The 121,567-nt window shown below is 34.5% G+C and overlaps 1 protein-coding gene across 4 annotated transcripts; it reads left to right on the top strand.

Annotated features, from left to right (window-relative positions):
* Positions 1-10,124: 10,124 nt before the first annotated feature.
* On the top strand, positions 10,125-115,549 carry LRRIQ1 (leucine rich repeats and IQ motif containing 1). 4 transcript variants are annotated; one of them, XM_042017633.1, is made up of 27 exons: positions 10,125-10,307; positions 11,073-11,223; positions 12,408-12,522; positions 13,460-13,530; positions 14,728-14,830; positions 15,240-15,445; positions 17,309-17,383; positions 17,561-18,763; positions 19,576-19,728; positions 20,900-21,050; positions 24,953-25,146; positions 26,054-26,181; positions 32,313-32,386; positions 32,685-32,778; positions 35,589-35,753; positions 42,768-43,244; positions 45,217-45,355; positions 47,801-47,920; positions 63,361-63,450; positions 64,168-64,292; positions 64,893-64,991; positions 65,338-65,423; positions 74,380-74,481; positions 94,776-94,899; positions 96,412-96,472; positions 101,301-101,421; positions 113,484-115,549. In XM_042017633.1, exons 2-27 carry the CDS (start codon positions 11,095-11,097, stop codon positions 113,621-113,623), a joined length of 4,545 nt encoding a protein of 1,514 aa, XP_041873567.1. In that variant the 5' UTR covers positions 10,125-10,307; positions 11,073-11,094; the 3' UTR covers positions 113,624-115,549. The 4 variants fall into 4 exon arrangements, with proteins under 4 accessions (XP_041873567.1, XP_041873568.1, XP_041873570.1 ...); XM_042017634.1 differs by lacking the exon at positions 113,484-115,549 and adding an exon at positions 101,719-102,856; XM_042017636.1 differs by lacking the exons at positions 94,776-94,899; positions 96,412-96,472; positions 113,484-115,549 and having other exon boundaries at positions 101,301-101,422.
* The last annotated feature ends 6,018 nt before the right edge of the window (positions 115,550-121,567 follow it).

The following is a 121,567-nucleotide window of genomic DNA, read 5'->3' as shown; positions in this document are numbered from 1 at the left end:
CAAGTACATCAGTAATGTCTACTGTGGAATGTTAGCTACAGCACTTTTTAAATTATCTGAATTAAACAGATCGTTCTTAAGGAAATCTGATACTTTTCTGTGGAAATGTTCCAGATCTTCTGACTTAATCAAAACAGAATTTGCTCTTGTATGTGTTTAACTTAGAGATTAATTTACAAGTAAATGCTCAAAAGAATATTTTCAAGTTTTCATTGATTCTTATGAATTATGCATCCTAAAATGGATGTGAATATTATCCAGATTAAAATCTATATTCATTATATTGCTTTTAAAAACAATTGTCAAATTCTTATGGGGATTTAAATAGGTGCAAATACAATAAAACATATACATAAATTTTTTCTGTACCTCAAAGTGATTTTTTAATAGTGACAAGGGTTTGTAGAAACAGGGAGAAATTCAGAACTGATGAGAAAAAGAAGACAACAGCAGATGTCACTGGACAACTTCCCATCATTTATGGTTCTGCACTGTCAAGAAGCAACCATCACCCACTGTATTTTTGTCCTCATTGGCTGGTCCTAGTAACACTGCATGGGTTACAGAAGAGGATGATATGTATCCCTTTGCTCCAGCTCGGGTGCTGATATCAGGTGGTCCTATGCAAACTGGTCCCATGTTATTCAGACACATAAATGTTAACATGAACTGGTCTCACAAAACACGCCATATTTTAGTGTCTTGCTCATTCCACTTATCCTGTAAAGTATTGGAGATGCTCTGGAAACAGATAATACAAACAAGGGGAGACATTGCTCACAGTTACAAGTGGAAAATGTACTGGATACTTTTTATAGACTGCTGCTTTCCATTGTCATCATTGATTTGCACAGCATGGGTTTATGCCAAGATGCTTCTTAAAACCACTTCTGAATTTCCCTGTGATATTGATCAGGCACAATTCCTGTTCTATTGAAGCATCCTTAATTTAGAACTGCCTACATGACTGACAGCTAACAAGTAAAAACCAAGGCTTCAGAGCGATCAGAGACAAAATGATGAATATTGTTAAAACCTTGGCATTTGTAAGCCACATCTTGAAGGCAAATATGTTTTGTACTTCTTTTTCTAAAGTCCATTTAGTAGCAGAACTTACAGAGTTCAAGATTTTTCAAGATTTTTTTTTTTTTTTTTACCATACTGTATGTTGAATCCCTTGGGACATCATTATATATTCCCTTGGGAATATATAAAATACTATTAATGATCTTCATTTTTTCATTTTTCTCATGGCAGATGCCAATGATTCCAGCAGCTGGGTAGGTGGTGACTGTAATTCTACAACAGTTCAATAAAACTGCAGTCAAGTATACCAGCACACATTCTAGGTGCACCAGTGACATAATGGGGTCACCATTAATCACTTGAGAAATCACGAATGCAATGAATCGATTTTCAAAGAACAGATTTTAAAAATACATTACAAATGCATTTGTAATCTTGAGACTAGACATATATGCTTTGTGAGTTATCTGGAATAATAAATTATCTTCAGCACTCATTAAAAATGATGTAACTCACCTCTGTAAGAAATCATATTAAGGGACTCACAGCTGATCTATAGAAGCATATTAAACCATATTAAGCTGTTAAACTGTAGTGTTTGTAATTAAAAGCTCATAATGCAGAATTAATTTGAAAGGTGGATAGTAGATCACTGGACAAAAACACTGCTAACAACTTCTAAAATAATTGACACAACCCAAATGCTTTAAAGGACTTTTCAAAAAAAGTAAAAAAAATTACCTTCTGCCAGGCCACAGGAAATATTTTGATTAATAACTAAATATGTGTATTGAAAGTACTAATTTGCAAGCTCATTTTAGACTTTAAGTACTATTTCTGAGAGTCTCAGTGCAAAACCTATTCAAATGTTCTCACAGTAGGAGCTCTCCTTTGACCTCATAACATCTCTTGGTTCACATCAGACTTGAGACCTAAGCAGATCAAGTTTTTTATGGTATATAGCACTACAAAAAATACCAGGACTCCCATTAATTTTTTCAGCTGCAGGAATTCTTACAGCTTTCTGTGACCAGAGCTCTCTGCTCCTACATGAAATAAGAAGTTCTTCAAAAGCTTAATCTCATCAGTAGTGATACATATAACAGCAAGGAATCTTGCCAACCCACATCAGATAATAGCAGCAGATCTTGAAAAATTAATTCTTTACTACATGAGACTTTTTTTTAAAATAAATTCTTATTTTCCGGTAAATATGGTATACCTACTTCTGGTCGATGCAGTATTTTTAGAGGTGATTTTAGAGGTGGTTTTTTTCCCTACATCATGCTGCATAGCCTTCAGAATGTTCCACACCAGTTCCTGCTCAGCCAGACTCTCATTCCCATATTCAGAAATAAAATCACCAGTTCTGTTGCTCCATTGACTGTGGACCTGTTAATAAATATTTATAGTGTTTGATACATGCATATTGGTGAGAGTAGGGATGGGTAGTCCAATCCTTGATCTTTTATTAATATTCAGGCTTATTCAAGGTTTTCTTGCAAGCAGCAGCATTCTAATCAATTTGCCAAATATGATCTAAGACACATCATACCCATTGTACTAATGGGAAAGGTAAAAGCCAAAGGGAAGGATAAATGAAGCAACCCAAATCACATACACAGCACAGGCAAGCACAAGGTAATTTGCCCACTGGGGCCAGAAGAGCCAGGAAACACTTTAGTTCCATCTGATCTGTCCTGAAATACTAAATCCTACTTCTCATACTTACTTTTAATAAGCACAGCACCATGTAACAATAAGCACGAACCAAATATTGATTCTAGACCTAATGTGATACAAGCTTTTGTGAGTACCACAGAATCTGGCCAGGACATGTAATGCTGTAGTCTAACCACTCATATTGGCCCTAGATTAGGCATCTTTGCTGAGACTGTTAAAATACATCTTCAACAGTAAATGAAGTGGACAAGCTGATCATAAAGAGTCTGATTAGAGAGAGTGTAGCAGGGAAGGTATGCAGAGGAGAAATCCTAAGCCACTGAAAGGTTCCATCACAAAGCAATACAAAAATTAAGCTTCTCCAACTCATTTCCCTTGCTACAGCCATCCTAAAAACAAAACTCAAAAGCTTTTATGGTGAATGATGATGTAACCATCATTTATTATACTTCAGCAGCACTTGATTAAGGTTGAGATCAAGTGCAATTACAGTTGATAAAAAATAAATTTACCTTTGAATTTTCAATCAATTTTTCTTGCACAAATGCCAGAATGAATTATTCCTGACAGGTTAAATCTTTCAAAATGTAAAACCATCATATAAACCAGGGATGATTCCATCATTATAAATCAACATTTAATGAAGAAATTTGATGATACAGATGCTCTTTGAAGGACTAAAAGTAATTTATTTGTGCTGTAGTCTGCCTGAATAGCAGCAGGCTTCAGAGGACTGTATGAACCTTATGAGAACACTGTAATTGAAGGTTTTCTTAAACCATAGATTTTTAAATTATTGAAGAGAGAAATGACCAGACTGGTATTGATGCAGTACAGATTACCTTCCACATAACATTGTGAGAACTGCTCAAGCTATTGCAGTTGCTGTATGTAGAAAAATAGATTACTTTGAAGTGGAACATTTACCAGAGAAAACAGCTATGTTGGTATTAATTCTGGCTCGCTGTTTTTCAAGTTGAAGCTACATGTTCCTTAGATTAGATCTCTGCTTGTACCTAAAATAGAGGTTCAGACAATAAAGTTAGTAATTCATTGGTCTACTTTGCATGCCATGACACCAATGAGTCCTGCTATCACAGGGGACTACTGCTGTCACCTGCTAACAGACACAGCTTAGCATCTAGTGCTTCCTCCCACCCCTGCAGATACCCAGGAAAGAGGGACGTCCTGGGAAATTGCTCAATAAGGAATAAAGCTGTCCCTAACACTGCTGAGTCCACATTCCTGAATAGGAAAGGCATGATTTTTTGCAGGGGAGAAATTGGAAATATATTTCCATGCACTCCCATTTACTTTATTGAACCATGCAGAATTCCTCCAATTAAGTTTTTCACATGTTCTACTATTCCTGGTCATCATGTAGAATAGTCAACTTCAATCAAATGGTAATACAGCTTACAGTGAGAACTGACTATTATACATTTTTTAATTAATTGCAAGAAAAACTTTGAAGTTATCAGCAGTTTCACATAATTTATTTACATACCTCTTCTTTTTTTTCATTATTATCAGCACCAATATTGCCATCTGCGTTAGAAACGCCAGGATTTGAAAACTCATACACTGAAAAAATCCCCAAAGCCAAGCTATGTATAAACATTATTTTGAATAAGTGAACAATACAATAAAAAACTCCAGAAGCAGGTGTAATCCTTCAGGACTATTACTTAGAGTGATTTCAACAAAAATAAAAATTTCTTTTCCTGGAAACCTGCAGAAAGTGACACCATAGTCTAAGAAGCAGACTTCAACCAAAGCACAACTCACTGTGTTGGGCTTGAAGACATAACCATAACTTTCTTGGAAGTGAAGAGCAAAAGCTCTTTTTAGGTGGCTGTACCTCACTGAAGAAAATTCTTATCTCTTTATTTCCTGTTTGAATGACGTCCCATGCCTATTTAAGAACTCATTTAAGCTATACAACTCAAAATAAAAGGATAGTTGATTTTGCTTATTTCCAGTGAAAACAAATATTCCCCCCAGTATCTAGATACTGTGCTACTAGATGATTCTATGGAAGTTGGAAATGAGACACTTCATTCTCTTTCATCACCTAACAAACTGTGAGGCAAACACTACATGCCTAGTTAGTAGCAGGAAGGAAGAAGAAAGAAGGTTCTTGGTTATAGCACCTGGGCTCCCCTCTTCGCTGTGCAAATTTGCACTTGTAGTGCTTAACAAATGAATTAGTAGCACAGTTCTCTGCTTCAGCCTTCACACAGTCTAACACAGATCTCTCAGAAAGGATGACAATAAACAAAAGATGGAGGAAAAAAGGTATCAAGACGCTAATAAGAATATATAGTTACAGTGCAATTTTTCAGAAATTAAGGTTTCCTTCTGTTAAAAAGCAGGAATTGTGTATAAATACAGTCTTCAGTCTAGTCTACATATGTAACCACTTTTTAATCATACGTTGATATTTCAATATTGCAGCCATACTGTAGCTACCCATGCCTTCAAGTTGCAATATCTGGACCAGGCTTTTCTTTATTTCTTCAACACATACTAAGTATTTAAAAACATTTATGTTAATAATTACAGTGGTTAAAATCTTTTCTGCATAAAACTGCAAGGATTTTGTCATTGAAAACTTCCATGCAGTGATATGGAAAGATCTTCGCTTGTGTTGAGATTTCATTTGAACCAGGACTTTATCTAAATTTGTCTTTCTATCGACACATTTGTATGTAAAAATCACATCAAGACAGGGTCACATTTTTCATGCACACAAAATTCCCTTTCTTTTTCAAGAATGCTGGAGGCTGATTTCCACCTACTGTAACTAGCAGACATTTTATTTCCACAACAGTTCCAAGGACTCCCATGGCTGATGTAAAAGTAATAACAGATCCAATGCCAAGTATTATACAAGAAAGATATGTCACTGGCTAGTTCTTGACTGAAGAAACTGTAACACAGTGAATTTGTGCTGTTACTTATTTTCCCTTTATTTTCATGAGACTTCCACTTCCACATCTTATTCCAGAAAAACAATTATATCTTTGCAATGCCATTACTGAGAGGATGGAAATAATAGAATGATAAAAGGGTATTATTATTACTTATATCTATATTCATAGAAAGAAAAAGATATATTTTCATAAATTTAGACAATGGTAATAACGCATGAGACGTAAACAGAAGATTCTCAATTGAACCATGTGAACCACTCACAATGAAATCAGTGAACAATTACAGTTTCAGTTTACAGATTTTTTTTCTGTTTGCCAAGAATTATTAACACATGTGCAAATCCTATGGGGAGATATATGTATATTTCTCAATAAATTAAAGATTCAGTGTTGCCCTCCCTCTTTGCAACTGGCCACTTTCTCCTTTGCATTTCAACCATTTGTGCATAGACATGGAAAGTAGCAGGTTTTCGTTACTTCCAGTCCAAATGTTTTCTCCCATAATTACTGCATTGGATCATTCCTATGCCATTAGTTTGGAAGTGACACGTTTTAACACAGCCAAGGCAGTCTGCTCTTTAAGAGCACATCTGTTGTTATGTGACCCAAAACTTACTCTTTTGTGAAAAAAAAAAAAAAAGAAAAAAAAAAAGAAAAATATAGATGCTTTGGGGAAAAGGAATATCCATATGGAAAGGCCCACACTTATTCATTCCACCCAAATACTCACATAAAGGATTTATCATCTCTTCAAATGCAGGTCAAATGCAGTCTGGTAAATTTTATAAAGAAAAGATGAATAGAGCTGATTTATTTTTCAGTGATTCATCTATAAGCTGTACACCAAGAGAAAGAAATAAATCAATTGCATAAATTATAATAATATCTAAATTGTAGATAAAGTAGTAATATGTTTTCTCCTATTTTGATAATCATACCACCTAGTGATAGAAAACATACTCAAGCGGAAAAAAAACCTCACAACCACGCAGTTCAATCCAATAGTGCCACCTAGTGAAAATCTGTTACTGCTTCTGTCAATTTCCTAGAACCATACAACCCTAAAATGGTTTGTGTTGAAAGGGACGTTAGAGATCATCTACTTCCAACATCCCTACCATGGGCAAGATCACCTGCCACTAGACCAGGTTGCTCAAAGCCCCGTCCAGCCTGGATTTGAACACTTCCAAGGATGGGGCATTTTTATTCTGCAATCATTTAAAACAAAACAAAAATTCTATTTATACTCAGAAAAAACACTGAAGAAATTGTTTCTGTCAAATAAAAGCCACAAGCCATATATCGAAAGCATGAGACCTAGAGTCTGACAGAGGGGAGGGCAGGGGGTGAGGGGAAAGGGGAAGGATTGTTTTTTAATTAAGAACATCTAAAAAAATAATTTGAAGCTGCTAAATAAGGGAAAGAAAACAGATTTCTTGCCAAGAAAATTCCATTGACAATATTTAAATAGCACTTCTCTGTTACTTTTTTATCTATTTTCATTCTTTTGTTTTCAGTTTTGAATCACAGCTGAAAGTATAATCATATATTCAGTTCATTATGAAACAAATATAACTAATCTTATAAACTACAATGAACATCCTTTCTCCAGATAATAGTTTAAAAATGTTAACAGTCACCTGATAGATTGAACAAAAAGTAATAGCAGCAGCAGAAGCATCAAGATGGTGTATTGTCTTTGTTACACTGTACACGCGTATTTTTGGTTTGGTTTGGTTTTTTTTCTTTCAAACTACTAAAGACCTTTGGAAGCAGCATGTATTTTGGAAGATTTATATGGCAAGATTTACATAGCCTGGCATACTCTTGTTCTTCTATTCTTCAGTGCACTTACTAAAAATTAAAGATACCAGCTGAAACGAAGAGATAACAAATGTGAAGCTTCTGCAGTCAAAATCTTGCATTAACAACTTATTTTACATAAAAAACATATATTACATACATATCAAATTTGATTTTTTTAGAAGAAAATATTCAGCAAACACAAGCTTAGCTTGCCCTGTCAAGATCCTCAATGCCTGGAATAGAAAACTTCTGTTGCTGAATTTCAGCATGAAGAAAGCTTTAGTAAGCTTCTCAAACTCGCTCTGCGCTGGAGTAGAGTCAAAAATGGGGTCAAAACCACACCTTGTAAAATTATAGACTGTATGAGTCAACAGGGTTTTCAATTTCCCTGAAGAAGCTTCCCTACTTTTAAGAGTAACTGAACTTTTTTTTGTTTTGTTTTCAAAATAGAATGTATCAAAACAGTGGTGTGATGCATTTTTTTTAGAAAAAAAACCTGAACAATTATATATTCAACCTGAAAACTGGAATCTGCAATAGTTCTATTGTAACAACTGTGTGGTTTCAAAGATTTATTCTGAGGAATTTTAATAATAATTCAGTTCATGTTAAATTATTTACCTAAAAATTATTATTATCCTTGTAAATTTACTTACATTTTATGTTGCATTGTTGCTACACAAGAAAACCTTTACCAGTGTTGAATATTTCCATCCTACCTTAAGGAGAACAGTCAAACAATGATACATTTCTTCCTGAAGTCCAACATAACCACATCCTTAGAATAAAGAAGTTTTCTTGTGTTGATCAGCCCTGACTTCCTGGATACAGGCAACAGGTTTCCGGAAGTTTCAGCTCATTTTAATGCACCTCCTGCGATTCCAACCCATGCAATTGTTTTCCCTTCATTTCCAAATTTGTGAATGAAGAATTTTCATCACAGCACAGTTCCAAGATGGCTCACTCTACACTTTTTGAATCAGTACCTAACCTGGTGATGGGAACTGAGCAGCAAAGACAAGGTATCCTTAGGGTTCGTGTTAGGGTTCTGAGAGCTGCAGAACCTACAGCTTCAGGGACACTGGCACTCCAAAGTGCATTGCAAGGGCATCAGGGCAGGGCGCCACAAGTGCCCAATCCACACCTTTCAATCTGTGCAACCTATGTGATGAGGACCTCTGCACAGTGCCAAGCTGTCATTAGGGTCAGGGTTAGGGTTAGCATTAGGGTTGAATGAGTCAAAGAGCCTACAGCTCTAGGGACACTAGGGCTGGAACAGGAATGGCAAGACCATCCCAGCAGGGCCTCAGCATTGCTGCTCCTACTTCTTTCTAAACTTGACCACCCATATGGATGGGGTATTTAGGGATGGGGTTTAGCATCAGGTTTAGGGTCAGGGTTAGAGTAAGGGTTAGAGCTATCTTTAGCCTTAGGGTTGAGTGAGTAGGAATTTGAAAATTCTTCATTTTGTGAAAGGAATTTTATCTTGTGGTTTCTATGAAATGTCTCTTTTTATTGCATATTGTTTTTCTAAACACAAGACATGGTCTTTATCCAGTACGAGCACAGTGTAACTCTCCTAAAAAACAAGCTTTAAGTGCACATTCAATCCATGAATAAAGACTTGATCAAATTGAAAAGTTCACCAGTGATATGATTACATAAAAGTGTGGATTTCAAATGGATGAGTTTCCATTTTTTTAATATTTAAATATCTTGCTTATCCATGACACTGGTGAGAAAACTGTAAGCAGTTGGCCTTAAAGCAAATATTTTTTGCTTAACATCCCTGAATCTTTCAGAAAGGTACTCAGCCTACTCTAAGGACAGTAGATGGGAAAACCCCTACCATTCTTGGCAGATCCTTCCCATTGCTCCTGAAATGCACTTTTTCTATGTAAAATCGGACTTTAACTTATAGCTTTTATTTTTTGTTATACCTCTTTTTGTGTCTTGGTATTCCTCATCAGATTCAGGGTTAGATGTGTTCCCTATAAACACACTAAAATGATATTATCTGCACCCTGCTTGATCTGTATCACTTTTCCTTGTCAGAATTCTATTGCGTCTCTAATTCTCCAACTGGACATTTTCTCCAGCTTTTAACAAGCAGCGAGGAGCTTTTACACAGACAGATAGTGATAGGACAAGGGGGACAGGTTTTAAACTAGAAGATGGGAGATTTAGATTAGATGCTATGGGGAAATTCTTTACACCAGAAAGGGTGGTGGGGTTTGAAAACAGGTTGCCCAGAGAAGCTGTGGGTGCCCCATCCTTGAAAGTGTTCAAGGCCAGGTTGGACGAGGCTCTGAGCAACCCGGTCTAGTAGAAGGTGTCCTTGCCCTTGGCAAGGCGTTGGGAAGAGATGATGTTGAAGGTTCTTGCAATTTATTGTGAACACTAAATTCCAGTTTATGACTTAAGAAAAACCCCAAACACAAACCAAAAACAAAACCAAAAAAGAGTCCCAAACCAAAATAAAAATACCTTCAAAAAACCCTGAAAAAGCCCCAAACCACAAAGCCCCAATTTAAAAAAGAGCCCAAACAGAACCTCGAAAAAAGGTGCTGCGATGCCCTCCGTCTCACGCTGGAAGGCGGCGCCTAACGCCCGAGGAACGCGAAACGGCAGCTGCTAGCGAAGTTTGGCTCCTCCCGCTGTCCGTCCGAGCCTCTGTTTGCCGTTGCCGTGGTGACGCTCCCGGTGTTGCAGCGCGGTGAGGAGCTCCCGTCCTCCCCACGGACCTCCCGACCGTTCGCTGTTGGCGGATGCGGAATTTCAGGGCGGAGGGGCGGCCGGTGTCCAGAGGCGGCCAGAAAGGCGGGAGCTTCGGTGAGGAGCTTGACTGAACGAGCGGTGAGTGGGTACATGAAGTAGACGGGGGGACCGAAGGACTGCGGGTACTCTGAGCGGTGGACTACAGCTCCCAGCATGCAAAGGCGCGGCGCCGCAGGCCTGTCCGGAAGCGGCGGTGGGCGGGGCTGCCTCCAGCCGCGGAGCCTTTCGGGAGATGTAGTTTCTTCTCACCCGGGATCTGCTGCTCGCCTTCCCGGCAGAGATGCGCTCAGTGTGCCCGGTCTGTTCTGCAGGAGCCGGCGAGGAGCTGCTCGCTGCCTCCCATTCCCGTCATTGGAGGGGGCAACGGGTTGAGAAAGGAGGGGGGGAAGGCGCTGACAAGTTTTTTGCTGCTCTGGGTTACACCATTTCTCACTGCTTTCTCTGTATCATTAAAACTTCATCGAGTGCTTTCCGTATTTTTAGTCTTACTTTGTAATTGTTAATATCTATTTATTGTTCAAAGTTTTGGGGTTTTTTTTCCCCTTTGTAGCTATTACGGCTGGAAAAAAGTTCCTTGTGAGGGAGTATAGGGCAGGTGGAGGTTTTAAATATTGAAATTTGGTAACATTTGCAAAACTCTAAGGGATATCCTGAGGGGGATTCTCTTATCACAAAGTAATGTTTTTCTTATTTTTTGCTCGTTGGTACGGAATGAGATTTTCATGTTTTAAGCCAACTGTTCAATAAATACATCTGAATGAACTTAAGTTAATGAGGACTCTTTTTATTTTGGTTCATGCTGTGTTGAAAGGTTTTTGGTTTTTTGTGTGTCTTTCAAAACAGATAAGACACTGTGGGAAGTAGAATGTCAGAAGATATTGAAGGAATTGAAAAAGAAATAGAAATCGAATTAGGCAGAATCAGTGTTTCTTCATTTGAAACAGATGATCCTGACACAGAGGTATCAGATGAACCCTTGAGTGACAGTGAGACAGTAAGTATTCAGTGAGCTAAAAGTGCTTCTGTTTCTCCTTGAAAGTAGTGTGGGCATTGGAAAGCCCATTTGATGAGTGAACGTTTTCCCGACATACCTAACCTGACTACTTCTGAGAAGTAGTCTTGGCAGTTGCTTCATGAAAAATGTAACCTTCAGTGATGAAAGACAGTAAGAGAGGATGACTATCAGCATGCTGCTTGAGAAGATTGAGATTTTGTTTGAGAACCTGGAGATTTTGTTTTAGAATCCTCTGAAGCTAGAAGATTTGATGAGGTAGATTAAATCTGGATGAATAAGCCGATGATTCTTCACTGAAATCTGTATTTAAATCTTACAAGAGACTGACTTGTAAGATTCCTTATAAGATTTCCAGATAAATAGGTGCTTCTAGTCCTCTTTCTTGGATGACTTCTTATTTTGGGGAGCAGTTTTCCTCCAAAATAAAATCAGTTATTTGGGTCCTTTTCTGCCATTTTAATCTTTCAGACTCATAGGAAAAGGATTGGTTTGTAGGACATTAGGGTAGATAATACTGATCATGTGTGACCATAAGTCATGTTTGATATGACATAGACAAAGGCATCACTGATAAGTGTGTATGCACTCACATCCTGAAGGTCAGCAATGTCTACCACAATTTGCATATCTGAGAGAAGGCAGATCGTTTTCCCAAAATCTTGACGTTAAAGACAGTCTTTTGAATAGAAAGTTTATATGTAATAAAGAAAATTGAAGCATTGGTTCTACATGCATACTTTAAACATTAGTAAATTTAAAATTGATTTATTTTGTAAGGAGTCTAAACATTTTAAAGAAAAAGGTGCTGTGCATCACAGGTATTTTCTAATTTTTGTCTTATCCTTCTTTAATTTCTTGGTCCAACACAGTTATAAACACAATAATTTATTGAAATGTGTTTCTGGAGATAGTGCAAGATACATTTCTAAAATTTGATTAGAATGTAATTAAAATTAGAATTATTAATTGTTCAGCGGGTGGTAAGACAATGAGAAGAGTGTAGGAATTTGGAAAAATTTTGGTGGAAATTGCAACTGAATCTCCATCAATGCTTTACAGGTGAGGCCAAAACGAGTCTTTAGTCTTATATGTCAAGTATTTACCTCTTTTCAAGCCTGTGAGATGAAAATGTAGAATATATGTCAAAGGCTGTGTTTTTCTAGATTTCAGGTGACTTACCAGAATCAGTTCTCTCCTATTTAAACTTTATCAAGAGCAGCAATCAAGATGCTGAAAGGCTTATACTGCAAGACTTAGAAGATGAGCAAAGTACAACAAGTAAGCAGCAATCACGGTTAAAATGTTTGTACACCTCATATTACCAGTGGAAGTTAGACTAACAAGCATTAGTAAAACAATGCAGACTTTTAAGTAAAGCAAGCAGTGAAACCTATTCCATCAGCTTCTGAATGCATGCTGAAAATCTCTAGGAATGAAACCATGCAATACTATCTTCTAGAATTAGCATCTGAGCAGAAATTAAACTTTTCTACAAACTCACCTAATGCTAAAGAAGGCAAGTTCTGAGATCACTCTCTGAGACAGGACCCAAGCCAGACTCTTCATGAAAATCTAAAATGAAGTCAGTAGGAGCTGAAATGCAGAGTTCAGATGCAATTGACTCCCATAGGATATGTTTAAAGTCTGTCTTGAGAGAGGCCCAAGCTAGCATTGAATGAAATGACCTTTAATTGGCAAAAAAAAAATGCTTCTGTCAGCTGTACGACTGAAGCCAAGCTCATAGTTTGTATACCAAAGACTGGCACTGTCTGTTCCATTAGTGCAATGGTCTTAGTGAAAAGAAGTTGAGTATTTTGATATCTGAGGAACATCCCTTTTTATTCTTTTTTTGTAACGCAATCTTACTCTTTTTCATTGTTTTTATAGTTAATTCTTGATTTTTGACCTATCTGATACAATTTTTCTGCACAGAAGATGTTCTGCTGTGTTCTATGATGTGGAATTCTCTTTCATATTTGCTATTACTGTATTCTTACAGTATCATTGTGTGTGTTTCTGTTACACGTATTTTCTGCTTTTAATGTAGATAAGTGATTCCCCTACATATTTAAGTAAAACTGGGGGAGAAAGAAAGGAAAAAACTCCTTTATTTTAGTCTAAAAAAATTGAGTAGATAACCAGTCTAGACCAAAACTGAGCACTGGTAAGGGATTTTCTCTCTGTGAACTAAATGTTATGTTTATTTTTTCCTTAGGTGACATTTATGAAGTTGTTTCTTGCCATTCTTCTGAATCAAATGAAGATCCAGAACAATTTAATGAAAAAGTATTTTTTATTTATACAATATTTATAGGGGACAAAATTCTATTAAATAATCTAGATAATTTACACTTGCTTTGGTGGCCTCCTAAGGAGACCTATAAATGTTTTCAGTTTTCTTTCTGTCAGACCATCCCTAAAGTATTAAGATGAGTTTCTATATACAATTCTTTAGAATTAGGACATCAACTGTAATATACCATGTCTATAAGATTTCAAATTTGAAATAAATTCTGAGTATCAGTACTTGAGATATTGAGCACAAAAATCAACAAAATTAAACAAAACTGAATAATCCTTTATTGCTGATTATTTGAATAATATTATCTTAATGTTATGATAACACTTTTGAGCTTCTCTAATCTTATTTTTTTATGATGATCAGGAAGATGTGCTACTATTAATCATGCTCCTAATATATTTCATTATTTTATAGAAAATATAAACATAGTAATCTGTGTACCTTTCAAAGACAAATAAAGAGTTATGAACATGAGTGCCTATATATTTTCATAGGATTTGACTGAATAGGTCTCTGAAGTTCTTAGAAAAACATAGAACTGAATTTAATCACTTTTAATTTGTTGCCTGGCTTTTATTAGTGAGCACTCTTGCAAACATGATTTTTTGTTCTCAGAAGACCATTGTTTAAAACAGCACAATTACTTCGTGTGACTTCAGCTGCATTACAAATATTAATACATGCCCAAAGCATGTGATGAACAGATGATAAATGAGCAGGAATAGATTACTTGCCAGTAAAGAACAATGAAATAAATATAGCAATCCTTGTGCCCATAGTATTATTTTGGAATTGACTTCTTAAAAATTTACTCTGTAACTAGTTCTTCCCCAGTGTGCATAACAATATTAATGCGTATAGTGCTTGGTTTCGCAGAAAGTAAAATAAATCTCAAATGCAAAACATTCATTTTTCCAAGTCAAAATATTAAGTATATTTTAAAACCACACCGAAATATTATGTATTTTGAGAAATACTGCAGTATTTGTTACTCTGGAAAACAATATTTTGACCGATATGTTTGCATTATTCAATGTGTAAGGATTCCAGTCAGTAGTAAGTTTCATATTGTTGTACTTGTCATATGATAAAAAGCTTATCCTTGTTCTGGAAGATTTTTATAATGTTCTGCTTTTAAATTTTGTTTCTTGTTTTTTAATAACAATTTTAAACTATGTTAGGTAATTCTTGAAGTTGAAAATGAAGACTTGCAGATTGCTGAAACACCTGGTTATAGTCAGTCCATCAGTGATGAAGTGGTCACTGATGACCACTTTCTTACAGGTAAGTAAGCACATTATTCATTTGGTTGAGTTGATCTTTTAACTTTTTTTTTTTTTTTTTGGTAGTCATATTGGCTGAAAATGTTTCTTTGTCATGACCTTTGGATGAGTTGTGCTGGAGCATTTCAGTGCTAAAAGCCCCAGTTACAGCCACAGCAGACATCCTCTGTAATCCTGCAATATACATTGTTAGGATAAGCGTAGTAGTTGCAGAGTCAGTAAGTGTGCAGAATCATAGTAAGACATCTCTGATGGAAAGGACTTGTGCTGTAGTTTTGATTTCCTTGGGGATCTATATTGCTGGATATATCATCGTAGGATCCTTCTCTTGTCGAATACCTTAAGGCTGTTTAATGTTCCCCAGTGCTTATTAGGAAATTAAATAAAATGTTTGCTTGGTTGATTACTAGCTGGTCTTGAAATGAGCATAAGCCTTGCCCGTCGTGAAGTAGAAGAAAAGTGTAGACCAGCACTTGAGCGTGAAGATGAGAAGAAGAAAAAGCGGAAACCTGAGGGAGAATCACGGGAAAAACAGAATGAAGAGGAACATGCAAGAAGTGTGCAGCATCTGGAGCAATTTGAGGCTGAAAGAATAAAGTTAGATCTTTTTCATAAGGTAATGAATGATATTGAAGCCAATCTGTTCCCATCTAGACTGTCTGAATTCAAGCTCTAATGTGAAAGAGACTACTATCTCAAACTGTATGAGTGTCCTAAACCCTGTCTACTTGTGTTACCAGTGAGTTGTAAAACATATTTAAGTATAATCTGTTGGTTTTTATGTATTTACTGCTTCAATCAATAGTGAATGAATTTGCTATGTGAAATGTTAAATTTTTCTTTAAGCTTTGCCTTTTTGGTTTTTTTATTATGAAAACAGCCAAAGTACCAGAAATGAGAGTTGTGCTGAAATTAATCACAAATGAAAAATGGTCACTGTGCCCCATAGAAAATACTTAGCTAGTTTGGACTTCCCACCCCAATTTCACATTTTAATGTTAAAATCTTAATGGAGTTAATCAGAACCAAAATCATTCAGTTCAGCAATGTTGGCGCTGTTCTTCATCTAGGTAAAAATTACAATTTTCCTTTCCTTATTTTTATCTGGGAAACTTACTGAGGCTTCATCTACTGAGTTCTGCCACAACAGATCATGACTCAACACATTGACTGGTTGCACTCTCAGACTATCTAGTCATGTTTTGCTGTAGTGTGTGGTGCATAATGAAGGATTAAAGAGTACAAGAACATGAAGAAATGTAACTGTCAGATATTATACTTGTGAGGCCACAGAATTTTATTATTTAGCCTAAATAAGTGTGTTTTGAGAGGTGCATTAACGCTACATTTTCAGTTAACTAATTTGTGGCTTTCTGGAGAAGTGGGCACCTTGGCACCAGCAAGATAATTCAAGTCACCAATACTAAGGAAGGGCTTAGTAAATGAAAAGACCTTTGATCTCTGAAGGCCAGTTCACTGTCTGCTATAGCTCTCTTTTCAAAAAGTCACAGAACTGATAGGCCTTCTTGGCTCTTTGCTGTCACAAGTCATTTTTGCATGTAGGATGTTTCTCTAGAGAAAGAGGGGCATGGCCACATTTAGGCACTTTGATACTGCTGTTGCAGGAGCACTTTTTTTTGAGGTGAGAAATATAATCTAACTTCCCCCATTGCAGAATGATCTAGATACCTCGTCTCCTGTTGTCTGAACATCATGCCTCTGGATGCCCATGAAAAACAGTGCTTAGACACTGGGGAGACTTTGTGCTCCAAGCTGAAAGTGATAATTTGTTATACTACTTCTTTCGTATCCTCCATATTTGATTTTGCTGATATGTCTTGGTTCCACCAGGAGTTGTGTGGTTCTGGATCAGCCTGTTTTTTAGTTACTTACTGCCTGCTAACTTTTGGTGTGATTGAGCCATTTTTTCTGTTTGAGGTTATGTTGGGCAAGGAGGGAAATGCTATTTATTTGCAAATAGTGAGAAAGTAGACTTGAACTTTTATTTTCCATTGAGAAACAATTTCAGTCAGAAAAATTTCTTTAACTTTACTGGACAAAATTCCCATTTGGAAGATTTTACTATTATCAGTACATACCAGTGCAATTAAAGGGAGATTGTTCATGCTACTGTTCAGATAGATTTCTGTTTTCTGCCCGTACTTTGAATAGTTTGTAACTAGTTTTCATCTTCAATAGTAGTATAGATCTTGGAGAGGAAGGTGGCAGCTGTTTCGGTCAGTACCAAGATGCTGACTTTCTGAAGGTATGCATCTCTCAGTACATGACCAAATCTGCATTTACTGATGCAAGTGTCCCATTGTTTATTTTGATCCACCCACAGCTCAGTTTCTCATTTAAATTCAGGTATTCACAAAATTGGATTTTTGGAAAGTCAAGAGGATGGGTGAGATTGAAGAGGGGGTGTTTTGTGTTGTTCTAGGTTTTGTACAATATTCATAGTTAATTTGTTGTGCAGAAACGCCAGGCTGCAATAGAAGATGAATTACAGAAGGAAGAGAAAGCTTGGAGAGACAAAATGAGAGAACATGAGGTAAGGTTGTACAATGAGCTTTTGTCAAAAGACTGTGAGGTTACTGTCATGTATTTGAGAACAAAGGTCTTCATGGAACGGTTAATATACTAGCTTCTGTTCATTAATGATAAATATGTGCCAATACCTGTCCCATTTTAAAAGTGGTTGAAGTCTATCCTAATTGTTTTGACTTAGGAATGGATCATGAAGCTGCAGTTGCAAATAGAAGAGGAGAAAAAGGCCTTGGAAGAACAGAAAGAAAAAGAAAGACGACAACTGGCTGAAAAACAGACTATAGCAGCTGTGAAAATCCAAGCTAGATTTAGAGCATTTTTAGTCCGTAAAAAATATGCTCCCATTTTAAAACAATGGAAATATGAAATGAGAAAGAAGCAGAAAATACTAGAGGAAATAGAGAGAGAAATGAAAGAAAGAGAGGAAAAACTGAAGAGGCAAATGGAGGAAAATAGGTTAAAGAGAGAAGAGGAAAGAAAGAGACGAGAAGAACTTGAAAGACAAGAATATCTGAAACAGGTGAGGAGGCATGAGGAATATGAGAAAAAGAAAGAAAGCCTGAGATTGGAAAGAGGAAAACAACTGCAAAGAAGAGAAGAACAAATAAAATTGGAACAAAACAGAGCAAATGCTGTGATGAGTGAAAATGTAGAAAATAACATAGAAAACATAAAAAAGGATAATAAGACAGAAAACATGAAAGTAATAAGAGAAGAGAAGGAGGAAATAAATAAACAAATAGAGGAACAAAAAGAAAAACATGCTGAAATGATGGATGAAACAAATAATTGTATGATTCCAGCAGGAAGAAATTTGACACCAAGTGTGCTAGGCTCTGAGAAGGAACACTCTTCTCAAGTGACTAATGAGAACTTACACATGAATTCAGTAACACAAGTAGAAGAAAACTACTCACAAACTAGTTATCTTGGTAAAGCTCCAAATGGTCATATTTCAAGGGATGAATCTCTTGACTTTGGTGGTAATGACATGGTAGAAAATAAGGCAAACTGCATATGCAGCAGTCCACCAAGTGCCCAGCCAAATACTAGTAATAGAGAAGTTAAAGATAATTTTTCTGAGTATGAAACAACGAAGAAAACTTTATTTCTAAAGGAAAATGCTAATGAAGAAGTCAGAGACACCTGGGACAGTAGTCAAGATGTAGCAGATTCTTCTAATAAACTGATTTTTCCTGATGATATTGAAAATAAGAGAATAAACTGGATGAACACGTGTAAATCTTGGTCTAAAATATATGAAAAAAAACAAAGAAAGCAAGTAACTATAAGAAAACGCCTAAGGAAAAGTTCAGTTAGCAAGATGCCTCCACTAAGTACAGAAAAGATAATTCATAGTGGCCCTTGGAGTGCCTTGCAGCAGGTAACTATATGAAAGTTTGAGAATGAAATGGGAAGACATACTATAACTTTTTTTTTTTTTCCTAATTTGGTATGTTGGCAGAATGCTGTTTTGGAAGAGAAGTAGATTATTGTTGAGCAGAATATAGATCTTGTGAGAGTTCCTATGGCCAGGTGCAGAATAAGGGCAATTACAATGACTTTTGAATTCCTCTGAGTGTTGTGGACTGGACTGGTGTGGTATTAGTCTTCAGACAATTGATAATATTAACCCTTTAAAAGGCAAGAGCTCTTACTTTCTGCTAAATTACCAAGGTTTTGCCTTTGTATTAAGGCCCACATTTCAGCTCCTGCTCAATTAGCCCCTTCAGAGTTTTGAGAGGAATAGTCTCTTCTAGAAGCAAGACATTACTGATCTTCTTCTAGATAGTCTTTTGCCAAAAAGGACATCTCCTGGTTGCCAGGACTATTATTTTTTACCACTTACTAACTTATCACTGTATGCTTTCTCTGTGCTCTCATCTTGGCATCCATTCTGAGATAACATACTAGGCAATACACACTTCCAGTCTGAACTATTTTTGTCTGTTCTACACTCATTATTTATGATACTGTGACTATTGTTTTCATGCTAGCTTCTCCCATTTAACAGATAAAACCTATCATTGCCACTCTTTTTTATACGAAAAGGTTAACATTATTTGCTCACATTTTCTAAAGCATTATTAGATTGTAGTTTTGTTCTCTTTTTCATCTTAAAGAAAATTATCATAATATGACAATGAATGTTCCATATACAAAACACTAGTTTTATTTATCAATAAATGCATGTAGGTCACAACACTTACACTCGAAGATTTTCCAGCTTGTAGCCTCTCAACTTTATCTGAGTGTACAAATCTTCAAGTTTTGACTCTGAGGCGCTGTGGACTGGTTGCACTGGAAGGACTAAGTGGCTGCAAAGACCTGAAGTATATCAATGTGGAGGTACCAAGCATATTTGATTCTTTGTTTTAACATGGGAAGAACTTCCAGGTTTGCTGCTTAGTTGATTATGTAGTTGTTTCCAACTGAATATATAACTTTTAGCCTTAAGAGCATAGAAATAGCAACGAAATACTCCCAAATGTGAACAAAGTTATACCAGTAGATTTACAGTGCAAATATCAAAAAACAGCATGCTGCAAATGATTCAACATGTACTAAGAAAATACCAGTCTAAGATTAGCATTAGTATGACACAGTGATAGATCTTCGTTACCTCCGTGTCTGATTGATCAGGGGGCAGATGCTGTTCATCATAGCAGGTGCTCAACTTGAGCAAGAATAGGTAGAAGGAAGAGCCCTTTGCAACATACACCTTGAATATTAATTAAAATTAGTAACACATATGCTCAAGGAATAGTACAGTGAGTTACACTTGAGGCCTAATGTTTAGGTATTCGCTACTGCGCAGTGTCTTATATGGCCCTGTTTAATGATTAAAGAAAACTCTGCAACACATCTTTGTTCCACAACTTGGCAATTCACGTGAAACAGCTTTGTTCACAATTTTAATTTCATGTGTTTTAACAACACCATTTTCAAGAAGAAAAGACCAAGCACAGCAAATAGTGAAAGAGAAATCTGAGGAAGCATTGTTAAAATGGACTGGGAAGGGGATGTTAAAAAAGCAGGATCCATTGGTGGAAGAATATTAGCTTAGAACAGTTAATGTTTGTGACCAAGGTACCTCTAAATGCAGGCTTTTTCTATTTGTAACTAGGATTCTAGCAAAATTACAGCTGTCTTCATTAACATCTAGTAAATACAATGTTTCTATGCAGTTTTTAGTTCACTCTCCCAGGGTTTGGGGAGGTAGGAAAGCATATAGGAAAGAGGCTACTTTGTTCTTAACTTCTTTTTACGCTTTTTTTGTCTCAACTTTGGGCATTTTCAGAGCCAGAATGGAGTTTAAGATATATTCTTGTTCTATTTCAGAAGGACACAAAAGGTTGATTCTAGGACACATAATTTTTTTTCCTAATTGAAAAATAGAGATGCTCTTACTCTGAGCTAAGGATAAAAATAAGAAATGAAGGCAGTCTGACATATTTTTACTTATTTCTGCTATTTCACTTCAGATGCTATTTAATATTTTCATTTTCTTTTATTGCAGGAGAACAATATTCAGGTAATTGACTGTGCAAATCTGGAAAATCTCTGTATTCTCATTCTGAATAAGAATCATCTTTCATCAGTTTGTGGCTTAGATGGATGCAAAAATCTCCAAAATCTTGAACTTTCCTACAATAGAATCACTCGAATTGGTAAGAAAATTATTCCAATTTGTCTTACAATATTTATGCAGTTTATATTCAGAATAATACACCCCTTGGTTTAGAGCCAGTTGGCTGCTAAGCCCAAGGAGACAGACTTAGAAAAAACCTGCATCTTAAGGCATGGCTTAGCTACTGCCATGTATTCCATCTAGCAAGTCATGTAACTATTGTCAGCCAAAGAGAATTAAAATCTTTCTTGAAGGGCCACTAATATTATCTGCACTAAGTCAGCTGGAATATGTGAGTAGCCTGAGTTCAGCATATCTACAGACATAATGAAAGCAAAGCCTAGCTGTGCAACGGCAGAGAATTCCAGTGTGTTGGACACAGTAAGTAGTTGTGTTGTCTGTCTTGAGTCTTCTGGACAATAGGAAAATAATTAAAAACAATTATTAAGCTCATAGACGAAACACATTCACATAAGACTTGCATATAAGAAATAGTTTCCACTGTTAAATAAGACTATTAAATTACACTGTGAACATGGACAATGCAGTTCCGTGGTAAACAGCAAGGCTGTAGCAAACAGAAAATGGGAAAGCTTAAAAAAACATCTGTAGGTGTAGAGACTTTGATGTCGATATTATCAATATTTTTTGCTAATGTGTGCAAATGTTAGTACTCATGAGGAAACTTTTTGATAGCTGAGAATAAAAGTGCTGGGAAATCAATGTTTCCTGTAAAAGCATATTAAGCACCCTGATGAGGAACAGTAAAATAAAATGGTTAAAAAGTTTCATCTGTCTTGTTGTGGAAAATAATGCTTGATAAGATTCTTATTCAGATTGATCTCGTTTGGTAAAAATGTCTTCAAGATTGCTGTAAGAATGACGTTGTATTAGTGGATGACATTTAAGAATGTGGCAGCTGTGTGCAGTGTGGTAATTTTGTACTGACCAAGTGGAGTAAAATCCTCTGGTAGTTTCTCTTTTGTGCAGTGCACTGCTACAGTTACTGAGTCTCTAATGAGTTTAAGTAGGCAAATAAATGTTCACAAAAATCATCTTCAAATGTGGTTTTTTTCCTCTCCAGATTTTCTTTGAGCGTGTTTGGTTAAAACAGATGCATAATACAGGATTTATTTCGTATCATGACATATTGGTTGTGAGTAGTTGCACAGAATACATAAAAATGGATTTGTGGGTTATAAAAAGTTAGCATATCCCTCCCATCGGTAAATGTTGCAGGATGTCCCTTAGCAATTTTGGAAGCCCCAGGACTGCGTAGGAAAGCTTATTTATGTTTGTAATATTTAAGTGTTAAAGACTTATTGTAAGAAATTTCTGGCATACTATGATTTCTCTTTTTATTCTTTTCTTCTTTTATTGAAATACAGGATCAGTAGGGTAAAAATTAGAGTTGCCAAAACCCCCTTAAAAATAGCAGTAAGTGAAATAGTCTCAATTATGCTTTTTCCCTTAAGAATACATGATCACAAACTAAGTAATTGTGACAGTAACACACCGTTCAGTGCATATGTTTGTATTTTGAGGATGAATGCTTTGTTTAAAATTTTTCATGCACAAAAAGTAGCATTTTGACTCAAGTCTTTGAATATGCTTCTTTAGGGTGTCTATATTCCCATAGAATGCTGGCTAAATTCCTGGCAACTCAAAGAATAGCAATGCATAACCATGGATGGTCATAAATGCTGCTTTTGATCTACTCTTCTTCAGACAGCACAAAGAGGATTTTATTTTTTCATCAGGCACCTTTTCAGTTTTGGTTTTGTTGTCTGAGGTTTCTATTTTGGTTTTTTTTCATCTGTATGTTTGCTGTCAGCTTTCACTCTGTTGTTATTTGTCTTTGTCACGCACAGAAGTGACTTCAGAACTGCATGAACAGCTAAGAGAGAGTCCCTAGCTAGCAGGCTCCAGCTGCACTTTGCAAATTGCTAAGAGTACTTATATAGAGGTTCTCCTTGAATCTTGGTGAAAACATGTATTTGTCAACAAAATGCTTTTCCCATAGCTGTTATAACTTTTTTTTTTTGCATCGTATGTAAAACAGACAATATCTTCTGGAAATGTGAAGAGGACTTTCATGCTTATATTTAATTTTGCATGTGGGCAGAAGAAACAGTAAAATACCATCTGTTTGTATTACATTATTCTCTCTTGTATATTTTCTGTTGGACTATATTTTATAATTCCAGAATAGATTGTGATCCTGTTGTATGCAGCCTTGACTGTTCTGAATGACATTCTGGTGAGAAGGAGTGAAAAAGGTGCTTTGTGCAGCATGAAGAATACAATATTTCCAAATTCTGTATTACCTCCTTGCCTTTTCTTACTGCGTGTGCAGTCTCTCCTCTCGGTCTCACTCCAGACTCATGCAGTGCTTTTAAAAATTTCCAGTACTGCTATGCTGGTAACTGAAAACTGGAGCTCGTCTTAGGAGAAAGTCTTGGGAGCCAACACATGAGAACATGGAAGTGTTTTTGAAACCACTAGATGGTGCTGGTTCCTTTTTTATTTTTATCCGCGCGCACAAGAAAAATATTGACCAGGATCTTGCAGTGAGGGTAGTATGTCAGGGGCATGTTTGAAATTTTTCAGAATAATTAAACGTTTGTATATTGATTTGCTAAATATGCTAACATGTGCCTTATGGGACATGTGTGTTATATTTAAGATGATATCTCTCTAATGTCAGACAACTGCATTCTTTTCACTAGGTGCTTTCCATTTTTAAATTAGAATTATTCGAAAGCCTGTGTTGGGGATTTTTTCAAAAGTACTGCTAGTTTTGGTGTTTAATTGTTTGCTTTGGTTTTCTCCTTATCATTTGTTTTCATTTTTAAGTTCTCTTCTATATTCTCAGTACTCTGGTGCCAATTGATCTCTGGTTTCATAAGCTAGTTTGTTTTCAGAGGACAGTTACAAAAAGATTCACTACTATAAAGCTCAGCCAGCTTCCTTTGGGGAATTTGTGAAATTTTGGGTGAGATAAAGATGAGACAAGGTGTTTCCTCAAATAATCCTAAATTAACTAATAATCCTAAATTATCTAAGAATACATGAAAGAGAAGTAAAATCAGAAATTCCTTATTTTAGATATGTTTTGTAAAGGGTATCCCTTCAAAGGAGTTTTTTCACTACAGTGATATAGAAAAGCTGCTTGGACCTGTAGCAAGTTAGATGCATCAGTGCCATTGCATGTGTAAGACCATGGGAGGACAATGTAATTTTTGCTGTTGTAAGAGGATGATTTGGGTAACATTCTGTGAAAGAAACAGATGCTGATGGGAATTCCTTTGCATTTTTTTTTGTGTGTAGAGATTGCATGCTCTTTATATGGCAGGAGTAAATTTGTTGACAGTGGAATGGCTATAGTAGTACTGTTTTATTCTTAAAGGCACTAAGTTTTGTTCATAAATCCCTTCATTAAAAATATTTTGACGTAATTCCTTAAGCAAGACTAATTTAAATCGCAGTGGTGGTACTGGCCTAAGTTTTAACACAGTTTTTTCTAACCTTGCTGATACCTTAACAAAAAAACCTTTAAATAATAAAAATTAATTTTTAAACAGTGTTTTCATTCTGATGGATGATTTTAAGAGAGCTATTAGCATTTCACAGAGTTCAGAGCAGTTGTAAAGTGGTTAAAGCATAGTAAGTACAGTTTGTTACTAAAAGAATGTTCTCTTTCAACAGAAGTACCAAAGAGATTATGAAATGTTTTTACTGCTTGATTAACAGGATCAGAAAATTTTTAGACCATATGCACTGTATATGTGATAGAGTCAAAATACAATAATTCTTTTTAAACCTTATACAGAACTAATACTAATTGTTATTCCAGATAAGATACAGAAAATTCAGAGTTTTCTTAGTACTTGAAAGACCAGAGGTTTTTATTTCCTTGTGTCTTAAATCTTGAATTTTCAGGTGGTCTGGAGTCACTGAAAAATCTTCAACAATTAATTGTGGACCATAATCAGTTAATCAGCACAAAAGGTCTTTGTGAGGCACCTACTCTCATTCACCTAGACTGCTCTTTCAATCATCTCACGCAAGTCGAAGGCATTGAGAATTGTGGCCTACTTCAAGTTCTGAAATTGCAAGGCAATAATCTCCAGCAGGTAAAAGCTTTAAATTTAGTGGCTGTTGTGCATACATCTTGGCTAACAGTCATATTTTTCAGCATTCTGAGCATGTGCTCTTTGATTGGTGTGGGATGTTTCATGCTCTTAGGTAAGATTTTTTTTTTCCCTTATCAGAGGGAGATTTTTCAAAAATGCAAATGACTAGCAGTTAATTATTTTCTTACTCCTAAAGTCCTTGAAAAATTGGACTCTCAGTGATTATGGTTTCTCCTTCACTTAATAGCATCTAGTCTTCAGTTTGTATTATATGATCCTAATTTTGTTTAAAATGTAACAAAAGATTATTATTACTTATAGGTAATGTTATAATAGTAAGATAATTGTATCAGGCTGGTAATAATGATATAAGTGTCATTACATATAAGTAATTACTTCTTACCATTACTTGTATGTAATGATAATATAATTATTATCACCCTAATGATAATCATGCTTATTTGGTGTATGTTGATTCTCCAAAACTTGAAATTTGTGCTGCAGCATTTAAAATAGGAAATTTGTTTGCTAACTGTATGCTTAATCCTATTTACTGACAATTATTCTCTTACGAATTCAAGAGATGAAAAGCATTATCAATAAGTAGCAAATAACAGCATGAATAAAATAGTAATACTATGACTCTCGGACTCTTGACCTTTCTTTTTGTTTAATTATTTATATTGACTATTCAGGTGTGATAGAAGACATTAAAAATTATTTACTACCTGATATGTAGAGATTATGTGTGACAACTGGTGCATATATAATAAAGAAATGATACATATATCCAAAATGTGAATTTGGCTTTTATTTAGTAATGATTTAAGAAAAGCATCTGGTAAGCATTCCATTGTTGCTTCTCTAATTTATATGAATCTTAAATAACCATCTCTTTTATATTTAGCTTCCAAGACTGGAAAATCATGTTCTCCTAAGAGAACTATATTTGGATGACAACAGCATTTCTACTATGAGAATGCTTTCTTTGTATTGGTTGCCTCTATTGCAGATCCTTTTGCTGTCTCAAAATAGGTAAGTAAGAAACATTCTTCCACTTACAGAACTGATCCAGAGGAATTTATTAACATAACACTTGTCTGAAAAGTGTAATTCCCAGTGTGGTTGAAATCTCATTATCTTTTTGGGATATTCTTTAAAAATAAAAATATGTGGTTGGCATGTAATTACATTGGCTACCTCTAGCTAAAAAAATTTGAAACAGCATTAACTATGTAAATTAATTTTTTCTTTTAGATGTTATGTGACAATAATGCTTGAGCATTGTGGCATTATTAAAACCATAGTGGATTTTTTCTTTCTTTAGCAATTGTTTCTAGCATATGTCTGTCAAACTTCATATTTCACAGCTAGCTTATTCAAAACAGACTTTGAAGGCTAAGTTAAATGCAGGTACTAGAGTTAGAAAGGACAAATAAGAATGTTTTTTATTTTACATACATATGTTAATACCCTCCGAAACAAGTATATTTGCTTTAGTTTTTTCGCTTTTATGGTTCTGTTTAAAAGGTATAAAGAAGAATCAAGATAAGCAGCATAAAACTGGGTCATGAGCTCAAGTACTCTGTCATTAGTTTTCTGATTGTTTCCTAAGCTAATCTATACATTTTTAGACATAGAATGACCAGATATCCTGGATTAAAAATCTTTATTTTCCCCACCCCCCTTTTTCTCAATTTAAATTCTGCTAAAAAAGATGTGGAACATTTATTAGAATTCGCAGTATGTTAGTACGAAAATTGATTTTAAATTGATATCCATTATTTTCCTATCCTGTGATCATTTTGTTCTGAATAAGACTGATCTCAGCTAAATAAACAGAATACTACCTACCATATATAGAAATACGCTCTGAACAAATTCATTTACTCTCCTTTTAGTGTAGATATGTTTTTAGAGGGTGATTCATCTGCCATTTTTAGCTGTTTGCTTTGAGACTAATCATAGCCTACAAATGCCTGTTCATCTTCATTGACTAGTAAAAAAATCAAAATGACCATCTCATGTGTTGTTGTCCACGTCTGAACAGAAGAATCCCATCCTATGTGGCATTTACTTCAGTAGAGCCAATTGTGTCTGGGAGCCTGTGGGAAAAAGGATGTGTAAGGCTGAGTCCTGTTATTATAAGCAATGTCCTTCATGGAAAATGAATATTATTTAAGTATATACAACCTATGTTTTTATATAACTTTTCAGATTGTTTTCATATCATCTCTAGTGAAGTACTATTCATGAAGACTCTTGGATATAAATAAAATACCTACAGAATCTAATCTTCAACTTCCTGCCCAGGTTTCTAGGGTTTGGGATTTTTTGTTCCCTTATTAATTCTTCTGGAGTTTGGAGAAAGTGCTTCCTGTTTGTGATTAAACAAGAGTGTTATTTGTTAAGCATTAGATTTTGAGGCACACTGCTTGATTTAATTCATGTTCTTTACTAATTTTTTTCCTTGTCCTGTTTAGCTTTTTTTGTGGAACACACAATAATGTGGCTTTATATTCTCTTCTTCCTCCAGTGTAGCTATCCTGTGTGTAATAAAGTGTTCGTTCGCAAGACTCCTTGAAGATCTCATTTGCTTGCTAGGGACTTGGGAGCATAGTCTCAGGGATAGCTTGAATGCAGCCTCTGGATTTAGGTTCTGCTAGACTGGCCATGTAGACGAACCTTAAGTCACTTGCCTATCCCATCATCTTATGGTTTTTAATGTCCGTTGTAGTGCTTGCTCTGGTTTTGCAGTAGCCAAGCTGAGATGCAGCGTTTGGTCTGCTGAGTTTCTTTTGCTGGGCTGTGAGAAAGCACATATTTTTGCATCAACACACTGGATGTGCTGAAAATATACATCTTCCCCCCAAACAGTTCCCCTTATTTCCGTGATGTATCTATAGCTTATGTCAAGTCTTTGTGACAAACAAGACAAGATAGCCTTAAAGTCATATTAAAAGCCTCAAAATTCCTGGCATTTCAGTAGCCTGCTCTGTTACACTCACTTTATGTACACTTATAAGCAGCTCCATATGTGTGTGCTATAGCATAAGTAACTCGATGTTCTATAGAAACAGTGAATGTAATGGAGTAAGCTGTTGAAAGAAAAGCTGTTTCTTTACTTCTATCCTACAGCCAGTGCAATTTTGTGAATTTTTTCCAAGTGTGCACTGAGTGCCATTTCCTTTTTACTGATTGCAGGAAGCCAATATAATGATAATGCTATGAATCTGTATTCTTTTTGAAAGTGAAGTACTGTGAAAAGAAAATTCTAACACTAATTTACAGGACATTTTTATTCCTGAGATGCTTTTTATGCGTCATAAACCAGAAATTGTCAAAGATAAAACTCCAAAAATTGTTTTAAATTGTTTTAAACCTACAGTGTAACAAGGAATTAAAACAGGTAGTGATTAACTTCTTCAAGTATAAAAATGACAGCTATTTCACTGCTGCTTTTATTAAGTGTTTTATTGTGGCTTTCACATACAAAGCATATTCTTGATCAATGTGCAATTGGAAAAGACAATGATGAATATCCTCTTGACTTGGTTACTGCAGAATTGGGACTATGAAGATCCGTGCTCTGTTTTATAGCAGCTGAGGACACAACTGTTAAGTTAGTTTTAAAATGGGACATTTTCTTCTTTCTTCTGTTGTGGATAAAGATTTAGGTGTAGGAGAGAAGAACCTTGTCCTTGTGTAAAATCAATAAATTTTTAATATATGTTAAGAGTTCATGTGGCATTTATATTTATGTGTAATCCCATTTAATTATGTAACTTGCTTGTTAATGTCTTTTTAATTTAAAAGCTTTACAGTGAGACACTAAATCAATGTGCTGTTCAGGTAGCCATTTTTTTTTAAACTTCAAAATAGACAAAATCCCTCCTAACACTTTCTGTTTTAATATGGTATTAGTATGACAAAGTTCTTATTTTGCTATCTCTTGCTTTTCACTAAGATAACCTAAGTGAGATAGATTAAAAAAAAAAATATTTTAAAAAATGCAGTCACCTGCAAAAGTTCCTTTTTGTTTTGGGAAATTGGTTTGGCCAGAATCAGATTTGCTGTGAACAGGTTGCTCTCATGTTTTTGCATCTAGATGCATACTATTCATAAAGGGTTTATATTAGAAATGCTAAAAAGTTGGTTCTGTTCTTTCTTAGCATGCATTGTTCTCTCTACTTAAATATATATGGTATCTGTGTTTTTAACTGAATTTCTCAGATATGAGAGTTGAGCTTATTGTGAGCCAGGATGTTTTGAGAATTTGACCACTTTTCCAGAATTATTATGATAAATCTAAATGTCATTGGATGTTGAAATAAGTCAGTCATGAAAAAAGCTATACTGATGTATAGTGGTTTTCTCCATCCTATCCTTACAATTCTGGATTTTTTTTTTTTTATAATTTTCAGTAATTCTTTGCTGGTGATAAACTTACCTATAAGTATGTGGCATCAGGGGTAATGTACTTGAAGTACTGCCTACTAGAGTATTCAAGAAGTGAAGTGGGTACCTGACAGATTTCATATATTCTGTGTGTTTGCTGCTCATAAATATGGTGATTATTGCAAAATAAACTGTCTTGAATTTAAGGAATGAAAAAGAAATGTAGGCTTTACTTATAGATCTAGATTATGATGAATTTATTTTAGTTATTTTGCCCTGCTTCATGCTAACTGCTTATTAACATCAATGATAAATTTTCTGGGGAAAAGCAGTTGCACAGTAGGATTTAGACCATCTTGAGCAGTAACTGCTATTCATGTTCAGAAGCACAATCTTTATTTTCTCTGATGCATACTTTCAACCCTTCTTAAATCTTGCTTTCTGACATAGCCACATAAACGACATAAACTCTATCTCTGACCTGTTCTGCTAGAGCCTTAAATGGGAGCAGAAAAAGGAAGCTATAGCTTGCTTTTTTGTGAATATCTTTTACTTTTGTGTCTTCTTTGTAATTTATATCTCTCTTATGCCCAGGGCTAATGTGACAAGGTCAAGTAGTATTAAGTTTTCAGTAATGTCCTTTGTCTTTCTGGTTTGAATTTTCTTAGGAAAAAAATTAACAAAGAATGTCGGTAAAGGGAAAGCTATAGAATGACAGAGAAACGTTTTAACTCTCATAATGCCAACGGCAGGCAAGGACAGTCCACTAGACAATTTCTAATTCACCACAGCATATACTGATAAAGATCCAGAGAACTCATTATAAATAAAAACCCTGCATTATCTCTTGTCCTTTATGCAAAATATGACATTTGTTTTCCTAGATATTTCTGAATATATGAATCTATAGTCATGGATTTTCAGTTTTTGCGGCCATACTGTTAGCCAGTAATATCTATGATGATATTTACTATAAATATTAAATATATTTAATTACTATTGGCTGATGATGAGAAACTAAAATGCTGGAATTTGTGGTACTATATAGAAATCTATATATAAGGCTTAATGCTTTTTAGAGTCAATACTTATTCATAATTATTTGATTCCATGGAAAACTTCCATGGCAGGAAGGTAATAGAACTAGGTAGAATTAGAACCAGGACAACTTTACAATGTAGCTTGAGAAAGAAATGGAAGTATAGTGGCACGCACACAGTTGTCTTTATATCTGTTTCTCTGAATTTACTCTTAAAATGTTATATTCTTGTATAGAAATACTTGTCAACTGAATGTGGAAATGATTTCTTTTCTGTTTTGAATCTGGTTCTATTTTCAATAAGATTAAATAATCTACAACCAACATTTAGTCCATAATTAGTGTACCAGGGTAAAATTCTGCCTTTCAACTGTAAACCTGTGCTGGAAACACAACATAGTCACACATTTCAGCAACAAAGCACCATTTTTACCTCTGAACAATTTTGAGTACGTTTCTTTTTTTTGTAGGGTCATATTTCTGACAAAAAGAATTCTGATTTGTACCTTTCAAAGGCACTACACCCTTCAGAAAATAGTACTTTCTGTGAAAATTAGCAGTCACAAACTAACCACATATTGTGCCATTTCTGTAACCATTCTCTTGTTATGCTAGGGTCTTGCCCTTACAGGGATGAAATGTTACCTAAACATGTATTTCTTTAAAAAAGATATAGTTGATGGAGTATGTGCTTATACATAAACATTCTAGTTTTAGTTGATAATTGTGATTCTTTGCATCTTGATTCTTATCTTTTCTTACCTCTTTCATATTTAATGTAAACCAAGATAAACTTTAATCTGAAAGCTAATATTTAGCAGTAGCCTGGATGCTGAATGAATCATTCAACATTCATTCTTGCATCATTGCAAGTTTGTAACGAAGAAACATGAACAACACTGAGTCTTAATCCTTAAGTAGTAGCAATAACACACATCTTACGGTCCCAATCCCTTTGTATAGATGAATGTCAGCTCAGTTTCTTTACATTTAGTCTTCAGTACTGCAAACAAGAATTTTGTTCTGTCTTTAGTACTGCTTTTCTGTTTTATTGCTCAAGAAAAGCTCTGATAATGCAAGAAGAGCAATTCCATAACTGATTCCATAACTGATTCCATAACTGTCTCAGTAATCAGCACCCATGTGACAGCACCTGACAGAAGCAGTAAGATAGAGGAAACACTAAAAATATGTTACAGGACAGTGCATACTTGACCTGTTGAAAAATACATCTATGGCAACAATTATGCTTGTTTTAGGATCTAGGAAGTGATGTGCTGATTGGAGAAAAGAAACAACCTGATAAGAAGTCTGAGCAATGAGAAATGAGGGAAGAGGAAAGAAGCCAAGCAGATTTTCTTTTTTCTCCAGAATCAGGACCTTCTATTAGTACCATTCTAGTTATGGAGCCTAAAGGAAAGCCAGCTGAGTTGTGTAAATTTTACAAGACTTCAGATATTCAGCACTAAATGCAGGGAACAGAATGAAATATTTATCAGATAAAAAACCATTAATGAAAAAATATTAAAAACTGAGGTTCTGAGAAAACTAAGAAATACTTTCAAGTTAAAATTTCAAGAAATTAGTTCCAGCAGCTTGGATAGATAAATGGGTATTTTCTTACGTAAATAAGTAAATTGTCATACCTGCAAAAGATTCTGTTGCCTTTCTGTTTATGAACTGCTGTTTCATTTAATTTTTTAAAAAATCTTTTCTGTTTTGTTCTTAGATTAACTGAGCTTGTGCCTTTAAATTCATTTGTATTTTTGGAAAAGCTAGATCTCAAAAATAACTACTTGTCAGGTGAGTTGTGTTAAAAAAAAAGAAAAACCCCATTCTAATAAGAACTTCTTAGTTGAGTTATAAACTGATTTGAATGGGACTGTTCCCATGTATTTATAAGAGACATTTATAGGGAAAATATACAAATATTTTCCAAACATCAGTTTTATAGATATTAATTAAAACTAAAATGTATAGATAGCAGTCTTGCTTTTAGGACTTCATGACGTTGGTATATTTTACTTTCATGTAAGAATTTATGGGAAATAAGATGGTTCTGCCTTCAGACATATTTAGCTTTCTTTCTACTATACTACAGATCTTAAAGATGTCCTTACATGGTTTAGTGGCTGTCATAAATTAAAGGAGTTGTCATTGAGTGGAAATCCTCTTCTCCAAGAAAAGAACTGGAGGTAAGGAAAATAATTTGCTAAATCAAAAAATCAAAATCAGGCAACAAATTGTTGCATGTATCTTAGTTAAATAGTACTAACACTTCCACATATAGTCTGAACAGTCTCACTGCTCTGACAGGTTCACATTGGACATAGCTAGAGAAGGGGTAGTGTCTGTTAGAAGAAGAAAAGGTCAGAATGAATGGTTGATTTTTCCTTAGTAGTTGAAAATCAGCCTTTTTTATGCTTCAAATTTCTTTACATCAAAAATTAATAGCTCTTATAATTATGAAAGAGATGTAAGAGTAATGCTGTCATTTGTCCTTCAGTGGTGTATAGTACTGGAATAATGATCTGAAGAATCAAAGAGCTAGTCCTAGACACTGATAGATCTCTATATAAAAAATGAACAGGGTCGAAAAGAAACTTGACATACAAAATGATATGCAGTTACCATAATTCCTGAAATAAGTAGTTATTTATGTTTGTAAACCATAGGAGTAAAATTGTACATGAATAGGGTTTTTTGTGTAATTTTTTTTGCATATTAGGCATAGTACTTGTGGTGTGGCCTCACCAGTGCCAGGACAGGGGGATGATCACTGCCCTAGTCCTGCTGGCCACATTGAAACCTAAAAAACCAAAACCACCCTTACGTTTTTATCTTCCATTTGAAGATTTTTGTACAAATTTATGATTAGTAATCAAAAAACCTCAACTATTTCAAACTTTTAGTTAGAAGTGTTTGAGTAGTTTAAAAGATAGCTGTGCAAGTACATTCTTGATTGGTTTGTTTGATTTTTTTAATGAACAGACTTATTTGCACTCCCATGGTTCCTGCAGGTAATTTCATTCATAACATTCTGTGACTGTGAGAATGTTTTAAATTTCCATCTCCATTGTTTGAATTCTCACTATTTTACAAAACTAACTGTTATTTCACTTGTAACCTGGAGAGAAAAGCTTTCTGAATTTCAGTTTAACTATGAGAACTGACACTTTAGATTGCTTAAACCAGTAGAGCTTTTATGATTAGACAAGAGATTCATTTGTCTAAAGGATTTAAAGTATGGAATACTATGAAATATGGATTTGCTGAATACAGCATTGACTGTAACTTCAGACAATATGTTCCAGTGAACTTTACATAACCCCTTGATACCAACAAAGGAATTAGTTGTAAAATTTCCCAATCAGTTTTGTACTTTCATGTCCAGCCAGCGATAACACCAACAAAAGTGAAGTAGTAAGAAATCTCTTTCTAAAAATTAAACCCTGGGATCAGTCTGAGCGCTCCTAGGGGAATATGCTTCAATGCTGTAGTGATTAATAGAGCCTCTTAAGTGACAGAATATTCACCAGGAAGTTTTCACTAAATGAAATATTGACTCAGCCATTCACCAGGAGAAACCCAGCTGGAAAAACGAGTGTTGAGATCCCACTGCTCTAAGACGCAAAACTTCCATCATTGATCAACTTTGATATGTCACTGTTTTGGTGTATGTATGGCTGTTCAACATCAGCTTTGGTAATTTCTCTCTATGTGTTCAGGAACTGTTGATCTAAACCCATAGCTTTATTCCAAGTGTACTTCAGATGGTCTTAGCCTTCATTAATGGGCAGTAGAGAAGGAGTTTTCTATTTGCAAAAACTGATGTTCTGTTCTTTTATTTGGAATATTATAGCACAGTCATAGAAACTTTCTTTGATTTTAACCTTAGTGTATGTTGTCTGAGCTGAGTAGTAGTCCTTTACTACTAGGGAATAGCCAGGGAGTTCCAAAATTTGGAAAACAATACTATCTTTGTTAATAATAGGGGGATTTACAGCCTACAGTTAGGATTCTTTCAAGAGTTTATGTTACTTAAAACTGAGTTAATGAAAATATTGAGTGTTGATGTATTGCTTTAAATAATTTTGCAGTCTTCAAACTTTCAACAAATTTGGTCTGGTACGAGAAATATGTGAAACAAGATTGCAGTACCAGCTTACATCTCTCAATAACATAAACCAGACCGCATTGATGATACATATGAATTTTTTTTTTCTTTTTTTTGTTGTTGTTGTTTTTTTTTTTTTTGTTAGGAAAGTTTCTTGTACATATTTTTTCTTACCTCAGTGGCCACAGATGTCCTTTCTATAGCAAGGAAATGTCATCTTTGCTCTCAGTCCTTTCACTGACCTGAATTCAGTATTTCAAAAGTAGATATTTTTTCCTGTCAGGCGTATGGAATAGCATGTCAGTATATCTGGTATATGCAAATGGTAAAGGGAGTAGACTTGGCAAAGTTTAGTATTTTGTGCAGTTTTAAAGTTTAAATTTTTTTATGTATCAACAAAATCAGTACTGTATCTTAATGCTGTGACTTAGTTTGCTATGTTGCCTACTAATCAAATGCATTACAGGTGCCTATGCACAAGTGTGTCAAATTTTCCCATTAAGGTTTGTATAGGTAAAAATTCTAGCTCTAGTGATTTGAGTCTGCTGCCATCGGCTTTCTTGGTGCCAGTATTTCAGCAGTGCTCTTTATACCAACATAGTATTAAGAAGTCTTGCTATGTCCTGTGTTTTATTCTTTATTTTATTGTTAAGTATAACAATATAATTATTATTGGATTAATTATTATATTAATTAATTATATTAACTTAATATAATTATTATTAAGTATATTCTTACTTAATATGTTAACATATGAAATAAGGACAAATACATACAAATATTTAGAGAACTGTCTTCATGTTCTGTATTGTTATATTGTATCAATAAAATAGGTGTTTTAGCATAAGTATTTTTCAAAGAACTAATTGTGATTTTTCTTTTCCTAAGGTCTTCCTTGTTGGAGGTCCTTCCTAGTTTACAATTGCTTGATGGTGAAATCTTAACCCATCAGACTGAAAAAATCAAAGCATCTGAACTAGGAACTTTTCTGGAACTTTGTCAAGCTCAAATTGAAGAAAATACTCAACTGAAAAAAAAGGCTGCTCAATTGGAGTATGTATTTATGTTAATATAAATTGCATTCAGAAATATTTTTTCATGTATTGTTACTGAAGTTCTTGTTGACTTACGAATTTTACTTACATTTTTTTGCTTAGAAATTTATTAGGATAAGAAAGAGATTAGAATCATGGACTTCAAAGGAAAATCTGTTTTAGACAGATACTAAGTTATGAGGGCCTTGAGTTTTGTTTCTTTAAATTTGAGAAAACAGGTGATTCAAAACCTGCAGTTAGTAGTAACTGAATGAATTCATACACTCAACTACAGTACAGTGTTATGCAGGAATAGTAGCTTAAATCCTGAAAGTTGTATAATCATATTATCATGATTTCCAACTTTAACTTAATCAAATCTAATATGGCTGTTGGTACAATATACTCTATTTTTCTTTCTCCATTTTTTTTCCATGTGTATGTTATTCACATTCTAAATAATTGCAAAGGATTTGACCTCTTTTCTCCTAAGGTAGTGAATCAGATGGATCTGTTTACAGGTCTTTAATTTTGTCATACTTGCTACCTATATCACTATTACCATGGTTAGTTGTTCAGTAACTTCAGCTTAGACCATGCGAGTGGTAATTTATCACTTACAAATGCTATGCTTTAATTGTTTTGTAATATCTAAATATCTCAAACTTCTCATTTCTGCACGTGGTAATATTGAATGGTTTTTCCTTTTGTAGATGCTTTTCATTTCCTAGCAGGTTCACAATATCCTTGTAGTCCTTTGAATATCCAACTCACATTTTAATTTTTGGAAAAGTAGTTTTCTTGATTCTGCCAGGTGCTGAACATTATCCCAGAGCCAGTGAAACGTGGTGTTTTACAGTGTTTTAGTCTGAACTTTGCCTTGTATACTCTGTTGGTTCAGGAAAAGTATGCCATTTTTTTCAGAATCTGGCTATTTTGTGTTTGCATGTAAGCCTGTATATCCATGGTATCTTGTTACTAGCTAACAGTTTATTACAGTGCTGTATTATTGCAGCTTTTACTAAGATGCAATAAAATCTTCATAGCTCAGAACCGGATTACCTTGAAAAGAGGTTTGTATTAATGATTAGATAGGAATTAGTTGGGTGAAATTATATAGTGCAGTTTTCTATGAGAGATGTAATGTGTAAGTGACTCCTAAAAGTCATATGTTTCTCCATTAAACCGTCAAGATACTTCTTCTCCACTTCTGTGATTTTCGGCTTCTGATTTGCAGGTGGGAAGCTGATATTTCCTAATCTATTTACCATTGTGAAATGGTGTTCTTTCCTTCCTTTTTCATAAAAGAAAATAAAGCTCTCCTCTTCTATGGTTGAGAAGATTTTTCCACGTCTGGTATTTAGACATTTCATCATTATCCTTTTCCAGAAAAAATGCCAGTTTATAATTAGTATATGACTTGTGAGCAAACTCTAGTAGAATCTAAGGACCTAGCTTTCATATACATTTCTGCAGGATGGTAAAAAATGGGAGGGAAAGATGATATTCCTAAAATTTAATGGGTTTTTGTATTCTACATGAATGGACATAAGAAAGATAAATAAGAAACTTGTTGGGTAGTCAGTCTCAGACCATCCATTCATTATGAATAGTTAGTGGCTCATGCTACTTTCTGAAAGCTGACTTGTACTTCAAACATCTTTTAGCAAAGACTGGGAGCGGGAGATGATGGAGTGCACACTTACTGTGCTTGCAGACCACAAGTGTTCAAAGGCAATTGTTCACGTGCCTGAGGGGAGGACTACCAGTCAGACATAGGCAAGATGGGAGGGCAGGTCAACAGGAACCTTGTAAATTCAACAAGGACAAGTGCAAAGTTCTTTACCAAGGAAGGAGGTAAAGAGGAGGCCTTCTGCCCACTCCTGGGCTACTTGCTGAGTGGAAGAGAGAAGGCTTTGACTTTGTCAAAGCACTGTTCAGCAAAACATTAGTGTTTTATCAGTACAGTTGCAGTCGCAAATCTAAACCACAGCATTATATGGGCAACTGTAATGAGAATTTATTCATTCCAGCCAGAGAGAGTACAACTGGACATTAAGAAAAACCTTTTCAGGGTGGGACAGTGATAAATTGCAATAGGCTGCCCAGAGTGGTTGTGCAGTCCTGTTCTTGGAGTTTTTCAAGACCTGACTGGATAAAGCCCTGAGCAGGCTGGTCTGATTTGAGAGCTAACCCAGCTTTGAAGCAGAAGGTTGGACTAGAGACCTCCTGAGGTCCCTTCAACTGAGAATTTTTCTATGAGTCTATGTAAATTTTGAAAGGGAAATGTTTGAAAGAGCCTGCAGATGTTTGAGAAGAACAAGGTGGAAAGAGGTGATTATGTAAACATCTTTCTTGAATTTGTGGGTTTGGGTGAAGGGAGGGCAGGGAGTGTGGAGGAGGGAGGGTTGTGTATTTTTAAGATTTTGAGAATTCATTCATGATCTTTTAAATTGGTAACTTTGACATGATTGAAGCAAGTTGTATCAAATTTAGTCTTAAAATTAATTTCTTCTGTGTTAAAGCCATCTATCTTTTATTTTGACTGAAGTAAAATTTATGGATGACTTGAAAACTGTTGCAAACTGCAGTTCATAAAAGGAACTCTAAACAACTTGTTTGTATATAAACCTTAGCAGCACAGCTATTACACGTACATATTGCAATACTTGAATTAATGTGACATTGCTAAAGAACAGGCCAACAATAGAGCAAATGTCTCTCTGTTTCCCATCTTGCTAAGTTATGAGCCCCTGTAGGTGCGACCTCAAGTATGTAAGCTGCCAAAAGTAATCACTGCTTCCTTCCCTAATCTGTTTCCTGCACCACTGTTGCCCAGTTAAATTCTTTGTGCTGTTTCTTCCCAAAACTTCTTTGTTGTTGCCATGCTTAAGAATAAAAGTTATTTTAAAATTGAATTTCTCTATTCTAGTAAATGTTTTCTGTCACATAATCTTTAGATTACTTGGAATGAGTTATCATGTAAAAAAATAATATGACACTTAAGGCTGCAGCAATTTTTATTCAGTCATCAGATGTGCAGTTTTCTGGCTAGTGGAACTTGAATTTTAGAAGTGCTGTATGTATATTACAGTGAAAATGACAGGAATTTCATAAATGGTGTTGCGAGGAGAAAATATGTCTAAAGTGACCTGTTTCATGTGTTTGTAAGGGACTTTGGTAAGCTGCAGTTGAACATCAGTAATGATGTTCAACAGAAGTTTCCCTGAAGACATTAGATTATACCCTGCACTATTGCAAACAAAAGCTCACATAAATTGAGGTGTACTATTTGAATATTCTGTGTATTATAATTATGAAAATCACAGTAGAGCCACAAAGGGAAAAACATGATATTAAGCAAGGTTTTACCTAGCACACAAACGAGGATAGGAAGGAGTAGAATATTGATTATGATTTAGCTGCAAGGGCCAGGAGAAAACTGCCATTCCCGATCAGAACTGTCTTGTTTTTTCCAAGCCTGTCCCTTTTGCCTCTGAGAGATTTGTTCTACTGACTTTTCCAGATTTACTGTCTCATTCTGACAAAATTATGCGCTCTGAATAACCAGGCAGCCATTGCAGGTGTGGTTGCAGTATAAAAATCTATACAAAATGTGTCAGCTCTACAAGCAAGCCTCTGCTGCCACTTTAAATTTCTTAAGTAGCAACATTTTTGCTGATATAAACTCCATTGGAAAGCCTTTAAGCATGAATAATTTGTCCTTTTCCATATCTGTTGAGTCAGCCTGTGCATGGATCCTTACACTTCCTAGCTGCTGCCAGTGGGGTTTACTCCTCCCCACCTCTACTCCTCCCTTGCCAAACACTGCATGGGAATTGAGCAGGGTTTGGTCTAAATTAACCAGGACAGCGATGGATACTCTTTCTGGATTGATGTGAGGACTGAAGTTGTAACAGTCATTAATAAATGCTTGACTTAAATTTCCTGACTTAATTTTTTTAGATTAAAATCTAATTCTAATGCTTCTATCTTTCCTCAAAGTGCCTGGAAGATGCTAGCACAAATAGAGAGGTATCTGGTAAAAAAAAAAAAAAAAAGCTACAGGTAGCTTTTTGCTCTTAATATCTTTTTGTGAAAATAATATCTTGGTCTTTTATATCAGGGCCACTAGTCTAGCACATTTGTACAGTAACACAAGACTCATCCCTTGCTCTTCTGGCTTATTATCCCTTTCTCACACTGCAGGAGCAGTGGTTATGTTTTGTGGTTATGCTAAAATTTGCATATGGCATAAATCAGTTTCACTTGTTATGATCAAAATAAAGCCATGGGTAGCCAGGCAGCAACTGAACGTGAAGGAATATGCTGGTCAAAGCTGGAAGCCATAAAACTTCTTTTGTAGCAAGGCCACCATATTAATCTGCATTTCACTACATACTAAGCAGCCAGACACTATGGATACTGGTGTTTCCATAGGATAGTTCCATTTCTTGTTTTGTCTAGATGCTAATTTATGCTTAAAACCTTGGTCATATCTTAACCAAGAAGCAATTCCAGGTGTAGTGTGACCAGACCCCTTGACTGATAATGCTGGAAAAGGTCTGAAAGGCAAACAATGAATTTACATTAATTGAAAAGGAAATATTGTGGTATCAAAGATCTTAATAATGTCATATTTCTTACTTAGTCTTCACTCGTTCTTTGTATGGGTTTTTTATCATTAAAGAGGTAAACCAGTCCTGCATATTTTCCATTACAGCAGCTTCCTTTCTGTGATTTGAATAAACAATCCTCAGCAGCATGTCTCTTGTATCAAGAATGCTGTGCTATTGAGACACTTAGAAAGTAGCAGTGCATTGATAGGATGCCTGATATCCCTGTTCACTTAAGGAAACCACCAAGCTGAGACCTCGTACTCAGGCCCTGACATAACAGTTGTTGTCTGTGCACTGGAACTTTACATTCGCAGGAGAACCTCAAACAAACTTACCAGGCCACTTCACTGCACATAAGTCTCTGACATATCACTTCAGCTTCCTTTGTAGTTTCTTTAAACTTAAGCAAATCTGACTGCCTAAATCGCAAAACCACTGATACTGAGGGCAACCTAAAAATCCTGCAAAATTGAAGTATAGTTGTGGATTGCCGGGGAATGTATGGGAGAGGGTGCATGCCCACAGTGACAAGATGGTATTTTGCAGACACTGCTTGGAAAAACTGCCCAAAAAGCAGCCTCTGTGAAAAAACTAACACACGGTCCCTGGTCACCACAAAATTACTCCCTGCCTGAATTTTCATTTCCTCAGTCTCCCCTTTCATTTCTGCTTGAGCATTCATAGCCACTGGAAGGATGAAACAGCTGCTTGAGATACCTCTGCATCTGTCAAAGGGGAGGATTCACTGTCATGGTGGTTTGTTTTTGTTTCTTTCTGGTTTTTTTTGACAATGAACAAGGATACTCAGGTTATGCTTTTCATGCAAAAGTTTATTTTGCTCAATGTATAAAGCATTCTGGGGTTTTCTGCAATATTTTTATTTTTGTAAGCAAATAAACCAACAAAATAAAGCAAAGAAAAGGAAAAAACCAGGTAGGAATAGATTTTTTTCCCATATTTTTCTTTTTTTGTCTTCTCATATTATTTTTTGTAGAAATTTGGTAATGATCTTTTACCAAACTTATCTTTTTTAAATACTTGGACTAATTCAATATATTTAACTAAAGTATTTTACTAATGCTTTAAGTAATTTTTGTTAAGGAAATTGATATTCTTGCTATGTAGTATCTTAGATCCTTAAACAAATCTATAGATTGGTATAAATATCTTTAGGACTTGTCATATGTGTGGACTTAACAGGCATAGGAGCAATGTTGTGTAGTGGACAATCAAATGTGCTGCTGTTACACAGTGAGTTTTGTGCTTAAACTGTGTGGATCAATTTAGCCGTTCAGATTTTGTCCAATAGCACTGAAGTTGCACTAGCAGAGGAAGAGTTGGTATATTTTTTAACTCTTGTAAGATTTGATTATGTTCTTAAAAATCTAAAATAATCTTAGTTGAACTTTACTAGAGGATATAATTATAATGGTAAACAGTCCCTAATAAAACCTTATAAAAACTTCACCTTTAGAGAATGATGAACAGGAAGGAAAATTCTGTTATTCTAACTATAATTTTAGGACCTAATTTTTCCAGACTAACAAGAAAATTGATCTTATTTCTACTTTTTCTCTTGGATTGCTGACCTAGAATTGACTTTGTGCTCCTTTGAAATTAGCACCGGATTACAGATCTCTGCATCTATCTATACTATTAAAGGAAAATGTTTTCATGATTCCAGAAATACCTGCTACCTAATAAAATGGTCAAACACCATCCAAAGTACAGACAGCCATCTGAATCTGTAACAATTAGTTCATATTTACTCTTACTTATCCTCATCATTTAGATAGCATAACACAAAGAACTAATGAGAGCCAGACTTCATAGATTAGTGTCGCTTCAGTCTAGCACTTTCCCTTATATTGATAAAAACTTCTGTACTTAAAAGTTTGTGTTTTCCTGAATTTTCCTTAGACATTGTGGTTTGTTGCTTTGAATCTAAGTTTGGGTTTTGTTGCTTTAGTTCTTATCTAAATTTTAAAATTACGGTTATTTTTATATGAGCTCTCATAGTTCCCTGGTAAAATTGGATTATTATGGCAAAATTGCCTCAAATCCTCTAAAAATTTGGGCTTCACATGCCACTTACCACACAGAAAATTAATAGTGAAATGCATGCCCTAATGCCTATTTTAAAAAGACTGAAAACTTTATTTAAAAAAATACAGTCTAAAATCAGAAATATGTGTGATTATATTTTAAATATGTCCAAAAAAAAGACAAATGCTATCAAGATTTATAATTACTGAAACTGGATTTCCAATCAGAGTAATTGCTCTTTGCTGTAAGAATATGGAAACATGTAAGAATACTTGAAAATACAAGCTATTTTAGAAAATAATAGGGGAAAATTTTTTAAAGCATTCTAACAGTCAGACAGATAAAAACATTTTTTTCTTTTTTTTCAGAATTGCCTCTTCTATTGATTCTGCACTGGGACAATGCTGGTATTTTAATCAGCTGATGAAACTTAGTATTAAACATCGATATGTACATGAGTACGGTGAACTAAACATTACTGACAGAGATGGACCAGAAGCGCTTCAAAATCATTTAAAACAAACATCCACTGGCTGCCTACAGGAAAATAACCTCTTTATCATGGGTGTGACAGAAAATAAACAGGTCTTGTTGGATCCTTCCAAAAGATGGATTACTACTGGCGATATTCAGGCCACATTCATTAACTCCTCCATACCTGTGCACCAGAAGGAAAATAGAGGAGATCAGAGAGTGAAGCAGAAGAGCACAGAATCTTGTATTAATTACAGTGGGGAGAGCAAAGGCAACAATAATATGTCAAGCCAACTCACTTTGCAACAGGCAGTGATAGTAGCAAGTGATACGGGAAGAAATCTCCAGCACTTTGGGAATGGTACAGAAAGGTAAGACGGATGTCAGGTTGCTTTCAAATCAGTTATACAGATAGACAATAGAAGTGAGGATTTCTTGTTTAAAACAGAGGCACAGAATTTGTAAGATAATATTTTTAAGCTTATTAGACAATAAAGAGTTATATTAAGGTGTTGCCTACTGGGCTTCCATATTAACAATTAAGAATCCTTTGTGATATTCTCCCAGTTGGTATATTAGGATATAGATATTTATGTACTTCAAATAATGTTAGGACACCAATTCAATGGCACATACAGAGTTAGGAATGCAAATGCCAAATGTTTTGCAGAAACTTTGGAGGAGATTAACTAGAAGCTAGTATAAGGGATTTTTACCAAAATTATTCATTAGACATTCAAGATTAATCTGTGTAGACTTTATAGTCAGTACTGTTTAGAAGGCAGGTGGAAAAATTGCTTGAGTCTACCATCCTACTTCCTTGATTTAGGCCAGTCTCCTGCTGTTGTGATGACTGAAGAGCTAATGGCCTGCCCTGCTTTTGGTACTCCTCCAACATGCCTTAACCTGCTTCTTAAAAGTAGAGGCAGGGGTGAGAGGCCAGTTCAGCTTGTTCTGTGCCCCCAGATTTTCTCCTGCATGAAACAGACTGGTATATTACTACTTTGGAATGTGTTTGCTGCTGATTTGTATGGTTCTGGATGTACAGACGGGAAACAGAAGCTGATTTTTTTTCAGTAAATCGTCAAGAATTGAGTTAAAATTTCATAAGAATTCAGTTTCAAAAGCAGATCTCTTGAGAACACTACAAAAAGCAAGCATGGCAGGTGTTCTTCTTTGAGCTGTTTAGGCTTACGGTAAATAGAAAACAGGGCTTAGTAGGTACTTAAGGCACTAATAATTGTCATAAAATTTATGATTAAGGAAGACCATGCAATTCATGATCACTTCTCAGCAAGCTGAAAGCAAGAATACAGTAGTCTATTGCATAAGATGAATATGTCAAAAAAATTTTGAAATTGTTCATTTAGTTTTTAGTTAATGTTTTAAATGAATTCTATAAGTGGTTTTGGAGAGTTCTCTTCAAAACAGAATGCAAAAAAATTTTTGTCTTTGTCTTGACCTCTTAAGTGTGTTTTTGTTTTGTTTTTTTTTTTTTGCTGACTAGTACTCCTCTATTTAAATAGATGCACTGCACAAGGAAAGAAATTACATAAAGATTGGGGGAAATTTAGATGTTTTTTCTTTAATCCACTATCCAATTGAAATGAGTATTTTGTGGAGAAAAGGATTCCAAGACAGTAGAGTCATAATCCAGAGCTGACAATGTACTTTTTCTCCATGAGTGTGAATTAGTTGAACATCCATTTAGAAATCTGAATCTAAATAGAGATCTAAATAGTCTGTACTTAGTGCTTGTTAAAAAAATGAGCAAATTAGAAAATGTAGACATATAACCAGTGGTCAGTAGTCTTAAATTAAAGTCTAAAAGCAGGCAAAAGATGAAATTCCACTTTCTGTGTTTTTCCTGTCAGCTCCATTGGAAATACCTGTTTCATGCAGTTTTCAGTATTTATCCCTCTTTAGTGCTTGGTGTTTGTTTCTTTGGGGGTTTTTTGTTGGGTTTTCTTTTTATTTTTATTTAATATGGTCAGTGTAAATAAGTAGACCCCTCCAATAATTTATTCAGTCATTGTTACACCACTTCTGCTCCTAACCCCTCCTTTGAGGACTCTTCCTCTGCAGTGATTCTTCACAGAACAGAGCCCAGTGGAGATTAGTCCTTAGATGATTGTATTTCAGAAGTTATGTGATGTGAATATCCTCCAGTGTTTCTGAACATATATGTCATTTCTGGATTGTAATTTCTTGTTTAGTGGCACAGCTTTTCATTTGCCTCAAAGCACAGTGCTATATGTTTCATGGTTAAAGTTTGGCAGATATGATAATCCAGTTGTATTGGTGAAGCTATGTGAGTCATAAAGGTATTTATTTCTCCATGAGACTACATATGGCAGCATCCTTGATCCAGTCCTTCTGGAGGCAGTACCAGACTCAGAGGAAAAATAAATGCAATAAAGCAGAAAATCATCAGTTTATAGAAACTTTGAGACAGAAACATGAAGCTGCCACAGTAATCCAGGTTGGTTTATGGTATTTTCTTTACTTATTTTGTATAACAAAATTGTATACCAATAACAAAAAAATCTTTATAATTTTGTGTACTTGTCATCTTCTATTTTTGCTTATTATTTTATTAATAGTTTCATAATGAAACATTTTTTGTTTTATTTAATCAGTATAAGCTTGATGTTTATGAAAGAGATACTTTGCAAAAAGTTGTATAGAAACATAAAAATATTTTCCCTTTTTTCACCAAGTATTTCCCTGAATTATTTTTACTTGATTTAATTCTAATATTATGCTTGAGAGATCCTATGCCCGTGTTCTTACCGGGGCCATTCTATGCTATGAAACTGATGGAGGCTGTGTAACTAATTCATCGTGTCTGATGTGTGTGTGACTAAATAATCTTCCTGCCTCTTCTATCCTACCTATCCATTTCTTTCTTTCTCTTCCCATCTCCAAAACTCAGGATTGCTTTATCTGCATTGTCCTTGGGAACAGACGGTGGCCTAGTCTGTCCTAGGGTAGATACTGAGCTAATAGCAATTAAACAGAATGTATTACTATGGGCAAGAGTTGAAGTCTATACCTTGACTCTGTTTAGTTTGGCAACCAGATATAGTATTTGCCTGCCAAATTGCCAAGGTTCATGGGGTTTTTTTTCTACATTTTGAAGCAAATCAACTCTTTTGATTTCATTTTCCAAGTTAACTTGGAAACATTCCATACAGTAAGTTTTACATAAAAATTTAAAAAGTGACGAAGTGATTTAGAAGCAAAAATTTGTTATTGGGGTTTATTGTGTAGTTAGCATATTAATAATTGATTTCCATAAACTTATTTAATCAATTTTTGAGCTTACTTATGTATTTGACCTCTACTATATATTAAAGTGGTGAGTTTAATAAATTTATGTAGTGATTAATATGTGCTTCCTTTCATTTATTTCAAACATGATAATTCCCAAAGTGAATGTGAAAATAAGAGTCTTTTATTATTTATCTTCTGTGCATATTAGATTTTTAGATCTCCCATACATCCATCTTTACATGCACTTCTTGAAAATAAAATTTTAGTCTGTTTAGTCTCTTCACATTTCTCTGTAATTCTTTTTATCGTATCGTCCCTCTCTGAACCTTTACCACAATCAGTTACAATCTTTTTTAAAGAAGGAGCAAGAACTGAATTTTATAGGCAGATATAAAATGAATTTGTACAGAATGAAAGTTTTTATCTTGTCTCTTAAAAACTACTAAATGTAATTTTTCTTTTTGATCATGACTCAGCACTGACCTGGTGCTTTCACAGATCTGTGTTAGCAGCTGCCTTACAATTTAGCTTTCTGCATATATCATTAGGATTGCTTTTCTCCTTTGAATCTGTAAGAACTAACTGTCTTTGTTGAATGAAATATATTTGTCATTTGATCACTCAGTAATATCAGGATATTTTATCCGGATGCTTATGAAGGTCTGTAGGAAAATAACAACAATGAAATGATAAGAAAGCAGTTCTAATGCATTTAATCATTTTATAATAATTAGGAATTATGTGTATAAAATAGTAACGTATTCAATAACTTATGTGGTTAGACAAACTTTTTCTAAAAATTAATAATCTAGATGTTAAACCAGAATATGAGATTTACCCTTCCTATTTCAGTGCCTTCATTGCAGAGCTGTTAGATATGTAAAACACCACTTCTTTCAGGACAGTGAGAATTTTTTGCATGGTGTTTTAAACACTTGGGGCATCTTGAATTCTGATGTTGTCAAATACTGATTTGGGGGAAAATTGCTGTTTTGAATGTAGTTTTCTTAATTCCGTCTATCTCATTTTGATCTCTGATGTGTTTTTGCTGGATATGATTCTATGCTTGGCATGTGTTCCTAACACCCTTCCTTGTTTTCTAGCACTTTAATTCCTAAAGTGCTCCTTTGTCTTAGACATGATTATGCTGCTAATATTTTTTTTAAATAAAGGTATTAGACAGTTAAGAAAGAGTAACTGACCTAGGTCAATTACATCAGATGTCTCCAAGAATTGCTACTTGTAAAGTATAAGACATTTACTACAACTGTATTTTTATTCTCAGTAATTTGAAAGTTGACACTCGGGTTTTTCTTATGTAGCCTTTCCTTTCAGTTTATAATAGTCCCTGAAGGAATTGTCAAATAATTAATTAGTTGACCTCTACTTTTTAGAGAGTTGTAGTTGAGGGAGTTGCAGGATTCCTTTCTGCTTACTTGTGGAGAGCCTCTTGAGTACTCTAAGCTTTAGACATATTCTGGCATTTAATTTGTCTTGTAGTTTTAAATGTCACATAAAGTTCAAAAAACAGATCATTGAGCTATTAAACAAAGGCCCAAGATGTTTTATCTTCCTAATGGGATAACATAGAGAATCTGGATTTGGGTTTGATCTATGGCTATGTATAACATGCTTTAAATTTTTTGTTTAGGCATTTTGGAAGGGTTTTCTTTTGCGAAAGAAACTGGCCAGTGCTCTTGCAGATGTTACAAGTGATGAAGTGGAGGATGAATATGAGGAGATAAATGTGGACGCTTTCACGTTTTCTGAAGTAAGCATAGTAATTAGCATAAAAGCTTCACTATTCTTCTTAAACAATCATGTTGGTGTTGGAAATAAAAGAAATGGAAAGGACTACCAAGGCTAGAATTAAGACTTTGGATGTCCAGAAATAAAGAAGCATTTCTTATATACAGCTGATTTAAATGTATTTGTCTTGGATTAACTGCTTCCTGCTCTTTGAGATGCTCTGGTAGTTACTGTGCTATTAATGTCTCACCCACTGTAGAACCCCGTATATTTTTACAGCTAAAGGGCAATCAAATGAAAATAAGGAAACAGTTCCTTTTGTTCCAAAGTTTTTATCTTTTTAGTATTTTAGTAGCAAATTATAGTGTCAGCAATATTTTAATGTGTATTTTTTTCATTTTCATGACAGAATGAGAACGATTTAGAAAGTACTGCAACACTGAATGTCAGCTATATTCCAGTAAAAAGAACATATCCCCAAAGCAAGAGGTGAAGCAGGGTTATTATCTTATGTGTAGTGTGCTAAAAAGATCACACAAGTTCAAATATAGTAGTAAGTTATGAAGAGAAGCATGGTTAAATCAGAAAAAAAGCCCAAACCCCACATTCAGCAGCTCTGTTCTGCACAGTAACCAGAAATTATTACTAGTTATTTTTACAAGTTATATAGAGTTTAAAATGCTCTTTCAGTTTCAAAAGGATTGAAATTGGATCAGAAGTTTCCGTTCTAAGAAATAAAAATAGGCTCCAGAGAAATTTGAGGAATAACATCATGTTCAAGGCTGAATTTAGCTATACTTAGGTAAAAAATAAAAATGTCTATGGGATCAATATTGCCGTTCAGTAAACAAGAAAAAGAATCTTTAAAGAAATTTTTTCTTTATAGCCTCAAAAGACAGTGTATATGGGAAATTCTAGACCCAGTGTGCATAGTAAATAGTAAGGCAGCTGTGGTGACAAATACATCTATGTATTTGTCTGGAGAACTGCTTTCTCTACTTGTTCACATTCATTGGCTGCCTTTTTTTTTTTTTTTTTTTTTTAATGCTTTCAGGTAAAGCAAAGAAAACTGACAGCAGTGTGGCCATTTGAGACCTAAGAGGATATGACTAAGATTTTTTATCATGAACCCTTGTCTCTGAATGTGCTTTTTCAGCTGCCGTGTCTTTGCAAGAGCCATTTATCAATATTCAACTGTAATTTTGCAAAAGAGATATATGCAATAGCCCTGCTACTGGCAAGACCGGGTCCCATTTATAATCTGGTGTTTGCACGGATCTTAGAGAGTTATGAAATCAAGTATGTTGTTGGTTGTTGCAATGCAGTTTACAGTTGATCTGTCTTTGGTCACCTGATATCAAGCTTCTTTTGCTAGCTCCTCCCCATAGAAAATAGCTGGGCTTTCTATGAAATTATTACCAATGAGTTGATGACTTAGGGCAATTTTATTTTTTTCTTCTCCTTTTCAGCAACTATTTTAAGGCACATTTTCAGAATTACTGCTTTATTTAAGGGCATGCAAAAGGTTTGAAGCAGAAGTCCCAAGAATCATTTGGTAGACGGGAAACGTGTGTGTGTAAACATAGAGATCTGCCTTAAATTTTAGAATTTTTTTCTTTTTAATTTGAAATACATATACAAAACAGTTTCATTCATTGATGTTCTCTGATCCCTGGCTTCTTTCTAAAATAATAAAAAGCAGAATGTTGAAGGTTTTATTTTGTCACACAGGAAGGAAGTATCTGTTCATATATTAAAGAAGGAGAATATCCTGTTTCAAATTACTCAGCCAGTAGGCCAGAGTTTTACACACCGTAATTCAGTTGAGCCATTCTTGTGTCTCTCTGGCCCAAATAACTCTGTTATGTTTGGGTTTCATTTTTTTTTAATTGCTTAACTGAAAACTACATAGACAATTTTGTTCCATCTTTCTGTCATCAAGACAGTTGCATTTGGGCAGATGTTCCTGAGGCCAAGGAGAAAAGGAAGGGGTGGAGAAGGTGGGAAAAAGAAGACCAGCTCCTTTCAGAGAGATTTGTACTGTATCACCCTCTGGTGTTGCCACACATTTCTTTTTTTTTTGTTTTGTTTTTTTAATCCAAATTATTATTGAGTTTATTAGGAATGAAATAAAACATGGGTTTAGGGAGAAATTCTCAGGAAGTGTTTAGGTTCAGATGATGACAGGTGAATCATGAGCTGACATTTTAATTTGCCCAGCAGGCTCAAAGGCTGAACTGTGGATTGATGTCAAATAAGTTACTCAAGCCCTTAGCTTCTTGTGATGAAAAATATAAGAACATCTATTTTCTACAGGGCAGTGTATATGATAAATTTGCAATGTATATGTCTGTGAATGTTCTTTTTTCAGTGAGTGAATATTTCAATGTTCAACATTGATGATTGTAACTAGAATTATATCCTACAATATTTGTCATATTTTTTTTCTTTTCTTTCTCTTTTTTTTCAAGTGTATATGTTGTCTGTGCTGAAGAGTTTGATTTTAAGAAATGTGTGGTGTAACTATCCTGGGCATACACCTCTGCTCTATCTAGCCCAGACTAGCTACTCAGTACTAGGTTGCCTGTTTCTATGTGTCTGTAGCTGTTTCATTCTCTGCAGTTGGGTAATACCAAACCATGTGGACTTCCTACTTCTGGAGAAACAAGCAGCAGAATCTTGGAACAGTCTATGCTTCCTATTCCTTCCTTTCTGGTCTCAGTGTTTATAGCAAAGTGCTGAAACAGAGCCAAGTAATGACACATGGTATCAGTGGCTATCTGTTGTGTCTCAAACAAGTGTGTAGGGAGGACTACATATTGCTGGGCTAAGAGATCCCATATGCTGGGGTTTGAAGGAAGAGAAAAATATTTGGATACCATTTTGTACTGCAGATTTCACTGTTCTATAGGGTGAGTGAAATAAGAGAGAAGGGCAGAAAAACCTTTCCTTATCACAAACTAATACAAATTTATTAAATCTTGTCTAAAAGCTTTTTAAATAGTTCACTATTTTGTGTTGTGGTCATTGTTTAGGTTTTTCTTATACTGTTATGTAGATTTGAGTCATAATGATTTTATTCAGTATTATCTAATGTTCTACAAAATCACTGTGCAAGCACCTATTTAAACCACTTGTAAATATCAGTGCAATAAATCACTAGGCACCAGTCTTCATGAAAAAAATGTTTATTATCTTCATTATAAACTCGCTGTACCCAGTGTTCCATGGAAGGTGAGGCTGTGAAATAGCACGGGAGAAACCCTAGTCTTTGACAAAGATTTTCACTTCATTTATGCCCATTGAATGATAGTATATTTTTAGTACAAGTTAAACTCCATATCACATGAAAAATTGATTGCATGCGATTGGGCTAGAGGAATGGCCTTCATCTTTCTAACAATAGCATGAATATTAGTCATTTCACCTGAACCATTGCTGATACCTTCTTGTGTTCATATCAGCTCCCATACGTTGCCAAAGACATTCGGAGGCAATTGATGGCAGTAGTGTTTTGTGTCTCTTTGATTGTGCAATGTCAAACAGGCTATCCCAGATGACATGAAAGATCTGGCCAACAGATGTTTCACAAAGTATGAGCCTGATATTTAGTGATATCTTCACGTCTTTCATGTGGACTTTGGAGAATTCCAGCCTACATGCTCCGGAAGGCTGATCTTAAGGCAACCTTTCATCAGCAGTCCATCCGTGTAGCAAACGATCTACAAGGCAGAGCTCACTTCACCTCTGGTGGATGAAATCTGACAGCACATTTGCTTGACACAGCTCTTACTTTCTGTACTATCTAAATATCAGTATTGTTGTTTTCTTGATGTAAATATGATGTGAGCCAGATGCAAAATGTCTAAACTTGCCAAGGTGTCAGGAAGCTGAATAAATTAAATATGATGAGGTTTTAGACAATTCTTTACCCTAAGCAATGACCACTGAATAAATATATGGACACAATCTCATCAAGAGAAGTATCAATATTGATGATTACATGGCAAACTAAGTAATTACTCTATTTTAAAAACTTCATTTTTAATTCAATTTAAATCACTTTAGTCATACCTTTTCAAAAAGAAAGTCACTTTTTAAGTTGCAATGAAGTTAAAAAGAAATCCATCACTGTTCATCAAAAGAGATAACAGTGTTGCCCTGAGACAGAGTGTTGTTCTTTTTCTGAGCTTGATTATGTAGATTTTTTTAAATTCCAGTCTTTTTGATGGCTTTTGAAATTATTGTTCAGGAGTTTCCTTCCCATTTCTTTTTGCATATCTACACGCAGACACATAGCAATTCCTAATTTTTTGCTTGCCTTCCACAGCAGGTAGGTAGCAGTTTTATTTTTCTTTCTTCTCATTTTTTCTTTTCTGAGGGGTGGGAAGAATAAGAACTAGCTCATGTGTGCTAACTCTTAATAAATAAACAGTAATTAGAACAACATTGTCCTCATGTCTCCCATAAGGAAATTTTCTTATCACATGTCCAAACTAGACCCATATGATGTGTTTTGTTTTCTTTTCTGATAATCCTTCATGATGTGGTTTGTCTCAGACTGGGAGCTTATGATTGTGAGCTTGTGACAGTGATTGCTGTTTTCTGGCTAGTGCCAGGAAATAAGTGTAGCCCATGGATTAGAAGGTCCCCATAACATTTCTTGTATCTTGACACTCTTATGTATGTCTAGATCCTGTAATTGCTTATAAATGTCAGATCAGCATCTGGCTTTTCTGTATTGTATGCAGCAAAGAATATGATCCTTTTTTCACCAAATTTCACATAAAGTTACAGTGTTGTAGAAAAGCAAAAAAGTATCTTAAAAATTTCATTAGATCCATCCCCTTCTTTTAAAAAGGAGTAAAAAACTCTCTCCTCAGCAATATATTGGAGGATCAATCTTTTTTTCATGAGTGTTTATCAATAATCTCTTGATATGCTCCTGTTGCTTCAGCTGCTGTGTTAATGGATGGTTATTCATAGTCTGTGGCTTCAGCAGGTGCATAAAACTTCTACCTCTTTCAGCGGTGCTGCTTATCTCATTTTCTAGTTGTCTCATAGGTATTCTGGTCTTAGAAGTAGGTTGTTGCAGTCAGTACCTGAAAAAAAAATGCAACCACAGCTACCAAAGACTGTTGCTAATACTCCAGCTTCACAGCTCGTGCAGAACGTGCTCTGGTTGCTTTCTGGCCTTCCACCATGACATCTCAGTTCTTCCTACCACCTGAAATGCTGTTAATTTTTAAAGAGAACTTATCTTCATGACTTGTCTCTATCCAGTTCTTGGTTAAATAGCCGGATTCAAACAAATACTTCCCAAAGGAAAGCCTACTAGTGATGCATGGCACTACAGATATAATTTGGAACCTATATATAGCAAATGTTACAGTATTTTTATAAATTCCATTTAGCTTCTATGGCATACCAAAGGATAGTGATATCATTAATTATAATTCCTAGTCTTATATCTCTAAAGACAAACTCAAGCATCAAAATTGAATAAGCAAGGAAAGCAATGGAAAAATGTATGTAGGTGAAAAAAGCTTTAGTTCTCTGAAGTTTGTACTCCCTACAGTAGCCTCAGAGGAAAATTGTTCTAAGCCAAAAGCATCATTATAAATGGGAGCAATAATACAGTCATAAGTTCTTTTAAATGAGAACATCTCCATCTGGAGTCTCTTGAAAGCTGAACTAAGGATCTCTAATCATTGAGTATATCTTCCCTAAGTTCTTTAATTTTTGTGTAATGTTGAAACTGATGTTATAGTATAGATATAGGTTGTGTTTAAAATACCTACTTAAATGTCTAATATTTAGCATGTTCACATACATTGATTTCCATTAAAAAAGATTTTTTAGTAGTCCCTATTTAAAAATTTCAGGAGCTAACCTATTTAATTGGTCTGTGCTCTGTGAGAAGAAGCCATTGATGCAGTAATATTATTACTGAGTTAAATTGCAGTTCTTATGAAGGAACCAAAGAGGAACGTGAGATGTCAGCTTCTGTCATCCTCTACACATATATCTCTGCATGTCTTACTGCCTGGAGCTTAAAATCCTTTTGGTTTAGAAGAAAGGAGATATTATCCAGTTGCAGCACAGTTTAAGTCCCCTGAACATATGTAAGTCCAAGGGAACAGATAGGATGCATCCAAAGTGGTTGAACAAGCTGCCTGATGTCATTTTGAGGTTACTCTCTATCATCTTTGAAAGATCACAGCAACTGGGGAGGTTACTGGTGACCAGAAAAGGGCAGACATCACACCAATCTTCAGAAAATTCAAGAAGATCCAGGGAACTAGAAGCCATCAACATTATCTCACTTTCTGGGAATACTTGGTGTAAATACATTCAGAAGCCATTTCTAAACACATGAAAGGTGATTGTGAGAATCCACATGGGTTTACCAAGGACTGATCCCTTTATTTGTTTTCTGTCACAAGGTGAATGGCACTATGAGTAAGGGGAGTGCAGTGCATATTGCATGCCTTTACTTTAGCAAGGCTGTTGACTGTCTCCCAGAGTCTTATTCCCAAAATTTGTTGAGGTATGGCCCAGAAAAGTAGGCAACAAGGTCACTGACGAATTGACTGCAATGCCAGGCTCAAATGGTTGTGTTTTGTCGTGCAAAATCCAACCTGTGGACAATAATTAATGGAGCCCATAATGGATGGTAGGGAGACCAAAATAGTAAAAAATTTAATTTGGTACCTGTATGATGGAACACAATGCAATCTCAAATGTGCAGATGACACTGTATTGAGGGCAGTGGTTGGTATGCTGGAGGATCAGGGTGTTCTTTAGAGCAGTCTGCACAGGCTAGATAGACTGACCAGAGCCTCCTAATGTTCAACAAGAGCAAGTGCAAAGTCCAATATATTGGCAATACAGTTGGCTAAGATCTGACTTTCTATGAAGCAGTCCCACAGAAAAGGATGTGCGGTCATAATGGACTTTTCATGCAATTGTTTAGTTTCTAACAATGTAAACAAAGAATGGTAAAAACCCCAAACACCTCATATGCTATTATACAGTCTTAATTTAGCTAAAAACTGTTTATGTTTAGTTTGTCTTAGAATAGAGTGAGCTAAGGATTCCTAAATGCTAAATACTGTCCTAGTACTCACTTTAGTATTTTTTTTTTTGCTTGACAAATACTTAGAAACTTTTTTTTTTTAATATGGAAATAGGTGTAGCTATTGATCATTTCATAAACTAGGAAAACATCCCAAAGAATCAGCTTCTTTCCAAAGAGTATCATTACATGTCCCAAAAGATTTAAGGTGTTGAGAACACAAGTAGGAATGAACAAATTTAAACTTGCAGATTCATTTGTGGATAGTTTATTTCAAGTAGAAGAGACACTGCTAGAGACATATAAGGAGGGCAGTATAAGTGAAGCTGAGAGATGATTTAGACATACCTCTTTAGAATTAATGATTTTGTAGTGTAATTAGAGGTTTGTTAGCATAAATTTCAAAAAATTCTGTTTATAACTCAGCTCTCTTTTGCTCTTTAGCTTCCAAATCCTTTTTGTTCTTGTTTCTGAAACGGGGGCTTTTAAGCAAAAAGGAAAAGTTGTTTTGAAATTTAATCAAATCTTTCATGTGACCTGAACTTTGAAACATGTTAAAGGTTAAATGACTATAAACTTGTGACTAGTCTATTTTTTATTACCCTGTGCTTCTGCATGACTTCTCTTCTTTAGACAAAACTGCAAGCTGAAGCACAGCTTTCTTTTCTTATTTTGTTTTAGTATTCATTACCTGAGCTGGATAGAACATTTTGGGTTATGTTCCTTCAAAATTGGGTATTCTTTGAATGCGGGGTATTTAAGGGGTGGGTTGGAGGTGTTCCTTGGCTGTTTTTTTTTTAAAGTTTTTATCTCATTGCCCTTTGAAAGTTTTGTTTCTTTGTTTTCATGGAAGTACAAAAACTTGGGAAAAGATTTATAGAGACATAGCAGCAAAAATTCATGTCATGTGCCAGAGTCAGAGAGGGGAAGTCCTGTTGTCATTTTAATGGAAAAAGACTATATCTGGGGTCTTAGACCCATTTTGAGGGGTGGCCTGAAGGTTCCAGGATCTTGATGTTAATTGAGATGGGTGGGGGTTTACATCTCAAAAGATTTTCAAGCATACATTTCTGATGCTGAGTTGAACAATGTCTAATCTCTGAAGCTGAGGTTGCCATTTACCCATCTGTATTTTTTATTCCTGTATTCAAAGAAATGATACAGAGCTTCCTTTGAACACTGTCAGGCTTAAGACAAAAATGCATTTTTAGAAAAGTTTAGGTAACATAGTCATGAATGACTGACATGAACTACAATAAGATTCAGACTTTTGGAGAGTTAATTATGTATGTAGATGTTCAACCTTTTATTTGAATGAAAACTTCTGTGGTCCTTGAAATTTCCATTGTTCATTTACTTTTCCACAATAAATTCTTTTCATAATTTTATTCACATTTGTGTAGAGCATACACATAGGTACATGTATTAAATATAAATATATATATATATATGCATTAGAATTTTAGAGATCAGCTAGTTTTCAAAGCTTGTTAAACAGTTAGGAAAAATTACATGTGAAAAAGACATCTCACAATAAAATTTACTTGAATGTTTTTATTAACAGAATGTGATTTTTCTGGTAATCATGAATATATCCTTCTTAGAAATGGACAACTATCCTTGTCCTCTCATTTTCCTGAAAGAATGCACTCTAATAATTAACCAGTTTTTGTCAGTCTATAAAATCTCTTGGGGTCAATTAATCATTGCAATGTTCTCTGGAATTCGTGTAATACTACTTTTTTTGGCTTGAAACTTTGTTTGGTTTTAGCAGTCATAAGAATGCAGCTGTACCCAGATTTCTTTTCTAATGTATATATATTGTCTTATATAAAGACAGGGTTGAAAAAGAAGCATTGCCAAAGGTTAAAATAACCTTTGTTAGAGTGCTAACCTATTTATCTTCAGCACATAAAATATGTGAAAAATACTGGAAGACAAACTCAGAGAAAAGGACTATTTTTTCTACTGTTTGCAGTTCAGAGATATATTTTCTGTAAAATTTATATCCACTAAGCTATCGAACTAAAAAGATTTTATAATTTTTTTTATAATGTTGTTCAATGCATTTACATATAGATTTAAAATGTCAGAGTTTAGACTGAATTTTTGTAGTACTGTAAGTGGAATAATAATGCATCTAATAGAAGATTCACTTTAGGATGTTCGTATCTGACATTTTCTTAGCTTTGGAAGTTTTTTATAAAGTCTGGGTCTGAACTGATGTTCAGCTTCCTAACACTGAGTTAAGCTTTACACGTGAACTTGAGTTTCACGGAAAAGCTAGTCCATAGAGTAATCTGATTCCTCAAAGGACTGGATGAAAGAAAAGGCTAAATACACAAATATATTCAGATCTTTAATTTCAAAGGAAGTTTTCAATCACAGTCTATCAACAATATACAAAAGAGCATAGAAAAGTGATCTGGTTCTTCTGTTTAAGCTATAAGAGCTGAAAATTTGTGGTTTCTTAAGAAATTTGTTAAAACTTATTTAGGATTTTAGAGAAGAAATTCCCAGCAAATACTCAGGCTTTCGCAGAAATGGAGTTTAGTTTAAAATGAAATTAAATATGTCGTCTTGGACTAGCATGGTATTTAAATGAAATGTCCTACAGTGTGAAATATGTTTGCCAGGAACCAAGAGAGAAAGTTACAGCTTTCTGCCAGATGAAAGACAGTTCAGTGAGCTGGCTGTGAGTATCCAGAGGGTTAACCTTCAGCATAAGATCCTTCTACCTCACCACGCCCCCTCCCAGTGGAAGCAAGTATTTAACCTACAGGATGTTTAACATCAGGAAAAGTAGTTCTTCATATGGAGTGTATTGGCCCAAAAGAATTTTTGTAAGCATATTTAAAATGGCGATAGAATGATGTTGAAGGTTCTGCCTTTCATTTTTCTTTGGTTTTAACTTTTTTATTGTCTTTCAGTGAACAAGATTTTAACTGCACTATTCAAATATACTCACTGAAAACTAGAAATCAAGGACATCACCAGCCTGAAGAACTTTATTCAAATTTGTATTCTATAGAGAAGACTAATGGAAAGATTAATTCTGATTCATTTATTTATTTACTCTAATTATGTAGTATTCTTATTGAAAACAAATTTGAATGTGGAGAGGGCAGATACTTTGTAAAATCTGGTTGAAAAAGGGTTATTCCTCCTAAGGATGACGTTAATGGCCTGCCTCACAGAGGGGAGAAGAAGTACAGAAAAACATGTTGGATAAAACCAGGCAGGTGAACTGGATGGAGAGTGAATCTTTTTTTAAAAGCAGAGGATTCTGCACACAATTTCTATTAAATTTGAACATGGAAATACTGTTTCTAAAAGAAGATCCTTTTTCTTTTCCCTTGCCATTCTTCCTGTTATGTTGTAACGATCAGGAGCCAGTCATTACTCTGAGTTCATGGTGTGTTTTGGATGTTCGTTTTTTTCTGCTTGTCTATATTCTATTGGGTAATGTACTTGTTTTTATCTTAAAATACCATATAAATAAATGCACTATGTAAATATCAATAATTTTTTTTTTTCTGAATGATCCCTGTCCTGAAAACAGTGAATGAGCAATGAGGAGATGAAAGAGGAAAGGAAAGAGGTATAAAGAGTTAGTTTTCCCTAATTTTCAAAGATAGTTTCACAGTTTTCTTAGGTGGTGATTCTGAGGTCCACCACGCATGGAAACCTGGGGTAGCTTTAGGTCCCATGGCATCCAGCATGATGCCCTTTTGAAGTTGATCTACAGCACTTCTGCAGTTATATCCTATAAGTGGTGTATATGATTTGCATTCTTTCTGGATTGACATAGAGATGACATGGCAAACACACTGACTATATAGTTATATTTGTCATTAGAAATTAGATTACTGTTTTAAAGTGATGAATATTTTCCTAGATTTTAGCAGAAAGTCCTTAAACCAGCAGTTTCCAAGGTCTGAAAGAATGTACTAAAGGAAGGATTGGCTTCATTGTGTCCAGATTTTTTCATTTTTTCCGTAACAACTGCTACTGAACTCTTCTGGAAGCAGAGTACTGATGTAGATGGATATTTGCTCTGACCAGAACAGAGTTGTTAGATGTCAAACGCTGGCCTTTCTTTTCAGCCTGTATTGTTAATGCCTTTTTGCATCCTCTACTTCAAACCATAGTACGGTTTCAGGAATTGGTTTGGTTTCTATTATGCTCTTGTGATCCTCCTTGATCTCAGAGAGATGAAAGGCAATATGTGATGGCATTATTCACAGTTTGGACAGTTACTTGTAGAAGTGCTTCAAAGTTGAGCATAAGTTTTACACTGTTCTGAGAACTACTTTTTGTTCATGGTGTAAATATGACTCAGAACAGCCCTAATTACATGTATAGTCATGATATATTATAAAAGGTTATTTAGCTCCAGAATGTAATCAGAGCATATAAAAGATGCCTAGGATTAGATTGTGTAAATAACGTTTGCACTAAAATTTGACTTTTCAGCAGCTCATTCAGACCCAATTAAAGTTAGTAGAACCATTCTCACTCACTTTGGTGATTGTAGGATTGAATTCTGTTTCTGAGACTACAGAAGTTTAATGCTTGATATAAATAGTTGTTACATTTTGCAAAGGAAACAATAGAGTAAATACCTGAAAAATGAAGGAGTAACAAAATGAAAAAGGCTATATATAATATGCCATGAAAAAAAAATCCCTAAACCTCCAGAGTTTATTAATGAGCTGCAAAATCAAAGCAGGAACCTTTTAGGAGTAGTCTCTCAAAGGATAAAAAATGCATTGTGAATCAGGATAAAAAGTTCTTGATCCTAATGGATAAATGGAAATAGCTAATAATATGAAAGTTTCATTATTAAAATGCAGAAAGAAAACCCCAACCTCAAATAGATTCACACCTCCGTCTTCTTGAAGAGTGGTATCATGGATAATTGTACTGTGTTTAAAATTTAAAAATTTGTTTAGAACGGATTAACAAAAAAATAGGTGTAACAAAAAATAGAAAGGTCTATGTATGTTTTGTGTGCTTGTGAAACTTGAAACTTTAAGTAATTAATACAGACTTTTTGAAACAAACACTGGAAATAAAGTATAGAGAATACAAAAGCATAAAAGATATCTTCAGATGAACTAATATGTGTTAACTGTATGTGATTTACACATATGTGTAAAGCCACATTGTATACCTCAGTATTTAAGAACTTCCTTTTATTTGGCTCTAGAAATAAATATAAATATAAATATAAATATAAATATAAATATAAATATAAATATGTTACATCTATAGCTGTTTATGTAGACCATACAATCAAAAACGGACATTTTATTTGCTTTGTAATTGATCTCAGATTGTTGTTTTTTAATCTTAGTGAACAATATCAGTACAAACAGATCTAGTTTATAGCCTTAGGTGTTGGTAAATCTGTCATAAACTTTTCATTAGGACTGTTTATAGGGAAGGTATGGACAGAAGTTTCTTGAGCTTAGTGCTGTGAAAATGTCCAGGGAAAACATAGTGGAAGGGTGTGTTTGAAAATCAATTATGTGTTTATTTTTGTGGACAAAGCAAATATCAGGCTGGTATATTTTTAGAATATGCTGTACATTTGTAGGAGTACCAGATGTGCTTAATGAGAAATCAGTTATCTTTTTTTTACTGTCTTGCGTATTTATGTCTTTGTTTCATACTTTTATGTTTTTACTGATATTTCTTTTCAACACGTAGGACACTGAAATACATTTTATAGGCTACAAAAGAACTAGAAACACTAGTAATATTAAGTTAATAAATGGCAAACACTACACTAGGAAAATATTAGTGAGAAAAGTTTCAACATAAGTATTAAGAGTAAAGAACTTTAATTGGGTTATGGTACAACTATAAAGCAAAAGGATTCAATCAGTGTACTGTTAAGTGATTCTTGTCCCAAAAAATTGGCTACACCTTTGGAGTGTTATTTCTCATGGAGATTTTTGGTTTCGTTTGGTTTTTCATTTGTTTCTTTGATTTTTTTTTTTTTTTTTGATTGGGTTGTTTGGGCTTTTTTTAATTGTTTTTTTTTGGTTTTTTTTCTGTTACAAACTATTTCATCAGAGAAGTAAAAATTCAAATAGCTAGCATGCAGGCTTGGCCTGAAATCTGACATTAGAGCTTTGATAATACATTTGCTATGTAATACATTTAAGTACTCAGGTACTGTAATACATTTAAGTACTGTAATACTACTACTGTAATACATTTAAGTACTCAGGTAAATAATGGACACATCATTGTACGCACCAATTGAGTTGATTGTCATTTAAATTGTACAAGAAGTGGGAATCTACCTCTCTCCCACCTGATTCATTTGCAAATAGAGGAGGAAATAAATATTTCCAAAATCTGCTATTTTCATATACCTATATATACCAGCACTATTGACTGGATTGTATGCCCAGACTTGGACAATAAGTGAAAAATTCTCATCTGAAAAGCTAAAAATATGATTTGCATAGTTCAGCTGAGAAGTAAATTTAAAGAGCACAAGAAGAAATAATATCTCTTTTCACTGAAAGTTTTCTGTCAGATGTTGCACCTTTTTCATAGCTTTTCTTTTTGACCATTCTGCTCATAGCACCCAGGCAATTAGAAAACTTGAATATATTGTAGCTTTGTCTCTGCTGAGATAAGAATTTGTCAGTCTTCTATGTTCAAATTGTACCAATGTCACGTATTTAATTGATCCCCTTTGGGATTTGATTTACTACAGTCTGCTTTCTGGAATGTTTTTTTTTTTTAATGAAACTTGTGTGAAACTACCACTTAGTGGTTATCAACATAAGAGTAATCACATCACTGAGGAGAGATAAATTAAGGGGCGTAGGTAACTGTAAAAGTTAAGAATGTGTTACATTTTGTCGTATGCCTCTGCAGTTTATTTACATAGATTTCTTAAAATACCTGAGAGGAGTTATGATAAAATGGATAATGTTACATATTTATAATGAATTGAAATGTTGAGGAGGAGAAGAGCAGTTATCTTTTAATAATGAGGGCATAAAATTTTTCCAGATTTATTAAATAAAGGAATGAAACCCAAAACATACTGTAATCAAACAGGGAATTCCAGAAGCAGGGAATCAACCAAATGTAGGAATTAATCCATTTTAAGACATGAAAAAAAAATCAAAAATTATTATCTTTCTAAGCTTGGTCAGAATGGAAGCAGAAAGAGTGATCTTAGAGCCACCAAACTGAGTGGCCAGTACCTGAGGTAACCTTTCAAAACACCTGGAATATGATTCTTTTGTCTCTCAGAATTTCAAAGTCCTTGGAAGATCTTGTTCACTAATCAAAGGTCGTAAAAAAATATGCACAATAAGGTATCCAAACTTAGGATAATTTCTCAGGGTCAGAAATCAGTACAATCTGAAATATTTTATGCATGGGAGAAAGGTAGTCCAGTTTTATAAACTGGTCATTTTCAAAAGAATGAACCCCGGGCTCTTTGCTGTTGAAGTAAGAAGAACTGTAATGAGTGAGCCCTGTAAGTCAAGCCAAATTCTTCAGCAGTATTTACTTACTGTGTGGGAGTGATTTGCTTCTCTCACTTATCAGAAGATACTGAAAGGACATGTGGTAAAAAACCTCAAGGACCTATAAGAAAAATAAGTTATGGTTGGTGTTGAAACAAAGGTTTTGATCCGAGGTTGGGTTTGAAACAAAGTCTAGATTTTGTTTTTATGAAAGAAAACTGAATTCTGCCTTAACATGCTAAGGATGCCAGTTAGCAATTAATTCTGTCACTCTTCTTCATTCCAACCATTATTTTAGTTTCCCACTTATTCCATTACATCAAAAATAAAACTGCTTAATTGAAGCATATAGCATTTACATATAGCATTTATTTTTTTAACCTTGCATTTCAATGAAAATTACTCACCAATTCAGTTCAAGAAAAGCAAGTTTGACAGAATCAGGCACCTACATCTGGACATAAAATACTCAATTAGTCAAAAAGAGCATGCAAAGCTCTTCATGTTCCTTATGCCTTTAAGTTTCTTGGGTCTGTATTTTTTCAAAGTTTGGCAGTCTTTTATAATAAGTTTGTTTTACTAACAATGTTGGAATAAAATTACAGGAATTTGAGAAGGAGGAGATGCGTCTTATTTACAAAACAAAACCAAAACCCTGAAAGGAGTTCCACAACCCACAAATACTCTTGATCTGATCTGTTTAAAATAAAACAGTACAGCACAGCATCTCCAAAGGTGCTTTGAGTGTGATTGCTCTGCAGGTGGCAGTTCTGATATACAACTTGAAAAGATGTACAAAGTATGTAAGACAATTTAAAAGAGTTATCAAAACTAAACTGATTTTGTCAGTGCACTATTTGACTTTGCTCATTCATGCAGGCTGCGTTAGAGAAGGAATGGCTAACTCTAGATTCCACCCGTTTCCCTTCAAAAACACTCCTGCTCTCAAACCAGCTGCACTGGCCAAAGGTAACATGTCACAGAAACAACTTAGTCTTCAGTCTTTATTCATTCCTTAAGGATATGCTATTTTGGGGTGATTAATATGACAATTTAGTGACTTAAAAACACAATTACTTTTAGAAGTCTCAGACTTCCTCCTCACGTCCAGATGCAATTTTTCTTTTAGATTTTCTTTCATTTGCTTAATTTTTTCTTTATTTTGGATTTATTTCAACGCTTTACTTCACAGTAGCAGAAAAAAAGATGATGTGCTTCATCTGCACATTTGGCAGTGGATTAAAAATTGCTAGTTGACAACCTACTTTAAAAATACTAAGATCTGCATTATATGACAACAGCTGAATGTTTTCAGAACAGCTAAAGGTCATCGAACTGTAATGTCTGCTAGATATTTGATAAACTTTGAAGTTTTGGCTTTTTGTTTTTGTAGGGTTTTCTATTCTTATTACAAGCATAGTATTACTAATGTTTTGTTTCCTACAATTAAGAGAAAGGAGTCTTATAAATGTACAATTTATTATATTTGGGGATGTTAAGTGTAAATAAAGTCACCTTTTTGTCCTATTTAGTTAGTCGAAAGTAAGGTCTGTAATGGACATGTAACCACTAAGAATCCTTTCAGTTATAGTGATAAACTTTGCAAACACTGGTGCAGGTTTTCCTGCACATTTTAAACTCAAACTTTACAGGGACCATCAGCTGCATTCCTTGTCTTTCTCTTAGAAGTTTTCTAGGCCTTCAGATTCCAGTGAACATTCAGATAATTTGTCATTATTGCCACAAGAAGTTTGGCAGTCTGCTAACAGACCACATTCATACTCAGCAGAAAAAATCCATTTTCATGGCAGGTAAGTTAAACTATATATTTTTGAATTATATTTAGTTCATTTGGATTTGACAAAAATAAAAAGAAGAAGAGGCTATTTTCTGATGTTTTTGCAACTTTTGGTTAATGTGATATTACTGGAGTTAAAATGTATTTACTTGCTAAAACCAAATACATTAAATTCAGTTGTTATTTTTCATTGACTACCATAAATAGGAGTATAAGACTATATATGTGTAGTTTTATTTATTTAGGTTTGACTATCATAAGACTTCTATTTTTTTCACATGTTATGAAATAGATGTTGGAATAGAGATCTTTAAGACTAGATAAAGATTAAAAGGGATTTCTTACACAGCTGCATTCTGTGAAAGGACTGAAATATGCTTCAAGTAATTGAAATGTAAACATTTCAAATTGATGGCAGACTTTTATTACTCTCCAAGATAACACCTTCACGAAGTATTAAAATTGGAATTTTTTTTGCATCATTTCCAAGCTTCAAAAGTGCCTTTAAAAGGCACAAACAAGTTGCAGAATAACAAAGGCTGCAAAATTGTGTAACCTCAGAGCCTTTCTTATTTACTTACCTTTCATTACTGCTTTTATACTTTGTTTCCAGGTCAGGGAAGGAAACAGTGTCATCACAGCTTTCTAACTGGAAAGAAAAAAGGAAGTTTTTACTTATGTCTGAAAAAGAAGAGAAAATATCAGAAGAATGGTATGTTAAGGTCTTTTGCTTACACAGTGGCTTCCAGGAATAGGTATGGTATAGTTGGCTGTTGCTGCTTGCTTTTTTTAAGTTCCACCTTTGGAGAATCTCTGTTTTCTTCCAAAGTAAAAATGATTGTAATTATTTTTGTAAGTGTCTGGGAAACTATCTTATTAAGTTTCAATAATGTAATGTTAAGATAAGAATTGCAGCTATCTCTGTAATTCAGAAAGTTTCATACCATGGATCAGTACTACACACCAGTATTCTTTTTGAAAAGTGTATTATACAATAATATGCAGCTGGTGTAACATAATACATGTGATATATTTAGTAAGTTATTTTCTTCCCTTAGGGGTTTTAAGGATATTTCTACTGCACAGCTAATGCTGAAGAGGGCCCATAAAATGAAACCTAAAAAATACAGTAATAAATATTTAGGTAAGTCAACAGTTAAAATAATGGTTATATTGATGTAATTTTTCCATTCTTAAAATAGTGTCTCTCTTTTAAAAACTTCGCTTGTACAATATTAAACATTAATTTGAATAAAGATGGAGTGTGATTCAGTAAAAACAACTCATTTTAAATCAAGATATTTAGATTTTAAAAACCATTTTGAAGTTGAATATTTGACAGCTATGGTAAACAGAAATTTTATTTCTTCCTGTTCATGTATCTCTTTTTCTTGATGTGAGATTTATATTTCTGCATTTTGTGCTTCTCTTTGTATTTTCTTCTTGGGAAAATCTCAGGTTAAAATTATCGAATTATGCAAGAACTATTTATGAAAAAAACGGCTTGATATAGATAAAATTAAATCTTTAAATTTTTAAAATTATATATTTACTGTGGAAATAGATAAAGCTTATCCAGCCTCTCATCCAACTGTGTTCTGGTTCTTCTCAGATACTTCCAATGTCAATGAACCTTTCTTAGAGTCATTAATTGTTAATATGATATGCTAATAGAAATGTTGCTGGAATATATTAATGAACATATTAGTCATATATTGATAGTACAAGAAACATTTAACCATTTATGACCCTATTTGACAATAGGACCTAACACTAAATGGTTTTTAGAAAATGCACCCTTATATACCTATATTTTGTATCACAAGCTACACTCTTCTGCGTAACTTTGCAAAACTCTACTGTATTAAGTGTTGAAAATATTGAAAGATGTTTTGCTCTTTGAAGGGCAAAAATCAGCCTACAGATATATTTCAGCAAAGCATTTTTCTGTGTAATCTTTTCTACTTTCAATACCGTGCCTATGACGAAGACTAAATGTGACAAAAATGACCTATAGTTAAAAAAAAAAAAAAAAAAAAGGGGTAGGTGACAAAAAGACAAGTAATCAGCAAACTGTGCTTTGTGGAAATGAGAGTATATGGATAGGAGGTTAAAGTTATTATATTTAAATCTTCATAGCTTTTCGTGGTGCCCTACCATGTTACCTTATTAAAAAAAAAAAAAAAAAGCAATAAGTATTTGGTGTGCAGCTGAGTTCTTAATATATATTCCATTTTTTTGGCCTCTGCATAATTTTTCAATGAATAAAACTTATTAGGTTATATCTTCTTTCCTCCATATGCTGTCTGTCTTATGTTAGTAATTAATCCAGTCATAAATGTCTGATTGAGCATATCAAATTTGCTATCCTATTTTTGTTGTAGTTCTAATGGATTTCTTGGATATGTTTATGTTCACTTTGTTCAGATTATTCAATATGATGTATGGGTGTTGAGCTTTTTAATGTAATGCTTGCAATATTCGCAAAGTACATTGCTAGTTTTAAAAAAATTGAAAAAACTTTTGCCCAATGTTTTTATAGTTTCAAATTTTCTCCTCTTGACACTACCTCATATAGAATTTTTTTGTCTTTCTGACTATTACATCAAACACAAAAATAACCTGTGTATATAATTTGCCTGTATGGAGTTCTCTGTCTGTCATTAAAATCACAGGGGTTTTTTCCGATGAACAGAAAGCATAGTTTCCAGAACCAAAAAATGTGACTGAAAATATTTCGCCCCATCCCGTTTAAGTAAAAAGGTTATCAAGCTGACTATTCTTTCTCAATACAGCCCACTGACAGCCAGTCCTTCCCTGGTCAGTAAGGACCAAAGGGATATTATCAATCAAAACAAGTATTTTTATATTAAATTGATCTTAAAGCTCTAATCTTGTACTAAAAAATGATGCTGATCAAATATTCTCCACGTGAGAAGAATCTCCACATATATAATTATGTTTTCCATCAGGTACATCCTCTGAAAGTGATGAGAGTAAATCAGGGTCTTTTTGAGAGTCTGGTAGAACAGAGGGACTTTTCAGCATTTCAATTAGAGCATATAGACCTTATCCTGAGGCTAGCCTGCTCCAGATCAGGAAACTGCAACCAGACCCATTAGGCTGCCAGTATCTTTCTCTGTGTGGTACAGCTCATGCTAGGTTACTTTTAGCAATTTGAGTGTAACTAGGGAGAGAGAGTTCACAGTCTTAGGCAATGGCTTTGAGTTTAAGCCTACTGAAGCAGGAATTCCTGAAGAGATTTTATTCCTTCTAATATTTAAAAGCAGACAGAAATTTATATGAATAAGTAGATGTCAACATTGTCTTTTAGTGTTTCCATAGAAGTTACCATCCTATCGCCTTCATCTCCACTGAAATGAGGTTCGTTTATCTTGTACTTACTGATGCTGAATATGGAAGGTTGTAGGATCTAGTTTTAGCAATACTATTTCTGTTCTTTCTTTTGAATTTCCAGGTCTTCAGTGTCATAATTAAAACAGTTTCCTTTTTAGCTTTCTAATTTAAAGTAGTTGAACATATGCTAAGTACAAGAAAATAATTTTGTTTGTGAGAAAGATTCATAACCACTAGAAAGTAAGTAACCAGCATCCACTGGATGGAAGGAATTATAAGGTATAAAGAAGCAATGTTCTATGTTATATCTACTCACACATCTGACTTAGAAGCAAAACTTTTTTTGAGAAAATGCAAAGCAACAACTCTAAAGGTTTTAGATACAAATAAATGATAAGATATTCACATTAAACTGATAGCTTTTACATTGAGATTTCAGTATAACCCCAAACATCTTTTATATACTGTTGATCATTCTGTGTAAGGATCTCATTACTTGCAGGTAATGATAAGGTGTTGATGGAACTTCTAGTAACAAACTAGCTGTCAGAGTATGTTTTCTGCTTCCATATGCTATCAAACTCCTTTGCCTTAGACCTGAGATTCACAAATGCAAAGTGTTAAATCAGCTTGCATTCAGAGAGTTATACAGTTGCTCTTTAATATTGTCAAGACGTCTGCTGGATTGGAACTTGGACTGGACAGCCTTGAACAGCTTTGATTCTTAACATACTCAGGTGTGGACATGTTTTCCTTTTTATTTTCCATATAAAACATTTGTCTTCTACTAGTGCAACAGTGATGGTATTCATTTGATAATTATAGAAGTCCACATCTGAGTTAGTCATCTGCATTGTTTTATGGAAATAAATTTCCTCTTAAAATATAATTCAAAAACAGACCACTTGAGTCTCACTGTAAAAGCACTTACAGTTCTCCATTGCCTAGACACACAACCTAGAGTGACTTGCTGAAGTACAGAGTTAAACTCTAGATATGTAGAAACTGAGAAGTGTCTTACCTCATGTGTCTGGCCACATACCTTCTCAATATAGAAAAAAATACCAGAAAGTGCACTGAATCCTGGGGTTTGTATTACAAGGGAGAGCTTAAAGTAGCATAGCCTTATAATAGGGAATGATTCAGGCAAGGCTGATATTGCAACTGATCAGTCCCACCAACTCATGGCCTTAAGGCCTGTATGCCCTAATCCACTACTGCTCCGTATGCTTGTTTATGTAGTTAAAGTTGTGGCCTGTATTTTAATGATACCAAGTGTATGCTGTGTCTGAAGACATTATTGTGCCTCACTGTGCTTAAGTGACTCATAACAATCCTAGCTTCCTGAAGATGTCTTGGTACAATAGTACCAAATTTCTTCCTTAACTTGTAATTTCCTTGGTTCTGTGGATTTTATATTAGCCTCTCATAGTTAACTTCTTTTAAGATGGCTGAAAGCTTGTCTCTCCTACACTGGTGTATCACTTCTTGTTTAACCTTTTCCTCTCCAAAAAATGTTCTCTTGTCAGTGGATCAGGCCCAGCCAGCATGGGTTTAGAAAAAGCAGGTCCTGCTTTGGCCAACCTGATCTCATTTTATGACCAGGTGACTCACCTGTTGGATGAGGGAAAGGCTATGGATGTTGTCTACCTGGACTTCAGTAAAGCCTTTGGTACTTCCTCCCACAGCATTCTCCTGGAGAAGCTGGCTTGGACAGGTAGACTTTTTGCTGGATTAAAAACTGGCGGGATGGCCAGGCCCACAGAGCGGTAATGAATGGTGCTCCCTCCAGTTGGCAACTGGTCACTAGTGGGGTTCCCCAGAGCTCAGTATTGGGGCTGGACCTGTTCAATATCTTATTCAATGATCTGGAGGAGGGGATTGAAGGCACCCTCAGTAAATTCGCAGATGACAATAAGTTGATCTGCTGGAGGTCAGGAAGGCTCTACAGAGGGATCTGGACAGGCTGGATTGATGGGTCAAGGTCAATTGCTTGAGGTTCAACAAGGTGAAGTGCCGGGCTCTGAACTCGGATCACAGCAACTCCAGAAAGTTCTGTGGGTTTGGGAAACAGTGGCTGAAGAGCAGGCCAAAGGAAAAGGACCTGGGGATGCTGGGTGACAGCAGCTCAACATGAGCCAGTGTACGCCCACATGGCTGAGAAGGCCAATGGCATCCTGGCCTGTATCAGAAATAGTGTGGCCAGCAGGACCAGGGCAGTGATTGTCCCCCTGTACTCAGCACTGGAGAGGCAACACTTTGAGTGCTGTGTCCAGTTGTGAGCTCATCACTACAAGAAAGACATTGAGGTGCTGGAGCATGTCCAGAGAAGGGCAACAAGGCTGGTGAAGGGTCTGGAGCACAAGTCCTACGAGGAGTGGCTGAGGGAGCTGGGGATGTTTAGCCTGGAGAAAAGCCTCAGGGGAGACCCCATCACTCTCTACAACCACCTGAAAGGAGGCTGTAACCAGGTGAGGGTCACTCACTTCTCCCAGGCAACCAGCATCAGAACAGGAAGAAATGGCCTCAAGCAGTGGGGAGCTTCAGGTTGGACATCAGGAAGAATTTTTTCACTGAAAGTGTAGTTAAGCATTGGAACAGGCTGCCTAGGGAGATGGTGGAGTCACCATCCCTGGAAGCATTCAAGAAATGAGTGGATATGGCACTTAATGCTATGCTTTAGTTGACCTGGTGGTGTTTGGTCAAAGACTTGATGGTCTTGGAGGTCTTTTCCAACATTAATGATTCTATGATTCTATGGTAATACTTGATGCCAGATAGGAAGGGAAAAAAAAGGTAAAAAGCAGCTGAAGTGGACCTTGATCACTAGAACCAGAACACAATGATAAAGACATTTCATAGAGGTCAGCAAATATTTTTTAGTTTGAGTTTAGAATTTTAGACAGCAATGCAATAATTAAAAATGAAATAAAAAACAATAAAAAACTCAACCCACCTTCTTCAAACCCACAGCCCCAAAAGAGATGTCTTAACAGTCAGAATAAAAATTTGAGCATATTATTATTCTGTATTACACATTACATAAATGACCACTGATCTATATTAGTAACAGAAAAAAAAGCTACTTTTGTTCTGACTGTCAATTCCGGGTAGCAGTATCTTCTGGGAACTCCAGCCATGGATGATTTGCAGTTCTAATTCCTGTGCCATTATGGAACAAAATCTAGTCTTTCTTCCAAATGAATTTACATTACAGATAAGCATCTGTTGGTGTGTGCTACTTTGTCTTAGGATCTCTTTAAAGTTGTCACATTATGTTTATGTTTTCCTAATTACAGGTATTCCACAACAAAACTGAATGGCAAACATTTTAATTTTTCAGTTTCACGTGTTAACGAGAAGTTTAGGAATGTGGTGCCAGATCAGGCAGTAACTATTCCTTCCATATTTTTTTCGTAACATATCTTGTGTTTGTCCAACTTAACTTCTATATATGGAGGCAGCCAAGGAATGTGCATTAAATTATCTCCCTGGTTTCTAGATTGCAAGCACAGACCATCATCTAATAAGCCACATTTAAATGAGTGTGCCAGAATCCAGGAAGATATTTCTATGATTTTGAACTACTGGACTCTTTCACAGTTCTCTGTGAAATCTAAAACATTTGATTGCTTGTCATCAAAGCATACATGGAGTTCATTTCCCTAGCTCACTCAGAGACTGAAAAGCACTAGTATTATGAAGTAATCTATGTAATATTGCCTACACTTGGGACTAGATAAAGAAAAGGACTCATTTTTAATAACAAAAGAGCTGTAGGCAATGGTTGAGGTGATCCAGGTAGGTACAAATTCAAGTATTCTGGCACTGTGTTAAATCCATGTAAATTCTTTTAAGTTATTTTGTAAAGATTCAAAGGCAAATCTTCTGATGGAAATCTCTTAGAAGAACAATTTCCATTATTTACCCTTCTTCCCAGTTCACAATATCTTTACTGCTGATATCTTTGTGCACAAATAAATGTTTGAGAAATCTAACTTGGAAATAATTATTCTGTGTGACTTCACCAAATATCTTTGGTACAGTTTAACTTTGGACTTGGTGTTTCCATAGAATTGGGTGGGAGGTTGGATGAAGGAAAGATGACATTTTTAAAACATTTTGGACTGATGTCAATAGACCCACAAAAGGAAAAAAATTATTATTTCAGGAATTATTTTAAATTAATCAAAGTTACTTTGGAAATTTTCAATTGCGTTTTGTCTTAAGACATTTTATTTGATTTTGTCTCTTTGTCTTTGGTCTTCTATTAAAGAAAGACATTTTTTGTAACTAGCATAAAGCTGGAAGAAGTTAGAAGTCTTCTTGTCAACACTGTGTGCTGGATGTTGGAAAAATTACAATTATAAAAAATTTTATTTGTACATTTTTATCCATGTGTAGGACTTGTATGGCCATGTATCTTAGAACTATACAAAAGACAATAATAATTCATGCTTAAAATATTTTTTACAACTTCTATTATCTAAAATTTCAAGGATAACTTTTAAAGTATAATGTAATACAATTTCAAGGTATTTAAATCACAAGTGTTACTGTGATTCACTCTCCTAAGCATTTGCTACCCTGACAAACACTAGTCTGGCACAATTTTATTTTGGTTGGAAGGCTACTTTATCCATTTATACAGAGTGAAAGAATCTCCAAACCTAGCAATCCAATTTGTGAATAAAGTTATCCCATTATCAGAATCATTCCAATAATCCACCTTTGAAACTAATGGAGCTAATCATTATTTATTTTGCACCTTGGATAGTTCCATTTAATTTAGGTAGTAAAAGTGAGTTAAAATTGCTTTAAATATAACATCCTCTGGCTTAATCTGAAAGCTATAACCATCCTACAACCATGTGAGAGAGGCTCTTAGACAATTTGAAATAACAAAGGTGCCACTGATTCTGCCTTGTGAGGTTGGCATGGCCTATATTACTCCCTCCCCACTTGCCACAATTCCTTCATTAGTCAAATTTGCTGCTTTATGAGAGGTTAGCACCATTAAGAACGCTCTGTCAACCACATGCTGCTGCAGTGTGGGCCAACCAAGAATACTGTAATGTCTTGATGTGTTTTGCCAATGCATTATCTCTTAGAGTGCCACACCCCGTTTGAGATCTTCTCCAGGCTTGTAATTGATCTTCCCACTCTTTGGGGAAAAGCTGAGCTCTTAGGATCCCTTTATGTTCCATTAGTTTGTAATTGAAGTGTCTACTACAGCTATAGGGGTCTAGTCAAAACCAACTTTACAAACTGTTGTTAAAATTCATAAGAAGTTGCCCACCAGCTTAACAGGACATAGTGGTGCTTTATTTCTAGAAATAAGAAAACCAACAACAAAAAAGCTCTTTATTATCATGGTCCTATAAACTCTCTCAATAAACACTTTTAAGGTCATGTAACAGACTCAAAATGAAGCACCAGACATAACTCGTCATTTCAGTATATTCTGTCTGAATGCTCTTTGAGTCTTTCCATAACCTGTTTTCCTGCTCTATCTGTTCTGGCAGTGTCTCACATATTCATTTTTGCTACACATGCATTCTTTGTGAAAATTTAGATCCTTCCCTTGACATTTCTACTTTCTTGATAAACTCCATTGTTTTTTTTCTCCTCATTACTAATTTCTACCCTTTTCAGACAGTTTTTAGTCATCTTTGTTGACAAGCTTCTTCTGCCTCATTGTTTCTCAGATATTCCTGAGATATGTCTGCTTGGGCTACTGTCTTCTTTTAACCATGTCAAATGTATTTATTTTATCTTTTCTTTGTCATTCTGCTACTCATGTTACCTTGCTCCGTGGCATACCTACAAAACTCTCTATACTTTACTTGTCATTGTGTATCTGCTTTTGTTTCAACATTGTTTTCAGTCCCTATTTTTTTTTTAATATATCACTGGTTTATTGTACCCAGAATTTTCACATTCCTTCTAACACACTGTTTCCCTTAAACTCTTACTTTCCTCCTATGCCAAGCAAAAAATTCTTCCTTCATGTCAGAAATAACATGTGAAAATCACCTCTCCTGACTAGTGTGGTTTTTCATCAGTTTAGCTTTTGTTAATTAAACTTTTTTTTTTTTTACCAGTCAAGGAACGTCTTATCTAGGTTTAGATACAAATCTCTGCTCTTCTTTACTTCTTTGCAAACTTTTAAAAGTAACAGTAAAGAAACTAATCAAGATGTCATACTTCAGCATATAAATGAGTCTACAGACTTCTGGGGTATTTTTTAATTTCAGTCAGGATGGGAGATGGAGGAAGACTAACTTATTGTCTACAAGCGTAGTCTTAAAAAATAAGCTGCCTCCTGTTAACATTTTTTAGGTGTAAATGTCTTGATTTAGACTGCTGAATAATTCTGGACCAAAGCTTTTAGAAACAGTGCTTGACATGTATCCTGTTACAATTTCTGCTTTAATTTCAAGCTTTAAAACAAGATTTTTAAAAAAATATTTTCTGCAAATATATGCTTCAGAGTTTATTTTTAATTTGGAGATGAGCGAGCTAAACGATCAACAGTGTTAAAATCCTGCAAAACAATGACTTTGATTCTCAGTTGTGTGTGTATTTATCTGGCTTTATTTTAGAAAGTGTAATCCTTTGTGAATATAAAACCTACTTTTAAAGGTATTTTCATTTATTAAGTGGCTAAAAGGTGAAAAACTGCTTGAAGGAATGAATGAGCCAGGTCTGACCTTTGATTTTAACTTGTTCTTGTCATCTAGACCCAGCTGTGTGCCTGGCGTTGTTCAAAAACAATGAAAATAAACATCTCCCTGTGAAACCACCAGGGAAGACGCAGCCTATAAATGCTGGATACTTTGAAGGTATGAACAACTATTTCATTTTATGCATATAAGCATATATATCTTGCAATGTATTTTAAACAGGCCTACTCGAAATATAAAACAATATGCACAAATAGAAGAAGCCAGAAGTTTAAGGACCTTATCTGTTCCTGGGTATCTCAAGTTACAGCAGTGAAACATTTCAATTTCAATTCATTGTGGATAGCAGGAGGTGCTCCTAGAGCTTAATTCATAGGGAGATGGAGCCTAACCTATTTATTTCTTGTTTTATTATTAAATCTTCATTATAAAAAATGTCAAAGCATGTCACAGAGATATAAAATATGAAGTACTCGAATAAAACTTTATAAATTAAATATCACTTCAAATTCTTCATTTAATTGTCACCTTTTCTGAGGCTAGCCATTAACTCCTAAAAATCCTTAACATATTTTTTCGAACGTACTTTCATAACTATTCCTCAAAAATCCACCATTGGACAGAAGGGAAGGAAAGAAGATTTAGCATGTAAATATAAAATTTGTTTTCCACAAATATTTAAACACTGATATAGCTCTTTTACTCTCCTTGGTTTCTGTACAATTAGAATAAGGCCAAGTCCATATAAAATGCCCTTGTTGTAAGAAGATAATCATCTCCAGAGACATCGTTCTATATTTTTTTGATTCCTCCTGCAACTCATTAGTGTACTCAGAAAGTTCTCACCTCTATCTTTTTATCTTTTTCAAAGACATAGTCACATGCTAGCTGATCTGTTCCTAATTTCACAAAGTAAAATTACAAATTATAGTGTATTAAGATTCGCTGTATGAGGATAAAATTAGAGCATGTCTGAGACAGGTGTGAAATGAATATGAATATACCTGAACTGCAATTCAGTCAATTAACCTAGCTGTATGGAAGCCTAGATTTGCCCCACCTTCATAAGTCCATGGTCAAATTTGTTTGGAAACAATTCTTGGTAAATTCTGAAGAGGAAATATTTTTGCACTATTATTTGCCTTAGATCCAAGCATGAATTTACCTTGACTATAGCGAATCTGTGTATACTGCACCTGATTGAGCATTCCCATTCTCATATATGTTTTTGTGGCATATGCTTATATATGTCAGAATGCATCATACGCTGAAGAAACAGAAGATGCAGGCTGCCTGTGAAAAAGTGAATGTCCAAGACTAGAAACAATAGTAGGAATGTTCAAAACCATGTCAGAGATAAGCCTGATTACAGGTTCAGTACCCTAAAGTCAATGTAGGTTTAGCCTAGCTTTCCTGACACCAGTTTATCTGTTCCTGCCTGGAAACATTTCCCTTTGATTTGAAAAGCCAATGTACGCGTTCTAAATATTACTGAAGTTATTTTTTGGATTTATGGAGAGAAGGTACCGAGGCAGATTGGATATCAAAAGGCAAGCATAGTGGTGGTACTCTTTAATTATCTTTCATTTCAAAGACCATTTTACTTCTCTGGCCAGCTCATAAGCAGAAACTTTTTTGCACCACTCATGGATGCTCACATGCAGACTGCTGAGCCTTCAAAAAGACAAGCAATACTTTTCTGCTTGACCAGAATGTAAAATTGTCCTTCTACCAGAGGCATTGCTACTTTAGACATTATGTCCAAAAAATTCTAGGTTGGGTATTAGAAGCAGTGTGCAACACAGAACATTTATTTGTATGTATGTGAGATATCATCAGACAGAACTAAGAGTTTCTAAATTTAGAATTAATAACTCTTTGCACCTGCATAGTAACTTCACAGAGTTGTGGTATCAGTGATGTCTTCCCTTGTTTCCCATTTTCCCTCTCACCTTTTGAATGTTTCTTCCTCTTTTGCCTGCAATAGATTTCTTTGGGTCTGTTCTGTTAGTGGAGTTCTTTCTGTAAGAAGAAGGTGGAATGTTTTCACTCTGCATCCATAAATCTTGTGGTCATTGAATTTTAAGTCGAGAGAACCCAGACCTTTCCTTTGCATGGTGAAAATAAACTTCCTCCATTCAAGTCCTTTTACTTCCACAGACTGGTAGTGAGTCCTTGGGTAGAAAATTTGAATTCCAAACCATCTTCTTCATGAACAAATAAATAAATTAAAAAAAAAAAAAAAAAGCACATTCTATATATTCCTTCTTTATTTCTTTAAATTAGGAAATGGAGGGGAGAAGTCATAGCATCAACAGCAAAACAGCAAGTACACGTGTTATCTGTTAAATAACAGAATCACTACTTTTGAAAGGGGATGCCCTGGGAAGTGAAACAATTAGAACAGTTTTAGATTTTCAAACTGGAACACGTCATGGTAATGAATATTTAAGAAGAAATCTAGTTAAAATGTATGATGAATGTCTTTTGTCTTCATCGTGGTTTTGTGTGTAAGAGTACAAACAAAAAGGAATAGAAGCATAAGAGGTATAAAAATAGAGTGAAAAGGAATGAGTTTAATATCTGATGCTTTTGTGTTCCTGAGATTATTATTCTGTCATAATTTGCCTTCTTACTTTCCTGGTACAAAAGTTTTGGCAAGTTGATATGCAATATGTTGATAACAACTTTTGAAAATTTGTGCATAACTTTAATCCCATAGGATAATGCACGCATCTCTAAGTTGACTTACACATTGTAGGAAAATACATTTTCAAAAATTGAGTTATTTATTCAAAATATTCAAAATTTATTCATAATTTTTTATTAAATTTTGGATGAGTCATCATGCTTTACTCACTGATATTAGACAAATCTCCACCAGGGACCATTATTTCACATTTGTATCAGAGTAGCACACAGAAGTTAGTCAGAAATAAACCCTTTTGTAATACACACCTCATGCCTACAGCATGAGGAGATATTGTTCTCACAAAGAAGAGTTTACCATTTAAAAATACAAGCAGTATGTGAAGGCACAAACCATGGGAATGTAATTCAATGCATTACTGTATATATATGTCAATACATTTACATACAACACGTGTCTATACTCACACAAATATATAAGCATATACCATAAGTGGGTGTAATAATTCAATAAGCATAGCACTTATGACTTTTTATTTGTATATTTTGAAAGGTAAGTAAATTATGAACAATTACTGTCTGGTGTAATTACTAATATCAACATGCATTTTGTAATCCTAACACATTCTGTCAGATGCAGTTTCAGTTTCTTTAAAATTAATGCATGTGGTCATTGTATTGTGGATACATTAAAACTATTATTTAAATAAAAATATATTTGAATCTTTATTATATATTGTGACATTAACTTGAGTAGGTTGTAAAGTAAGCCATAGAATATGCAAGTGTAAATATGTATTTACTGTTTCTTTTAACAAACTATACCCTGATCAAAAACCTGAAGACAGATGAAAGCCTGACTTGAGGTATTCCTGATGATTTGCTGGACGTTTTCTGGGACTGTGTATATTACACTGCTCTCGTTGGTGTGATAAGGATGTGCTTCCATCATGGTTGTTGAGTTTCATTTAGTGTCAGGTAGCTGACAAACAAAATATGTATTCTTTAATGAATATTGTGGTTCAATGAATATTCTTGGAGATATTTTTGTGGTTTGTAGATGATGACATTTCAAAGATCTCAATATTTTGGAAACTTTATAAGGAGCACAGATAATTGTCTTAATTTCCTATTTTGCATCAAAGCATATTTTTTAGAAAGCTTTATGGCTGCTTGTCCTCTTTTTGTCTGGAGGCTATTTCAGTTGTTAATTTAATGTAAAATAGTCTTGACTGTTTTGGGTAAAGTACATCAGGCATTGAAGGAAGAATCTATCCTTGACTCCTCTTGGGAAGTTCCAGTTAGTCCTGGATGAACGTGTAACAGAGCATCTCTGCCATTTGTGGGTCCAGAATTACAGGATCTGTAATTTCATTTACACAGAGGAAGGATACTTTTCTAGCCAACAGTGTGAATACTTAGGCCCAGCAGCTGAAAACCAAAGAATGAGCCCTAAGGCCAAGCACATTGTTTTGCTATGAGCTTTGCAAACAGTATGTGTCTTTTTGGGTTCTCTTTAATCCAGTTTCCTGAACAGTTTTGGTGGGTTATCCAAATAATTTTTGTTCAGTGGAATGGGAAGCTGAATTCCAATCTGTAGAGCAAGTTGGAAGAATGCAGTAAATCAGCTGAAAATCCATTCAAACTATCCAAGTGTTATTTGGACATGATTCACTTTATTTCAAAGAATTTCATGGACTGTGCTCTATTTAATTTTGTAGGTTAGGTGATTTATTGGCATATATGGTATATTTATTTTTAGTCATATCCGTATCCATCAGTGACACATCTATACCATACACTTCAAAGTGAAAACAGTGCAATGTGACTTCATCTAAAAATATGCACAATGATTTCTGCCTGGAAGTTTAACTATGTTAGAAGTGCACTGGGCTGTGTTGACAATATATGTTTGCTGTAGTTTGGGAACCTAATTGGCAGTACTGTATTTCCTGTCATTTTATGCTCATGGTGACTAAAGAAAATATAACGGGTATAGTGTTAAGACTGATTTCACCAATACAAATTTGATAATGAATAGATTTTGCTTTCTCAGGTGACTTTTAATTATGGCAATATTTATTTATTTCTGTTGAAATTGTATGTAGAAATAACATTTATTTTTCTAGAATAAGAAGTAAAATGAGCTTGTGATTATATCATATGATTGGAAGATAAATATCAAGGAATCCACTTAGTCATCTGTTTTCCAGCTTTCTAATAGTTCATAATTATGAAACTCCTTGTAGTCTCAAGTGAAAAGTATTGCAAAACATTCTTATAGATTATTATTATTAGTGATAATTGAAAGTACAAATGTGAGACTTTGGAAAGTTGGAATTTAAGGTTAGCTATTTAAGGTTAGTTAATTCTGTGAGTTTATTAAAATATTGTTGCATCATGATCAACATGGTTGCTTAGATTTTCTGTATTATAAAATATGAATACATTGAAAAAAATTGTGTATTATATTTAGTAGAATTTATATTGATTCAAATCACTGTTGCTTGAAAAATCGCTTCTACCTGACAGTTAAGAGAAGGTACCAAGGCTGGAATGCTAATATTCATCTTTATACAGGCTTTAAATGTTTTTTTTGTTTGTTACTTAAGTGCATTTAAAAAGTCATTGAACTATAACTGATGATTTGTGTTAGTTGTTTTCATCTTTTAGAAATTAGCTATTTTTAGTGGAGAAATATTAATGGCATCTCCCAGGAATCACATTGTTTGTAAACATCCAGTTCTAAAATAAATAATTTTTTATTGATCTGTTGTCTCAAGAGGATTAATAACCACATTTGAAATCTGGCCTTGTTGCAATTCTATGAGTTGAATTCCCATGTTCACAGTAAAATACAACTATTACGTATCTCCCAGGCTCTAAATTTGTATGCCACATTAAGGATGCAGTTTCTAATCCATACAGCACTGACAAAAAAACCAAAATAATGCATTTTCAGAGAATGTTAGATCTGTCCTGAAGTGTAATGAAAATGTGTTTCAGAAACTTGTAGTTCAGAAGGGGATCTATCTTTTAAAATCATGATTCTCTGTCTTTGTTTCTTATTATTTAGTTTGAACTCACACAACAGAACTCTCGCATTGAAATATTTTCTCATTTTAAGGAATTAATGGCTCTCCACCAGCCCTTCAACATGTAAAATGAGTAGGTTACTTGTGTCCAGTACATCCAAAAAGAGCCAGGATAAAATAAACATAAGGAGTTGGATATCTTGGAAAAAATCTGTCATGGGTTTGGGTTAATCATCTCCAGAAGAAATTCAACTTGATGCCTGAAATGTAAGACTTCTTGGAGAAAGCAGTAAAGCCTGAGGCAGTGTTGATCTGAAGGAGTGCTCTCCATGGGTCAGAGCTGCTCTGCTGGCAGAGTGCAAACCCAGTTCACAACAGTGGTACGCTGAAAACTTGTAAAGGACTGCAGGGGCCTTACAGTGCACGCACTCAAGCTTCGGTTACATAGTTCTACTGGTCCAGTTTCTTATTATAAAATAAAACTGAAAAATAAAATCTGTGCCTAATTTTCTAGCCTCCTGTCTGTCAATGATAGTGTAGGATTTTTTCAGTATGCATGGAATGAAGCAATCCTGAAATTATGTTTAAAAATAAATATGTAAAACATAATTTATGTGCATTTATGCAGTCCACTTCAGTGTCTGAGTATTTATAAATTATCTAGATATATGACATTTTTATATATGACATTTTTATTAATATTCTTGCTTTTCACATTTAATTACCAAAAAGAAAAGAAAATTTCTACTTGCCTGAAGTTCCTGAACAGGAGGTACTTGCCATAGATACATACCAATTAATATTACGAATTCTCATTGTGGTTTTAGTCTTCAGGGTTCCTGTATTCCTATGTTCAAGGTTTCTGACCACATATTTCACCTGCCTGTGTACTTTGTCTTTGTTCCTCACTCTGCTATTTTGCAGACTGTTGTAATTTGTGGTGGCATAAGGATTTTATTAGTGCATCAGATATAAATGTGGTCTCTAAGCTAGAGAGCATGTTTGTTTGTTCCAATAAACTTCCAAAACTAGGATTTAATACAATATAGGTGGTTACCTGTGCTTTCATAACATACTAATTAGCCAGTTTTTATCAACCTAAAAGGAACTTCACATGCGAAAAAAAAAAATCTTACTGTTCTTTTGCTAATAACTACCCAGTGATGATTTCAGTAGGAAAGAGATTTCAACCAAAATGTCATCAGAGGTTGAAAACTATTTTTTCTCATTGTTGAGTAAGATGATATAATAGTTCAGATAGTTTTATTTTCATCTCCTGCAATTCTACCTTTCTTTTTTCTCCTTTTCTTGATATTTTAGGTCCAAAATTTTTGTAGTATGATATCTGTATCTCAGCCAGTGTAAATGTTAACAAGTTGATTCCACATTCAGATCCACAGCTTTTAATACTGCATAAGGCAATCATTTTAGATGAATAGATCCCTGAGTACCGAAGCATTTCAAATCCTTTTTCATTTGACCATTCAGTGACCTGATAACTATTTCCTGTCCCTAAGTAAGGTCATGACCTAGGTCTTAGAGTACAAAAGACAGATAATTTTAGCAACAAGTTAAATCCAAATGGATTTGGTTGGAGGGGATAAGGGAGAATAGGTTTGGTTAAATTCCTTTAAAATAAAGTGTTACAAAACTTGCATTTAGCATGTCCTGTTAAAAGTAATTGTAGAATTTGTTGCTGTCTTGTTTGGATACCTGGGGACTGTGCTCAATATTGGGGTGGTTTGTTTATTTGCTTTGCTTTCACTGAACAGTACCCAATACATTTTTTTACACTCCAAAAAACAGTTGCTAATGAAGAGGTCATTAAAAGTGCATATTCAGATATATTCCAAGTGCTTTCCAAAATGAGTGTCTCAAGCACTAAAATCATATTACAATGCAAATGGTTTTTTAACATAGGCCACAGATGCTGTGTCTGTAAAAGTATCATGAATGTTATATTGCACAAATGTTCCTCTTGCAAAAGAATTTCCATTTGGTATGATGCTCTGAATAAGGAATATAATGTAGTCTTAGAATATTTTATAGGTACAAATCTTACTTCAGTTGGAATCCATGGCACATTTTAAGTCACAATTAAAGGAATATTTCCTGTAGCTATAGATTTTAATAACTGCATTATTCTAAGCACTTTCAGAGATGGAGTAAAGGAAGGTCTTCCACCAGAGCTTTTAATTAATTTGAAAATGTAATTTATTAAAGTTTGCTTTAAAGAAATTTCTTTTTTTTTTCTTATTCTATAATGGGAACTATGGTGTTATGGAGAATTAGTATTATCAATGAGGTCAGAGGTCTACAGTATTCCAAAGAGGCCATTTTCACAAGTTTAATATTAAACACACATTGAATTATCTTTCTGGTTTTATAACTAATAATGTTGTTGTTCAGCTACTTCGTATGTTTTGGTAGTGTGCAAAATTTTTCAAGCAAAATATCAAAACAACACTAAAATTGAAATATAGGTATCTAAACTTTTATGCTGTTCAATGCTAACTCTTACAGCAAAGTTCTATGCCTTTTACAAATTTCATGTAATCCAGAATTGAATGTGTGGTGGACCTACATGATTTTACAAGGAATTCCAACTTAAGTATTTTAATGAAAATGTACAATCATGCAGTGATACCTGTATAACTTTTATGGTGTGTTAGTTCTGTAATGTACATTTTCCAACTTCGTAACTTTGCAGTTCAATTCTTATCAAAACATGTTAGCAATTGCTTGGAATTCATAGGTTTGTGCCAGTTTGATCTATGCACTGCAGATATTTTATCTGGCTTGTATAAAAAAGGTAGAAATACTGAATTTTGAAGTTATATATTTTTTTCTCATATTGGTAAGAAAGACTGCATTTCAAGATAATATTTTTGAATAAAACTTTGTTTACATGACATTCTAGAATAGTTCTTTCTTTGCAGGTTTGTTGTCAGGTTCCTAATCCAACAGGGTTGTAATTTCATAAGTTACCACATTTGTAGAATCTTGTAGATAACCCAGTTCAGACAATGAGATAAAGAAATCCAAGTACCCAGACAAAAGAACTTCACTTTCACAGTCATCATTAAACAAGTACATTATTAATAACTGTAATTTTTTTCATGGTTTCTAAATTCACACTATCAGGCTTACTAAGACCCTGACTGTGGAAAGATGTTTCTCTAAAACACATGCATGCTTTTTGTTTTCTGATAAGAAGCAAGCTCAGCAGTTTTCACTCTATGAAGAAACTAGTGATATCTCTTGTCAAAGATAGAATGTGACTTTTAAAAAGGAGGAATTTAAACTCTACTGTGTATTTTTAAGTTAAATTTACTGAGTATTTGCTTTAGTACCTGATGTATATTCTGTAATTGAGAAATTAGCAGTGAATGTAAGAAGAAAGGAAGCTATGTGCTAGTAAGCCAGCAAGTTCTGATTTAACCTACCAATGACCTGGCTTTGTTTGTTCAGATGACAGTTCTAAAAGTGTGCAGAGAATATTCCCTTTTAATACAGTTATTTGCCGCAAGCCGTGACCTCACTGCCTGTCGGGGAGCAGGTCTGAATTGGCCCTTTCTCTGATATCGTGACATTGCTTCTGTTGCCTCGATTGTGACCTCTGATTGCATGATACCCCTGAGAGTTCAATTTAATAAGCGTGACTCCTGACTCTTAGCCAGGTCTGCCTTCTTAGGTTTTGTCAGACTCTACTTGTAGTCTGGTCTGCATATGCTAAAATACTGCATAGGCTGTCATCATACTATGTGAGTTGTGTGCACTGTATTCAAAATTCTCTTTCAAACGTCTTTCATTTATTTCAAATGGAAATGTTTATAAAATCTTGCTTGGAATAAATTTTAGAAGTTGCTTCTTTCGCATTTATGGCTTCTTGGGATTTTTGGGTTTTATACCTTTGTACAAATAGTTACTACTATTTCACTAAATTACTAAGCATGTATGTTATCCATGCATCATACTAATTTCTTGCTTCCAAATTTTATTTCCCCTATGAAACTGTTACATATTTTTGTGACTTCCCATACAGTATCTTTGTTCATTATAGAAATATTAGGGGCAAATCCCTTTTTCTCATTGTATAATTAGTACAGTCACACAACAAGACAGTACTGATGAGCACCCAGAGCACTGTAAGATGTAGTGACCCAGGACCAGTCAGGTGAAAGCTGAAGAATCTGTTTGGAATCCAGGAGAAGGTGAGTAGAATTAAGACATTTTAAGTATCATTGAAAAGAAGTTATATTGGGTTTAGTGACAATTTTGCTACATCATTGCATTCTTTTCTCCTGTTTTCTCTTCTTCTAGTCCGAATGCTGAAGAAGAGTCTGTTCTGAGACCTGGATGCCTTGAGGGTGCTGATGCTCTTCCGATATTTCTCCAGTTTTAGTACCCCTTGATACATTCACTGAACCAGAATATGGAGAAGTTCAAAGATTGAAAGAAAGTTTCAAGAACTGTGGTACAAGTTACGGACGAGTTTCTGTATTTACTTACATGCATTTTCCGTATTCTCATTGCACATATGTACCCATTTTTCTAGCCTCTGTATCAGTACCCCTAACTTAGTGCTTCTAACCAATTTATCTTTTCAGAAGAGCAGAAAAATCTTGCTGAACAAAATAATGCTTTTGGCTTACTTCTGCAGTTACATTAATTTTTTTTCTGTAAATATTACCATTTAATACTTCATTTCTTCAACTGCTTTAAAAAATTCTGTTAACTTTTCAATTGGATTACTTTTTATTAAAGTTGTTTATTTTGTATAAAAACTATATTAGGGTCTTTCTTATAAAACAAGTTCCATATAAGGCAGAAACTGGGTATTTTCTTGTTACATTCAATCTTGCAAGTGATATTCTACTCCTTCTTCTTCATGACAGTGACTGTCACAGTAGAAGTAGAATCAAGTAAAATCTCGTCTTGGCCACTTTTTTTTTAAGACAAATTCTCATGTAAGATTATACCATTTTAATAACTCGTTTTAGTCTATAAGGTTTTAAAAAGTATAATCATTTGTTTCCTTCTTCTGGAGTAAATGGTATAAGATTAGCTACTGCTTTTCCTTAATCTCAAGTGAGAGTTTGCCTACCTAATTGAAATTTATGAGATTTCACTCCTCTCTGGATCAGACCTTAATGCTCTGTAAATTCCTGTGCTATTTGCAGGAGATTAGATCATCAGCTGCAAACAAGCAAAGTTAAAAGTGAACAACTGTTTTAACCTGTTGTTAGACAACTGGCAAAACAAATTGCACTTTAAAATTAATTAGTTATGGCTGTCTTAAAAGCTATTGCAAATATAAACAGAATGCACATGAGGCAAGTTCACCTATTTGGAGCCATCATGGTATTTAAGTTGTCCCCTCCTTTTCAAACAAATTTTATGTATATGTATACAGAAATGCATATGTAAAGTCAGCGAGTTGGAGAGTTTGGTAGCAAGTTTAGACAAAAAGTTTAGTGAAAAGAAACTAACTTAAATACACCTACAATAAACATAAACTGTTTAAACTCAAGATTAAGCATAGTTAAATTATGTTCCCAAATAGAACTGGCGGGTTGGTGTTCGTTTTCCCACTAAAAAATAATTTGAATAGAGTTCTAAACAAAATTCTATAAAAGAACAGGAGGAGGAGTCAGGGCTAATTTATTCCTTTTTCAACTGATTTCTTTATTCAGTAAGTAAATCATTCAAACCTTCTCTGCATGGATAGAAAAAAACCTGTGTCATTGCAACTATAACTGATCCAAAATCAATATAATTAAGTCATTTCCATGTTGGGGATATATTTGAATATATGTTGGTTTCTCTGTAATTATATACAGTGTTTCAATTCTTTTTTGTTTTCATGTGTTCACCAGCTAAGAATTTCAGTTCAATTAATGAAAAAATCTATACAAATACTAAGCTCTTTGAGACATATGTATGGAGAATTAACCTGGGGCAACTCATAGGCAAATTGTGGTTTTCTTTTGCTTTTTTTGCCTGACCTTTTTTAAAAATGGATTTTTTTTTAATAGATCTGTAAGACACTGGAATTTCATATTGTTTATCATCTTCCATTATGTATCAACTAATTAAGTATAACTTAATAGGAAGAATTAGTGCTTTTATGTCTGTATTTATTTATAGACATAATTTTGGTATTTATGGTTGTTTTTAAGCTGGTTAGAGATACATAAGAATTGCACAGAGTTGGGCATTAACTCAGATGTAGTGTCTTAAGAAAAAGAAAAGACTCAGAGTCTATCTGAGACTTTTTTTTTCTATTTAATTCAATGAACATTAAATCAAGTCTTGTTTATACAATGTTTGTCATAATGATAGGCCTGATCTTCACTGTTACCTCTTGGTTTTGCTGTGAAGTAAATTAAACAGCAGCCTTGCACTGAGTGTAGACTTTGTGTCTGTAGTTGAAAATGTAGAATAGTTCTGCTGTTACACATAACTGTGCTGACAGAGCTGTGAATTGTTGTCGCAGTATGTTCATCAAATACCAATAGGTATTTCAAGTCAAGATCAGAAATTAAACCAGAAATAGTTTTGCCCAAAAAAGTAAAACCCTTTTAAGTTGAAAAGTATATAATATTTTGGTCTATCATATATATATATATATATATATATATATATATCATATTAAATGTATGATATAGATAGAATGGTTAATCAGTCCAGAGGCATTCATAACTAAAGTATGTATTGATATTAGTACAATGATTTCATTATTTCACTTTGAGTGTTAAACTGCATTAAGTACCAATCATGCATGATACTAGTGCACATCATGTGTGTTGATGAACATGAGTTTTTAAAACAAGTTCTATTATTCAGATAACTTTCTAGAAAAAATGTGTATTCTCAAGAGTAAATATAAGAAAGACTTTTTAAAATGAAAATTCTGAAGCTGTGACACGCAATTACATGTTTTAATTACCTGTTCATAGAAAGTATGAGACAATGTGATGTGAGTCAGCCTTACTGACTAGCTGCATGCTGCTCCCGAGTAATGGTGGGGTTTTTTGGTTTTTTTAATACTTGGCATATGTATCTTCTTGTCACATAGAAGCCTCAAATTTTTATTTTGAGCAAAAGTTTTTTGGGTTTGAATTTTTCAGTCCCTTTCTTGTGCTTTTAAGTTCTTCACTACAAACAAAACCTACCTTAATGGTTGTCACACTCAATAAAATTGATCGTATTGTGTAGTTTTTGTCCTCTTTATAGTGAACAACATAGTAGTTAGACCTCTTGCACTCTTACAAAATATTCCTTTGTACTTGTTATTTTGAGAATTCCTTTGGAAGATCTTATGTCTTAAATAATTTTACTTGGTTTATTGAATTTAGAGAAAGGTATTCCTCTGGTTTGGACTACATATAAAGTGATAATCTCTTCTTGCTTGGAAATACAGTTTCATTACTGAGCAACTAAACACTTGTGTTGAAGTTCTTGATTGCTTCTGTCATTTAATTTTAAGAAGGAATGGATAGAAATAAAATCTATCAAAATATTCTGTGAAAAAGGGGGTTTCATGTTATGCATCTCTTGTTTTTCTCCTCAACAGTATAAAATCCTCTATTCAGTAGAGAACATCCATCATTAGGGAGTTTATTAATTTATTATTATATATTTAGTTTATTAATTCCCAAAGTTTATGAAAAAAGCTGGAGATAAGGTCTGTACTAGGCAGATTTGGAATTTGAGACAGAAACTGTGTGAGAGTGTAGGCAATAAGGATAAACAAAATAGGCTCAATTTACTTCCATCTTATTTATACCTTACATTTACTGATGGATAACTAAGCATTGAAATGCTGAACATACTATTTCAAAATATTTTTCTACTCCTCTTGATTTCTTTGGTTCTTCAAGAGCCTTGGCTACCCAAAGAACTCTTGGTAACTTTTGATTATACTCCAGATTTATTCTCAGCAGTGCTGTTGATGAAGTTTTCCCATGCAGAGTGGCTGAAGCCAGTACTATATTAACTACAGAACACTGTTCACAGAAGACTACACAAAAGAATAATGTGAAAGTATGGTATAGCACTGGAAAGTCTTTTATGTTCTTTTTGAAACTGTAAGCACCTGAGTGGATCCTGAAGCATGCTGATTGCAGGTAGAAGTAGTTTACATCAGGAACTCTTTCTCTTCATGTGGGTAGAGTATCACCTCTGTTGTTTATTCATTTTTGTAGAGTTGAACTTTGGTTTTGGCGGGGATGTTTTTTGGGTTTTTTTTAAGAACCAGCTTAGTTTTTCAAACATGCAGGAATTCCACATTCAAACAGTCATAAATTAGCAAAAAAAAAATTGAAATGAACAGTTGCCTGTGTGGCATCTTCCTGTACAACCCAGTTGAAATAGCTTTTTAGGTCTATACATGAATGCAGAAAAGTGTCATATGTCTTAGGAAATACCACAATATGAAACTGCTATTGTTATGAAGGAAATTATAGAAGATAAATAAGAAATTGTATTTAACGTAAATGGAAGAGTACAGGAAGTGATAACAACCCATAAAAGTCGCAAAAGTTGGTCAAATTGGAAGGAACAGTGTTTAATGATGTCTTGTTGTCAGTGCTAGGAAAATGAACCTTATGAAGCAATTCAAGTGGAAATGTACCATGTTACAAGAAGAGTAAAAGACATGAACATTTTAATATGGAGTGGTAGTTTGCAATACATTTGTGTGATCAGAGGGTTGAAATAGAAGAGGTTAAATAATCAGGAGATATTGGAAGAACTTCTTTGACACTATTGGAATATGAATACAGAGAAATAACTTTAAATTATGTGTTTTAAAAGTACACCATTGAGGATGAAATAAGACTTATATTTGCCTCAATGGGGGAAGAAGAACAAGTTGAGTATAAACAGTAAGCTAGGGACAGATAAATAATAGTGGTGTATTCTGCAGGGGCAGGAACAAGAAGCAAAATAGAAAATAATGGGAAGGTACAAATATGGAATCCCATTTTCCTTGAATTCAGAAGCTGAAATTTGTACTTTTTCAGTGGTTTAGGAATCTCAACTAAAGGATTCAGCTTTTGCATAATCTAATAATAAGACATCAAAGAGAGAACACAGAAAGCACAGTCTGAAATATGATAACTGCTGAAACAGAATTAACTAGTTGGTGAAGACATTCGAGAAGAAAAGGAGGTTTACAGATCAAATAGTAATATCATATGCCTTATTTGTAGTTTGAAAAAAATACAAAATGCCTGGCAGAAAGAGAAAAAGGGCACAATTTTTAGGAAAAAACCCTCTCCTTAAATTTTTTTCCCTTTTAGTAGCTAGTATTATAATTTTTGAAAGACATTCTCTTGTACATTGATCAGTGCTCCCTTGTTCAAAACTCCTTATTGGTTGATAATTGATAAAATATTTGATAAAGCATTTTTAAGCATCAAAAACGTTGTAGGTCATAACCTGATGCAGTATTCTTGTGATGAAATTCTATTTTATCTTTTATTCATCTGTGAACTCACTCAGACACTACTTTAAATATTTTTATTTCATTCATTCTGGTCCAAGAGATGGAAGTTAGTTTAGTCAAAAATCACTCAGATGAAAAAATACCTTCTAAAATTAACTAATATGTCAAAAGAAAATGTTTTTAAGGTAGAAATGTATGTACCCCATTATCTGAAAATTCCAGACCTGAGTTGTAGATAAACATTATCAGGGGAGGCTATAAGTTTCAGTAAGAACTCTGTACTTCTACTGCCACATTATGCTGCCAAGTGTCTGCAAGTCATGTATATATTGCTACTGTAAGTGTATTCACAGAACACCTGTAAGTATGCTAAAGACCACTCTAAATACCATTCTTTTTCCTAAACGATTTGGGGCCTGTTGTGGTTGCTATGTAATGGATGGGAGTATTTAGTGACTCCTGACAAAGTACACTTCTGACAAATGTGTTAAGCTCTCTGTGGAAAAAAAAAAAAAAATTCCTCTCATTTCTTCTACATTCTAGTGGGTTTTGGGGGTGAAGGGCAGTCGGGGTTTTAATTTTTTAATTATTGTTGTTTTCCTGTCTGTTTCCAAATACTTCACTTTTTTTGCCTTAACAGCAAGAACAACTCATGTCATTCTTACTTTCTGTTCGGTGGGTAGTATACACCTGTGACAGAAATAAGACTTTGTTGTTGTTGTTGTAACATGGAAAAAATGAGATAAAAAGTTGGATTTTGGATTTCAAGGTAATTGATAAATGTTTATTACACACATTATATAACTTTATAGAAAACAGTAGAAATTATAAATCCTCACAGGGTAGATAATTTTAATTTTCAGTAAGAATTTTTTTAAAGATTTTGTGCATTCATACTCAGACACATACACCTTTGAAATATATGTTTCTGACCGGTAATTTATGCCACAGTACTGACAGAGAAGAAAAATTTAATATATTAATAGTGTAGGCAATAATTTTGTATGCAAGTTCAGCTACTTAATTCCTATATGAAGAACACCATTTTCAGAATACATATTAAGAAAATTAACTCTGGTCACAGATTTTTTTTGTTAAGGGAGGAAAACTTAGAATGCTGAAGAATTTCCAAGTCCCTCTTTCACATTGTAAGTCTTAGGGTTCTTAGTCTTTTATTTGTATTGTACTCCATATGAAGCAAGGTTTGAAGTGATTTAAATCACCTTCTAAACACAAGATTTGAAAGGTTCAATACAGTGCAGACTTCTCCATATATTTCTTTATCAAGAAGCAGCACATATTAAAGTTAGACCTTTTATCTTCCCGTCATCAACAAATCAATTTGGAAAAAAATTACTGTGTTGAAGGTTCTTTAGCATCCTCTTGCATATAAATTGATGAAGAGTGGAGTAACTATCTTTTACAACAACCAGGATTGGTGTTCTCTGGGCACAGAGCTTGAGTTCACCCTGAATGCAGACATTGTGTAATCATCCTCCTTCCTTTTGTATGCTGGCTTGTTGTTAACAGCACTTGTCCTAGCACTGGGAACATGGGTTTCAGGTACCCCTTATCCTGATGGGATTTGAATCTCCAGCTTCCACATGTTGAGCTATTCCCTTGGCTGTGTTTCAGTCCTCTTTTAACAGTGACAGCTACAGCTGAGGGGACAAGATCCATGTATCCTGAACAAAAGCCTGTAAGAAAACTGACTCCATGTAGAACCTAGGGCCCTTCACCTGAAGCAGTTAATCGATTCTTTGCCCTTCTCCTTTAGCTCACTTAACGGATTATCCAGAGATAGTCTAATTTAAAGTTCGTAATAGCATCCATATTTTAAACTGAACGTGAGTCATACTGTCTCAGAGCACACTCAGCAAACAGATTTGACAGATGAAGGTTGGCATTTTTCTGGATGCCAAAAGTCAGGTTCTTACAGGTTTGCATGTGGATTTGGTGACCCAGAAAATAATTTGTTGCTTTCTTATAATACTCGGTTCCAAAGATATTTCAGATGCCCAAGTTTTTCTAAGTTCTCTCTATTTAGATGGTCAAACTTTGTAGGAAATTGCCAGTACGTGGCCCTGACTGCTGCATTGTATCTGGCCTAAGTGTCCAGTATCTGTGTCCATGATTATTTGGCAACACCTAAAAATCATTACTGTATTAATGCCAAGTGTAAGACAATTCCAATCTTAAATGATTAGCATGTGTGTCATGTAAAAAAAAAAAAAGTCAAAAAGACTGAAGTCTTAGAAGCAATAATCTAATGAGGGTATGATGCTTTAAATGCCTCTGAAATTAATTTGGGTTTTGATGCCTTTTTTTGATGTATTTCTATTTTCTTTGATAGTTTTAGAGCTGTCCGCATTTAACAATTAAAGATTATGGGTCTGATCCATTTCAAAGATGCAGAAAGCTTACAGCTCTTTGGATCTTCTATGAATGTTAATACTTCTACAAAATCAGGCCCAGGTTTTTAAAAAACACATAGCCCTAATTTAAGACAGCTACCAAGCAAATGCATGTTAATGATACTGATACACCAGACTCATAAGTTCATAAGTGGAGTAGAAAAGTGATAATGCAGTGGTTTAATTCCTAGCATAGATTTATTTTTGGAAGAATTAAAAAGCCAGATATTACTGCTAAAAAGTAAGAATGTGGATATGTTCAAAATAAGAAAATAGAATGCAGTTTTCTGCCACATTATAAACAAATTATTGAAGAGCATCTGCCCATTTGAGAAAAAAACCCACTATTAACACTAATATGGAAAAAGAATACCCTGTCTAATAGCATATAATACTTTTAAGGAAGAAAACCCTATTGTGTGCACTTTTATCTTGTTCACATTTTTGTTTCAATCATGTTACAATAATCAACATGCAAAAATAAAAATAAATTAAAATAAAAGTTTATTAAATAAAACCAATTGTGTTTCAAACCTAATGCAATCAAAAATTGAAACTACAACTAAGGAAAATTATTAAAAATCATTTTGGAAAATAAATTGCCAAGTTAAAAATAATCAGATTTTTGATAAGCTTTATTATAGCTTATTGTATATTCATCTTCTTTCAACTGACACACAGACTCAGACATGAACTTCTAATACTGGTTTATCCCCTATATTGATTTCCCATTTAAGTGAGAAAAAGATAAAAACACTTCAGTGAATGCATAAATAATACAAATCATTTTAATAGAAAGAAGTGTTTATCCTTAGAAAGGTGATAACACCGGGCCAACATTTCTGTAAATACATGTAAGAAAAAAACTAAATATGATTTCTTGGGAGATTATTCCTCATTGGAGAACATATGCAGAAGGCTTATTCTCCAGATTAATGCTCTTATGAAGTCACTCACAATGTGTCTTACTCTTATTATAAATCAGCATCTGTCTTTGAATGAAGAGCTATAAGGATACCACTGTGGTTGTGGACTTGGAATCGGATCAATTTTCAAAATATAAAGGTTAGAAAACTGTACTCCTGAACCAGGAAGGCAATATCATAAATTTAGAAAAAAATAAGTAATTCCCACTTAAATATAGGAAGTTGATGAAGAGTTTTATTATTAGTCTTTTAATATTTGGCACTGATTCAGTAATTCACTGCTTGACTTTTTTAGTCAGCCCTCACACCCTCATTTGAATAGATACAGTGACTGTCCATCCAAGATTTTCATTTTCTCTCATCCTAAGGAGGTAAATAGAGTTCTTTACATCAACTAAGGAAAAATTCTTCTGCCTAAGTTCTAGTCTGTGAGTGACTAGCAAGACATATATGACTTTATATTCTCCACCAGGACCTTGCCTTGAATGCATTCAGCCTAAGGAATGGATCTCGATTGAATGGAGATTCCCTATACTAAGACAAATAAACAAAAGACATTTGTATTTCAGACAATGAAATAAGAGCTATGCTACTTTCACATAGAGCTAAGCAATGAGCTCACTGCAAAGCCAGGTAAAATGCCAGTGAGGAGCTATATTTTGCAGCTTATGCAAAGTAAATTGCAAGTTTAAAAAATGCTACAGGTAATGTACCAAACCTCTTAAAAGGTGAATTGGTGAATATCCTATAACTTCAGTTTATGTTGTCAAAACATGAATGAAAAATATGGCATTTCTGATATCTTTGTCCCTGCCCCCTGGCACCCCTTTGCAGTTACTGAAAGTTAAATCGTCCATAATGAGCAAATGGACTTGATGTCAAGTGAGGTGACCTGTCATCTTTGCGAACTCAATTGTTCCTGCAGTTTACTAAAAAAACATCTAGTAGCTGCTGAATTCACCTATCAGTGAGGAAAGAAGGATCTTTGAAAGAAAAAAAAAGGAATAATTAGCAAAAAGGATGATAACTCAGTGTTATCTGAAATTACATCAAAGAGAAAAACAAAAAACATTTGTAGCAAAAAAAAAAATAAAATTCAAATGTCTCATAAAAGCCCTGAGTTGAAGGTGCTAAAAAGATATAACCTATGAAGTTGATGTATGAGGGAAGAAAATGAAAATTTTTCTAATCCATGAATGCTGGCAGGCAACAATGATGCCTCCTCTGCATGCTCTTCCAATTTTGGCATCCTCTTCCTTATGCTTCTAACCATGTCTGATATTCAGCAGAATGGTCCAAAAACTGAAGGTTCTCTGGAATTACGCATTTTTTTTTCATAATGTCACTATTTTATTCTCTATCTTTAGATGCCTTTTGTGATCTAAAAGTAGGTAGTAATTTCTGAAAAATAGTATCATAGATGCAATGGCTTTGGAATCCAAATCAGAAATTGCTGTTAAAATGTCTTAAATGTCTTAATAGATCATATTAAAAGACAGATCAGAGTAACAAGATTGTCATGTGTCCACTATTGCATATAATGGTGATTTGTTTTTTTAACCTCATAGATTGCTAAGTAGAATAGTAAATATAAATGATTGTATATTTTTAATTATGTAAATAGAACAATAAGCAACATTCATGACAGCTGCGACAAGCAATTTATGTGTAATATATACTTCTATATGAATTTCATAATAAAGGATAGATTTATTTCCCAATAAAATAAATTTATTCAGAAGGCCAATATTACATCCCAAAAGAGAAAACAAATCATAAAATTATAACTGATATAAACATATTTCTTAAATAGATCTGGAGAAATTTTAAACAGTTGGACTCTTTGTATGAAAATGAAGTAATTGCCTTTTTTCTGTTCCAAAAAGCCATAGGTTCCAAGTTTATCCAGGAAATCTTAAAGAAAATGTATTTTAAAATAATGATGAAAGACAGGAGTATCTTTCTTCCTCCCCAGATAAAAAATTTTCTCAGCTGGATACTACGTTAGATGAGAAATTACAGAGAAAAGACTTCACATACCAATGGCTTCGTGCACAGCTTTTGGATTATGAAGCAGCCAGTTCCAGAAATATGAAGTGGTGAGGTCATCGCCTTTAAATTAGATTTTTTTTTATTTTAAATTTGTCTTGTAAAGTGAAACCTAAGTTAATAGTTCTAAAACAAACATGACTTTGCAGCTAGCAGAGGGTTCACCATATTTCCGGGTCCCAAATATGGCACCCTTTAGAATTGGCTTAGTAGTCATTGGATAGATACTTCTTCCACATTGAAAATGAAGTTATAAATGTTCAGAATCTCATCATAAATAACTACATAGTTTTACTTTGGCACTGCAATGATTTTTAGACTCTAAAGCGTGTAGAAAAAAGTGCTTATTCATCATATATGATATAATACTATGGTTTTATGTAATTAAATCAACTGTAACATTAGCTATATTGTAAGATTTGATTAAGGAAGTAAAAAATACATTTTTTTAACTAAATAGTGTTTATTTATATTTTGTCTTCAAAACATAAACCCAGCATCTACATCTTTATACTACACTGTACTAAAATGTTGTAAACATGTCCCTTCTATATTCAGTTTTGGTTATTAAACAGGTAAAATGTCAATACAATTAAGGGAAAGTTTCACGTTGCCTAAACTAACATGAAGACATAGAAAGTATATTTTGGTCATAAATTCAATATAAGGCATTGGTATCTTAATGAAGTCATTAGTAGACACAATGCCAAGCACCTCTAATAAAACCAAACAAAGTGTCAGTAGGCAAGAAATGGGTTTAGTATATGAATTCTAGCATTATTTTCATTTAAAATGTATTTAATTTATAATTAAATGGGCTGCAAATTGTTCTGTCTTGTGCAGAAAAATATGCCACATATTCAGGTTGTATCAGTGTCTGTAGAATCTATATGAAAAATACGTTCCTTAGGAAATATTTATCTGGCTTTGAAGAAATATTTATCTTTCAGTCATGATCCATAGTAGAGAAATACTCATAGTGTTTGCTTAAGATGTCTTCCTTGACTTTTAATTTGAATGAAAACACTGAAATATAACATGTACTGATGTTTGAAAGTAAGAAGACATAGAAATTGATATAAGAATTTTCTTAAATATTATTGTGCTACCTCTGCAGGTGTATGCAATGCCCTACTATTTGTAATGACTTTTTTGAAGATCATGAAACCAGTTTTTAATGTGCCAAAAGTCCAACTGATCTCCATTCTAACTTTATTGGTAGACAGTTTAGAACAGCTGATATATTTATTCAACTGAAAACAATTTTATTCTTACAAAAAGGAATATGAAAACTGGTTTTTCTACAATTTATGTCAACACATACAAAATTCTGTCATTTGAGTAAACAATTGTTAATTATTTTTCTAATCTTAAGTACAAAAAATTTAATACTAAGTGCTCTTATAATTTATCAGTTAATATTAATTTCTCTGGTGCATCTTAATCGTGGAATTATTTTAAATAATTAACCAGGATTGTCTCCTGAAAAGATTTTGTGTAGGTATTTTAGTGAGCCCAGTACAGTGGGAGTTACTGAAATTTCTATTCTGCATTTTTCCCAGCTGTCGTTTTTTGCCTGAGTTAGATCCTGTGATATGTGACAATAGACAAGTACAACTTGTGGTAAGAACTTGTTTCTTTGTCAGATCTTGCAGAACTGATGTATTTCCAATCCATACCTGGTGTAAAAACAGGAGAATTTTTTGATTAATGTAATTCTGTAGTGTTATCTCTGTTGGGCAATCAAATCATCCCCTGATGGATATCGGGAGAAAATATTTTAGCACAAATATTTTAGTACATAGGGTTCTAGCTTCATGATTTGACACTGAGTTTGTTTTTAAGAGATCAAATACCACTGTGTGGTTTTTTGAAGCTTCTAAATCTGCATTTTCAAAAAAAAAAAAGATAAAAATTAAATGTGGTTCAGTACCAACTACATTATTTACTGAAAACATGTATTCAGTTGAACAACTTCCAATATTCTGAGTATCACCTACCTAATTCATTCTAATATGCCTTCAGTGTCATTTATTGAAATACAGTAAGTTGGAATTGTATATTAATATGGTGACATTATTGAAAACATTGCATGAAATCAGACTTATTCCTACAATTTCTTTTCTATATTTTTTTACATCTTAAAATGCCATCTCCTCTTTTCATTATTCACTCTTTGTGTAACATTTAAAAAAAATTGGATTTTCTGAAACTGGCAGCCATGTAAGTTGGCATGAGGGGAGATATGAGCAGTATAACAATTTGAAGATTTACAAAATTAAAAGACTGTGTCAGAGATACCCAAAAGTTCCTTTGATAGCGAGTAGTTGTGATGCCTACAAGCCAATGTATACTTGCTCCATTTCTGTATATATAGACTTCACATTTTCATATTCAGTGAATATAGAATTCACTGCTAAAATATTAGCAATATTTTTATTGATATAATGTTGTATGGTTTTAAAAAATGGGGCAAGAGTTTAGAAGCTATGCAGAATTAGTGTTTTATACTCATATATGTGATGTAATATATTTCATAAGAAGTATTTCCCAGTTAGATGATGTGTCATGTGCCTCATTTTGTTCTCTGAGCAATCTTGCCCCTTTCTAACCTCTTTCTTCTTCAGCTTCACAACCTATGCAATTTGCATGTTTTGGAAATGATTCCATAAACTCTTGTAAAATTCACCTTTGAAAAAAATACTTTTAAGCCTTAGTTTTTTACTATTACTGTTTTCTTTAAGACAGATTTTGTCAAATATTTTTCTCTGGCAGGTGTGTCCAATTCTTAGGTTCTTCTAAAATTTAAAGGGCTGGAATCATGAACCAAATGACTGTTGTGGGGTTTGAATGCAGCAGCACCAATAGTTATTTGTTAGGTCGAGTCTAAAACAGTAATTTATCTAATTTGAGAAAATCATAATTTAATAATGTTATCTAAATTACATATTATGTAATTATTGGTAAGCATATGTGCACATAGGTGGATTGTATGTTATTTACACTAAGCGGTTCTGTCCACAAAATACTGCTGCAATCCCACAATAGAATTATGTGGTGTGCCCACATAACTGCCAAAGTTATGGAATTGTCACAGCCTGTGCCACATAATAACCTAGCTGTTCCACATGAATGAAATACAGAGAAAAATGCAATAGATGGTTCAAAAAATAGAAAATGGAATGAAATATATCTCTAATGCAGAAAGCAGTACAATATAGGCAGTGAAATAATGATGTGGTTTGTACACACAGATGGCTGGAGAATTTTGGTTTTAAAATTTATATGGGCTCTCTTTTAAAGGTTGAAATGTGAACATATTCCTACTACTTTTGCACAGTAGCTTACTTAAAAGCTATACAATCATGAAAAAAATCAAGTTAACAGCTGCAATCATTATCAAAAAATTCTTGTAAACTGAAAGAAAGTGGAATATATATATCAAAATAAAAGAGAGAGAGAGAGCAAGCATTAGAAGAGGAAAGCATTCCTGGGCATTTCCAGTAGTTTATTCCTATGTCGTATGCTCGACCATAAAGTTTTCTGATGTGCTAGACAATCCCTGCTTTTTATGTGTTCCATAAGCTGCATTCTGAGAATACTGGATTCATATAGTTTTCTAAATGATATTTGTGCACATTCCAGTAATTTAAGACTTTCTTTTTTGTGGATAAAAAATGGCATTTCAATGGTTGCACATAAACAATAAAGTCTTCTCACTGGAGATTATTTCTTCTGTAGTAACCTGCAGTAAATCTAAGACCTTCTTATGTTAATCTATAAAAATCTTTGTGGATTTTTCTCACTAGTGAATACCATAGAAGTGCTTAGGAAGGCATGCTGACTTACAGTTTAAACTATTTTAATATGATTTTGTGGAATAGCAAGTAGGATAGACTTCCTGATTCTTTTTGTATGAAGTTTAAGTTACCTACAGGATTAACCACTTCACTATTGATCAGTATCTCCAAATCATTTAGATGTAACTTGAATTCAAAAACACCTTTTATCTCTGTTGCAGAACGTCTTGATAATTTTACCTAGAAATAGACAAATATACAGATGCAAAACTGTGTTCAAGGCAAGGATTCCTCCTGGTTGAAATTAGTTTCCAATTAATTAGTAAGAAGGGTTTGGGGTAATAAAACCAACGGCTTAAAGTATGAAGAATTAACTATGGTGATCGCTACAAATGGAAGTCCAATACTAATCTGTGAAAAACTGTGCCATATCTTAAATTTCTTCCAAATTTTGGTTCTAAATCATAAATGAAAAAGGGAAGGTTTTAATTAGCTTCAGAGGACTTTCAGTCAGCTTCTTTGAAAAGCCAGAATTGAGTTTGCTCCAGTGATTAATATAACCTTAAATATTACTCTGACTGTAACTGGGTAAAAACACTTATCTTTATTTAAAATAAAATAACAAATATTTTACATCAGAGATCAAGACAGCCCTAATGAAATCTAGCATATAACCCTGAATATTGCTGTCTACAAGATGATAAAGCCTTAGTTTCTATGATGGTAGGGATTGGATAATAATACCATAGAAAGGCTAGCTGTATAAAATTCTGTGGCCTCCTGGGTCTTTGGGAATTGGGACATTAAAAAACTTTTGCTGTGTGTTGAAGCAGGTTAGATAGAAATAAGAATGATCAGTTCTATTGGTTTGAATCTCTCTGAGTATCACAATCATTGCATTATGAATTAGTCTACTAATGAAAGACTAAAAGCTTTTGAAAATAGGAAGCTCTCATAAGCTTAAAGCAACTGTAAATATTAAGGCCAGAAAAATAGAAATATTTGGCAGAGTAAAACAATTTTTTCAAAGTTTCTTCACACTGCTATGGAAGAGAAAATATAGTACTGATGTTAACATCAGTAATAAAGACTAGCTGTGCAAAGCAAAACTTTAAAATCCTCATCATTAAACATAAGAAAGGTAACCATCAGAAAATAAGGGATAAACTTTCTGTGTGGACACAAAGGGTATGCAATCACTAAGGAAGAGTGTAAAATCTCTGTATCTTTGGAGTTTTTGGTTTGAAAATGCATGGACTTTTTAATGAATTTTACATTAAACAGTGACTGAGTAAAGACAAGGAAATGAAACAGGTCCCCATTTCATCTGAGTTCTCTAAGTTAGACTGGACTACAAAGCCTGTCTGCATTGGTGCAGTGCTGCTTTTGGTACAGTGAGCTAGTTTGAACAGGAAGTCTGGAAATCATCTCCTCCAGAATGGCCTACAACTTCATAGTAACAGCACTTTCCTGAGAAAAAGGGAGCTGTGGGCTTTAGCCCCCTGAGGATGGAGTTGAGACCCAGTCTGTCAATACTTGGTTGAGCAATCTTGCTACTACAATGTTAGACAAAAATTTAGTGACATTACCACTAGCAAGGTCTTTCCTTTTCTGTAGTTAGTTTGTTTTTATATTAAAAAACAAATACTCAGTTAGACACCTAGCTTCTGAAGGACACCTAGCTCTTCAGCCCAGAGAGAGGAAAGACATCATCTACTTTTCTGGACGTCACTTTTGAAGGTCCAGAGACTAGAAAGGTATATCCTTATGTTCAGTACTTCCAGCCAACTGACTCTGCACTGGGGATTTTGTAGACTGTTCATCAGCAGTGTCTGATTTTCCCCATCATTGTTACTGGCCCTCAGTATCTTGTTAGAGGCTGCTTTTGGTGCTGAATGGATTTTCCTTATCTTCTTCAGTAAATGTGAAGTTGTTTCTGCAAAAATAACAAATCTGCAATTTACAGTGGGTGGTATCTTCCAGGTCTCTTTTTAAACTTTGCCCTATATTTTCCCAAAACAGCATTGCTAAAATGAAATATGATTTTCATTTTTATTTTGTCATATGTGTGTGCAGCTAACATGTCTCATGCCAAAGCATACCACCACTGCATGTTAGAAGTATATAATTAATATAATACCATTGCCTAAAGTATAATTAAAATGCTGTCTGATGGTTATGGTTAATTAGCAAAAACTTAAAAGATTAAATTACTCACTGGGCCCATGACTGATTGAAGTGATACGTGTCCTGGATAAAGCATAAATATTGCAGGAAATAATCCAATATGACATCTCTGACATTCAACTATAACTTAAATTATAGACTGGTCAGTAAATGATCTTAAGCTGTTTAAGGTTTCATCAGCCCTCTGCAAGATTGATTTTCTTCAAAATTACTGTACTAAAATGTTTTCTTTTGTTGTTGCATTGACTCAGATCACAAACCACAATTTTAAGATCGGCTCTTATTTACAAAAATGCTTTGACATAGTGCATTTGTTCAGCCTAGGCAACAAAAAAGGATTGTGGTATCATTTTGAAGAAGGTTGTTTGACAGACCTGTTTGTTTATTTGGAGTAATGTGAGCTACATTCAGAAAATGTTATATTTTGTTTCATGATTGTGTACATTCTCTCCCACTGCTTCCAGGCAAGCCGTGTAAGTAGAGAAGACATGGATTTAGACCTTGTTTCCATGGCCAGTGGAAGTGCTTTGACTGAGAACAGAGAAAAAAATAAGCCGCCACACAGACACTCAGCAAGATCCTCAAGTAAGTTATAGATCTTTTCAATATCAAAGATCACTTTAAAATGTTAGGTAGAACTGAGCACGCTTGGAATCCTTAATAACACATGCTGCTTATCTTTCTGTTTATTTGTATCATACATTTACTACAGATTTCTTTAAAAACTTTAATATCAATAGACTTTCCTCCAGTGATTTTAGTGGGAAGTTCCCTGTGATGTATTGTAGGTCTTCTCATGTCTGAGTCCCAAGAAGATTTTCTTTTCCCTAAAGTATGAAAAAGGTTTGGTTTTTAATATTCCTCTATTTTTTTTTCTAATAGAGCTTTGAAAAATGCATGTTTTGTTGCCTGAACACCAGAACACATATCACAAATCAAGGCACAGATTTCTGTCATGTTGATTACCCATTATGCTGTAGTATATGATCCCACTGAACTCACTATATATAGCTCAGTAGTAGAGGATCCTTTTAAGGGCTTATATTTTTACCACTCTAATACCATAGAAGGTAACAAAAGAATCTATATTTAGAAAAAATGAAAAAAATAATTCTTGAATGTCATAAAAGTATAGAATTTTAAGTTTCCTGTCTTATATTGTCTGATGTAACTGAAGAAATGTTAATATATTTCTGATAATATGGCATACTATATTTTTCTACTTCTGTACAATGTCTTTCAAATAAATAAAACTATAAACCCACAAAAAACACATTGCAGATAATATAAACTGTAGTACATAACTTTGGCAAAATTATCAAAATTCCTAAGTAGTGAAGTTTCTTGAAATGTTTTCAAAATAGAAATTAGGTATTTCATGTAATTTATATATATAAATTGCTGGATTTACTTTTTGATTATGTTTCCGTATATGCTGAATTTTTATTTTCAGTGAAAAATAAATTAAAATTCAAGAAAAACATGTAAAAATGCTTGAAATCTCTATTTTTCTGACATACTTTGTAGAGGCTGTAGAATAAAGATTTATTTACATTAGTTCACCACAAGCAAAAGGTAATAGTGACTCAATATGTTTGTGCTTATTCATTTGATTTACACTCTTAAAATTAGATTAGATAAAATTTATCATCATAGTCTAAGTTAATTGCATCAATGGAGAAAGAATATAATTCTGTCTTTGTGCCTGCCATCTTAGAAAAGAATGAATTGTGCCCTTAGTTTTCTTGTTCCTCTCCACTGGTTAGTGATGAAGCCACACAATTTAAATTAGATGAGAGTTCTAACTGCTAAGATCCTGAATTTAGGTGAGATGGCTCTAAACTGATATCAATGGCAAAATTATCGTTATTCATATATCCAGAATTGAATGTGTGCATATCTTGAATAATTGAGTTAAATAGTATACACTGCATTCATATTAGTGTGTAACCACTGTTTAGACTGTAACCTATACTGTAACTCCATCCAAAAATAAATTAAAGTGAACTGTTTCAACATGTAGAACTTGCCTGTGTGGATCTTGGGAACAAGATCTTTCTTTGGAAGATAAAAGTGTCATTGCATTATACTTTCAGTCAGGAGAAATTAGGAGAGGAGCAGGAAAGAACAATCAACTGGCAGAGTCATAAATGTGGAGGGGCAGGGGTGGAGAGAGAGAGAGAGAGTTTACAATGTCTGGTAATATATGTATACTTTCATAAAATACACATCTAATACACCATACCTATGTATTCATTCCCCTTTCAGTAGTCCAGGAACTAAGGAAAAAAAAGTCCAGGTCTTACATCTTTTTACATGTTTCTGCATATGTGTCTATATAAATTTTATCATCATTGATTTAAGAAATTAAACGGTGGTGATACATTCAATTGTATCACTTATGATATATAAAACCAGACATTACTGTCAGCTTTGTACATTTCATATGCAGTATAGAAACATATTTATTACATTAGTTCTGTTTGCCAAAAACTGTTGCTTTTCAATGATCAAAATTAAATTATTAGCCCCATGGTATCCTTAATCTGAAAACATTATAAATTTGCCTTTACTGAGAATGTATTTGTTATAAAATGCTTTCCTGTTGTATAGTCTCTCTTGGTTTTGCCTTCTGAAATATTAAATGAAGATGCCTAGGAACTGTTTCAGTGATTTAGTAGTTGTATTACAGATTATTATAAAGATGCTGTGGCTTTAGAGGTGCTGTCATTTCAATAAATTATTAAATCAAGCTCTTGTACCATTTTTTCAGGAGATCTCAACCTCAATGGTTTGACAATCTTTAATTAATAAAATGTTACTAAGTTCACTTTCCAACATCCATAGTTTTGGTTGTTGCTCAGAATTCAATTATTGTTTGGAATCAAGAGCTGTTATTTGGGAGTGTCATACATGTTCCTTATATATAACTTGTAATTTAGAAATTGTATCAATAAATTCTTGAGATCTTACAGGCTGAAAAGTAAAGTCTAGAAATGCAAGATAATGGATTCTTAAGTATAATTACTAAAAAAAAATCCCTCTCAAATTTATGTGATACTGAAATAAAATACCTTTTATATATAGTACAGGGAAATGTATGAATGATCATGTCTTTGTTAAAACAAAACTTCCAACACTTTGAAGTTATTATCCTTTAATTCACAGGGGATTTTAGAAAGACTAAATCAAGATTTTAAGAAATATTTTTGGGAACTTCCCAACTTTTATGTTCTTTCTATAGATCTTTTTTTCCAAAGGCAGGTTCTTTGAATTCTGAATAAAACAATGTCAAGGTTTTTATAAGCCAAATTTACTATTTTTTCTGAAAAATTTGGATGGGATGCATTAATCCTAAACTAACTTAATTCTGTTCCTTGACAAAGCAAAATCAATTAAGTAATAAAAGAAATGCTTTTAGCATAGCATATCTTAGTTTAAGGAAAGCATTTGTTTACTTTAAAGTATTTGATTTGCTTCCCTGTTACATGTTCAAAGGGAAATATAATTGTTCATTAAATTGACTCAATATTAAAAGAATAAAGCTTAAATAAATGTATAACCTAAAGAAAGAGTAGCTGTTGTTCAGTTGGACTAAATAGTTATCCATCTAATTTAGGACTTTGTTTCTGTTAATGGCCAGTGTGTTATGATCTAAGAACATACTTGTATTATGTTCTAGAAAGAATATTATATTCCTTCTAGAAATCATAGTTATTGCTTTATGCTCCCTAGTAACTATTTTTTCTTTTCTATTTCTTGAGGTAATTTTTTGTATGGGGCTGGTTGGGGGGGGGCAGGGGGGGGTGTCCATTCTTATCTGACCATTCTTTATGATTTTTATAACTCCATAAACATTGGTGTGAATTTCTGGTTGTATTTCTTGTTTCATCACTTTCCTGAGAATTGGTACTATAGTCAACATTAAGTTGCAAGATGGGCACAGAAATATTTTGCAAGAATTAGAAGCTAAACATTTTTCATACCTAGCTAGACAGTATAGTTTTTTTATATCCTCATATCCAATTTGTGAGTAGGCTGTGACAATCAACTACCTTCTCTCCTCCTAATATGTTTCTGGCCAACCAATATTGGTCCTTTAGATGAGTCTCCTACATATTTACATTGTCTAACTGTCATCACAATTTTGTGGTTTTCTTTTCTCTGCAAATTGAAGCTTTATTTTCATTATATTTGCCTTGGGAACTGCAATCTTCTGACCAGAATTTGAAAGTGAAATACAATGGGATCTGTGCCTTTGTTATTTAAAATACTGCCCAGAATTCTTAATTCTTCTCCTCCCTGAATTCTAGCTTTTCAGGAAGCCTCTGATAGCAGTAAAATAGTGCTTTCCAGGAAAAAAAAATAATTAGGACCTGAACCTTAGTTCAAAAATGGACCCATGTATATCTCCACTGAAAAACATTTATGGGTTCTATTTCTCAAATAAATTCAAACTTTACTACCGTGTTAGTCAGTGAAATTAAATTAATGCAGTTTAATTATGACTTTCTTACAGTGAAAAGTCTTCCAACTCAGAACAAAAAACAAAGTAACTTTTATTTCACTTTCTTTTTGAATCTTATTCAATTCTTTTTGCTCTTGACAGAGCCCCCAGCTTGATTATTTTTGCATCCCTTCTTTCATGATGAGAGTTGTTAGAAACTCTTCAACTTTTTTATGAGCAGTGTATGGTACAGCTTCACTTTAAAAAATTCCTACTTTCCTGTTCCTTTCTTCTCAGTGTCACTATTGTCTATATATTCTAGTTCAAGGACTGCTGTCTTTCATTTAGGATTTGTAAACTCTGTGTAGTAAGCATCTCATTTTTAAGCTCTCTATGAATTTACTCATATTTTACCAAGGGGTTTCTTGTGCATATTTCTTTCCTTCTTTCTTTTTTTCTTTTTTTTTCTTTTTTGTGGAGATACATACATATTTTTCTATGTATTGTTTAACTATCAAGCAACATATACCTAATCTTTTTGAATAGACTACAGAATGACATTTTACCAGATGCTGCTTAATTCACTTTGAGATTGCATATTAAAAAATTACCTAAATGCAGATTTTAAAAGGTATGTAGAACTTGCTTTCATTGAATTTAACAGGCTAGGGAGAAAAAATGATACATGATCTCATGTAATTTCATCATCCATGTTTTCAATTATGAAAATAATTCCAGAACAGATACACAAAGGCATTTTCTAAATTTTAAGTGCTTAATTTTACAGCTGGATAGTCTATAGTCTTCTACTCAGGTTTGGAAGTTCTTCAGTGTGGTTTTTTGGAGAAACCAGATTTAAAAAAAAAAAAAAAAGGAGAGAGAAAAACCGATTTCAAGACATTGGCTTGTAGCTCACTTAGATATCCGCTTAGACACATGGAAACATTAAACCATCGACAAGGATTTCTGTCTTATGATTTGAGTCAATAATAACAATTTTATGTTTCCGTTGCTGTGGGATGTTTGTTAAGTAGGTTCAAAAATATTTCTCAAGTCAGTGCACTGAAAGGTCCAGTAATTTATGTTGAGCTATTTCAGATTGTTGCACTGGATGGTAAAGATGTGTCTATGAGATCTTCTTTCCCAAGGCATTCTTTCTTTTGTTGTTTTTTTCCTTCTGATTTGTCTCTTTTTCGTTGCTGTTTTTTCCACACCTGTGTTCCGTAATCCTTTCTTTTACTATTAACAATTCTTGTTTCTGTCCTCTAACTTATTGCAGCATAAGCTTCCTCTCCCATCCACTCTTCCTTCCCACATAAGCCATCAAGTCTTCTGTTTGTTTCTACAGATCCTGGTCTGATTACCTTTTTCTTCTCGCTCTCTGTTTCTTTCTGAATCCAGATTATTCCTGACAATATTCCTCAGACTCATCATCTTCTAGTTTAGACTTCCTCCAAATTTGGCCTGTTTTAGTGTACTGTTTAGGCAGATCTTGAGTCCAGTCTCATAATTTACTTACTCTTTGTGTTCTTTCTTATCATTACCTGTATTTTCACTTCTTTTAATTATGTACATTCTGAGAGTTAGGAGCCATATAGTGCCCATAATCCATCTTCTTTATTCTTACTCAGTTCCCCTTTGCCAATTACAATTTTCTTCTTCCTCATGTTTTTCTCTCTGCTCTGTCAGTCTCTTTGTCAAGTCATTCTAGTCTCTTGTTCCAGCTGTGCCAGGACAATGTTTACCAAGTTTGCTTTAGTTTCTGTTGATTCCAAGTCAGTCTCATTCCTCTCTTGGATTTTAGTTCCAGCCCTTTGCCTCTTCTCTCAGTCTTCTTCCTGTAGGAGTTTTGATTCTTACCCTCTTTGTGGTTTCTGTAGCTATTGTTCATTCACAGACATGAAATGAGCAGGCTTTTAAGTTCCCTGAGTTAGCATGATCTTCCACATTATCTTTAGGAGTTGTCTTGCTTAGCTCCATGTAATATCATGGTTAATCATGTTTCCATGACTGGCATTTTAGTGAATACAGCCCAAAAGATCAAGAACTCCTTCTCTGATCATGGAAAAACTTCAATTTGTATATACTTGATCCAAATTTGGACATATCCTAAAAGGAAGGCTTTGTTATTTGGTAGATTTTAGGTCTCCTCTGCAAAGGACAACATAAATATTTTACATATTTTCTTAAAAGTGACCAAACTTTTTTTGAAAATTTCAGGCAGACACAATTTCATCCTAAATGGTCAGAATTGGGGAAATAGATAAGGAGCTGAAACACAAAATAAATATTGAGCTGTAATAACCAGTAGTGCTGAAAGTCTTGTTTGTAGTTAGAAAAGAGTTGTGTTTTACAGGAATGTATTTGAAACACTATGTTTATTATGTTTATTTTAACTGTGTGGAATGGCAATTAATAAATGTTTATAATATATTCTTGTAAATTGTTCTCTCTCAACTCCATGTGACTCAGTCACATTTTAGAGTTCAGATTATTCAAGTATGTAATTGTCAGCATGATCTAATTAGAAGAGCATCAATGTTTGGTAAACAAAGGAATTTAAGTTCATCATTTCTATAAAATTTTAGAACTAGTCTCTACTCCTACCGACATGAAGTCAAGCAGATTTACAAACAAGATTCACCATTTACTTACAAAGAAAAAATATTAATCATGAGTATATTCTTTCTTCAAATTTCCATAGAAAAAGGAGATATATCTTTACATATCATGTGGGATTTCATATAAATTGCTCCCCAGAATTTTCAATGTTATTTAAATATAATTTTGAAATTTAAAAATATAATGTAAAATTGCAACACAATATTTTTTATGCAAACAGTGCAACTAAAAAAAAGAATACAGCTTCATTATAGCCATAAGTAACATTAGTAAAAGGTTAATTTTTTCTGATGTTGTAGCATTTACCTTTTTCACAGACCTGCTGAACCTACCTTCTTTCCAGAGCTTAAATTGATGTAAATGCTTTGCTGCTAAGGATTCGTTCTGGTCACTTTCATTAAAATGTTGAGGTTTTTTTCTCCATGCCTTCTTATGCTGTACTTGTTTTTAAGTAATACAATATGGTAAGGACTTTGAAATAAATTATATCTCCAGACACACAATGTTAGGTGGATCGATAAATGTCCTATGACGTCTACTATGCATCATAAAATTTCTATCATAACCTTTTTAACAAAGCTTTTCTTCTTGGACACCAAGAATTTCATTCAAAGCATTTTGCATATTGCATTACTTATCAAAACAGAGGCTATGTAAAGCTTGACATTTGTTAAAAGACCCAGACTTTAACAGAAAAAAGACCAGAACAAATCAATAGCAGAAAACAGATTAAACAACCAAAAAGTGACTGCTGAGAAATAGAAGCATGTGACATTACCCCAAGACAAGCTTTCAGCACATACTCAAATGAAATAGTTTTTTGATATATATAGGCATCTGAAAGTCTCTCAGACCATACTGGAGCTTCATATAGTAAATTGTTGCAAGTAAATAACTGTTAGAGCCTGTCTTCCAATTGCTTTTCTTGGCTAAGATTTGTTCCCACATCAGTGGGTATTAGAATAACCATGTACCATGTTAAATTATACTTAATATACTTGCCAGGTTCTATTTAATTCTAGTACAAGTAATGGTAAGAAGAATAATAATAGTTGTTGTCAAAAATATCAGTACTGTATATAGTAAACCAAATGGAATTGTTCTAATTCATGTTTAATAAACATATTAGTTTATATTTATCTAATTTCTATTTAGTAAACATACTAAAGACAGTATCTTGAAACAGTGTGAATCTTTCTGTTGTTGCCTTTGGGCAAGGCCCACTACAAATACACTTAAGGAACATAACATGAAATAAAAGTATTGTGATTATGCTTACAATTATTCATAAATCACAAACGCACATGTGCATACCTATGTGTGTATGTATGCATATTAATGCAATATATGCCTTACAGATCTCTTTATCTTTATAGCAAAATATGACTGTAAATTTCACCTTTATTTTACCAGTCAAGAAATTATGATAGTAGTAATTTGATTCACTCATATGCTAGCATGTGAACCATTCATTTGCAGGACACATTGCAGTTTAGAGGAAAATGGATATATTGCAAATCCAAGCTTGCTGTAAAAACTGTTCACATCATTAGTAATGCTGTAAGAGAAATATATAAAACACTCAAAATAACAAATAAAAGTGAAACAAATTTATTAAGGATTCACCTGCCTATTCATTTTGGTGTGTTTTGAGGGATTTGGAAAGTTGAGTTTGTTATCTGGTTTGCTGCTTTTTTTTTTTTTTTTGAAAAACAAGATTGTGTTTTTAACACTTCTAGGTTCAATCTGTTAATTCAGAGTGCCACTGTCTTCCCTGACCAGACTCTCTTGTCTTCTCTCATCCTCTTGATCTTGACCAAATTCTTACCATTTCCTAATGGAGGTGTCTTTATTAAATATTTCTGACGGAAAAAAAATGCCTGTTTGAAAATCAGAATCAGGAAATCTGTTATAAACACAGGTATTGACAATCAAGTCACTGATTTTTTTGTAGTTTACATGCAATTTTTTTTTTACTTCTTGGAAGATTCTACCTAGTTGCTCACTTTACACTTAAATGCAAAGCTGCTCTTGAGCACTTGTGAAATGCTCATACCTAGATTTTCACTGGTATACCAAAAGACATGAAGTAAAAGTAAGCCTAGTAATTTGTGGGCATATGTACAATCAATCAGGTAAGTCCTGTATTTGCAATGCATTCCATTCATTATTGGAGTATCATTATTGGATTAGATATTAGGAAAATTTTTTTCACTGAAGAGGTGGTCAAGCATTAGAACAGAGTGACCAGAGAAGTGGTGGAATCACCATCCCTGAAAATGTTCAAAAAACTTGTGGATGTGGTACTTAGACACATGGTTTAGTGGTGGACTTGGCAGTGCTGCCAATGGTTGGACTCCATGATCTTAGAGGTCCTTTCCAACCTTTATGAATCTATGATACTATTAGTATGTTTTCATTAATCTTTCTGTTTGGTCTTGCATTAAACTCTAGGAGAAAGAACTGCAGCAAAACCCTTTTTCATATTTGACTAATACCTTCATTATAAATGAGGTTTCTTTGTTTTATGACACAATTTTTCGATCATAAATAATATTTAAGCCACTAGCAGTTACAATAGGCACTAGTGTAACATCTGAGAAATAGCAATGATGTGAATAGGAGTAAGCAAATGGTACTATGCTGGTATGACTTATCTGTGCTTAAGAATTCTTCTTCAGGGAATAAGCTGTTGGTTCTCCATGCCAGCTCTGTCTTTCATCACTCCAATTAGACTGATAATTGGAACAGCAGCATTGACAATAATACCCATCTCTTAGTACTATTTAGTAGATATCAAAAGTGCCCATTTCAGAGATGGAAAGAGGGGGACATACAAAAGGAATTATTTACAGTGATTTACAACAAACCCCTCTGTAGATATTTCATTCCAAATTAGTTGATCATTCTCTGCAATGGCTTTATTTTCTTTGGCTGAAAGTGCTGAGAATTGTGTAAAGGATGGAAAGAAAGAATACAGAGTTAGTCTGTGCTTCAATTCAGTTTGTCTAGGTCACAATTGTATAATACAGTTTAAAGCAGACACTATGAAGTGTAACGAGACCAGATAAAGAAAAAGAGACCCATGACTGTTGGACTTTGGGAGAGCCTCTGATTTGTTAAACCTGCATTCAAGAGAGCAGAGAATCTACACATTTAGAGTATCTGGGATTTTGTGAAAATACCTTCAGGCTGATGAAGTTATCCTGCCCTACTGCTGAGGGTCTGCAAATCCTGAGCAAAGATTCTCACAGACATCTAAAATGTTGTTTTGCCAGACAGCCTATATGCACTTCAGATTAATATTTTATTATGTTTCTTGACTGTTCTACCCTCTGAACAATGTGTAAATCAGTTTAAAAATAAAAAAAACCAAATTTGTGAACTTTTGTCTCTGTTTAGACAAGCAGAATTCATGGTATGATAGATGCAGCTGTTATTCTGCCAAAATAAAAGGATGTATTAGCAATTTATGGACACTTTTCACAAGTTTCTTGCAGCAAATTATAGCAGGTCTTTGGGGATTTTTTAATGGAACAAATAATGTGCATTTCATACTCATGTAAGGACAATATATCCCTTCCAATGCATTGTATGTAGTTACAAGTGGAGAACCAAAAGCCCTGTATGTACAGATTTCTGAAATCCATCATGAAAATACTATTTAGCAGTGCACACAGATTTGTAAACAAGTGAGGCTGTTAGTCCAGAAATAATCCAGATCAGGCAGTTAGGATGAGGTTGATTGACTGTCTTGCTGTATTGATTTTATCACTGCTAGACTAGTTTTCAAATTCATTTTTGATAGGCTCTTTCTAGCATTTGTTTATATTCTGTTTTAAAAATAATGTAATTAAATGCATTTTTTGTCAAAATATACAAAACAATAGCTGGTATGTCTTGTTTACCTATATTATTGATACCATGTTGAAGATGAGTGCATGAGAAAAGAATAAGTTAGCCTGATTTTGTTTTCCACTTCAAATGTGCAATAGCACATTTGTTTTTATTTTAACAAAGAACATACTCCAGTCTTAATTTTTTTGTTGTTTAACAATGTTTTCAGTTTCAGAAAATATTGCTTTAAATTAAAGGCATGCAATTTAAAAAATATTATTACCATGTTAGATTTATTTTGAAGTTTCACTAATTAACCACTTAATTTACTTATTTGAGGGTTTTGGCCTTCAGTGAATATGTTATGGTTCCCAGTCAAAATAATTAATGGAAAGTTTACTGCTTGATTAAATATTTTCTTAGCTCTTTGACAAAAGTCTTTCTGTACTAGAGAGATCTGCTACCACTTGAGGTGTTAAATAAAATAATCCAAAGGCAAGGAAACCGGGAATGGTGTAAAGACAAAATATCAGGATTTTAAATCTTTAGGAGGTACATCTAGAGTAAATTATATATTTTAAGAAAAAAACAATTGGCTACATCTGTAGAGCCATAAGAAGATGAATGGAGATAATGTTAAAAATACCTGAAAGCTCTTGACTGCCAAAAGAGAGAACTATTTAGTAAGATACATTTGCAATAATTTAAGAATTCATAAGAAAGGGAACTGTGGGTGGGGAAACCCCCCTGACATTTAGATCTAACAGGTTACATAAAAGCATCTATGAGAAAACAAAGAAACTCTTACTCTTTGGTACATAGAATGATATTCAGTCATATGATTTAAACTTTGTTCTACTTTTTGGCACTATGTATTGCAAGAAATTTAATTTTTCTGTTGAGAAGTACTAAAAATTTAAAATATCAAAAATACTGAAACTATGTAGGTAATAATATTTTCCTTTGTTAAGTGGTAAAAAGTTGTTCATATAATAGGTATTTGATAAGCTGGCATGTTAATTTTTTATATATGTACACAAACACAAACTGCTGTAATGCGAGCATCATATCATTCTCTTGCAAAGTTTGGATTGTCTTCCACAGATGTTTTCTTTCTTAGAGATGCCAAAGAAAGATATTTCCAGGTGTAAAGTGTTCATTTTTGTTAAATGAATATCATACCTTTGGTCATTCCTACTGGTTATTTTATTTAAATAATCATCTCAAGAGTTTTGTAGAAACTATTGTCTAAGTTGTTCGAGCATCTGTATGCATGACAATGAAAGTGATTGTTTCACATGTTCCTAAATTTTTCTGTGGCACTATCCAGCATCTAAGTTAAAGTATTCCTGAGCTTTGAACAAAAGAACACTCTCTTTTATTTGATCTAATATAGTAAAACAATTAATCCACTTGAAGGGTGAGTTTCTGTGTCAAAAGCATTGAGTATTTCCATAGGTGTTTAGCTTCAAAATGGACAGATAATGGCACTTTTAAAAATATGACAATTTTGTTGGGTAATTTTACTATCTTTTTGGATAAGGAGGTTTTTATTTTTGAAAATACTACCTTGTGAAAATACTTGTATTACTTTTAAAAGGTGAGCAATACATAACTATAAAAATTGTGTGCTGTCAAATTAGACATAAAAATATTAGTGTCTTGAAAATAATATGGTACAGTGAAATTTAGGGAGTTTTGGTTGGTTGGTTTTTAATTTCACGTTTGTTTTGTTGTTTAGAAAAGAATATTTCTACTCCAGAAAAATCATATTTGCGTCCATCTCATAAAGAACGGATATCATTTCGAGACCATCCAGTGCAGCTAAGTGGAGGATGGGGAGCAGGCAAAAAAAGGCAAAAGCTTAAAAATATTAGCTGAATATTGGAGATAACTTAACTAGTTGATTTAATCCAATATGGAGAGCATATGGAGAGCTGTTTCTTTTCAAGCCTCTGAATATCAATTGTTGGATTTTCATTTATTACCAATAAACCAGTTTCAGTTAACTACTTTTGACTTATTTTATTATACATGGTTACAGTGGTTTGGGTTTGATGGGATTTTTTGGTCAAAGTATTTTATACCTGTCAGTAAGTTATCATAGTTTGTGTTTTCAATTGCTTATATGTTCATGTGGTATAGAATGCAGAACTGATTAACTCTGCAAGGTTTGTTGCACAGTGACTAAGTTTAGGCTTGCTTGTAAGAACTGGATGGGAACTCCAAATGTAATAAGAGTTCATGTTCATGTGATGTATGTCACATATTGAAACACTGAATTCTCATTTTCTTACAAAATAAAATACATGCTTGCAAGCTGTGTTGTGAGCTATAACAGCCAGCAATGCCATTCTTAGAGAAGTCTGTTTAGAATATTTGACTGAATGAGTATACAAATGATAGGCATGCACTTTTCCTTTTTTAGGAGTATGAGTAGTCCTCTAGATTGTCATAATATGATAAAGCAACCTGTTATAGTTTAATACTTTCAAATACTTCTGTTTCCTAGAGAATTAAAAAAAATAAAAGGTTGTCATTTTGTTCTGGGATGACGTAAAATTAGATCTACGTGTCACTGTTAACCCAACATAATTTTTTCGCAGAGAGAGGCTCCTTCAGACCCATGTATAAATGTTCTATGGTGCAAGGAAATCTAGAGAAAGAGATGAAATACTATTTCAGCTGTTCATGGGTATCTAACTCATTACTTCTAGTCAATGCTTTGTCCATCAGCATTCAGGACAGAATATGTTCCTTGATTTCAAAGACTAACATTATTTTAATGTTTTCCACTTTGAGGGTATAAGTTGCTAATTGGATCTAAAAAAGGCTGTCTTTGGTATTTCCTTGTCTGTTTTCATAAGCCTCAACCCCCTGTAGATGGAGAAAGAGGTGGAGAGGGTAATGGGGCTTGAAACTTCAGTCAGTAAAGAACATAAATTATTGCATTGTGGCTGTTTTAAGAATGTACTTAAGTTAACGTCATGTTATTCTGTAAAGTGCTTTTAATTCTAACATACACATCCAGCTATGGATTAAAAGCATTTATCTCCACTTTTGTGAATACTCACTTTCATTTTCAGATAAAAAGATGGCTGATCTCATGGAAAACCTCCACTAAATAATTTTGCTTGTTTTAACCAGTGTCCTGTTTTTATTATCACTTGCTTTTGAGAAGTGCACCCTATTTCAGAAAAGATTTCTTTGCCTTTATGGGGAATTATGGTCAGTGAAGGTTGCTTGACCTGACTGTAGAAATGCTGTGGTTGTCAACAGGGTATAAAATGCCCGTAGATGTTTATCTTACCTAGTTAGTTTCCCAGTGTCTGATGTTAAATGTTCAGCTTGATTCAGGGTCTGCAATATAGTTACTTCTAAACATCACTAACAAATGCTGGAGCTTTTGTGATTTTGCTTTTAACATCAAGGTTATGAGTTTTATAGGAAAAACTTTGTTATTTCAAAATGTCTGCCAATACACCTGGCAGTGTGTGTAGCCACTGTCACAGGTGTTAACTGGAAATCAAAATACAAAATCAAGCAATTCACAGTTTAACATATCTTGCAGATTGTCCCCTCTATTTGTCTAGAGTATCCATAATATATTGCACATCACCAGAACTGTAAATAAGGGATATTTCAGGTTTTATGCTTCTTTCTATATCTGCATCATCTATATCTGTAGCTACATCTCTATCTAAAATGTATCTGCTGTATAAAAATTGCCATACCTAATATCTTTTGCTTTCAAGGTGTTTCTGAATGAGAAATACCTTCCAGCCTAAATAAAATGGGTCGGCAACATTTTTTAAGGCATTTTATTTTGCAAAGATAAATGGTAGCTTTTTAATATGCAGTTTACTGAATTACAAATTGGAGTGGCAATATTCACTGACAAGCCTTTGTGGGTTCATGATGTGCTTAGTCTGCTATTCAATTAGTTGATATTGCCATGCATAAGTTAAGTAATATACCCAACAGAAATAAAGGTATAAAGTATGCCAAAACATGTTTCTGTTTTCATTACATAACATTGCAAAGTGTAATAGGATGAGGTCTTATTATGGTATCCAACACATCTTTCTCAGAATTGCAATGTTCAGAGTACAGCGTGTCTGACCAAATACAGAAAAATGTGCAAGGTGCAACTTCTGTTGAAGCTAGCAGAGAGACCTTTATTGCACTCAGGGGTAAGGTGAAGTAACCAACGTGTCTTGGTGTTCATAGTCACATCTTATAGTACATAAGGTCAGAGGTAAAACGGATGATACACGTGGTGGGTATTTATTACATTTATTTTTCAAGCCCTACTCTGCAAGCAGTTTCATGCTTTTTTTGTGTGTGTCTTTTGGGCATTTTCTTTTAGTTCTCTCTTTTTAATTTCCTTTTTTTTTCTTTTTTTCCCCCCCCACTTTTCTTTGTCCCCTCCACACCTACCCCCTGATGCAGTAATTCTCATTTAGGACAAGAACATATTCTTAAAAGTAAGTTTCTCTGTCAGTCTGTTCTAATGTTGGAGTGGCTGTGAGTCAGTGACAGTCCAGCAAAACTTACATCACAGAAACCTGAAACTGTGTTCCTGGATGTGCTGCTGCCTTTGCAGTGCTTCAGACTTCTTCCAGGCTCACTAGCATCACCTCCTCGACCCTTTTTTCTGTTCCCTGAAGATCCTTTAACATGAAGGATGAGGAACTTCATATGAATAAGCTCTTTTAAAAAAATTCCTTGTATGTATGAAGCTTGGGACTCAGGAATATATTCAAAGCATTCATTTGAAATAAAGAAGAAAACAACAAGGTGCATTTATGTATTGAAACATTGATGGGTGTTACTCCCCAAAGCAAACTGAAGAGCTTTCTAGGAGCTCTCCTGAACAGATCCCTGGACTGTCTTTTCCTGTGGAACTTACCTGAAGGTATGCACAGTAGTTCTTTAAACCCTCTGTTGTTTGAAGGCAGCATTAGGAAAAACACCTGCAGCAACAGGAAAAAAAAAAAAAAAACAAAAAAAACAAAACAGAACCCCTCCCCAAAATGCATGGTATGAATTTCTAATGTTAGAGAGGTGCTAAATGGTAGTCAGATCACACACACCTGAATGACAAAAGACTGTGAGGAAATGTTTCTCACTGAATAACGGGCAGATTTACCTACCTACCTACTTAACCTACTTCAGACGCAGTAACCATGCTGACTCAAAAGATTATTGCTGAAATGCGTTTTGTGTTTCAACAGGTATGTAAATAGCCAGTGTATAGCATAGACGTTGCTTTGGTGCAGAGTGACTTGGTGTTACATTTTGACTTAGTAAATCATTGTCATTATTAATTTTATTATTAATAATCCTATTATTCGAGCACGCATTCATTAAAGGCATGTCCACTGTACATAGTGTTTATATTTTTCAAAAACTTGCCACAGATGGCATCCAAATCTGGCCTCAGACACATGGCTGCAAAACTGCTTCTTGGTCTTCCATTACAACTGTTAAAAGCACTATGAGGAATGTATTGGATTAATAGCTCCTTGATTTTAATTTTTTAACTGCCCCAGACTGACCATCTTTACAAGGACTGGAAGTTTAAATTAATGACACTATGAGCTATACTGTTATTTGCAGACCATCTAGACAATTGGATTGTCCTTTATGAGCACTTCCTCCATTATGTTGGTGACAGATGCTGACACAACAGGTTAGTACATACCTAACTAGCTGCCAAGGTCTAGCATTTGTTCTTCCCCTGATCTTCATTCGAATGTTAAACAGATTTGTTTGGAGTTAGTAACCTTTTCTTAGTTTCTTAGTTGACTGATTGCTACTTATATAAAGCTTTTTTTTTTTTTCCGCATAAAACATTAAATAAGCTAAATACCTAGGAAGATATAAAATTACTTCTGACTGATATGCAATTGATAGCTCTTTAACAATAAAGCAGGTAAGAGCATTTTATGTTGGTAACAACAAATGCTGATTTCACAAAGTTAAGTGATAAAAACCATGTTTATTAATAGCTAAGGGTCTAAGAAGATTTTTTTATTCCTAACTTATTCATTTATTAAATTACACTTATGCAAAGAAACCAGAGGTTTGCAATATTTTTTTTTTTTTTTTTTTTTTTTGGGAGGCAGTACTTCAGTCCTGAACGCAAATAAGCACCACCTGGTAGCTGAGCCACAGCCAAAGTGTTCCACATATATCCTGAGATGGAAGACAGCTTTTTAGGACAAAGTGCTATAACTACTTAAATTCTAATAAAGGATAAATGCCTCTATTTCAAATTGGCTCAACTTTCTGTGCTTGTGAGCCATGGTCTGAAGAAAAGGAACGTACAAAAATAAAATGGGCTGTATATTCCTGCTGCATTCCGATCATGAGATGTTAGCTGTCCTGTCCAAATGGTGTGGGTTCTGTCACCATTACCAGGTAGGGGGGGTTCATTGCAAGAACACAGGTTAGCCGTAAGCTTGGCTCGTTTGTCTAATGCGTTGCTATTCATGCGAGTGAATACAGTTCTCCGGCAATTTTGCTTTAAACGACGATGTCCTTTACATGAAAAAATGATTGCTGCGGGATTTAAAAAGCACGGCTAGGCGAGAAGAGAATAAAAACATCGGCCTGGCAGTCTCACGAAGTGGCAGTTTCTGGTGGCTTTTTCTCTTCCCCCGCAGTTTACTCTCCGTTCGCAGGTTCTGTGAGAGGTGCGCCTGCGGCCGGTGCCAGCTCGGAGCGGCCGCGTGCGCCCCGCTCCGGAGCGACACCGAGGGGCTGTGCCCGGCAAACCGGCACGGATCCTGGCTTCCATTCCACGAGCGACGCCTTCATTCTCCAGTGCGGGTCCAGCCCCGTGGACTTCTGTGAGACATTTGACCGAAAATAAAATAAATTTTTAAAAAATATTCAAACAAAACAAAACCTAAGAGCTGTATTTTACATATCTCCTCCATGTTTGTGCCGTTTTCACTCGCATTTAATTGCAGGTAATGACTCGGGAAGTTGTTGCCTTCATGTAATGTGCAGTCCGGCCGTGTGCCGGGTTAAGCTCAGAGCCTCGGCCAGGTCGATGTGGGAAGGATTTGTCCCTGCTCGGGGGAGATGCGCTGGCTGTGGTGGCAAATGGTCGAAGGGGGGGGGACCTTCTTTCACCTGGCGGCACCTCCTGCCCTGCGAACAGGAGGCGAGGCGAGGCAAGGATTGAAGCTTACACTGTTCTGCTTTACCTGAATACTTGATAACATTAAACATTTTGTGCTTTGCCACAGCACAAATGCAAACACAAATAAGAGAATTTCCTGCAGGATCATGTCGTCTCCTCACCTCCCATCGCTGCCCGATACCCTCTAGAAAGAGCCAGCACACAAACGGACTAGAAAAAAATGTGTTTCGTGGTGGCATATGACAGGTATGGGTTTTGTCAGGAAAAGTGAAATATTTCGAGGCAATTTGTAATATAGTGGATTAATTTGGATTGCCCAGGGTAGAAACAAAAAGAAGACTGTCTCTAACCAAAAGCTGGGGGCTGGCTTTATTTGCCAATATCAATATTTGTGTGGAAAGCTTAAAATATGTTGTTTTTCCAAGCACTGAAGTTTTAAAGGGGGGGGGTGGGGGGGAGGAAAGGAGGAGAAGGAGGGCCGTGGATGAAATATTAGCAGCATATCGGTTAACCACTAAGTTCTTTTTTGTGTCCATCTAGCCGTTTCTGGTAAGAAGGGCAGAGAGTCTAAAGGCTCGGGGATAGATGCTCCTTAATGCAGGCTAGCGTTTCAAAAGATACAGGCAGCTCTCAGCAAATGACAAAATAAGGCTGAGACTGTACAGAGGCGGTGCTGAAAGACCGGAATAAAATTGCTCTGTGGTTTTCAGCATCGCTGAATTACACACTTTTAATCGCATCTAGCACACATCGCATTGGGGGAAAAAAAATGCAAAAAAAGAGCAAGGGTTCTTTCAAACGAGGTAGCCTTGAAAACCGGCAGTCCTTGTCAAAGCAGCTCAATGCATCCATTTGTTAGTACCTCCAACTTGAACAGGGATCTATTTCTTAGACCCTGCCCCTTCTGTCTCACACCTTCCTTTACCTTCGTGCTTAGAAACCACAATGTCGACCCATATTTCATGCCTTAGAAGAAATCAGTTCATCTGAGATGACAAGGCAGTCCCCCCCACACGCACTCTCCAGGCCTCTCGATACATTCAGAGCCTTGGGTCGCTCCGGTAATGTAGCCCTTATATTTTCGGAATTGTCCCAGTAGCAATCAAACTGCCATCAGGGAAGACTGGGTAACTTGCAAAGGAAGGCTCTGCTTTTAGTTTGCTCTCTTGCAGAGGTGCGCTAAAGTTCAGTGCCCTACAGCCCAGCATTGTTTCGCGACGGGAGAGAAAAAGGGGCAATTTAGACAGAATTGTTCACTTAAAACTCTCTATCAGCTCCTTCGGGGGGACCGCCTGCTCCTTGGAAATATATTGCAGGGGTAAGGGCGGGAGGAGAAGCAAATATTCACCCGTAACTGACTGCAAAACCTGATAGCGAGCTTTTCCACTTCTAAATTTTTCTTATAAGGCGTCTGTTTCTGTGATATGAAGAACGGTGTTTGTCTTTTGCCTTGCGAATATAATTTGCTGGAAAGCTTGGCAGAGGGGGAGGGGGCGAGGATTTGGCTTCTGAGGAGGCGCTCCGGCTGCAAGAGCCCGGCTCGGCCAAAGCTGCCAGAAGCTTTGTCCCCCGGTAAGGGCGGAGGGACAGCCGCCTCCTCCGGGGCTGCACACAGAGCAGCTCTGTGCTTGCCTTACCTAAAATCCCGAGTAGAAAGTCAGATCCCACTCTTAGTCGAAGTGCGGCGAGGGGGGAGTGGAGGGGAATAAATACGTATATTGGACCTGAGAAGCATCTTCAGGAGCAAATATCTTCTTTCTAGTGGTGCAAAACTGCACCGGGCTTTGAGTCCCACGACCCAACTTTCAAATCCTTTCTAAACTTGATAAAGGGCTACAATAGCAGTCCGATGAGGCACAGATTAAATTCGTGTAGAATTTGTTTTTATAGCACATATGTAAGTAGGGTTCATTATAATTTGAACTAGATCAAGATAAGAGATTAATGCTTTTATAGAGCATCTCTGCTGAGATTTCCTATGGGGCTAAGATTAAATCAAAATCAACACACTAAATACTATCTCATTCCATTTTGTGTTTAAGAAAAATTGGTTTAGGAGTCACTACCTGTTGTAAGAAGAAAATTGTCGAGGTTTGTCCAGCCCTGACAGCAATCCTGCTTTCCTAACGGGGTAACTTTCCCATTCACCAAATTTCTTGCCTGCCCCCTGGGTATGCCTTTGAGGCACGTGGAATCTTCATTTTATCTGTGCAGGTGTCATACAGGAAATCTCCCAAACAGCTGAGGCACTGTCAAAGCGCCAAACTGCAGGAACCATGAAATGGTTGCTGTCGTTACGTTCGGGCTGTTTTGTGGACTAGACCTGGAAACGTCTGAACCTCGAGCCTGGCTGGGAAAGCAGGAAAGGCTCCAGGCTCGGGCCCAGCCTAATGAGAGGTGACACCACTTTCCCTGTGCGAGGTGAGCGGAGCTCAATAGGCTCGTCCGCTGCCCACGCAGAATTAACATTAAATTACCGAGTAGAAGTGTAGTCGACTTGCTGCTACACTTTCACTGATCTCTGAAACTACAGATCCCAGGTTTCTGGTAAAGTCACTCCAAACAGTGTCAATTAAACATTTCCTCTCCGAACGGAAAATCTTAAAGTTATCCACGTACACCAGAACCGATTTGTGTTTGTTTGCTCAGGTGAACAAAACCTGCCTGTT

This window comes from Corvus kubaryi, unplaced genomic scaffold (genome assembly GCF_017639235.1).
Source record: "Corvus kubaryi isolate FWS band 111438036 unplaced genomic scaffold, C.kubaryi_AGA036_p1.0 137, whole genome shotgun sequence".
Taxonomy (NCBI): domain Eukaryota; kingdom Metazoa; phylum Chordata; class Aves; order Passeriformes; family Corvidae; genus Corvus; species Corvus kubaryi.
The sequence above is the reverse complement of the archived record's forward strand: the minus strand, read 5'-3'. Positions and strand labels throughout refer to the sequence as shown.

Coding starts and splice junctions, on each gene's coding strand:
- LRRIQ1 (XM_042017633.1), top strand. CDS start 11,095: ATGTCAGAAGATATTGAAGGAATTGAAAAAGAAATAGAAATCGAATTA. Junction 18,764..19,575: donor CTTGGAGTGCCTTGCAGCAG/GTAACTATATGA, acceptor AAATGCATGTAG/GTCACAACACTTACACTCGA. Junction 21,051..24,952: donor CAATAGAATCACTCGAATTG/GTAAGAAAATTA, acceptor TTGAATTTTCAG/GTGGTCTGGAGTCACTGAAA.